A 144,179-nucleotide genomic window follows, 5' to 3' on the forward strand; every position below is an offset into this window, starting at 1 on the left:
GAAAGTTTCAGTACTTCCACCACCAGATAATATTCACAGCAAATCTTCTGATTATTACTAAAAGGGAGTCTTTGGTCCTGCTGCTTCACAAGTGAAATCACAGTTAAGCCCAACCACTACATCAAGATAAGTCCGGTGGTTGGGAAAAACGACAGTACACATTTTTGTTTGGCACAGAGTTACTTTATTGAACTTATATTTGAGATTCCAAATCGCAGTTAAGCCCAACCATCACAACAAGATAAGTCCTGAGGTTGGTAAAAAATGACAGTACACATTTTTGTTCGGCACAGAGTTACTTTATTGAACTTATATTTGAGATTCAAATGTGTTTGTGTACAGGTGTTAACAAGGGCTAGCTAATTTCCTTAAGTCTTTCTGATTCCCCACCTTTCAGACATTTATGTTTATTGGTGAAGGCAGTGCCTTATTGAGATGCACATTTGTTCATTGCAACTTTGCTACGGCTGAAATAATGTGGTCTTCAGGCTTGGCAGTTACCAGCTTTGCTGAATGTTTTAATGTTCCTCCTTGGCAATACAAAAAGACTAGTTTACCATGTTCCCATTGGACATTTTTATTTTGTGATGGTTAAAGTGTTAATAGGCTACTCAAAACTTCTATTTTTAATGTTCTATAGTGTCGGGATGTCTGTGGTGCAGATTCAGTAATTTGTATCAGATTTCTAATTTGGCACATTAGGAACAAGGTTGTCAGTGCTTCTGCTCTTTCTGGGTCAGAGGCTTCACCTTTATTGGTAAACAGCCATGCACAGTCTCTGGGACTTCATTATAGTCCTTATCCCAACTTTCCTGGTCCAGATCAGTATCCACATTGGCCCTTCTGGATTCTGTACCAGGTAACGCCATCTCAGTACCCTTGCATTGTTTGACGGCAGTCTTGAATTACACACGGCATAAACTGCTAAACCCCAGGAAATTCAACTTCCCTCTTCAGTAGAAAAGACTTTAATGGACATTCTCTTAGTGTGAACTAGGACCCCTCTATCCTCTTGTTCTCAATTTCCCCTGTTTGTTGGTCCACCTGAACTTTCACTGGCTTAGAGTCACCTTTCTTGCCAGATCGTGAAGAGCACTCCTTTTTCCTCCCTCTTTTTATGCTCCTGGCCTCCTCCCTACAATTCGATCTTCTGTGCCTACATTTCTTCCTCTATGCATTCTGTCATCTCATCAACCTCTATCTTTAGTTGTTCCTGCTCTCCAACCTTCATCCAAGTGTTTTTCCTTTGCCATATCCTCTCCTTCCACTCTAGGTGTTTCTCCTCTGACTCCTCTCCTCTCGCAAAACTCACACCCTTGTTTTCTTCCTTGCACCAGGAGATGTCAGTTTCATAGTGGGGTGGTGAATGTTTGTGGTTTATTTTTTGTCACAACTGCAAATGGATCAAATGAAGGCTAATTCGGGCACGAATTGATCTTCTGTGGCATGTGTGCAAGATATACACATTTTTTGTGTTTGCCTAGTTCAATCAATGGTTCATCCAAGACTTCAAAACTGCTATCCTCCATAAGCAGGCTTTTGAAAATGATCTGAAGCCTTGTTGGTCTGGAAAAGTGGATCCAACATTTGGTTTCCTGAATTAAGGATTCTTTTCTGTACCAATATTGTAATCAGCAACCATTTTTTTATCTAATGAGATGCCTCCAGATTGGTTGTACAGGATACTATTCCAAAGACGCACAGCATTGAAGTCAGCCATAATCAGTTTTTGAAAAACATCTGAAGTCTTCTTGCTCTGACAAAGGGGATCCAACATTTGGATTCCTTGATTAAGGATTCTGTTCTCAACCAATACTGTAATCAGCAACCAGTTTTTATCTAATGCACTGCCTCCACATTGGTTGTAGAAGATGCTCTCTCGAAGACGCACTGCATTGAAGTCAGTTGATCCTGCTGCTTTTTTAAAAATGCAAAATGCAGCATAGGCTAATTACATCAAGTTGGACAAGTAGCTCCTGGCCAAGATTACATTTCAGGAATGGAGACAATATTGTCTAGGAACTTTCCATCTTGTGACCATCTTTACTAATTACCAGTCTCTTCATTTTCAGCATTCTGTCAAACTTTAACCTCCAAGCATTTGATAAGGCCATTTATCTACACGCCGGGAAGACAGAATGGTATAGTGTATTTCTTATCACGTCAATTTCAGGGCAGTCTGAATGTTGAGCAGGTGGAGTTAGCACCAATAATACCTTCTGGGAGCTTTGTGGACATGTCAGTTTTGGGTGAAAGTCACTCCATTAATGCTGCAATAGGATATCCGGGTATGCGAGATATAAGAACCCAAGAGAAAACTTTGAGTTGGTTAGCCTTATGTGTTCACAGTAATATTTGCCAGTGGAAGATATGCATCAGAGTGCTTTCGGGCAGCATCATGAGTCTATTTTTGACAGGCAATCAACAGCACTTTGAGACTTAAGAACACCGAGTTGCGTCATACCTTTGGCCCTTCTGCCGCTTCTTAGTGCCACATCAGTCAGTCTTTCTGCATCAGCATTCCCACACTCACATAGCACTGCCCACCTTGTGCCTGCGTTTCCCAATTACTTGGGGGCCTGGACAAGGGTTGAATAAGAAAACAAGATACTGCAGCGCAATCATCTCCTTGCCTGTCCCCTCCTTCTTGCTGTTGATTCCGGTCCATACTGCCTTCCCAGCTGGGTAGGGTAAAAGAAATATCCATTGCGCATTGGGCCCTCTTAATTCTGATTGGTGTCCTCCTTTGCTGCAAGCCCTTTGCATCAGTCGCCCTGTAGAAGAAAATGCAAAAAACAGGGAACGTCTTCCCTTAGCTATTTGCTTCCACTCGTACAGTGTAGAAAGTGTGGGGTGCATGACCATAAGTGTGCCCTCAATTGTTCTAATAAATTACTAGTGTTTTATGTACAGGTTAAAAAGTCTTTGAATGTGAAATGAAAATTACATCTTCATTCCATATTCAGTGCAATGGTGTTCAATTTGGAACTGTATTAGCATGGGTTTTCTATAAATGTACCCTTCAAGTGTTCTAACTAATACATTGCCTATTTTTAATTTAAGCATTGGTTGCTGTGGAAAGAATAATGTTAAAAAAAGCAATTTTAAAAATGACTCACGTGACCCTGCAACTTCCCAAATGGCTGTGTCCCATCATGGGTAATTCCATGAGGTAAACCTGTCCAAATGGTCAGTCCACCCTATGGAGACAGTATCTATGGTGCAACCTACTGGCTTCAGATTAAAACTTCAGCCTGCAAAACGTGCGGAGATATAACAGAAATTTGGTTTGTCATGGTCTGCTGTCAAGGTCTGCTGTCCTGTTTAGCTTATAACAAGGCCTGCTCTGTCCTTTGAGACCACATTTCGTCTCACTGGGAGATCAAGGGATGGGTGGGGCCCCTCCTGTACCCCTGCCAACCAGGGTGAAGCCTGCATCGTGTTGTTCTCTCCAGGAGATGAGAGCAATATTGCCTTCTAGGTTGTTTCTTGTGTTCAAATTGCCAGCACCATAGATTTGGAAAAACTGAATGTTAGCAAAAAACCAGGCCACATATGGACAATGTGAAAAACAGAGGTGAGTTCCTTCACACCCCTCTGCGCCGTCTGATGCTTCTTAGTGCCACGTCAGTCTTATTACATCAGTGTTCCTGCAATGCAAGACTGACGCCCAGTCATCTCCTTCTTGCCCATCCTGCTCGATGTTGATTCCGGTCTGTGTATTCTTCAATCACTGCTCCTTCACGGGTTAAGATTATCTTTATTTGTATTTTGTTGCTTGAAGCGCAGACCTAGTGCAAGAGCAGCAGAGTACCATGCAGAGCGGGTAGTCAGCATTTTGGGCTGTCATCTTTTACACTACTGTGAGTTGAGGTCTGTGCCATGTGCATCCATTTTGATTAGTCCTTGGTCAGGTGTTGTTGAAATAGCCTTTGAGAGATTTGCAAAATTGGAGAATTGTGGGTGCATTCTGAGCCAATACCGGGATCGAGTTCCAGAGGGTGGGTGCGTGACAAGCATTTTCACCGGGTCTTCTCTTTGCGGATTCACACTGGTTGGTCACTTTGCTGCGTGAGGAGCGTGTTCTACCAGATAGTTGTAGCTCAGCCACCAGGTATGCTGTGTGCTAATCATGACTATTTTATAGATGATACATGCAGTCTTGAACAATATACTGGCCTAGAGAGGAAGCCAATGTAGTTTTTGCGCAGGCAGAGATGATTAGGTCCAATTTCCATGCACACACAATAAGATGTGCTGCGTGATGGTGGGCTGCTTTTAGGAGAGTCAAGTGAGCAGCTTGGAACCCCTTCAGGAGGGCACTTCCCTCAATGTGCAAGACCACAAGGGCCTACAGTATGGTCCTAGAAGTCTTCCTAGCTGTTGGCTTGCACCTGTATGGCATAGGAAGCGTGGGGAGCATGTAGAAGTAAACAATATATTTGAAGGGGTGTGGTGCCTAGTGCGGGACTGTATTACGGTGGGTTTTCTGTAAATGTCCCCTCACAATGTTCCCATCATGGGGACCTAACATTAAGTCCAAATGTTCTACCCCCCTCTGGGCACAGTGCATATGGAGCAGTGTGCCCAGGGGGGTGAAAGCCCATTGGGGCAATGGCTCATTTGGGCTTAATGTTAGGTACGACCTGATGGGAAGTCAAACTATGTTAGGGTAGAGCTGAAAGGATTTCAGTCTGGCAATGTCTGCTGTCCATAAGAGTCCTGTTCAGCTTACAACAAGGTGTTCTGGGGCCTAAACCCACATGTTCCCCACGGGAGGCTGAAGAAATTGTAGTTGCTCCTCTGGTGCCCCTCTCCATTAATGAACCTGCATAGTGTCCTTTCCAGGGAATTAAAAGGACAAGAAAAATAATGTCGAGTTCTTCTAGCCAGCAATCCAGATAAAATAAACAGGCCATCAGCCAAACTCCAGGGCCTTTGTGAACATCATGATCCTGGTGAAAACCTGGAGAGGTGAGTTGATCCACCACATTGCCCCATCTGCTGATTCTTAGTGTCACTCTATCATTTTTACATCAGCGTTCCTTTGTGCCTTGGCCCTCCCCCGGCTTGGAATAAGTACATTCGAGATTGAAGCCCAGTCATCTCCCTCAAATACCCTCCTTCTGACTGTTGACTCCAATCCATGAAGCCTTCACACCCATACTCCTTCATGGGTAAAGTAAACAAAATACCTGCTGCACCCGAGTCCCCCTCGGGTTTGCGTGGTGTCTTTTTGCTACAAGCATGTGGATGAAACGCTAACACTAACTGGCATGGAGTGCTCATAGGAGAAGCTCTCTGGTGTGTCCTCATTACCATAGAAAAGCACATAGTGATTGATTGTTTGTTTGTATAGCACCTATACACAATCTATTTCACAGGCAGGCTTCACATGCATACAATACAAGGGGGGGCAAGATACCACAGACAGGCTTCACATGCATACAAGGGGGGGGTGAGATACCACAGGCAGGCTTCACATGCATACAAGGGGGGCAGGATACCACAGGCAGACTTCACATGCATACCGTGGGGGGGGCAAGATCCCACAGGCAGGCTTCACATGCATACAAGGGGGGGCGAGATACCACGGGTAGCAGTACAGTAGCGCACAGGGAGCAGACAAGGCCCTTTGTTGTGGACCTTAGGCGGTAGTGGCCAGACGGCATAAACATCAGCAGTTGGTTTTATCACATTTGCATTGTAAATTAATGGCTTTCAGTGGCACATTCCTAAAAAGCTAGTTTCATACCCAACATTTTTTCTCTAGAACAACCCAGAGGGTGAGAGCTCAGGTTCATTCACCTATGCTCCCCATATGGATAGGGGAGACCATATTCAGTCTTTCCCCTGTGAAGAGGATGTTGCTGACTGTCTTGGGCACCACCAACAGAGGGATGCCAAGGGGCACCATCTTGTCCCAAAAATATAACAATGAACACAATTATAAGGGACAAGCACCAAGATGAACATTAACTCATCCAAGTGTTTTACGGATTGGTGATGATAACCTTTTGCCTCGTAGAACACAATATTGGAGCAAAAGAAGTCCTAATACAACACTGTTTTAATTTCATCAGCAAGACATAAAGTATGCACATGCTGGACACTAGGGTTGTGTGTTGTTACCAGCTTTGAGTATTGTGCAGGTCCCACTGCCTCCAAACTAAAATGCTGCCTCCATTAGCTAAAGCTTATGCAACAATTAGGATCGTATCACTGCTGTAGGCATTTTACAAATCAGAAATCTTTGATCCATTTAAAACAGAAGTGCATTTTGCAAACCTACTAATTCCCCACAGCTCTCTCAACCATGCCTACCAAATACATAATAATGCAATAAATTGTCCAGCATGGAGACTGGCCTACCATACAGCTTCTGGTCACTCTCCACAACAGTTGAATCTTCTCAAATGACTTTTTGGATTTTCGTGGCTGTTTGGATAATGACAAGCTGTTAGAAATCTACACATATTGTTTTCAACCAATAAATGTTTACGATTCACCCATTTTGATATCCTACACTGCATCCATATATCATCCTGTTAGGCAGAATCGCACAGTGATGTGGTAGCAGTGGCTGAGCAGCCTGACTTATCTCAAGAGTAAAGTGAGCAGAACAAGAGGTTACACAAAGGACTAGCAATCACAGTGGTTCAAAAAAACACACACTCAAGGTTTCTTGGTAAAAGAATGTACATTTATTTACACAGTCAGTTGGAAAATACTCCACTAGTAAGAGCAGCACAATATCACAATCTGATATACTACAATACACAACCAATAAGTTTCTGAACAGGTTCAGCTCCCCTGAAGTGGAACCAAAATGGCACTTCAGTTACTTTTAGAAAAGGGGGTAAAAAGACAAGGTTAAAAGAATTAAAGCACACATACCTTCAGAAATAGGGCAAATAGTTTCAGTTCACTACAACCAGCAATTCACTTCAATAGGCCTGGGCCAAAGTCAATGGTTCAGAGTTTTGGATAGGATAACACAGTTCTGGTAGTAAACGGTTAAGTCTTGTAGGGGAGGACTGGTCCAAGACGACCCCCCTCGCCTGCACTTTCTCCCCAGGTGAGGACTATGGCTCTCTTGGGCGTCTCCTTATGCCACCCGGGCCCAGGTGGTGGAGGGCTCACCCACTGGAGACATTGCCCGCACGTATTAATTGCCCACGCGTAGTAAAATTCAGCTAGGCCTAGACACCATTTTGTCTGGTAAAGATGGTGTGAGCTCAGCGCACTGTAGCGCGGCCCCCACCCTCGGAGGGTTTCAGTCATCCTTGTTGCCGCAGCACCCTGGTAGATCCGCTGCGAGCCCGTTCCCACGAACCAGAAGGACATGAGCCAGTGTAATGCACTAACATTGTAACAGTCACCTTCCGCAGTGTATCGTATCATCGCTCCCAGCATGACCCGGCCAGCAGGCTTAGGCAAAATAAAATGAACAGTAAAATGGTCGTCACAGGCCTGACAATCCTCGTATATTAATGTTTAAACTACTTGCAAAGGATGCTTTCCTCTCATAAAATCCCTTATATTATAAAAGCCTGTAAGATGTATAATTAAAAGAGATCATGCCCCCATGATATAAGCAACAATGAGCATATACCATTGCAGTTGGATGCTAATAAAGGAACGCACCAAGAATCTATTTGTTACGCGTATTACTGAGATACTTACACCCCATGGGCTTGCGCCATAACTGAACTAATGCTGCTAGAATACACGAGAAAGCGAATGTAACCAGACTGTGGAACTCATGTGAAGAATGCGCAAGAAATACACTTGTTTTGTGTGTATGTCTGAGCTTCTTATGAGCTTCTTATGTGCCACCACCGTCACGTACCGTGGCGAGTCATTTCCTATGTATTCCACCAACCCGACTACTACCTCACTTACTGTATATGTATATATGCATATAATTAAATACTGTAGTTGACAAAACATAGTGTACGAATACGGTGTACAGACTGGGTATAATCGAGACACATCCAGCAAAGTTGAAATGCATGTTCTAAAAGGATTTGAATAAGTATTATAGAATGTTCAAATGTTTGATGTTTTATACCTAACTCAGCAACACACGAGGGAGATACCTTTGTGAAATACTTGCAAGGCCATTCCCCCTCCCACCCTGTGAGGGCTGCCAAAGGCATGAGAGCAGTGACCGCGCCGCGCTGCTTTACCTCCCCCAACCAGACTGGAGCCGCTTCAAAGATTTGTAACCCCCTCTGTAGCACCCAAGGCCACCACCCGCCACCTGCATTATTTACAGCACAGCAGTAAACCTCTGCATGAACGTACGCGCCCCCTCGTAAACCTCACAACCCACCGGACCACCTCAGACTTATGGCCCTGTGCAATAAAGACACCCAACACTTTGACAACACACAGCGGAACATCCATAACAACTTCTAACAAGGCAGAAAGACATGTACCGCCCGTGCCAGGCCCTGAAGCTTAGCCCCTCGACCTATGGCCCCGGTCAACAGGACACTGGTAACCATGCCCTGACGTATTGCCTCCAGTCCCCTCACAAGGTGCATTCCTCCTGTGTTGCATTAACCTGTTGCATAACCTATTGTAAGATTTACTGAAGAAGATAATACTAAAAATGCTTGAATGACTGCGGTGTGCATGGCATAGGGCTAATAAGTCAGGAAGAGACATTCATCTCTGCCACTGGCCACGATGGCCCCACAACACCGCCTGGATGAACTCCGCCACCCGGCCAGGCCCAGCCCAACCCACGAGGCTGCCCAATGACGTCTTCCAGCCAAAGCCAACCACATCACAGCAGCACCTATAGTTAGTCGTCGCCACCCAATCCCCATGAATTTGTGCCCCCTATAGTGTGTAGGTTCTTATGACGGTTTTTGTAAATATATACGCCTGTCTTTGCTATTGTCAGACAGAGCGCTCTCGGAGTTTGCAGAGTTCTTTGCATGCCCTATTCAGATTGATAAACTCCCATTTACGCTCACCCGCACTCTGTCTTGACCTTATTCCCATTTTGGGAGAGTCTTTCATTGTCTCTCATTGCGGGGAGGATCGTGCTGTTTGGGGACGCTTGCCTTCAGTGGTGACCCCGATAGCGTGATTTTATTTCTTCCTAAACCCATTATAACCGTCCCCTTTTGGCACGAGAATCTCCGGTCGAAAAGGGATACGCACGGTGAGCCGGCTCCGGGAGGCTGCCCGCCAACGGCGACCGGTACACTAAGAAGTGCGCACTCAATGAGAAAGGGTACGGGATCCCGATTGGAAAAAAATCCCCTTTGAGTGCCGCTCGCCGGAGCCGGGGCTGACCGTTGAGTTAACGGCGACACTGCCTGGACGGACCCAGTTTCGGAGACTATCGGTTCAAGACGGGCACGTGAGTACTGAGTGTGAGCGATTGTAAAGGGAGCGGGGAGAGAAGGGTAGGACAGGGAACAAGAAGGGGGTACGAAGATATACTAAGGATTACTCTAAAATTTCCTTTCTTTTTCTTTGCATATGGCCATTAGGATTACGAGGTGAAAAAAGAGATAGAAGTGACGGGAACCTAGCTCCGAAAGGGGGTGGAAGGCGGCGCCGCATAGTGCTATATTGACTAGTGCTGGGAATATATGAGGAAGTGAAATACAAGATAAAAGTGTTCAGCAAAAGGGGGCACTGAGAATATATTAGTGATCGCTACTACTTCTTTTTCTTTTTCTTTAGGGGTAGGGGGAGAATAAAAACGGAATTAGCACAAACTTGGGAGAAAAGTAAGAGAACAAGGGTCCTACTAGAGGGGGGAGAGAAGGTTAAAACCTATAAATATATGCATATGTGCTAAGCAAGATAGACAGGGACAGCCGGCTAGGGAGGAAAGGGAGGGCAGCGTGAATGGTGTACGGAGTGTTACCAAGAGGTGTGTGCACCTCGTATGTGTCAAGGGACGACTTTGATGTTGCGAATGTGTAAAACGACTATAAATGTATAATTGTCAAATGGTCATGGTAAGTGTGACCGGATAAAAACTCTTTTTGAAGCAACGCTGAGACAGTGACGTGAGTGGGTACCTTTTGATTTCCGGGTTGATAGCGTCAAAATAAATGATGGATTGCTCTTGTATGTGTCCCCCGAAGAGAACAAAGTAGAAATTGTGTACAGACAGTTTTTGTATTGGACAATTAAGGGAGGGAGAGCCCAACCGAGCATAACACTGGATGTGAAGTGGAATACAAAAAACAATATCGATACTACAGTAACATTGGAGTTGCAGACATACAGAGACGCATAAGCACTAGGAGGGCACACAGAGATGGGGCCTGAAACACCATTATCACATATTTGTAAAAGCCTTCCAGGGCACGCGGAGCGGATTAAGAAATACCACGACCAATGGGTAACCGAGCTGAAAGGAGAGGGGCTACCCCAGATAAGGCCAGAGGGAGGGTCATTTGACAAAAGCGTTCTAGATATGGTGATGACATGCATTTTCTTGAAGTACCGAGGGAAACAGCTGCAGAATAGGAGGGAAATATTAGATCTTTGGCGGTTATTCGAAGAGGTGCCACCGCCTAAAGCGCCAGCACCAAATCCTGATCTCCCATCTACTACAGACAATCCACTGGTGTTACAGAAAAATATCAGAGAATTGCCAGGTATCACACCACCAGTAGAGGTAATAAGTTTATACCCGATATTAAAGAAACCTGTACCCGCAGAAGGATACAGTGATCCAACGTATGTACCTCCCCCAACAACTACCACACCCCACCGGCCCACTGCACCCCCACCTTATGAAAGTACAAGGGAGCGAGGCCAGGCGGGTACACAAAGGGTGGACATAGAGAAACTCACAGATGATCTAGAATCAAGACTGTCGATAGCAAAAGATGAGCTCTCGAGGATAAAAAACATATGCGAACGGACAACACTGGATACAACTAGAGCTGGACGTACGTCTAGAACATCGGAGGAAAGCAGAAGGCCCGAAGAGGGGTGGAAGAAGGGTGAGATCCTGTTTAGGATTGAGGAAGAACCAACGCGAATAATAGAAGTAGGGACCCGAGAGGAAGATGGTGGTAACGAAGAAAGGCTTGGGGGACTTAGAGAAGAATTACTATGTGATATTAGAGAAGAGCTAGACGAAAGCGACAGATTGAGTATGGCAATAGGAGGGGGAAGCGAGGGAGAGGAAGGTGCATGCTCTATGAGAACCCTAGATGATGAGTGGTCGGGACGACTAAGGAACAGAGTGGGGAAAATGGCATCAATGGGAACATCAGCAGCCAAAACGGGTCCGGATGCAACAACGAAAGGAAAGCTACAGCTCCCGTTGATACATAGGGGAGGAGGAAGACCTAACTATATCCCATGGGCACAGATGGATAAAGCTAATTTATTAAAGCTATTGCCCCCATTATCAGGAGGGGCTAGTAAGTGGATATACGCCTTCGAAAAACATACAGCTGGGGTACCCCTAGCTGTAGGAGATGTGAAAAGTCTGCTCGTATCAGCGGTGGGCGACCAGGCTGAAAGAGTATGGGTTAAAGCCGGTTTCCCGGGAGTAACATTAGATTGCGACCGCCATGATGGGGCCTCCTTTAACACAGTGCGTGCTAGGGTGTGGGACGCCTTACGCGAAACATTTCCAGACACACCTGACTTACAGTCCGTGATGCAATGTGCCATGAATGACGGGGAGGAGGCTATGGATTACATTTTTCGGGTCCAAGAGATGTGGAGAGCGGAAACGGGCACGCCCTGGTATCAATCGACATCTTTATTTTACTTCATTATAAAAAGGGGGCTCCCAAAGGAAGTGCAGAAGGCGCTTGACAAAATAGCAGGTATAGAAGCAAAGGGGTGGCCGGAAATTCAGAGCATAATAGTACACCATTGTAAGCGAATAAAGGAGAGGGAGAAGGAGGTGGTGCAGAAAAGATTGGCAGACGAGGCGAAGTTGGTGCAGACAAAGTTAGTAAAGGTTGCAGCAGCAGTAGCCGCGCTCCCACACAGCAGGGAGGGGGAAGATGAGGAGGAGGGGCTGATAGCAATACAAGGAAGGATGGCAACTAATTGGGCGGGAACAGGACAGCGGCAGTGGAACGAGCAGGAGCAGGGTGGAGGTCCGCAGTGGCAAGAGTGGACCCCTCGAGGGGGACGAGGTGGGTACAGGAGCAGAAGAGGAGGTGGACCACAGGGGTACGGAGGAATGGGAGGAAGTGGATGGCAGGGTCCCCGGGGCCCCCAGGGGAGTTGCTGGAACTGTGGGCGATGGGGACATTACTCCAGGGAGTGCAGAAGTAGACAAAACAACGGGTTCCAGGAGGTGGAACAGTATGGCCATCCCCACCCGGGAAGCCCATATGGCCTTCCGATGGGACAACAGCAACTGAGAGACCCAAGCCAGGGTAACACGAGCCAGCAACAGGGACCCCAATACAGAACACAGAACCACCCACAAAACATGCCTAACAACGACAGCATGCAATATACACCAGGCAACCCTTTCGCGACAGCAGCTAACGGGGCCCCCGCACCAGCACCTTATAACGGCATGTCAGTGGTCTCAGGTAACGTATTTAATGAAGGGGGGACCATGAGACACCCCGCATAGGACAGCCCACAGAGAACACTTGCGTGTCCAGTTCTATCTACCACCCACAGTGCAGCAGAGGAACCATTGGTGGGGGCGCAGATAGGAGACAGGCAATTTATATTCATGGTTGATTCGGGAGCGGAGAAATCATGTGTCAGAGAGGGCCGATTCCCGTTATCTAACAGGAAGTTAGAGACGCAGGGGTTCTCTGGGGCTGTAATTGAAGTTCCTTACACAGAAGCTTTGGATGTAACCATAGGGGGCAAGACCGTAAAAGCACCCTTACTGTATTATGAACAGTCCCCGATAAATTTGCTGGGGAGGGATCTTATGAGTAAACTTAACATGACCATATCATTTACCGAAGGAGGAATAGTGTGTTCTACACCCGGGATATGTCCCTTGCGTGCAATGTTGGTAGTGCAAGCCTACACAACCACACAGGAAATACGAGGGCTGCCACAAAAGGAAGAGATGTTTATTGCAGGGCTAAAGACTTTGGCCCTCATAGTCCCAGAGCTAAAAAACATGGATTGGAGGATTCCAGCAGAATTCCTCTTCCGCCCCATAGTGTGTCCGAATGCAACACCAGGATCAGTGGTGTCGTTGGATTTGCACGCTGTGCAGGTATCAACGAAACGGATCGCTGTGATTAGAATGGACAGAGAAGGATGTGAGTGGCGCACCGTACTGTGTACAAACGCCAACCTTGCCCTACGCAAGGTAACAGATGAGGATCTCTTTTCAGACACAGAAGTAGATGGTGAGATAGTAATGGAAATAGCGATGCCCTGTGACATTTTGATCCAAGCCAGAGAGATCCCCGTCCAATTGATGGCAGTGGTAGGAACACCACCGTCATTTTTTGATGACGACATGAGGCTAGTACCAAACAATTTATGGACAACAGGCCCACATGATGTAGGGCTGTTGCATGGAGTACAACCTGTGAGAATAAACCTAAAACAAGGAGCTATCTTACCAAGAGTTAAACAGTATCCATTGTCCCGTGAAGCTGAAGAAGGGATAAAAGAGACGATAAATGCACTACTAGTACAAGGAATAATAGTGCCTTCAAACTCCCCATGTAACACATGTATTTATCCAATCAAAAAAGCAAAGGGGGGATCTTGGCGGATGATACAGGATTTACGCCCCCTCAATGATGTAATACAAAAAGAGTTCCCTCTAGTCCCGAACCCTGCATCCATACTATGCAGTATCCCAAAAACAGCATCACATTTTACAGTGGTGGACTTGAAAAACGCATTTTTCTCAATACCTCTGGCTGAAGAGAGTAGATACCTTACAGCGTTCACACTGGGGGGAAAAAGATATGAACACTGCAGACTGCCACAGGGATACTGTGAAAGCCCGAGCATATTCAATCGCATATTGCATGAAGACTTGGGGAACCTATCAGTAGAGAGTACGATTATTCAGTATGTGGACGATTTATTGGTGTGTGCACAAGACAAAGAAACGTGTAGAAAAGATTCAACAACGCTCCTGACTTTACTGGCCAACAAAGGATACAAAGTAGACAAGGAGAAGCTACAGTATTGTCTGCCTGAGGTCCTATACCTGGGACAGCTCATATCGAAAGATGGAAAAAGAATAATTCCCGACAGGGTAGAGGCAATAAGATCGGTAGGAGAACCCACAACAGTAAAAGACATGCAGAAATTTTTGGGGATGTGCAATTATTGCCGAGCATGGATACTAGACTATGCAGCATACACCAGGCCCCTCCTACAAGCACTCAAAGAAGCACAACAGGAGAATGTAAAAATAAAGTGGTCAGAAGAAATGAGCACATCGTTCAAATCACTGAAAGAGCTAATTTCAAGCGCTCCAGTACTAGCAAACCCTGATTATGGACACAAATTTTACCTATTTTCCCATTGCAAAGGAACACTTATGACAGCGGTGCTGACACAAAAGACATCCTTAGGACACAAGCCCCTAGCTTACTATAGTGGTACTTTAGATGCCGTGATGCAGGGTCATTTCGCGTGCGAACAATCGCTCGCAGCAGCCGCATTTGCGATTGAAAAAAGTGCCACAATAGTAATGGGATGCCCTGTGACATTGTTTGTGGAGCACTCATTATTTGCAATACTTGAAAGATCAAAAAGCACACTGACCACACAGCGGGCAACAGCATACAAGATTATATTGTCCAGCGCCAACATTCACATAGTGAGATGTAAAACAGTGAACCCCGCCACATTCATTACAGAAGCGTGCACAGTAGAAGACATGCAAAATCACGACTGCGCAACCCACACAGGAGAAGGAGGGGAGGGCACAGTGGTGTGTGAAAACGCTCTCAGCGAGGGGGAAGTGTACTTTGTGGATGGGTCCGCATCAATTGATATGGACACGGGAGAAAAACACGTTGGCATGGCGGTAGTGAGATTAGAGGAAGGTGAGTTTGAAACATTAGTACAGTACCGCCTCCCGTCGCATTACTCTGCACAGGCAGCAGAACTGGTTGCGCTCATAGAAGCACTACACGCAGCAAAGGGCTGTGCAGTTACAATATACACAGACTCAGCTTACATGACAACGACCGTACATGGAGGTCTAGCAAGATGGGGCCGTAGGGGTTTCAGAAGGGCAGATGGAACACCAGTGCAGCATGCAGAATTGTTAAAAGAATTAATTGAGGCCCTACAAAACCCTACTGCCGTAGCAATAGTGAAGTGCCAGGCCCATACCTCCAACTCAGATGTTGTGTCTTTAGGGAACGCGGCAGCAGACGCTGCCGCCAAGGAGGCTTCCTATTTTCAGAAATACGACACCGGTGAGTTCATGATCAAGAACACAACAACCAAAGAACTGTCAGAAGGGTATAACATGATGTCCCTATCACAAATACTAGAATTACAGGAAGGAGCTAGTGCAGAAGAAAAACTAACATGGACGAAACGGGGATGCAGCCAATCAGGGACAGATCTACTATGGCGGCAAAATAACTCAGGGAAAGTGGTAATGCCACTGCAGTTACTAGAAGTTGCATTTCAACAGTTACACTTCCCCGCACACAACACCAAGCAGCACATCGCAGCAGAGATACAGGAAGAATGGTTTGTGCCCTGTCTCCAGGAACATGTGTCTCGATTGACAATGGAATGTACAACATGCCAAATATACAACTCAGGAATGACATTACGCACACTCCGGGGAACAATTCCCAAACCCATTGGCCCCTTCAGAGAACTGCATATAGATTATGCAGACATGGGGGAAAGGTGTAATGGCTCGCGGTACATGATCGTGGTAGTGTGCCCATTTTCAAGGTGGGTGGAAGCGGGACCATGTGCGCGACCTGATGCCAAAAGCGCCGCCAAGTTCCTAGTAAGGGAAGTGTTCCCGCGCTGGGGAATTTGTGACGTAATACGCTCAGACAACGGCTCTCACTTTGTGAATGAACTTTTCAAGGAAGTTACCACGTTATTGGGTATCAAACATAAATTATGTTCGATTTATCATCCACAAAGTAATGGCGTAGTGGAAAAGATGAACGGCCTGTTAAAGGGCAGATTATCAAAACTATGCTTCTCATTAAAGAAAAATTGGATTTACTGTCTACCCCTGGCTCTATTTGAGTTGAGAAATCAACCAAGTAAAGACCACCACTTGTCCCCACACGAGATCGTGACTGGGAGACGAATGAACACAGCTGTCAGGCTTTCTCAAATCTGATGTTGTCCCCGGAAGCTGCTGAACCCCCGCAGTCCCCTTTGGATGCTAACCTCTTAACTGGTATCAAACAGTTCAGTTGAGAGCACCCCCAAGGGAAAGGGGGAAAATGGGACAAAATAATAAACTTCAGGTTTTGCTCGGCTTCTTTATCTGTCAACCTGTTGGTGAAAATAACAACAAATTCACTTTAGTCACTAACCTTTGAATTCCTTGGCTCTGACTTCTCGTTATAATATTAAGTAAATAAACACGCCACCATACCTGATTATCCTCTGTGAATAACTTAGAGGACGTGTAAATTCAAATGAAGAAAACAGAAAAATAGAGTCTCAGATGCTCTTACTAATTTCTTCAATTCGGTTGTGAAAAAGCTGCTAATCTCTCTCAGTTTAATGAGTTAATCTTCAAGCAGTTCCAATGTCATTTACCCAAACAACCCGCTGGAAATATTATACATGTAGTTTGTATTGATGATTTCTCGCTGCTTCAATACCAATTCCAAAAATGACACTCTGGCTATTCAAGTCAAAATGGTTTGTTTCCTGAATATATAAAAGTGTTCATTAATTGGATCTTTTGCTGGCAAAGATGATCGCTCATAAAAGAAGCGTTCTTTTAACCAGAATATGCGCATGCGTGAAGATATTGTTTACTCCTTCTAAAATGGAAGCGCACAAAAACAAGGAAAAGAGTTCAAAAATGAAACTGGCATGGGCGCATGCGTAAATGAATAGTATACCACTCTTCTTAATATGAAGTGTTCAAACAGGAAGGAGAAAGTCCTCAGTTCCGGACACTAATCCTTGAAGAGGCAGCCCAGTGATGATCACGCGCCAGGTTAGAATGTTAGTAAATTAAACATAACGCTTCAGAGTCGCATGGCTACCACACTGTCACTTGCGCAGACAGTGTAAGATTTCTAACGCTAGTCCGACGCTAATAAAAGCACTGTTACCAAAAAAGGGTACAATACTCAATATTTTATACGGCCGAAAAAACACACGACGCTAAAATGATAAACAGACCTCCACACTCCAACTAGCCAATTGCAAAAAATGTGACGCAGTTCAGTAAATTTAAATACAGTTCTAGAAGTTCAAAAATAGATTCATGAAAGAACGAAATGAACTACTATTTTAACAAAAACTAATAAAAACAGGAACAAGTTAATTAATGGAATTAATATTTAACTCCTGCTTGAAAATCACAAAGATCCATAAAAGATAATGAATTCACTTAGCTTGCTTCTTTCTTTCACCGGAACGTTTTCTAAGTTTCTTCTTAAATCTCCAACACTTTCCAGAACCAAAATAACTAATTTTAGGCACAAGGGCCTAACTAAAGTTTTCTAAATCTTAAGAGCTTCAAACATAGGACCTTCCAGCTGGGCTTCTGACAATGAAAGGCGGTTTAGAATGTTCCAACAATGCCTTTCTGTTACTTCTGACCAATCACTGATCCTTTTGGAAGTCTCCATTTTGACTTGGGAAGCTCTCCACACTCTGCACAGAAAGTTAAGGCCCAAACCATACTTTATGTTAATCATATCCTCATTCTACCACATTCAACCAAATCCCACGAAACCTGACAGTACCCCCCCCTTAATGCCCTGTCCCAGGGCCAATTTTAGAAGGATACTTTCTATGAAATTTTGAGACTAATTGTGGTGCATGCACATTCACCTCGTCTTCCCATGTACGTTCCTCAGGTCCGAAACCTTCCCAGTCTATTAAATATTGTAGTTTCCCTCTTAACCTCCTGGAATCTACAATTCTTTTCACCACAAACTCTTCGGATGAATTCTCTAACTGAACTGGTGAAGGTGGATGTACAACTCTAGTCCCCGGAATCACAGGTTTTAATAGACTAATGTGAAAAGTTGGATGTATTTTCAAGGAAGTAGGTAGTTTTAACCGTACTGACACTGGATTGATTATCTTTTCTACTTTAAATGGACCTACAAAACGTGGAGTAAATTTGTTTTTGCCCTTAATTCTCAAATGTCTCGTCGAAAGCCAAACCAAGTCACCAACCTTATATTTAGGACCCAACCTCCTTTTTTGATCTGCAAATCTTTTGTACTTCTGTTTACTATCGAAAAGTACCCTTTTTGCTCTTTCCAAATTTTTTCTCATAGTTTTTAATCGAACCTCAACTCCAGGATTTTCTGACTCTTCAGTAATTTCAAAACTTAAAAACCGTGGGTGAAAACCTCTTCCAAGATAAAATGGAGACATGTTAGTTGAATCTTTAGCACAATTATTATAAGCAAATTCGGCAAGCCAAATCAAATCCACCCATTCTTCCCCTGCCTGTAGATAACACCTCAAATACTTCTCCAGTTCTTGATTTACTCTTTCTACTTGTCCATTGGTCTCGGGATGATAACCTGATGATAAACTGACTTCCACACCCAAATCCTTACAAAAAACCCTCCAAAATCTAGAAATAAATTGAGGACCTCTATCTGAGATAATTTGATTAGGCAGACCATGCAGTCTAACTATTTCTCGCAAAAAGACTTTGGCCAAATTGTCTGCAGTAACCTCTCCCTCCATTGGAACAAAGTGAGCCTCTTTTGACAAGAGGTCCACCACAACTAGAATAGATGTACAACCCTTGTCACAAGGAAGATCTGTAATGAAGTCCAGGGAAATTGTATGCCAAGGACGAGGTGGAATAGGCAACGGCTCCAACAACCCGACTGGTTTTCCGGTTTGACTCTTCATTTGAGCGCAAATAGCACAAGTTTTTACAAAATTTAAGATGTCCTGACGCATTTTTTTCCACCAGAAGCTCCTCCTGACCAATTCTAGCGTCTTTCTAAAACCTGGGTGTCCGGACAGCATAGATTCATGACAGTCTCTTATTACTCTCTCTCTCAATTCCAAAATAGGTAAGTAAAGTTTATTTTCAAAGAACGGCAATCCTTTCTCAATTTTTCGAACCGGATCCTTTCGGACCCATTCCTCCATTTGTGCAATTGACATGGACTTTCGAACTTCTTCCTCAACATCCTCAATTTTCTGTATTCCGGCAGAAATAAAACAGCATGGATCGATAATGGATATCATCTCCTTTTCTGATTCCATCTCACTTCCAGGAAATTGACGTGATAAAGCATCAGCCTTTCCATTAAGCCTACCTGGCTTAAATGTCACTACAAAATCGTAATCAGCAAAGAACAATGACCATCTTAACTGCCTTGGTGTGAGAGTCTTGGCTGATTTCAGAAAAAGCAAATTTCTATGGTCTGTTAACACAGTCACTGTATGTCTTGCTCCTTTTAAAAAATGCCTCCACTCTTCAAAAGCAAACTTGATTGCCAATAATTCTCGATCTGAGATCGTATAATTTTGTTCTGCCATAGAGAATTTTTTAGAATAGTAAGCCACTGGATGAAGTTGTCCGGTCTCTCGATGTCTCTGAGAAAGAACAGCCCCCATGGCAAGATTCGATGCATCCGCTTCTACATAAAAAGGCTGAGATGGATCTGGATGAATTAAAATAGGGGCCGAACTGAACCTTTTCTTTAATTCTTGAAATGCCTCCTCTGCCTCTGTCGACCACACAAATTTGGCACCTTTCTTTAAAAGTTTTGTTATGGGAGTAATCAATCGAGAAAATCCTTCAATAAATCTTCTATAAAAATTCGCAAAACCTAAAAAGCTTTGAATTTCTTTTACTTTCGTTGGTGTTGGCCAATCCGTGATGGCTTGAACTTTGTTCGGATTCATCTCCAATCCCTTGGGAGAAACAATGTATCCTAAAAATTCCACTGAATTAGTATGAAACTGAGATTTTTCTAATTTAGCAAACAAATGATTCTCTTTGAGTCTTTGTAGAACCTTTCCCACATGAATTTTATGCGACTCTAAATCCTGAGAATAAATCAAAATATCATCAATGTATACTACTACGAATATATCTAAAAAATCTCTTAAAATTTCATCCATAAAGAATTGAAAGGCAGCTGGAGCATTGCATAAACCAAAAGGCATCACCAAGTACTCATAAAGCCCAAATCGGGTTTTGAATGCCGTCTTCCACTCATCACCCTCCTGGACTCTCACCAGATGATAGGCACCACGTAAATCTAGTTTGGAAAAAATTGTGGCTCCCTGGACCTGATTCAAGATTTCCGAAATTAGAGGGAGAGGATACTTGTTTTTGATTGTAATTCTATTCACAGCTCTATAATCAATGCATGTTCTGAGAGACCCATCTGGCTTTGGTACAAAAAATAATGGAGATGCGGCTGGAGATTGAGAATGACGAATAAAACCTTTAGCCAAATTTTCTGCAAGGTACTCTTTAAGATAATCATTCTCCTTTTCAGTTAATGCATACACTCGACTACTTGGTAAAACCGCCCCGGGCTCCAAATCAATTTTACAGTCAAAACTCCTATGTGGAGGTAATTCTCCTGCCTCCTTTTCATCAAACACCTCCTTGTAACCTTGATAACACTCCGGAAGATGTCCTAACACCGCTCCTATATTATGTCCTGTAATACCTGCATCAGTCAGAAAAGAGGAAACTAAACCTTGTGTTTCTTCCCTCCCAGGATTACCTTTCAAAAGGCAATTTTCTAAACAGAAACTAGACTGTAATTCTACCACTCGTCTACTCCAATCAATGTGAGGATTATGCAAGGTTAGCCATGGCATGCCTAAAATTATTTTCAAAATTGGTGTATCAATTAAATCAAATGAGATTTCTTCTCTATGACCTCCAAATAATTCCATAACCAAGACACCAGTTTCATGAGTTATAGGACCTGATGAAAGAGAAGTTCCATCTACAGCCCGAACTTGTTCCACAACTTCCTTCCTCACTAGTGGTATTCCCAATGCCTTAGCTACTCCCCAATCCATAAAGTTCCCGGTGGCTCCTGAATCAATCACTACCGGTCCATACCCTTTCTTTTCCTCCTTCAAATACAAGGATACATTTACAGTTATATGTGGAACCGCTGACTGAACTGTATTTGCAACCTGCTGTGCTTTTCCTCCGGCTGATGAAAATTTTTTGGGTGTAAAGGGACAATTTCCTAAAAAATGACCGCCCCTACCACAATATAAACACAAATTATTCTCACGCCTCCTAGTTTTTTCCTCTTTTGATAAAGGACCTTTTATTCTAATTTGTTGATCATTCACCCTTGGTTTCACTTCTTTACTACCCACCTCAAGCTTTGAACGCTCTCCTCTAATGACTGACCTCACCTCCCCCTGAGTACAACGACGCCTTTCTGCTTTCCTTTCACTTATACGATAGTCCAACTGAACTACTAAATCAATCAATTCCTCACAAGAAGAAGGGCGTTGGACTACACTGGACAAGGCATCCTTCAACTCCTCCTTGAGGCCTCTATAAAAAAGAGAAGACCTCTTCTCTGCTGGCCACTGGGATTCTAAAACCAAAGACCTAAACTGTGTGATATATGTAACCAAGTCTCTGTTTCCTTGACGCAAATCTAATAATTCACCATCAATTTCTAAGGACAGTTGTCTTTTATCAAACATTTTCTTAAATTCTTCCATAAAAAGAGAAACATTTTTTAAAGATAAACTCTTCTGCCTAACCAATAAACCTGCCCAAGTAGAAGCCTCTCCAGATAAATAAGACATCATAAAAGTAACTTTGGAAGCATCAGAAGGAAATAGTTCAGGCCTACTAAGAAAGTGCAACTCACATTGGGTTACAAATGTCTGAAATTTACTTGAATCTCCGTAGTAACGCTCTGGAGCTGCCAAAGGTACTGGCATAACTAATGCCCTAAAACCTCCCTCTGCCCCATCACCTCTACCCACACCTCTCTCCTCACCAACCCTTACCAATTCCGGGGGAAATTCTTCTCTCCCAATTCCCTGCGTCTGTGCCATCTTTTCACTTAACTCATCTACTCTTTGTCCTAATTTTTTATTCTCTTGATATGCCACCTTTAATTCTTCCTGTAATTCCCTCACTAAAACACTTAACGCTTCCATTGAGAACTCGGGGTTCATGACAGCTTAGGAGGACTATTTTTTCTGGCCTTTCATTCTGTCAGGCTTTCTCAAATCTGATGTTGTCCCCGGAAGCTGCTGAACCCCCGCAGTCCCCTTTGGATGCTAACCTCTTAACTGGTATCAAACAGTTCAGTTGAGAGCACCCCCAAGGGAAAGGGGGAAAATGGGACAAAATAATAAACTTCAGGTTTTGCTCGGCTTCTTTATCTGTCAACCTGTTGGTGAAAATAACAACAAATTCACTTTAGTCACTAACCTTTGAATTCCTTGGCTCTGACTTCTCGTTATAATATTAAGTAAATAAACACGCCACCATACCTGATTATCCTCTGTGAATAACTTAGAGGACGTGTAAATTCAAATGAAGAAAACAGAAAAATAGAGTCTCAGATGCTCTTACTAATTTCTTCAATTCGGTTGTGAAAAAGCTGCTAATCTCTCTCAGTTTAATGAGTTAATCTTCAAGCAGTTCCAATGTCATTTACCCAAACAACCCGCTGGAAATATTATACATGTAGTTTGTATTGATGATTTCTCGCTGCTTCAATACCAATTCCAAAAATGACACTCTGGCTATTCAAGTCAAAATGGTTTGTTTCCTGAATATATAAAAGTGTTCATTAATTGGATCTTTTGCTGGCAAAGATGATCGCTCATAAAAGAAGCGTTCTTTTAACCAGAATATGCGCATGCGTGAAGATATTGTTTACTCCTTCTAAAATGGAAGCGCACAAAAACAAGGAAAAGAGTTCAAAAATGAAACTGGCATGGGCGCATGCGTAAATGAATAGTATACCACTCTTCTTAATATGAAGTGTTCAAACAGGAAGGAGAAAGTCCTCAGTTCCGGACACTAATCCTTGAAGAGGCAGCCCAGTGATGATCACGCGCCAGGTTAGAATGTTAGTAAATTAAACATAACGCTTCAGAGTCGCATGGCTACCACACTGTCACTTGCGCAGACAGTGTAAGATTTCTAACGCTAGTCCGACGCTAATAAAAGCACTGTTACCAAAAAAGGGTACAATACTCAATATTTTATACGGCCGAAAAAACACACGACGCTAAAATGATAAACAGACCTCCACACTCCAACTAGCCAATTGCAAAAAATGTGACGCAGTTCAGTAAATTTAAATACAGTTCTAGAAGTTCAAAAATAGATTCATGAAAGAACGAAATGAACTACTATTTTAACAAAAACTAATAAAAACAGGAACAAGTTAATTAATGGAATTAATATTTAACTCCTGCTTGAAAATCACAAAGATCCATAAAAGATAATGAATTCACTTAGCTTGCTTCTTTCTTTCACCGGAACGTTTTCTAAGTTTCTTCTTAAATCTCCAACACTTTCCAGAACCAAAATAACTAATTTTAGGCACAAGGGCCTAACTAAAGTTTTCTAAATCTTAAGAGCTTCAAACATAGGACCTTCCAGCTGGGCTTCTGACAATGAAAGGCGGTTTAGAATGTTCCAACAATGCCTTTCTGTTACTTCTGACCAATCACTGATCCTTTTGGAAGTCTCCATTTTGACTTGGGAAGCTCTCCACACTCTGCACAGAAAGTTAAGGCCCAAACCATACTTTATGTTAATCATATCCTCATTCTACCACATTCAACCAAATCCCACGAAACCTGAACGGCCTGTTAAAGGGCAGATTATCAAAACTATGCTTCTCATTAAAGAAAAATTGGATTTACTGTCTACCCCTGGCTCTATTTGAGTTGAGAAATCAACCAAGTAAAGACCACCACTTGTCCCCACACGAGATCGTGACTGGGAGACGAATGAACACAGCACACTCTCCACTGCGTGAACACTCAGATGCTCACAGAAGCGCCGCAATATTGGGGGATGAGTTCACAGACTACCTAAGAAAATTAACAAGGGCAGCGCGCGCAATATCGAAGCAACTCTCCCCACCCTTCACTAGAGAAGAGGGAAATGTAACAGGATCTGTCACGGAGCCAGAGCAACAGCTACAGTTAATGCCAGGCGACTCAATTTATGTCAGAAGCTTCGTGCGTCGGTGGAATGCACCACGATTTCATGGCCCATACGAAGTAATATTTTGCACGCCCACAGCAGTAAAGGTGAAGGGTTTGAGATACTGGGTGCACTTAACCGACGTACGAAAAGCATACAGCAATGTACACGAGGAGATAGACGAGGAGGCACAGACAACAGCAAACGATGCAAATGAGTAGGATGTCTAAATATCGGCTTGCGTGAGTGTGTGTGTCAACACTGGACCTGAATGGAATAATGTCAGCACTGGAATTGAATGAAATAATGCCTGACAAGGATATCAAAAAAAAAAAAAAAAGAAGGGTGTGTGTGTGGGATTTCTTTTTTTTTACCTAGGTGAGTGATGTATAATTAGTGAAATAATAATATTATAACTTGTATATACCCTTGTCTGTGAATACCCCTCCCCCGCACCCCCACCCGCTTCCATTCCCCGTCAAATGTATTGGCACAGATGGTGCCAGCAAAACGTTTACATGCATGCACTTAATGCACTTTTATATTTCAAACAGGAGCTTCCATGGCATCTAACGGGCAGCCTGCAACGGATAGAATTAGTAGAATGAGAGAATTAGTATATGAAAGATGTAGATATTCGTATGAGTGTGGATTATCAGTATGCATCACATTGTTTTTTATGATAATGTTTGGCTTGGTTACATATTGGTTTATAGCGTTCATCTCTATCGAGATGTACGAGGGGGGAGGGAGTAATAACACTACTGGACCAATTAACAGTACCACCGGGCCCAATACAACTGCAGATGTCAATACCAGGGAAGGTGATTTTTTGATATGGGACGGAACTAAACTTGTCTGGGGGTATCATACCACACCATCAAGTGTTGTGACCGCACAAAGAGAAAAGCCACATGGTGAAATGAAGAGCAACACAGTGTCGCCACCAGGGGTATCCAGTTACAATGCCCATAGTCTCAACGATCGAAACCCGTCTGCCATATCATGGTTGTATGACACCCCCACCAACAAACTTGCCCACATTCCAAAAAACAATCTGCCAGATAGCGTCAGGAAAGAAAACGAAAAACTACTAGAAATGCACGAAATACTATATGATGAATGGGCCCAGGGGGGCGGGAATGAGAAAGGGGGGTCTAGTTTGCCCACTGCTCAGGGGGTTGGGAAGTACATGAGTAACAAGAACACCAGACGAAAGAGAGAAACAGGGAGGAAGAGGTATGATGAGTATTATGGGCTAGGTCTAGATAAGATGGAAGACCCACGACACCCCCATCAAACAAATAAGTGGTATGCAGACATGAGTGCCACAGCTAAACAGACTACAAACGAAAGCTGTTATGTCTGTTCCCTCATCCCCCATGCATCAGGTACACCCAAAGTATTGTTACCCAAAGAGTTGCCTATTGTGGATGCCCAATGTCTCCTTCATCTCACGCTGTGCAGGATTAAGAACACCTTCCAGGCACATGAAGTGACTTTTCAAATGCTGCAGAACGAGAAAACCTGTTACCCAAAAACGACAGGAGTAGTATGTTTGAAAGAACCATTTTTTGTGATAGAAGGGACACTTTTTTCTGACAACAAGCGGAAGGATGAAGAAGTGCTGTGCAAAGCGGAGGCACTAAGAGGTGTGGCGCCGGATAAATTACAGTGGATAGAGGAAACATGTACACCAGTATGGAGAGAACACATTTCAAAGCTAACTTGGGTAACTGCCATTGAAAAGCCATTCAAACTACAGAGCGAAATGGACTATAAACTGTGCTTTAAAGGAGAAGGGAGAACCCCCATGGGAACAAACAAGAACTGCAACAAGACCCTCACCATCCCAGACCTAAAGAAAGGGACTGCGGCCCTCATGGACACGTACTGGGTGTGCGGCAAACAGGCATACCTACACCTCCCCCAGTCATGGAGTGGCAGCTGCTCAATGGCCACTCTACACTCGGCACTAATGGTGATACCAGAAAGCCACATCGATGGGAGCAAAAGGACACAGGAACGCATGCAGAGTGTGGCTCAACCCACTGCAGAGTCACAAATATATGTCCTGTCTTCTGGAAGCAAGGGAGAAGTGCTGACCCGTAAAAGACGAGCATCAAATTACATATCAAAAGCATCATCAGAACTATTGGCCCAGATCCCAGACAAATATCGATTATTCAGCTCAGCAGAAACATTCTTTGCCTCACTAGTCTCAAGTGTCCAAGCAAGGGCAAATGCAAAATGGCTCCAGATAACACGCTGGGAACTGATTCAGCTGGCGAACGACACTGAAGAAGGATTCAATATCATCAGAGTCGAACTAAGAGCTTTACGACTAATGACCATGCAAAACAGGTATGTCCTGGACCTGTTGACAGCGATGGATGGTGGTGTTTGTCGAAAAATAGGAAGTGCCTGCTGCACTTTCGTACCTTCCGAAGACGCAGAGAATGGCTCCCTGTCCCATGTAATCGAAGCAGTCCACAACCTAGGAGAAAAAATGAAAATGGAAGGTGGAGCAGAAGCGAGCACCTGGTTTGACAACATCTTCTCCTGGGTTCCCTCATGGCTTGGAACAACTGTGAAATTTTTAATACCAGCTGTTGTGTTCCTCCTTCTACTTTTTTGCCTGTGCCAGGTGGGTCTTCGAGTCTGTGCTAACGCAGTACCAAACGGTGCAATGATGATGGTGACAATGGGCAACTCACACGGTACAACAAAAACAATGCAAGAAGCACAAGTACAAACAGGGATAGATAATTCGCCCAGGTACCAACTGGTGCCCATATACCACGATAAAGATATTGTAGATAAGTTGTGGCACACCACCATCAAAGAGCCTCGTATACTAGAATGGTATGAGGAAGTTTGGGTAGATTTAGAAGCAGATGGTGGGTGCATATATCTAACATGTACTCCAGATGAATATGCCCGGAGAGGTGAGAGCTTAAGAGCAGTGTGCAGGGCATGGATGCCCATCAAAGGAACTCCGGCATGGGATGAGGCAGTGATGGACGAGGCAGAATGTAGGAGGATAGAAGATTTAAAGAATTCGTTACTTAAGTAACGAAAGGGGGGAAATGTAGGGGAGGACTGGTCCAAGACGACCCCCCTCGCCTGCACTTTCTCCCCAGGTGAGGACTATGGCTCTCTTGGGCGTCTCCTTATGCCACCCGGGCCCAGGTGGTGGAGGGCTCACCCACTGGAGACATTGCCCGCACGTATTAATTGCCCACGCGTAGTAAAATTCAGCTAGGCCTAGACACCATTTTGTCTGGTAAAGATGGTGTGAGCTCAGCGCACTGTAGCGCGGCCCCCACCCTCGGAGGGTTTCAGTCATCCTTGTTGCCGCAGCACCCTGGTAGATCCGCTGCGAGCCCGTTCCCACGAACCAGAAGGACATGAGCCAGTGTAATGCACTAACATTGTAACAGTCACCTTCCGCAGTGTATCGTATCATCGCTCCCAGCATGACCCGGCCAGCAGGCTTAGGCAAAATAAAATGAACAGTAAAATGGTCGTCACAGGCCTGACAATCCTCGTATATTAATGTTTAAACTACTTGCAAAGGATGCTTTCCTCTCATAAAATCCCTTATATTATAAAAGCCTGTAAGATGTATAATTAAAAGAGATCATGCCCCCATGATATAAGCAACAATGAGCATATACCATTGCAGTTGGATGCTAATAATAAAGGAACGCACCAAGAATCTATTTGTTACGCGTATTACTGAGATACTTACACCCCATGGGCTCGCGCCATAACTGAACTAATGCTACTAGAATACACGAGAAAGCGAATGTAACCAGACTGTGGAACTCATGTGAAGAATGCGCAAGAAATACACTTGTTTTGTGTGTATGTCTGAGCTTCTTATGTGCCACCACCGTCACGTACCGTGGCGATTCATTTCCTATGTATTCCACCAACCCGACTACTACCTCACTTACTGTATATGTATATATGCATATAATTAAATACTGTAGTTGACAAAACATAGTGTACGAATACGGTGTACAGACTGGGTATAATCGAGACACATCCAGCAAAGTTGAAATGCATGTTCTAAAAGGATTTGAATAAGTATTATAGAATGTTCAAATGTTTGATGTTTTATACCTAACTCAGCAACACACGAGGGAGATACCTTTGTGAAATACTTGCAAGGCCATTCCCCCTCCCACCCTGTGAGGGCTGCCAAAGGCATGAGAGCAGAGACCGCGCCGCGCTGCTTTACCTCCCCCAACCAGACTGGAGCCGCTTCAAAGATTTGTAACCCCCTCTGTAGCACCCAAGGCCACCACCCGCCACCTGCATTATTTACAGCACAGCAGTAAACCTCTGCCTGAACGTACGCGCCCCCTCGTAAACCTCACAACCCACCGGACCACCTCAGACTTATGGCCCTGTGCAATAAAGACACCCAACACTTTGACAACACACAGCGGAACATCCATAACAACTTCTAACAAGGCAGAAAGACATGTACCGCCCGTGCCAGGCCCTGAAGCTTAGCCCCTCGACCTATGGCCCCGGTCAACAGGACACTGGTAACCATGCCCTGACGTATTGCCTCCAGTCCCCTCACAAGGTGCATTCCTCCTGTGTTGCATTAACCTGTTGCATAACCTATTGTAAGATTTACTGAAGAAGATAATACTAAAAATGCTTGAATGACTGCGGTGTGCATGGCATAGGGCTAATAAGTCAGGAAGAGACATTCATCTCTGCCACTGGCCACGATGGCCCCACAACACCGCCTGGATGAACTCCGCCACCCGGCCAGGCCCAGCCCAACCCACGAGGCTGCCCAATGACGTCTTCCAGCCAAAGCCAACCACATCACAGCAGCACCTATAGTTAGTCGTCGCCACCCAATCCCCATGAATTTGTGCCCCCTATAGTGTGTAGGTTCTTATGACGGTTTTTGTAAATATATACGCCTGTCTTTGCTATTGTCAGACAGAGCGCTCTCGGAGTTTGCAGAGTTCTTTGCATGCCCTATACAGATTGATAAACTCCCATTTACGCTCACCCGCACTCTGTCTTGACCTTATTCCCATTTTGGGAGAGTCTTTCATTGTCTCTCATTGCGGGGAGGATCGTGCTGTTTGGGGACGCTTGCCTTCAGTCTTTGCCATGGTTTTTAGAAGTAGCTGGTCAGACGAAAAGTTATATGTCGGTTTAGGGAAGGACAAGCCTTCAAAGTTGGGAAAGTTTCACAAACTGTCACCGCGGCAGAAAGGATTTCTTGACCGCACTTACACAGTACCTTTAAATGAAGAAAAGCTGTAGCTGAGGCAGTTGTTCCTGGCAGTTCCTGCATATCTCGCTGTTTCTGAGCTTCAGTCGTGGGAACAAGAAGGAAGACGGCAGGAGGATCCTGCACTGCCTAGAGAAGAGGCCACAAGCTTGGCAAAACATTGGTTTAAGGTGTGAGTGCCTTAAAGTCCACAAACTTGTATCCTTCCCACTGGCTATCTGGTTTTCAACAGCACTCTGAAGAAAATTCAACCAGTATAGGGACGGTTTCCAGGTGGCTTGCGAGTTGGTTGTTCTCACCAAACTCAAGGGAAGAAATTAACATTGAAGAGCTTCTGTTGATGGAGTTTCAGGCATTTCGGACCTGCAGCAGGACTTCACCGGTGGACAAGGAGTTGCAGCAGTCGTCTTCCTTTAGCTCGTCTTCAGTTCTTTCATTCCAGTGGTCGACTCTGCTTACCAAGTCCTAGAGACCTGCTTTTAAACAGTTTTCCCCCATTCATTCCAGCCTAGCTGTCACTCACCGAGCAGGGTGGCTGTCCTGGCCGGACAGCCAGCCAGCCAACCACGCCAAAGTGCATTCAGGTCTCCTAGGAGACTCAGCATAGCGGGTTTTGGGCACTTCCGTCTCATCCTGTCTACCCCAGACACTCAGGCGTCAGGAGGGCACTGAAGCCCGCCAAAGGGCAAAGAACAAAGGGAACAAACCTGGATTGGCGTGCAGAGACAAACACTAGAAAGACCTTTCCTAAAAGAAACTGCAAAAAAAGATGACCAGAGTCTGTTTTTACAGAGGGGTCATGGGCGCCAAATTGAAAAACATGGCTGACCCGATTTTTAGCTACCGGTGTTCGCGGTCGGGAAAAATCATGGTAGTTTGTTCTAAACCACTGCCACCAGCCATTTCAAGAGGGAAAGTGTAACATTTGACTGTTAAATGAGTGTTTAGACCGAGGGGATGCTAGACAACCCCTCCAGCACTCTATATGAAGATAGTGTTTGCTGGGTCTGTACATTTAAAAATATTAGCAAAGTCAATTTAACTTTACATGCTCTGGGAGACAGTAGTCGGTCCCAGAGAAGGTATTTAAACCTTGGGGAGTCTGAAAGACACCACTGTACCACTGCACTAAAGGTGCTGTGTGACACACAAGAAAAAGATGATACCTATGGAGTTGTTTAAAACCCCATATCCAAAGAACACAAAAGTAAAACACACATCAAAATACATGTTAGAGTGGGAAAAAAGGCTCACACTCTTTGCAGGTAAAAATTCAAATCCTACAAATCCAGCTAAGTTGCTGGGGGTCTCAAAAGGTAAGGGAAATTAGCACATTCTTGAGAATTCTCCCTAACACATCCCCTTAGATTTCTATTAGTTAAGTGCTAAGATGCATCTGCCTCCAAACACTGGTCTTTTCTCTAATGTATTCTTCACTTACAACCAAGATGCCTTTTATATAGGCTTCACTTGTTCTTGATGTCTTCCAATGGTTTTACAGCCTCCCCCGCCACTATCATAGTTACATGCTTAAATTGGGAACTCTGAACCAAAGAAACACATTCTAGCTCCATTTGTAACAATAATATGTGTGGACACCCACAACTGACAGAAATCAAAAGCCCAAATTAAGCTCTTTTCTCTGCTAACAAAGAGTGGTAACTGGAAGGAATGCACCATATGACCCTCAGCTACTGGGTAATCCTAAGAACATTGTTTCGGTAGAGTGCACACAAACAAAAATAAAGTAAAATCTCGGGTTTTATATATATTCTTTGTCACTACATTACCTTTCCTTCCAGAAACCTTTGGTTTGGGTCTTTGCTGGCGTTACCATGTTCATGTCAGCAAAACTGACAGCATTATCCAGAAAACACTGCATCACATGACTACAATCACCATTGTGGCATCATACTCTGGGGTTGGAATACAGACGTGCATGACTCACTTTATGCTGCACGCCTGCACCTATCTGTGGAACTGTGGTCCACAAACTGCCCAGGACTCATGCGAAGATGACATTTTCTACAGAGACAAGTCCATTAATTGGGAACTTAATTCTATCTAAGGTTAAAAAAAACACCCCTACAATTAGCCTCTATGGATCATTGGCTTACATTGATGGCCTTGCAGCCAAAGAAGCTAACTACAAATGATACCAATCTGAGTTAGTTACATATAGGGAATTATTTTAATCTCAACAATGACAATGTTGGGTGGGCCCCATTTGAAAACGCATTAACTCCTGAAACATTTTTTTATGTATTAAAACAATTAAATGACAGGATTTCAGTTTTAGGGTCTCAATCAAACCTTTGATAAATCAAAAGAGACATTGGGCCTCATTACAGGTCGGGCGGTCCGGAATTAACAGTGGCGGTAAACCCGCCGCCACTGTTAATTCCGGACCGCCCGATCCCGATTCCTGCAGGCGGGAGGTGATGTTCCCGCCAGCTCTGACCTGGCGGGTTTAACACCGCCCGCCTGCAGGCAGACGTGGAAACGCCAGCACCATCACGAGATGGTGCCGGTGTTTCCACTTCCCCATTCCCATTGAGTCCTGTGGGACCCAATGGGAATGGGGATTTACCGAATTCCGCCTCCAGAATTCCCAGGACACCAGGGTCTTAATGCCCTGGTATTTCCCGAAGTCACAGAGGCGTAATGGTAATACGAGTCCGGCAGTAACCAGGCGGTTTTACCGCCTCGGTTACCGCCGGACTCGTACTGAGGCCAATTGTACCACAGGCCAACACACCCCAGTAAACCAAATTAGAGACTTGTTGTGGATAACTGCATATAATTTGAAAATATAAGTAAGTGGCTGCATACTACATCTAATTTAAATATCTAAGCAGCTTCCGCACAAGGAAATGCTGATTCCCAGAAGATGGCTAGAATTCAAAAATTCAAAACCTTGGGGTTACTTATCAACTTCTGACGGTTCTCTGTACCCAGCTGCCGTCTGTCCCTGCAAATAATTAATGCTGATTGGGGACTGCACGGTTCAGTCACTAGATTTACTGGAGGTTGACCCAAATGTATTGTGAAGCAAGGGCATTTGATAAAGGGCTCACAACTCATGGCATCATGTGCCACCAAAGCATCAGAGGTTCTGATGCTCCAAACCCAATTATGCAATCTGCAAATACAAGTGCAGACCTATAGACAAAGTGGGGGGTGAAAGCAGCATCAGCATGCATAACCCACAGAGAATATCATCAGATAAGATGTGGGATCATAAGATGTGGAAGATGACAAGTCACAAACTCTTTATTGCAGGGCCCAAGCAAGCGGGGCGCACAACTGGGGAATAAAGTCCTCCTTTTGGCTGCTAATTCTTTGGATCCTTTCGTACATCCTCTGCAGGAATGCTGACAAAACCGAGATATTCTGTTTTGGGATCTGACCCATTAAGCTTGCCCCCCCCAACCCTGAACGACCCTCTTAACACTTAAAGCTTCTGCATTATCCTGGCTGAACAGGTCTCCATCCCACAAACCAAATTCACGTCTGAGACCCATTTCAAATTCATGTCCCCAAGAAAGTAAGACACTTTCTGAAAATGCTCCAGAAAATTGAGTTAATTCAAACCCTTCATGAGTCTCGGTTAGATTATTTCAACACATTGGGCCTCAACATGGGCCACACAAATGAACAACTTCTTCAAAATAAAGCTCCTAGAAAGATCTCTCAAAACCTCAGCACCCTTATTTCCCCTTCTTTTAAAGCCTTCTTCTGGCATCGATTGAAAAATGAATCCACCTCAAATCACTGCATCATCATCCACAAGATTCTAATGTCCCTGGGTCACTCTTGCTGCCATGCTAGCATCAAACAGGTTCAGAGGCACCTTTGCTTATCACCTGCCAACCTGCCGGTTTGTTGGGATGTAAATGAGCCAATCCCACCCCCTAGACAATTCCACATAAGACGAAACCCATATGAAGCAATATAGCACCTAAGGGGGGAGACTCTGCATCATTACATAACATATTGAGGCTTTGTAGCGCCTAGAAGTAGAAATGCAGCACTAGAAAACCCATAGCCCTAGATTCCATTTTTGTATTAGGCCTACTCGAAGCAATGTGCAGGCCTGCCCTGTTCACGTCCCCGATTAACCAGACCGCAGTTCTATACAGCATGCTGGCTCCGCACGAGCCTTGTTCCCACGTAAGTCCATTTCCCTCTTGTGCCTGCGGTGTTGCGAATACTTAATATCATATTCAGGAACATGCCCAGCACAGAGCTTGAGGCAGTACCGGGACGTGTCTATCCATCTCCACTAAACTGCCATTGAGCCTCTGACCCCCACCCAGCCAGCCTGATGCTGGCCGCACATCACTAACTCGACCCCCAATCCAATGGCTCTGTGATAAGCGCCTGACCCCCAGGTCGTAACCTCCACATCTCGCCCACCACAGATCTAAAGTCCTTATGACTGTGTCCCTCCCTGGTAAATATGACATGTCTCCAGCAACACAAGACACTGAAGCCCGGAATGTGTGGGTCAGCATGGCTGTATTTCACCTTCCCCTCTCCCTGACACCCCTTTCCTGTGCCGCCCAGGTGCCTGCCATAAAGAATGAATAGTTAGTCTTAGGTATTTAGTTTAGATGAGCTACACTTTATTTCATGTCTGAGGACGAGCCCAGCTGACCCACGTGGAGCCAGATCGACTGATGAGAATCAGCCAATTAGTGCTTGGCATCCCCTATGGAGCAAGCTCATGTGTAGGGTGCCTCCAATCAGTAGCCCTGGATTGTACTATATGTTTTGGGACGTTTTTTGGACATATAAACCATTGTTCGCTAATGTAAGGGCAGAGCACTTTCAGACAGCAAAGTCCTTTGTATTTTTGTGAGTAAACCTTGTTATGCTTGCACTGCTGTCTCTTGACTTCTTTCCCTAGTGGGTTGTATTTACTCTAGTGTGTGCGTATCGGGGTCTACGCCTTCAAGTTCTACAAAATCAAGCAATCTGGCTGAGGAACACATTGAAATGCTGTATCACTGGACTTAATCTGCAAATGTTCTTTCCCAGATTTAGAATTAACCCTCCAACATGTCTCTTCTCCCCAGCCTTTAACACTTTATGTACATTGCCTTGCACCTTCTGAATTAAGACTCTTCCCAATCCTTGGGTCAGCACTGTGCCAATGTATCCCAAGACCTTCTGCCATTACTGTTACTTGCATTACTCTTTCATTCATCACTACCGTAACCATGGGATGTTACCAGCCTATGACCGTGCCACCAGGCCCAAAGTCTTGTATGGCTACCCACATTCTGGGCCTCATTATGACCCAGGTGGTAAGGGGTTAACGGCGCCGTAAAAGGTGGTGGCGCCGTTAGCCCCTTACCGCCTAATTACGAGGTCCCTTTGTGGGGCCCCACCTTAACGGCTGGTTTTACCAGCTGTTAAGGAAGAAACCCACAAAGGGACTTTCGAGGTAATTACGGTACCGCAATTTGCGGTACCATAATTACCACCTTCCCCATTCCCATTGAGCCCTATGGGGGCAAAAATGGGAATGGGGAAGGGCCAATGGTGAATGGGGAATTACCACCCCACCAACCTTGGAATGGGGCGGTAATTCCGCCATCCACCATGGCGCAATCGGTAAAATACCAGCCTCAACCATGGCGCTAATAACCCATGGTTCACGCCTGGGTCGTAATGACCTCCTCTGTGTCAACAGCAGTAGCAGAACTAGGATGTCACCTAACTAATCAGGCCTGCACCTTTCTTTTCTGGGTGTTGTTATTCTAATGTTACCTATGAATGCACAAGTATGTGACTGTCATGCATATTTTTTCTGCTCTTCCCTGTTCCCTTTCTTTCCCTAAGCGCTGTGAAGGGCTCACTATACTGGTCACACTACCTGTTGCAAGAATTGATAGTTTGCTTTTGTGCAAATACTGCTGGCACTCAGTAAACAATGTAATAGATTCCCAGGCTGTGCAAGTGGTGCTCCTGCTCTACATTTTACATGTAGTGCTTTTGTATTACGTTTATTTGTCTCCCTAATTATCAGAAAACACACTTTCGAATTTTTGGACCTCCAAATTCTGAAAATGCCATAATGGACATCAGAACTGCCTGCATTTGATCCAAATCCCTGTGGATTCTTGTTACCAAAGGCGCAGGCCTCCAGCCCACCACTCTGCCCCCACCCAAACAAGCTTTGACAGTGATGACAACTTTGGTTGATGCAGAGGCATGGAGAACTTTGTCACGACTCAAGAGGCATTTCTCACAGGCCAACAAACTCCAGTGAACCATTTTCTGTCTGTTTAAAAACCTTATGGAAAGTGGCACAGCACAGAAAATAATTTAAATATCTTCTCTCCTTCAGCAAAAGGAATGGGAGCATGTCAGATACCAAAACATTTCAAAAAGCATTTGACTAGATTAGGGAAATATGAATGGAAATGCACACCTTGGGGTTACTTACCAGCTCTTCACCTAGCTGGCTACTCTCTCCTGCGGGGGGCTCTGAATGTAACCAACTAAATGTACAGGCTGACCTGTACCTATAGTTAAGCCAATGTACCTCATCATAAAGGGTTGACAGCTCAAGACATCATGTGCCAACCAACAATGAGGCCTAATGCTCCAGCCCCTCTTACGAAACCTGCATATAGATGGGTAGAGGTGTGTGCAGCAGGTGGTGGGGCAGTCACCACCACAGAGGGGGGAATATAAACAGGTAGGCAGATACAGAAGCACACAATGTGGATGGAAAAGTAACATGGTTCTCCCAAACACTCTTCTTGGGGTGCTCTGGCAAGTGGGGCCAGTTAGAGTTGGTTGCTTCGCTCAAACTAGATGAAAAGTTTTCCCTTTGGCTGCTAATTCTTTGGCTCCTTTTTCTTTCTGTGTCCTGCCACCCTGCCCACTCTCCAACTCATTCCCTCAAAGGTAAAAAAAAACCCTTGGCATTAGCCCAATGGCCTCCCACATCAACAGCAACTGCTCACAAATAAAGCTACCAGAATTACCTTCTCCAAAATCTCAGGCCACATTTTCCCTGGCGTTAAAATCCTCTTCTTACACCTGACTGAAAAATAAATCTACCTCAAATCACTGCATCATCCACAGGATCCTATTATCCTTGTGCCCCCCTACCTTCGTGTCAGCATTAAATAACATGCTCAGAGGAGCTTTTGCTCAGACCCTGCTAGCCAGTGCTGCCAAATCAAGCAATCCAGGGATGTGTGGACAAATTAGAATTCTGCATCACTCGAGTTCTTACTAAAACTGTCCTTTCCCAGATTTCAAATAAACCTCCAAGAGTGACCCTTCACCATGCCTTTAACTATTGGTATACCATTCATTTCTCCTTCTGACTAAACCCTTCGCAATCCTTGTGTTGGCACAGTGCCATCTATCTATTAATGTAACTCGCATTTCTCTTTCATTTAAAAGTACCTAACAATGGAATGCTAGCAGCCAATTGTGACCTTGCAGCTGTCAAACCTTAAGCAATCGTGTAAGTCTTGTGTTGTTACCCACATTCTCTGTCAACAGCAGTAGCAGAATTAGGATGCCACCTAACTAATCAGGCGCGCACTTTTCAGGGTTTTGTTATTCTTACATTACCTTTGAATGTACATACATGCCTGGGACTGTCACTATGCAACTGACCCACTTTTTTTCTCTTCTCTTTTTTCTTTTCTTTCCTTATGCACTGTGAAGGACTTACTGTAATGTTATATAAAAACTTTAACATGTATAATTTCTCAAAAAATTAATAGCTTACATGTTTTTGTCCAACTAATGCTGGTACTCAGGAAACAATATAATAGATTTGTAGACTGTCCAAGAACCAAACAGCGCTCTCTAGGTTTAGATCAAGTACCTTTGTATTACCTTTTATCTTTCCAATATCAGGAAACACACTTTAGAATCTTTAGCTACACCTCCAAACTTTGGGATGTGGCTTTGGAGCCTTTAATTGGAATTCCCTAAATATGTCATAATGGAAATAAGAAATTCCTACACGTTTGATCCAAAAGGCTGTGAATCCTTGTCACTAATGGCACAATCTCTGAGCCCGCCATTCTGCCCCGATCCAGGCCAAACAAATCCAGTGAACATTTTGTGTCTGTTTAAAAAACATGTGGAAAGCAGGGTAGCACATTCAATCTAACTTAATCATCTACTCTCCTTCAGCAAAGGAAATGGGCACACATCTGATTACAAACATTTCTAAAAGCAGTGAAGAAAAGGGTTGTCTAGATTAGAAGAATATGAAAGGAATTGTACACCTCGGGGTTACCTACCAGCTCTTTACTCTTCTCTCCATCTAGCTGTCTGGTCTCTCCTTGTGGGGCTCTGAATGCAAGCAACTAAATGTACAGGCTGGCCTGAGTCTACAGTGAAACCAATGTACTTCATCATAAAGGGCTGACAGCTCATGACATCATGTGCCAACCAACAATGAGGCCTAATGCCTCAGCCCCTATTGTGAAACCTGCAAATACATAGGCAGAGCTGTGTGCAGCAGGTGGTGGGGCAGCGGCCATTACACAGGGGGGAATATAAACAGGTAGACAGATAAAGATGCCTATAATGTGGAGGGAAAAGTAACATGGTTCTCCTGAACACTATGCTTAGGGTTCTCTGGCAAGTTTGACCAGTTAGAGTTGGTTGCTTCGCTCAAGCTAGATGAGAAGTTTTCACTCTGTCTCCTTTTTCTGTGTCCTGCCACCTTGTCCACTCTCCAACTCATTCCCCAAAAGGTAAAAAGCCTTTGCATTATCCCAATGGCCTCCAACATCAACAGAACTGCTCACAAATAAAGATACCAGAATGACCTTCTCCAAAATCTGAGGCAACATTTTGCCTGGCGTTAAAGTCCTCCTCTTACACCTGATTGAAAAATAAATCTCACCTCAAATCACTGCATCATCCACAGGATCCTATTATCCTCATGCCCCTCTATCTCTGTGTCAGCATTAAATAACATGCTCAGAGGAGCCTTTGCTCAGACCCTGCTAGCCAGTGCTGCCAAATCAAGCAATCTGTGGATGGGTGGGCAAATTAGAATGCTGTATCACTAGTGTTCATACTGAAACTGTCCTTTCCAATATTTCAAATAAAGCTTCAAGAGTGTCCCTTCCCCAGGCTTTTAACTATTAGTGTGCCTTGCATTCCCCCTTTTGACTAAACCCTTCTCGCAATCCTTGTGTTGGCACTGTGCCATCTATCTATTAATGTAACTCACATTGCTCTTTCATTTAAAAGTACCTAACAATAGAATGCTATTAGCCAATTGTGACCTTGCAGCTATCAGACCGTAAGCAATCTCATAAGTCTAGTGTTGTTACCCACATTCTCTGTCAACAGCAGTAGCAGAATTAGGATGCCACCTAACTAATCAGGCGCTCACTTTTCTGGGTTTTGTTATTCTCATTTTACCTTTGAATGTACATGCCTGGGACTGTCACTATGCAATTTACTACCTTTTTTGCTCTTCTCCTTTTTCTTTTCTTTCCTTATGCGCTGTAAAGGACTTACTGTAATGTTCACACCATAAAAAACTACCAAATAACTTTAACATGTATAATTTCTCAAAGAATTAATAGCTTACATGTTTTTGTCCAATTAATGCTGGCACTCAGGAAACAATATAATAGATTCCTGGACTGCCCAAGAACCAACCAGCTCTCTCTAGGTTTACATCAAGTACCTTTGTGTTACCTTTTATCTTTCCAATATCATAAAACACACTTTAGAATCTTTAGCTACACCTCCAAACTGTGGGATGTGGCTTTGGAGCCTTTCATTGGAATTCCCTAAATATGTCATAATGGAAATAAGAAATTCCTACACGTTTGATCCAAAATGCTGTGAATCCTTGTCACTAATGGCACAAGCTCGGAGCCCGCCATTCTGCCCCCATCCAGGCCAAACAAATCCAGTGAACATTTTGTGTCTGTTTAAAAAACATGTGGAAAGCAGGGTAGCACATTCAATCTAACTTAATCATCTACTCTCCTTCAGCAAAGGGAATAGGCGCACATCTGATTCCAAACATTTCTAAAAGCATTCAAGGAAAGGGTTGTCTAGATTGGAAGAATATAAAAGGAATTGTACACCTTAGGGTTACCTACCAGCTCTTTACTCTTCTCGCCATCTATCTGTCTGGTCTCTCCTGCTGGGGGCTCTGAATGCAAGCAACTAAATGTACAGGCTGGCCTGAACCTAGAGTGAAACCAACGTACTTCATAAAGGGCTAACAACTCATGACATCATGTGCCAACCCACAATGAGGCCTAATGCCCCAGCCCCTATTATGAAACCTGCAAATACATAGGCAGAGTTGTGTGCAGCAGGTGGTGTGCCATCGACCATTACACGGGGGGGGATATAAACATGTAGGCATATAAAGAAGCACACAATGTGGAGGGAAAAGTAACATGGTTCTCCCAAACACTCTTCTTGGGAGGCCTCTGGCAAAGAAGGTCAGTTAGAGTTGGTCGGTCCACTGAAGCTGGATAAAATGTTCTCCCTTTAGCTGCTAATTCTTTGGGTCCTTTTTCTTTCTGTGTGCAATTAATTCAAGATTGGGAAAATGACACAACCTCTACAGGAATTTTGCCAAAATTGAGATTATCTGTTTTGGCTTCCCGACTATGTACCAATTTGTTGACCTCCCACCCTGACCACCCTCTCCAACTCCTTCCTTCAAAGATAAAAAAAACCTCTGCATTATCCCGGATGACGAGGTCCCCATCATTCCACACACTAAACTCACATCCCAACAAACCCATTCCCAACTTTTTGTTAACCACTGGTGCACTAATATTCTCTAAAATGTATCTGTCTGGACCACACCTTAAGCTTGCTGTTGTTTCAAAGTTGAGTGCCATCAGAATTGCAAGAAGGTGCTTGGGTATGCCAAGCTTAGTTCTTCCCTTAGGATTACCCTTCCTGCATTATTCTAACATCGACAAATGATGAGTCCATAGATGCAAGAGTTACTGGAATACTATTGCCACAAACATATTTTGCACATAGAAGATACAGAATAAGACCCTGTTGTACGTTGCCCCGATATTTACTTGTCACATTATATGTCTTGTAGCATGTTGTTAGTATCTAGCCTTCCCAACAGTCTCCAATACATTTTCTTTTGTGATTCCATTCATTAATGACATGGATCGATATGATGTTGATTCTGTATGCATCCAATTCTTATATACAGGTACTAAAATAGTGGTGCTCCATTCTGCTGGAATCCTATTACACTCTATAATTGCAATAAACACATCAACAGGGTGTCTCATACAGATGTCATATATGTCAGTAGGTCTAGAAGTACATTTTACAGGCTGTGATGCTTGCCTGTTGCTTGAGAGCTTAATGCCATCTCTAAGTTCTTCACAGCGAGATTTGAACATTTATAATTTCTCATAATCAAGCCATTCCATCTCTGTGATATCCTGCAGTATCTCATACTCACTGAATCTAGGAAACACTAATGTCCCACGTTGTGTGCCATATTCCCCAGATACGTGTTGCATCTATGTTTCTGGGATGAAGTGTGCTGGGAGTTGTATGGTTTGCATTTTTAATTGGGTGTTCTAAGCCGCCAAATTCCAGAAGCTAAATGAATCATTTATCCTAGTTGCAGTGGCAGTCTTGTCCCATTTTTCCTCTTGGCAGATGAGTTTCCTTTAAGAGCGCATTTATAGCTCTTTCTACAAAAGTTGACTTTTTTCTTTGTCTGCTGGGCAAGCCTTTGAAATTTAAAGTAGAAAACCTTTTTTATTTGGCATTCTTACAATCCTTCTAGCCAGGGTTATGTTCCTTGGGACTCATGCATACGTTTCCCCTTAGTCAAGAAAGAGCCATCATGCATTTAATTGTAATATTTGTAAGATTATTTGTTAAAACAGGATAGGAGTCCATTTTTTACTTCCGCCACTGGACTTGTTATATTCTAATGTCAATATCAATGGATTATAGTCATTCTCACTTCTGTTTGCAGCCACAAAGATTGTGCTCACTTTCCATTGTGACAGGAAGATATGCAGATGATCTATTATATTTCATACTCTGTTGTTTTTAAATATAACATGAACTGGGCTAACCCCAATGAATTGGCCCTTCACTGGACATATTACCCCTTGTAATAAGATGTGCCATATGGCCAAACATTTGTATTTAGCTATCAGACTGAAAAGTAACTCAGGGGCAACATCAAAATCCTCATCTTGAGGTAAATCCACTATTAGTTCTGAGAGATCACTTAATTTTTCCTTAGAATGAAGTAATTTACTGATGATGGCCCAGGGGGTGTGCTCATACTGTGCCCAGGCTGGGGTGGCAGCTTAGTCCTACCTTGAAGTGAAGCACACTGTAAGGATTTAGTCTTCTCCTGCATCCTAATGGAATCTGGAGTGAGTGTTATAATTCGCAATAGAATGTTACTGGTTAGAATGTTTATGTGTGACGTGACTGGTGTTCTCTTGAGGGCAGTTGAGAGATGTAGCATGAGAGAAAGGATGCCGGTGCTGGTCTATGAGAACTGGACTTTACCATCTGATGAATAATGACTCTAGAAACTGGATGTTATGCTTGGAAACTGATTAAAGAAGTTACTCATCCACACTTTGATGTCAGAGTCATTTTGCTAAAACCCAGAACTCCACATTGGCGACGGGGATGTTGGCTGTGCTGGGGGGACAGCACCGAAGAAGAGACAAGCACTGCCCCCCAAACCAAGGAAGACCTCTCTCTCTCAGGTATGGCAAACGCTTAAGGCTGTAGGCGCAGAAAGACCCAGCGTAAAGGGCACAAGCGCAGAAAGTAAGGAGCTGCGCCAGAGGCCATCTGGCCTGTCAGCAGTTAGACAGGCCAAGCTCAGAAAAAGTTAAGAGACCGTGGCAGGGCTGAGGGCCCAGGGAATGTTTTAAGGGGTTTGGGAACCCAAGCTGTTGAATGGAGCGCTTGGAGTCCAGGGCAGTAGCAAGTGGAGAGGCCTGGTGTCTAAGTTACACCTGTATTACAAGGAAGCCATGCTGCGCAGCTGGGGGCTTGAAGCCCAGGGCAGCAGCATCAGAAGAGGTGGTGAACCTAAGCTGCACCTAGAAGTGAAGTTGGTTGAAGTAGTTTGTATCTAATGTGCAAAGCGCCTGGAGCAGAGGAGGGTCCTGGAGGCCATTCCAGCGTTTAAGGGGGCTTGGAACCCATACCTGCACCTAAGAGACTTACAGCCCGTGAAAACACCTGGGGGCTTTGAGCCCATGGCACTGTTGGAAGGGTTTGGAACCCAGATATGCGCTTATAAAGGGGCTTGCAGCCCAATTGCAGCATCACTATGTGATGCCTGGAGGGGCTCATTGCCCAGAAATCTGTGCCGAGGAGGGGCCAAGGGTCCATCACAGCACAGTGGAAAGGCTTGGAGTTGTTGTGGAGTTAATAAATGCCTGGAGCCGTTTCTTGGAGGGGCTGTGGGCCGCCTGATGAGAGCATTGGTATTGGGTGTTGCGTTATAACTTGTGGCAAGTCTTAACGTAGAAATGTTGGTCTCTCGAACTGTCCTGGAGTAATGGTGGAGCAGCGTGAGTGGAGGGCCAGCTGTTCTTTCAGTGCGGGGCACAGTGGGAGCTCTGTGATCCGTGTCGAGGGCGAAGGGCTGCAGGAGCGGCGCTGTGGACAGTGAGTTGAGAGCTGTTGCGGCGGTCTGCGCAGCGACGGTTGGGGGCCTGGAGGTCTGCGCTCTGTGGATGCCAAGTGAAAATGGTGACGTCACTTGGAGCAGAGAGGGAGTTGGCGATTTAGTGGAATGCAGAGGTGTCAGCATTCGGTGAGAGACCATGCGTTGTCGGCTTACGAGCTGCCTGATGGGGCCCAAGCATAAGCATGGATAATTGGAGTATATGCCAGGCAGTGTGGAGCTGGACTGTCCATGTTTTATCATGGGTTGCGATGAGCCAAGCAGCCAAGGAATATGTCAGTTTGCCACCCTTCCTTTTCTTTGCTGGATGCAGGAGTAGCCAGTGGCAATGGGAAGGATTTCTTTCTCTCACTTCATCCCTGCATGTGGGAACATGCACACCTGTCAACTCTTGTTGTGAATGGAATGACATGACCAACACTGTCTCCCTCTTGATTCCTTGTATGAAAGGCCTGTGCACCTTAATGCCACTTAATCTTGGCACCTGTCTTCCCATGGAGCTTGGCTAATGTTGCAACAATGGCCTGGGCATGCTTTACAGACCCTGAAAGGGTCATCGGACATGGCAGTCCCACCCCTGTAGTGTAGTACCACAGTAAGAAACAACTATTTGAACTGCCTGATTGGAAGAAGTAAACATGTATCTTTTTAAAGCATGAATAACTAGGTGCAAAGAAATAAATATTTCAAAAACATTTCAGTTAAAACATATTTTTACTCGCTTATAATATACTCTCATTGGGAATTGGACTTACATTTTTACTCCGTTAAAAATAATTTTACTCACAACTTTAAAAAATAGGGAGTAAAATACTCCCACTTCCAAATCTTATCTGCAGCACTGCCCACAGGACATATTATCACAGAAACTACTGGATTATGAGTGCCGGTTGATGGTATAACTTCCCATTCCATGGGAGAGCTTGCCAGTATTACCGGCATCTGTAATACTGGCTATTTATGCCGGTCAGGTGGCGGAATGACCTCCAGCAAGCTGGCGGTCTTAGAGGTTCAGATTTAGGAACTGGCGGGTTAGAGGTTCAGATTTAGACTGCTACGGTCTATTACCTTCAGGTGCCTGTCAGACCTGTGCTTTGAGGTTCTCTCTCTGTCTGAGACATTAATGGAAAGTTCTCTCACATTTTGGGTACTTGTAAGATGTCTTTCGTCAGTGGACAGGTAACAATGATATTCCACAATATCATACATTTTTGTGGAATATTCTCTTTTCAGGGAGATTGGAGGTAGGTACAATTTCATTAAGGCTGCTGAATGTTCTCTCCTTTGGAAAAGGGCAGAAATTTCAGACCCCAATTTTGAAAGGGACAAATATGTTTTTTGCCACTGTGTCACCAGACTGCCAAACATGCTGGGAATGAAACTTTGGTGAACCCTTCCCAGCTGGCCGTAATACACAATACCTTCACAAAACGTTCTGCATTTATTTTTGCATGCAGGCTTCCAAGTAATACTTCCTTAAAAAGGAGACACTGATCTCTGATACTTCGTTCACCTCACAATTCCTAGGCTTTGGCGACTTGATCATAAATAAATGCAAGCATTATTTAGGCTAAAGAAGTACTGCTTCCTTGCATTGCTCGAGTCCCCATTCGAAACACCAGCTTCTTCATTGATGCTCCTCTAAGTCGATTGACCCAACCCTGTTGTCCCCATAGAATGACTTCCGAGCCTCTGCATTGAATCAACTTGCGTGCGCATCCTGTTACCAGCTCACTGCCGTCGACCATCAGCCAATGACTGACCCTAGTGATTGCCTGATCTGTGCACCTCAAGTAGACACTTCGAGACCACAGTTCGACCCCGACTCAATGCCAGTTTGCAGCTGGACCAATGCGACTGCTGCATCCTCAAAACGAAAAGAACCCATATACAACACTGAAAAACCAGGTTTGATGCTGCTGAACCACCAAGAGATGCAAACAAACTACTGGCTTATGTGCCTCTAGTCCATCTATACTGGCTGATCTATGCCCCAAACTCCTGGAAAAGCTGTCCATCTCTCAACTTAACCTTATCTTTGTTTTAATACCAATAAGACTGAGATCCTCCTCATCTTTACACCTTCACCATCCTTTCCCCTCTCTCTCTGGACGGCCTCCCTAGGCCCTCCTCCTACCCCTACCTGTGAGGCAAAGAACCTCAGGGTCATCTTTGACTCCACACTATCCTTTTCCGCCCACATCTCTGACGTCTCGAAAAAGTCAAACTTCCTACTGCACCTCCTCAGCGGTACTCTGCCTTTCCTCTCCTTCTCCCATAAGCTCCTTGTCTCCCAAGATCTGGTTCGCTCTAGGTTGGACTATTGTAACAGCGTCTTTCTAAATCTACCTGCCTCTACTCTCTGCCCTTTAAAACTAATCCAGACCAGGACTGCAAGAGTTGTTCTAGGCCTTCAGCACTGAGATTACATCTCTTCAGCTCTGAAATCCCTTCATTGGCTCCCAGTGGATGCAAGGATTAAATTAAAAACCCTCTGCATTCTCCACAAGGCTTTCTGGGGCCTGGGTCCAAAATACTGTCAACTATCCCTCCCTAAGTACCTCCCCTCTCGTGCTCTTCGCTCCTCTACCTCTAACTACCTCAGGGTCAATCGTTTTTCAAAGAAACGAGCTGGGGGTATGTCTCTGTGTTCGACTGGGGCCTCCCTTTGTAATAACCTCCCTGCCACTCTCAAATTTAACGAGAACCATCTCTGGTTCCGGAAGCACCTCAAGCCCGTCCTCTTTGCTTCTGCCATCGCCCACCCCCATCTCCCCTGCTGATCTGCTTCTCTCTTGGCACAGTGCACCTGGCCACGCTCTGTCCTCCGGGCCCAGTTACCTGCTCACCCTGCCACCCTCCTGCACTGGAGTCTGTATCTGTACCCATACAGTCCCCCACGCCCTTTCTTTTCTTTCTGCACTTATCAGACATACCCTGTCTGCTGCCTTAAACCCAGCACTTGCCACTTGTTGGCTGCACTACCACAGTTTATTGCCTTATTTATTTATTATTATTTAACCGCTTCTCCTCTTCTCCGCACTTTCCACTTCTCCCCCCTTCCATGCTCTTTTCTCCTTTCCCATTCCCATGTACTTAGGCGTTATCAATGTCACTGGGCATACTAAGATCGTTGTTTTGTCCTCCCCTGTTCCCCTCCCTTGCCTTGTTGCACTCTGAAACACTTGTGCACGAGCGCAATATTAAATAAAATATCAAATTTCAAAAAATATAAAAACATCTTTGGGCCCTAGAGACTGGCTAGGTCATTTGAATCCCTTTTGGAACCTCAAAAATATAAATGTTTTGAAAATGGATGTCTTTTAATTGCCTTTTGCCCTACTCTCTCATTACCTAGAGTGGTGCATCTATTCTATCTCAGAATTTGTTGTGCTCCTTCAACGGGAGCGGGAGTGGGGTTACAGTGTTATTTCTAATTAGTTATTAGTGTATATGGTGTGTTTGATTAAAGTATATGTTTCTATAGAAACTTGATTGGACATTCCTTTATTTTGGACTGTTATACTTTGTTGTTTTGGGGTTGCGACTTTACCACACTCACAGCCCTCTTGAGAATATAGCCTTCCCTCTGTCCAGGCGAATGAGGTATATCTCTTAACTGTGCCTGTTTTACCTTTATGATTGTGTTGGCCCTTTGTTTTTATAAGTGTGATGTCTGAGTGGGTGCTTTAGCATCTACCCATCCTTGTACTCATGCAGGGCAGAAATCAATCTGTCACACAGCCAGTGAATTTCCATTATACGTTTGAAGTATATGTTTACTCCGGTGTCCAGTCATAATGTCGAACCAATAATGTCGAATTACAAAAATGTCGAATCCAAAAAGTCGAAAACAAAAATGTCGAATTTTTATTTTTTTTATTTATATATTTTTTTGGGGCTCCAGGGGTAAAAAAAAAGGGGTAAAACAAAAAAAAATTAAAAAAGGGGGGTTGGGGGGGACCCCCCCATTTCGAAAAAAAAGCAACCAAAAAAAAAAATTCGACATTTTTGTTTTCGACTTTTTGTTTTCGACTTTTTGACTTTCGACATTATTGGATTCGACTTTTTGACTATAAACCGTTTACTCCTGTGCATCAGTTTGAGTGCTGCACCGTTTCTTCGTGACATTTGCCATTAACATACAAAAATGACAAAAGTTTAAAATAAGGAGCCTGTTTCCCCCAGAACGCGAATAATGTCCAACCCATATTTTGGGTATTGAATGTGGTGTGTGCAAATGTTGCCACATTTAGGGGCAACTAAAGGCGTCATGATATATGCTTTTTACAGCTTAGTGTTCACAAAGTATGCTGGTCAAAGCAAATCAGATAACTAATACGCAGCCCAAGTTGTACACTTTCCCAGTACTCAAAGGAATCCCACAAAGGGTTTTCAGTATTGTATGGAGGGGTATTTGTGGCTAAATGCTTCAAGGGTGATGCAAAATTGAAGGTGTGGTAAATTATAATATTCACAGTCTAATATGATCCATATAATTTGTTGTTACCTGAAGAGCAGATGAAATAGTCAATTGAAACAAGGAAACTGTGACAGGACTGTGTTGTTTCACAGGTAGTAGGTGTGTGGAGACTGCAACAGAAATGGTAATTAACAGATGTTTAAAAAAAAGAACACATGCGACTAAGGAACTAAGAACTAGGATAAAGTAACTAGCTTCAGACACATCTAGAACGCATTATTTTCATCATAAATCTGGGGTCAGACTTCGAGGGAATCGCATCTGTTTCGATTTAAGTTCTAAAAATGACTACGAAATCACATGCGTTTTCTTCTGACTCCGAGACTTGTTTTAATGCAACACGGAAGCCGGAAAGGGACTGTTTAAATCTCAGTGAAGCAGTACGTTTGTAACACAGCGCCGCGCCTACGCAGAAACACTGTCGAAAAAAGCATTTTCAAAAACAAGGCTCCCTTCAAAAGCTTGTCTGCGGTAATGGCAGTCACGGTGGCACCTGCATTTCACTGAAGGTGGAGCGCGCTGTTATACCTTCTGAAAGCTGCGGCTTGATTGATAGACAGGTGAAAACATACTGTATACCAACTGCCTCGCTGGCCAGCAGCCATTGCTTAAGGGACTGGAACAAAAACACTGCTGCAGAATCTGACACGCCCACATCTTTGCCGCCAAATACCCACATTTCATTAGCGGGCCATTTTGATCAGGCGTATAATGTAATTATCAAAGTGTTTCCCTTGATTTGTTTCAGTTTATCAGAGTGAGCTACTGTTTATGCTCTTTCTTCATTGCATTCATTCTCAGTTGGGGGTGAAAGCTAACTTATTGCACCGTGTGCAGTCTGTCATAAGAACGCCAATAATCGATATAATAAACCTGTTTTCCAAAATCACCCCTTGCATTGAAGTATAGCAAGGTAAAATAAACTCAAGACTCGCCCCTCCACACTTCCCCCGTGAACACACAGGGCCTGATTTACAAAAGCATTTTACAATGTCGTAATCCCATTGAAAAACGATGTGTAAATCAGGCCTACGGTGTCCCTCCTGTTCTTTATTTATCCCAAGCCCTTCATCTTTGTGACATCATATTTAAAGTAAACCAACAGCAAGTGGCATCTGCACTCTGTGTTTCAGCCTCTGATGGTTTGACGGCTGCTCCTCAGCAGGTTTGTATTACCTGAGCGTGAACGAGAAGCCAGGGGTATTCTTGTCTTCGTGTTTTAATCCAGGCAATGGATTGCGCTTTCCACATCCTTCCAATCACTTGATAAAGAAAACAAAAGAAGGGAAAGGAAGTCACACAGTGAACAGCTGCTGCGTTATTATGCAAGAAAGAAGCGGGTCACCGAAGGTCATCTGTAAGCACGGAAACCTTGCACATTTAATAACCTGGGCACTTGACCACTTCCTGGACCATACCTCATAATTTATATGCATCCCATACCTGCACCTTCATTACAGTGATATACAGTCAGTTTATTCATTGCGGCATAAATGGCAGCAGGTTTATTTCATTTCACAGCAATCAACTTATTCAAAGCTACTACATGCTTGTCATCACTGCAAAACATATTTTGGCAAAATGAAATGATTACGCTTGTGAGGCGACCAGCTGACTAAATCACAAATTCCTTGCTTCCCCATTCTTTCCAACCAACTCCACTTTATTTGTTAGGCCACAGCTGCCCCAATTGAAAATGTCCTCAGTCCGTCTGCCCTTGCAGGAGATCCTGCGATCGAGGAGTGCTGTCAATGACTGGGGAAGCTGAGCTCTCTTCCTTTCCTCAAGCCCCCTTGCCGCTGGGCCTCAGAGGTGGGCTGGTCTCGGGAGGAACAAAAACCCTTCCTGATTATCACCAAGCTCACTTTAGAGTCTTTACAGTCCAAATGGTCGCTTACATACTCCCACGCCACAGAGGTGTCAGCACCCATCTTTGGCTCCCCCTAGTTGTGACATCATATTTCCATTAGTTTTGTGCTTATGTTCCAAAAGAAAAGATCCATGCCACTCTTTGACTGATGCACCCCATCTCCTTCATAATACTCTGGTGACTTTAAATTGATCAGCCTGTGGCAGATCTGTTTGAACCCCATGCCCTTGCAAAACATTTCCATTGCTCCATTCAACTTCCTTCAAGACTTCTCTATCGCCTGGTGTCACTCAGCCCCTCTCAAAATTCTTCTTGTTATAATCTCCGACCACATGATTTCTGTGTCTCCCAGGCAGGCACCAAACATTGCAAGGTTCGGATAATTTCTCTAAGCAACATTCCCCTTCCTTGGCTTTTAAGATTGTTGCTGCCCAGGTGTACCAGCAAGACCTCAAGTTTGAGGTAACTCAGTAATACATTTTCCAGCTGTGCTCACTTCATCCATTTGACCTTGAAGTGTCTTGTGGTCATTTGCTCCCTTTGTGTTGTCCACCTTGCCTTGGCCCTCATCACAAACTAGTGGCCCACTACCCACACTGTTCTTCTGCTCCTTCCCAATGCTGTGTATTGGGGATAAGGAGGAGGAGGATATACAATGAACTTTGTCCTGTCACATTTTTTCCAACCTCACGTACCTCTTAAAACAGGTTGATTTCCAACCCCATGTTCTCTTAATAGCTTCCAAACCTAAATGAGTGGGTGCCGAAGGCCCATTCGTATGCCCCTATGTGTTTCAAAGCCAAGTCTATCACCCCTTTAAATTGAAACCTGCCCAGTGCTGCATCTATTAATAGCGGGGCCCCGCCTATGCTGCCGGGTCTCCATGTTAAATATGCTGTGAGGCATCACACCGGAGAGCAAGGGCTATCCTTAATGCAGTGTAGCACTAGCGCCCTCCCTTTTCCGATCCAGTTTTTGACCTTTGTAGAAGCAGCTGTGCTGTTTCACCTGAAACTGTCACGTCATCTATCTTCAGAAAGCCTATTCCACCTCCTTCTTTGTTGCATGGCACCAGCTCGATGATCCTGAGCGCCCCGAAGAATGCTAGGGAAAATGCTACACCAAAAATTGAGGTTTCAAAGCTGTCTCTGCATATTCCCCCTAGTCTTCTAAGATTGTCCCATAGTTTTATAATGTCTATGGGGCACCTTGCGTCTTCTTTCTTCCCTGTTTGTCAGGCCCATTCCTTCATTACCATCCTAACATAATGCTCCTTCTTTTGGATCTGCCCTTTCCTCTAACTTATGGTAGTGTGTTATCACTGCCAAATGGTATGCAGCCCATGCTCTGGTCTAGTGATTGCCCCACGCCAGCACAATGAAGGATCGCACTGACGCCCTTCCCTGCTCCCTTTGCAGTCCTTCCCTGAATTTAATAAATGTGTCCCAACAGGCCTTGTACCTCTTCGTCGTGTTTGGAGTGAGGGCTGAACCAACGAGGGCAATCCGATTTTCCCAATTGAATCTCACAGCTGCTTTCTGAATGGGGTCATTCTCTCGCTTGCATCTGGCCTCACCTTTCGGAATTTCTCAAACTGTTAACGAGAGAGAGTGTCAGCCGCTATGTGTCTCGCTCGAACCTCTGTGTTTAAATTGTGTAGGCTTGCTGTTAGCTCCTTCAGTAGGCATAGCATCCTACTACCACTTCTGCGTCCCTTGTTTATCACCTGTAGTACTGCTAGGTTGGCTGACAATAAAATGACCCTTTTGTTCCTGAGCTGGTCCTCCCACAGTTGAAAGGCTACTACGAAGGGAAGCAGTTCCAATAGCGTGATGTCTACTGTGAGGCTTGCCATTTGTCAGGCCACGGCTGTGCACACCACTCAACCGTCAGCATTGCCCCAAACTGTGCTTGTCAGATGCATCAGTGAAGAGCCTTATGCTTTCGCTGCTTGCCCATTGATCTCTCCAAAGAATCACACAGTTAAATTTGTCCAGGAACAGGACCCACATTTTCAATCCTCTTTTATGTCTGAGCCCAGTCATACGTGCTTTGCTGCATGTTGTAGCCCTGCTGTTTTGATGGATATGTCCCTTGCAAACACCCTTCCAGCAAGTATGACCCTTTCTGCAAAATTCAGTTTTTCGGCTAATGACTCAGTTCTCTCCGCGTTGCTTTGTTCCTGCCCAGCAACGAACCAATTGCTTATTTTAAGTCTGTGACCTTGTCCCCTGGTAGCCTGGTCTTGCCCTCGACCATATCCATTTTTATACCCATAAATGTTAACCTGTTGAGGGGACCAAAGGCACTCCCACCTCCTTAGATAATAACACAAACTGTTCCATTAGCTCTCTGCACTCCTATGTCCCCTTTTTACTGATAAATAGAAAGGCATCCAGGTAATGCACAACCCTTCACACCGTTGTCCTCTGCTTCAGAGCCCATTCCAAGAAGGTGCTAAATCTTTCAAACCAATCGCAGGATATTAACCATCCCATTGACAGATATTTATCATAATAATACATACTCTCACATTTGAAACCCAGCAGATTTGAATTCTCTTGGCTGATAGGCAAGAGTCTGAAGGCTGACTCTATGTCTGTTTTTCCTAGGAGAGCCCCCTTGCCGGTGGCCCTGACCATTTCCACTGCGCCGTCAAATGACGCATAGGTCACCTTGCACAACTCCTCACCCAGGCTGTCATTTACTGACTCTCCAGCCAGAAAAGAGAGGTGATGGATGAGGCACAAATGCCCTTTCTCCTTCTTTGGTATTATTTGTTATGGGAGGGATGGGAAATGGACCTGCTACTCTGCCTAGCACCAATTCCTTAGCAATGTGTTGTCTCACCATCACTGGTTGTGCTTTTGCAGTCTTAAGGTTCTCAGCCTCGCTGGGCCCAATGGTCCCTGAGTAGAGAATATTAAAACCTCTTGAGAAACCTTCCCAAATTATCTTTGTGTCTTTGTGGTAAAAGTTTATCAGAGGGAGTATTCTGTTCAGTTTTATCAGGGAGAGCAGAGTCATGGTGTTCCCTACCATGTCCATTTAATTGGGTTTGAGTGACTCCTTTTGTTTTGAACCCAAGGTCTTTTTTTCTGGTTCACGAAGAGCCTGCGCTGTGTGCATCTGAACACTTTGTACATGCATGTTTAAATCTACACGTCTTGCCAAAGAGGCAAGACCTTGTTTAAATTTCCAGCAGGTAGCTTGCTCCCCCTGCTGATAGCTGGACCTATTATTCCAGGAGAAGCACCCATGAAAGGCCCACCTTCTTTTGTCACCATATGTCCAGTTATCCTTCCTATAATATGGTTTCTCCAACTGTGTTCTGCTCCCAAACTCCTTAGTGGCCACCATCTTTTCAATAAATCCTGTCAACTCAACCGCATCCCAGGACATTGATGGCCAAATCTGCATTTTTAACCTGAACCCTCTGTCATACTTGAGCCATGCAACCGCCCCGTAAGTAAAATGAGCATTGTGTATATATTGCTTATAAGCCCATACAGCTCCCATATCCGCAGGGTATTTTTCCACAATGATGGATGCCAGTATTCGGAACCCGCTAGCCAGTTATGTATGCTTTCCTCCTACTTGTCCCTGTCTCCTTTTTTTTCCTTATCCTTTTCTGACAACTGCCTTATATCTAAGCCAGTTTTATCTAGCTCAAGGAGGGTGACAATGTCAATGAACTCTTTCGGCCAAATCCTTTCCTTATTGTGAATCGGGATGTGCCACACCAATGTGTTCCCTTTCACTCTTAGGGGTCCAAAACCTGGCATACCCCTCCCATAAACTGTGCCATTGTTGGTGGTGCCCCCTGACATTGGCTGCTGCCTGGCATCTCCTGAAATGACTGTAGGAGGGGTACCTCCCCCCAGTGCCAATGCACTTGCCTGCTGGCTTGATATAGTGGCACCCCCACCCCTACGAATGCCTATGCTCTTGTCAGACTCCAATGGTGCATCCCCCCGATGGTTAACTGACACTATCATTTTCCCCCAAGAGATTAAAAGCAATAACATTGCCACACAACAGTTGTCCGCAACTGCCCCCGACACATACTTGCAAGCACTGCATTACAATACCTTTCATTTGCTTCACAGAAGCAGGCCCCTCTGATACCTATGCTGCCATTATAGCTGCAGGTGTGTGTGAGATGTTTTTGCCCATGCATCCAAGCCCTACAGTAAAACTGTGCAGTACTGGCATGGAAAACATCACGATGGCCAGAACTCCCCAGATAGTGCACAGGGAAAACATGAAGAATAGGCTGCCACCCATTTTTGCCTATGTTGTGAGCACAGGAGGGCACTGCCTAGCCACCATTGGGCTACACACACAGTAGCCTGAAACCATTGGGAATGGCAATGCTGATTGCCAAAAGCAACCCAGAACCGTGGGGAATTCATTTTCTTAATCCCAAAAATGGTTGCATTACCAGTACTCACCACTATCAGAAAGCCAGTGTTTTAAAACCACCAGACTTTTGTGTAAAACTGAACAAATGAAACAAAGCCAGACCAAGGAAAGACTTGCTAAGAGGTGGAAGAATGTAAAACTATATTCTGAAATGACTTGAAGGAAGTAATTATTTAATGTATAGGTAAAAATTGTCAGTTTGATTTGAATGTAGAAAACTGGGAACAAAAAGTGACATTTAGCTGAAACCTGGCTTAATGAAACTGGATTCTGCCTGACAACTACCCCCGGCAGGAGTTGAAACCTGCTCAGCCACTCTCCCCCTTGCCAAAAGGAGTTGTCACCTCTCTGATTAGATTAGGGGTGGAGCAGCTGGGGACTACAGGGAGTTGAACAAAGGCCTGTCCTGGACTCAGGCAAATGTTATATTGGGGGCGTCGTAAAAGTGGCTTCCTCTTAGGGGAAACTGGGAGGGGCAGTGTCTCTGCTAGCAGCTGAGCTTGTGGGGAGTGGATAAACCAGTTATTCCACCCTGTGATGTGGGAAGCCACACCCCTTTTTGACCAGAGCATAATTTTAAAAAGATAGATAACTCATAGTGTGGACTTGTCAGAATTATATAAGTAATATCATTATTTTTGTGATTTTTCGGTGCACATTTTAAGAGGTGTTAGGACCCTGTGGTGTATTCTGGGGGGTTGCTAGCGGAAAATAGGGTCTCACTCCAAATGTATGCATGTTAAAAATCTGACACTTTATCATCTGTAACCCATATCCCTGGTGCACATTTGTGTAAAATCTGGAAAGGTTTAGAGGTCGTTATCGGGATGAAAAGGGTAGAATTCTGTCATCAGTGGACACGACATCGTACAAAGACAGGGATCGGATGGTTTGGTGCGACAGAAAATATGTTAACTGGACCTACGATATTAGAAAAATGGTACATAGATAAGTATGTATTTGGGTCAGAAATAGATTTGTGTGCAATCTGACAAGGGGAGGTTCCTCTGACCATAAAACCTACAGCATCACTCGGACTCACATTTCCTTCCCCCAATCAAGGGAGAGAGGAGGAATTGGCCAATGATAAGTGAGAGGGGCAGGTTTAGTTATGACCAGGCACACACCCATTTTCAAAACACATAAAAAGAGACTGCTGGGACAGGTAGAGACATTCAATTCCATTTGCTGCGGAGCATGCTGACCGACGACTTCACATCCAGAGATCCAGACTTCAAATCCATCAATCTCCAAAGACCAGAACTTGACTTCAGAACTTAAAGCAAGGGCCTAAACCCACAAACTGAGAACTCTTCTCAGCAGACCTCAGCATCCTCAAAATCATTTGCAGACTATTCACAGCCGGGCTGAGCTGTTGATTCTGGCCTGAAACCCTGCGCCAGAAAGATCCAGAAGCAGTGCTGTACCCAGAGAAAGCGGAGACACCCAGAAAGCAGACCAAAGATCCAGAGAACCACAGGCCGCTGTATCCGGGGAGCTGACCCAGACGCTGTGAGCAGACAGAACCGCAGCCGGACGTGTTGACCAGATCCGTGGCGAGGCCTATTTCAAATTTATATTGTGAGTACCTAGCAGAACTGTGCAGAACCAATCTCTTAGTTAAAATAATCTAATCCAAACTATTTTAACCTAAGTAGAACAGCCTCCTAGAAATCGTGTCATCTGTTATTTGTAAAGCTGCACAACTGTCACCTGTCAATTCTGCATCTGCAAGCTGTCACCTGTCATTTTGAGTTTACTTTAAATCCGAAAAACTACCTTTATTTAATCGTCCGTGTCTCTGGAACCGTTTGGGCTAGGAACGAGATTTAACTTGCCTCTGAAAGCTACTCCTTATACTTTATCCGCAATCACGATTCACGCACTCGCGAATTTTGCCGCGATTTGCGATTTGGCCTGATTTCTTTACCTGTAAAAAGATAGCAGCTTTTTGCTTTCCTTTGCTAAAAATTTGTTTGCCTCTTAATAACCGTCCCTGAATCATTGCTAAAGTGAGCCTGAGCTCATCCCAAGTATCTCTCACTCACCCTGAACCTCCTAAAGGGAATTAAAAGCATTTCAGCATATTTCTCACTTCACTGCCACCACATTCAAAGCACTTGGGCCTGTGTTTTAAAACTCATACCTGTTTTCTCTAAGCTTGCTGGGGTGGGAATTGAATTTCGTATTGTATTTAATTGCATTCCTGAGAACTGTGTGTGTTACTTCCATCTCCTTGCATTGCATATATCCTTGCATTGCATATTAGGGGGGAGGGGTGAATTTCCAGAGAAAAAGTGATTATCTTATCTTTTGCTAAAATCATATCAAGTATTTCTGTACTGCATTTTATTCCTCATTGCTTTTCCCTTTAAACCATTAAAGTATTTTTGCTACTTTATCCATCCTATACTAACTCCTCATTGATTGTAAAGAAGTGTGCTAGTGCCAGATTACCCATTGTTGATCAACATCATATGTCTAGGTGTACTATCAGATATTAATTTATTATAAAAGTGTGATATATATATTGTTTAAATTCTCAAATAAACCTTTTAATTTGCAAAACAAACCTACTTCTTGGCTCAGTGGGGTCAGGGGTATTCTAAGAGGGGGGTGTTATAGAAGGGTTGTCATCCAGAGTACTGAACCGAATATAAAAATACATCAATAAGGGTTTTCCTCAGCATCCCAGACTAGGCATCGACTTAGCTGTTGTGTTGATTGAATATCGCTTACATGTGTTAGGTTTCCCTGCTGCTTTCCCTTGGGCCTTCCCTCTCTGGTGCCGGTTTGGTGGTTGCAGGCCCCTGCTTTCCTCCTCTGCCTTTTCATCCTACTGTTGTCTTCCCAGCTTCCCTTTTTTTGCTGCTTCTGTTGCCTCATAGCCTTGGCCTTAGCTGTTAAGGTCTTCCCCATTTTTCCCACTGGTTCTTCTTCCGTCAGCAAGATGAACTCGTCCAGCAGCTGCTCTTCTGATGATGCTGGAAAAAGGAGCAGGAATTCTGAGCCACTCCTGGATTACCCTGCTAGGCTCCCATCCAGCTCAGCAGTCATTCCCTGTAACCAGTGGGGGCCATGCCCGGATGCCGCTGACCTTGCCCTCTCTATGAACTGTTCAAGTTCCATTTCCCCTTTTCCTGTTGGCTGGATTGCTTCTGCCCTCTGTGCATTCATCCTTCTCCACTTCTGTATCCAATTGCTTCAATAAATCAACTGCACTCAACCCCAATGGGTTGTTACTGTAGCGCTTGTCAGGTGTAAACTCTTTATGCTCTTAGCATTGTCAGGGAAATGTTGAAAGTTCTTACTCTTATTTGCCAAAAGCTCTGCCGAGCTTGTTTGATCACGCTAGCAGCAAGATTGTTGTGTTCATGCTGTACCTCCACATTCAGTGGTCAGGTTTATCTTGTAGCTGAATCCAAGCTCACTCTACTGTATCTGAACTGAGAACTACTGTATTGCACGGCTGTTGGTCTGCTTACCTGGCTACCCAGTAGAACATTTTGGTCATGGCTGATCAGGATTACAGCTGTTTCCTGCTTTGTTCAACACGGCAGCGGCCTTGTGAGAGATAATGCCTCTCCGGCACAGGCGCTGCCCCTCCGTGTGGTAATATCTAAGCGACCAGTTGGACTGTAAATTCTTTAAAGTGAGCTTGATAGGAATCGGGAGGGGTTTTCGCTCTGAGACACCGCAGCGAGTGGGCTTGAGGAAAGGAAGAGAGCTCAGCTTCCCCCGTCATGAATGGCACTCCTCCAGCCCAAGATCTCCTGCAAGAGCAGGCGGATTGAGGACATTTTTCGGTTGAGGGAGCTTTGCCTAACAAATAAAGTGTAGTTGGTTGGAAATAAGGGAAAAGCAAGGAATTTATGATTTAGCCAGCTGGTCGCCGCACAAGAATAATAATTTTTCCAAAATATGTTTTGCAGGGCAAACAAACATGTAGTAGTTTAGAATTAGCTGATTGCTGTGAAATGAAATAAACCTGCAGCCTTTTATGCCAAAGCAGTCCTAGTAAACACACGGCAGGTCAGCCGTAGGAAAGGTATCGGGTGCTGCCCAGGACAGGGTGCACCTTTTTATGTCCCTGGGAGGACAAAGCCCCACAGCATGGCTGGCCCCACCCCCTCCAGTAGCCCCTCATTATCTTTCCCAGGCTTTCTCCACCCACTATATATTTTGTGGGCTTGAGGCCTGATTTCGCAGGCTTCCGTCCTCCAAAAGGTTGCCTGGGCCAAAGCATGGTTATATTAAGACATTGTAATTGTAATTGGTTATTTATAACACGCTTAATATCCAGAGGTTACTAAACACGGATCCGAGGATCAAACGTGTGCTGATCCATTGCCTCTGAGCTATCCTCCTGAGACATTGGGCCTCATTACGACCCAGGCGGTAAGTTACCGCCTGGGTCGTACCCTTACCACCATGGTGTAAACTACGTTTACACCATGGTGGATGGCGGATTTACCGCCCCATTCCAAGGTGAGTGAGGCGGTAAATGCCCATTTCCCATTTTACCCTTCCCCATTCCCATTTTTGCCCCATAGGGCATAATGGGAATGGGGAAAGGCGCTAATTACGCCACCGTATATTACGGTGGCGTAATTAGGACCAAGGTCCCTTTGCGGCATGGGTTTTAACGGCTGCAAAAAGCAGGCGTTAAAATCACCATCCCGCAAAGGGACCTTGGAATCAGGCGTTAAGGGTCGGCGCCGTTTACGGCGCCATAAACCCATTAACGCCTGGGTCCTAATGAGGGCCATTGTGCTGGAGTCGCCACGCTATTGGCAAGAGGCTGAAGTATGTCCTGCTATGACTGTAGGAACGCTTTATACAGGCCCTATAAATCATATGGGTTTAAATGCCTGACGTAGCAGGTGAATGGATAGACCAAACTCAGATAAAGGTTATCTTTTTAATGAATTGATGAGTTAATGGGTTGAAACAAAGTTAGGAGTGTCAGGGGGGATGTGAGAGGGGGGTTTGGGAGTAGTTTGGTCACCATTCCATTGAAGCTCTAACAACCCCTTCCATTGTAATGAACTGTCCCCATTTCAATCTATCCTGTAGGTCTTGCAAAGAGCAGTTCACCAGCACATCCCAATGCAGTTTCTTAGCAGATTTTGTAGAATGACGCTGGGGGTCAGCCGGGATTATATCCCTCCCTCAGGGGCTAGCCAGCCTTGTGCAGGTTTATTTTAACTGTTTTATTGGGTTTTCATGTCCCTGAGGTGAGAAGCTGCATAGGATAAGGATTGCTAAGAGGAAGAGAAGGGCTCATTGTAATGGGATTACCGGTAGGTAAGCAGGGCCTTTACCACACCTTGGAAGAAAGTTGAAAAATTGCACAGCTGTTACATAGGCCAAGATGCTAACTTCCATGCAATAACGAGACAATGGAAAATCATGTGTTTGAAATTGATGCATACAGATTCATTGCTATGATATTAATTGCCGGCTATGTGACATGCATTGCTCATTCTTGCATATTAACCATGCTCTGCTCCCAGTGTTGCACGACTGGGTTGGACTAAGATAAATAATAAGCCCGGGATCCAATACAAAAGTGCCCCACAATATCCGGACAAACTGAGTAGAATCTCAGGGAACATTTTCAGCAATAAGTATAGCAAAAACTGTTTTTACGGTACATTGGGTCACAGGTACTGGTCATAGCTATTTTCTGCTCAGTGCACTCATCAAACTGTCCCACATTGTCTCAGAAAGATGGCTCACACTAGCTACTTGGGTCGGCCATTTAGACATTTGCCTATGCCCTACATGCACGTCCAAGCCTGTTCTATTCCCTTTTAATAAAGGGAAAATGGCCACATGTCTCCGGGTTCTGTGATTTTACTTAATGTAATGGTCCTCATCTAATCAAAATGTTATCTATGTTAACAGTAATTTGTAAAGTATGTAATTTATAAAGTCTCCTTCTAGAGAGAATGAAGAGCTAAGTGTAGTCGGCCATGCTGGGATTCAAACCAGCATCATGATGAGCACAGATATCTGGCAAAGCACTTGCTGAGCTATCTTGACTGTCACCTCCTAGTTTTTAAATGATTTGAGTACAGGAATGAGGGAGTTTTGTAGTCACTTGAAGGATTGAACTTCCCTTGGTTGTAGGATAAATGCTTGTCCGCGCTAACTGCCGCTCAGTGTATTGTGTCTGATCGTAGGACTGAATGTGCAGCCGGATTGTCAACATTCCAAGAGTTTGTCTTAGTTCTTCGAGAAATAACAAAACCTCCTCCCAAGAGAGAAAAAAAACACCTAATCAAGTCTATGGTTTTGTAACAGAAGCCCTCCAAAAGAATATTGGAAAGAAATGGGTCAATAATTTGGCAGATAAGGCCTTTAAAGACGGCTCCTGGATATCCGGCTGTAGGTAACATGTTTATGAATACTGTGGAAACTGCCTGACAACATGTTGATTTATTACAGTTGACACAAAACATGTTTGTTTATTACAGTTAGTATTAACATGATGCAAACCTAACTGACATTTTATAAACTTTCAATACAATCTTAAATATAACACCTTTGTATACAATTTACTTGGTAGAAATGTGTGAAGCATTGTGTGAAGCATAGGTATGAATATATAACACATCCAAAGAGCGATAGGAGTATGAAAAGCTTGTTCACACAAAATTATCCTGATTTACTATATCCAACTTAAAAGGATACAGGTCCCTTAACAGAGATGACAATATAGAATTTCCATCACCCTGAGGCCAGGGATTCCCATAGGAATTCTGCAAAGGATTACCTGAGTATGCTATTGAACTCCTCACTCACCCAACACTAGTTAAGCTCTATCTTATAATACATCAAAACTGTTTTGGAATCCTAGTGTGTACATCAGCTCAACACATACTCTTCGGTGTTGCCTCTCTCTAGAAGGAAATCATGTATATTGGTCAAAAATACATCTTTACTTTGCATTTAGCCATCTCTAGCTCTCTCCCTGTGTCTGAAAACACCTTTCCCACTTTCATTGCTCTTACTTCAACCTTGCTCGTGCTATTCTTCTGAGCATACTAAGCTCTGGGGACCCTGGGCAGGGGCACAATATGCCTTTAAAATAATTCAGCACTTTGAAACTACTACAGTGACGATTCAGCACAGAAGAAAAGCATAGTAACATAGCATGACCACCCCCAAAATGCCTGCATTGGACCATCTAGCTCCAGAATTCTCACAGACATGAGATAAAGAACCTTAGAGGGGTTTGATGGGATGGTTCTGCCCCTATGTGTTTGAAATTAAGGGTGGGATCATTGAAAGTATTGCTAGGATTTCGGTACTGATTTCCTAGGCTGGCTTGATACAAGGCCTGAGATCACCAGAAGGGGGACACCAGAATGATTGATGGTTCTTGCCTGCAAACCTAAAGAAAAACCCTTGCAATAGCGTGCAGCCAACTCTGACCCCCAATCTGAAAAAATACATCCATAAACTCTAACTGAAAAATCACAGAGCTGTGTATTTAGTGTGGAAGCAAAGACATGTATCCTCATGGGTCCCAACAAGACCAAAGGGATTGCGAAATGTATTGGAACAAAACACAGTCACCAGAGTCTACCAGTTTCGGGAAGCACCAGTCTGCTACTGTATTGATCTAGCCTTGGTGAAATTGTGCACGGACAATGACTTGGCAAGAAAGGCAATATTCCTAAAAAATCTTGACTATGTTCGAATGAGTCCATGAGCACATTCTCCATAACCAGTTGGCATAATGCGTGGATGATAGATTGTTCATGTCAAAGGGAAAAAGAACAATGGAGCTAGTTCATACTGGGAAGAGTCTGCAAGCAGTTCCCAATCATTTATGTGAGCTCTCGACTTCCATGGGGGCCATGACTTATCTGTCAAGGTTTCTCCACATCTGGCTCACCAGTCTTTCCTGGGTTGCATCAGATTCTGATTGATTTTATTTTATTTTATTTTATGTAGGCATTTGTGTGGCGCATACCCCAAGCAGACCAGGCATTGACTGCAACTAGGCGCTTATGTTAATACTGGTTCAGTGGATAACTGCACAACACTGTCTCATATATCTGTTGGGTCATTAATAACAATTTATAGGAAAAGATGTGTTTTTAACTGTTTCCTGAAAACGGTCAATGAATTGATGCTCCGGAGTTCCAGTGAAGGAGAGTTCCAGGCCCGGGGGCCAAACGAGGAAAACCGCCTGTCCCCCCAAGTGGTTGTTCTTCTCAGTGGGGCTTGCAGAAGATATTGGTGCTTAGAGCGAAGGTGTTGTTGAGGACAGTACACCTGGATCAAACAGAGTACTTTAAACAGAATTATCTGCTGAACTGGAAGCCAATGGAGATTCCTCTGATATTGTGAGATAAATGTCTTCCTGGGTAATGGAAAATTCAACCTGACAGCAGAGTTTTGGGCAAAATGTACACTTTTGATTTGACATTTTTTAGCCGCCATAAGAAGAACTTTACAATAATCTAACCTGGCATTGGTGAGTACTTCTATTACCATTGGACGTTCCTTCTCAGCAATGAGAGGAACAACAGGTTTTATCAGTCTCATTTGAAGATATATGGATTTGACTGTCTGGCTAATCTGGGAGTTTCAATCCATATTCGACTGCAAGATACAGCCCAGGTTCCTCACTGTATCCAAAACGTTGGTAGAGACGCCAAACAGTGAGGGGCCAGGAGTGCACTGGACAGTATGTGTTACCCATCTCTTGGGACCGAGTACAATGACCTCGGTTTTGGAGGGATTTAGCTGGAGTTCATTGGCCAGCATCCAATCTTTGATTTTATTGGTACATGTCAAGACTCGATCTATTGCTTCCCAAGGTTGCTTGAGTCATACGTAGATCTGTCTATCATCAGCGTAAGAGTGATACGACAGACCTAAGAGTAGATATGGGGAGGGAGATCTATTATAAGGGTAGATATGGGGAAGAACCCACAATAGCTCCTCGATTCCAAGTATTGATGTGAGGGAGCCACCACTGGAACTCATTTTTTGGTACTAAGGTCAAAGTCATCCAATTTGAGTATGACCGACCAAGGCTCCATTTACTGAAATCCAGCCTCTGCAGATCTCTTTACTAAAGAGGGCCTGACATGTTTACCTAGATGCATCATTACAAAAGGCTAATTATCTACATCCAATGTGAAGGTTAGATCTTTCCACACACTGGCGTAACAGGGGCCCCCGCAACCCCTGCGGGTGGGGAGCCCCGCCAGCACATGTCCTGGGAGGGGGCCCCACTGGAGAAAAAGCAAAATATTGTTTTTTCAACAACAAAAAAATATTTTCCTTTTCTTTTTGATTTCACTCTGCATTCATAAAACAATTATTTCTGTGACAGAAATAATGTATTTATGAAGTCAGAGTGACTACAAAAGAAACTTTCCTTTTGAAGTCCGAGTGCTCTGCCCTCCGCATGGCATGAAAGACTTTAGAATGTAGGCCTCCATGTCATGGGGTGAGGAGGACCCTATGACTTCAAAAAGAAATAGTTTCTTTTTGAAGTCACTCTGTATTCACAAAGAAATTATTTCCGTTATGGTTCGGTCCTTAACGGAAGAAATGTCTTTATGTAGTCAGAGTGACTTCAAAAAGAAACAATGGGCCTCATTACGGGTTTGGCAGTAACCGTACCAGTGCTACCGGCAGGACCGGTAATGATTTACCGGTGCCCAACTTCCCAGTAACACCGCAGGATTACAACCCCGGCGGTCCGGGAAGTCAGGCACCGGCAAATGGCAAGACCCCATTTCCATAGAGTCCTGTTGGACTCTATGGGAATGGGGACCACGGAAGCACTGGCACTGTTAATAATGGTGCCAGTGCTTCCGTGAAAACTCTGCGGGTGGGTGCCGTTTTGCCAGGCGGGACGGCAGCCGCCCGCAGAGCTGTAATATGCCGGTTCGGAAACAATGGGGCTGGTAAGCTTACCAGCACTGTTGTTTCCAGACCGGCATAGTTGTAATGAGGTCCAATTTCTTTTTGAATTATTAGGGCTCCCCTCAACCCTATGACGTGTGCGTGTGTGAGTGTATGGTGAAAGGGTGCACAATTAAATGTATATGTGGCTGCCTGTGTAAGTGTATGGTGAAATGGTGCACACTTAAATGTATAGGTGGCTGCCTGTGTGAGTGTATGGTGAAAGGATGCACACTTAAATGTATGGGTGGGTGCCTGGGTGTATGTGCCTGTATGGTGAAAGGGTGCACACTTAAATGTACAGGTGGCTGCCTGGGTGTGCCTATATGGTGAAAGAATGCACACTTAAATGTATGGATGGCTGGGTGTGCGTGTGTGTATATGGTGAATGGTGTGTGCTTGCATTCAAGGGCGCAACAAAACCTACATTTCGGGGGGCTAACCCTTCAAATGTTGGGAGAGGCGCTAACTTTATGGGTGGTGGTGGAGGGGCAAGCTTATTTGTTTGGGGGCATCTAATTTTTTTACGCATTTTAACTAGACTATTCTAGTGCAGCTTCAATGTTACAAGCAGTTAACTCTCTCTTTTAAGGTTAAAGCACCCACTTATGGACTGCTATGAGAATGAATGGTCTCCTGTTCCCTCTCTACACTTCCAATCACTGCCCTGGCATGCAAGTATTAAACCCACATCACGATTTCAATTGCCTAAAAGGTTTGGCATTTGAATTCAGGTACTAACAGTGAATTGCTTTATGTTAGTAATTGCTGGGCTCTTGTTAACAGCGAAAACAAGGTGTCTTTTAACATTTGTGTCCTGTTCTGTCTGGCAACTGCTCTGAAGGTCAGCCAGGTCGAGTCAACATAGCCCAAAATTTCAGTGGTGGGGAGAGTGCTGAATCCCAGTCAACTCAATGGTGTTGCACCAATAATTGTGTTTAATGCCTTGATTACTCATTACTCCTAGCCCTATTCTTCCTCGTCCCAGTGTGTATGAGACACTACTTGTGTATAAGGCAGTCTGCCTTATACACAAGTAATGGGATGAAGTATAGGTACATGGAGGAAATGCCTGACTTAGCTACCCGTAATCTTCATTACTCCTAGTCCCACCCTTACTCGTCCCAGTACTTGACCTATGAGGCAAAGAGCCTCATACGTAAGCTCTGGGACAAGGAAGAGGGACGTGGAGGTAATTCTGGGCCAAAGAGCTGATTTTGGAGGTTGGGGTGGGGTGGGGGTGGGAGGAAGACGGGATGTGTGGGGGGCAGGATTGTGCTACAAATCATAATGGCTGTCCATGTCCAGGCTAAGCAGGCATGATATGTGTTATTAGTGGCTAGAGAGGCATTTTGGTGCAGCCAGTCTAGTAATTCCTCAGTTTGGTATGACTTTTTTTAACTGGGCATTTCTGATAAAGCAGTCCCGCTAAGTGAATTACCTGGCTAGACTGCCATTTGGGTGCTGCCAGCCTAACCGTTTCTTACTGCAACATTGTATATTTTTCTGGGCATCTGTGATCAAATGATATGATAGAAGTCATTTATAATGCGCCTGTACACAAGTGTTTCTAGGCGCGACAAGACAAGGGAGGGAAGATAGAGGAAGGACAAGACAAACTATCTTTCTAGGCCTTGTGTCATTCAGATCGTGCAAGTGCGAGAACGAGAAGTGAAAGGGGAAAGGGAGGGGGGAAGTGCAAGGGAAAAACAGGGCAGCAATGCTCTGATTAAGTGCAGCCAGGGCAGCGTGGCTCTGGGTAGTGCAAGGAGAACAAGGGACTGTAGGGTTACAGTTACAGCCCCTAAGTGCGTGGTAGGTCCAGAGGCAGTGCAAGGGTGACTGATCAAGAAAGAGTCTGGACTCAGTGAGACTCTGAGGGTAGCCAAGGAACCCGTCGGTACAGCAGACAGGTAGGTCAAGTAGGCCAGCAGGGGAGGGAGAGAGAGAAAGCAGAGGAGAAGAGGAATGTTTTGAGCTGCTTCCCGAACTTCAGGTGGTCCGGCTCAAGTTTGAGAGGGCAAGGGAGGCTATTCCAGAGGGAGGCACCTGCAGAGTTGAAAGATCTAACCCCCACTCTCTGCCTGGAGAAGCGTCTAACCCTTAGAGAGTTGCAGGTAGCTGAGCAAAGGGCTCAAGAAGGAAGATATTTTGGAACAGAGCGTTGGGTGAAGTGAGGACCCCGGGCAAAGAAAGCCTTGTGGACAATGCAAAGGGTCTTGAACTTGATCCTTGCAACAACTCGGAGCCAGTGGAGAGATTTCAGGGCTGGAGAGATACGATCCCTGGGCTTGAGGCCAAGGATAAGTATTGCAGTCCTGTTCTGGATTAGTTGCAGAGGGTGGAGAGTAGAGGAAGGCAGATTGAGGAAGAGGCTGTTGCATTAGTCCAGCCTGGAGAGAACCAGAGCTCTGGAGACAGTGAGCTTCTGGGGGAAGGAGAGGAAAGGAAGAATACCTCTGAGGCGGTGCAGCTGGTAGTGTGACTTCTTGGCGACGTCCGAGATGTGAGGAGAGAAATAGAGAGTGGAGTCAAAGATGACTCCAAGGTTGTTTGCCTCACAGGAAGGTGAAAGAAGAGGGCCCAAGGCACGAGGCCAGAGGGAGAGACGGAAAGCAGGGGTAGGAGTCGAAATGAGAAGGATCTCAATTTTACTGACATTAAGGCAGAGATCGTTGGAGGCACACCAATCCTGAATCGCGGATAGACAGTCAGGAATGAGCGAGAGAAGAGAGGAGTCTGAGGGGAGCCTGAAGGAAAGCGCAGTGTTATCCACATAAGAAGGTAGAGAAGGTAGAGATCAGGTGGGCCAAAGGGGCCAAGTAGAGGTTGAAAAACCAGGGTGAGAGGATGGAGCAGAGAGAAAGGGACCAGGTTGGACCTGGGAGGGGCTGTCCAAGAGGAAGGGGGTCAGCCACTCAAGGACTTGATCCATGATGCCCAGGTTCTCATGGAGTCAATTGGTCATGATTGATATAGGATGGCATGGTTGACCGTGTCGAAAGCAGAGGAAAGATCAAGGAGGATGAGGACAGAAGGAATTCTGGAATCAAATTTAGAGAGCAGATCTTCACAGGTGTTCAGGAGAATAGTTTCTGTGCCACTGGCAACTCTGAAGCCAGACTGAAGGTTATGGAGACAACAAACAGATTCTGCGTGCAGATTAAGCTGGGAGATGGCCAGCTTTTCCAACAGTTTGCCCAGGAAAGGGGAGATGGAGATTGGGCGATAGTTTGCAGGGCAAGCAGGATCGGCAGACAGCTTCTTGAGGAGTGGGTGCATAAGGGAGTGCTTAAGGGGAAAGGGGAATGTTCAGTGGCAAAAGAGTGATTACAGAAATCGGCCAAGCCTGGAGCGAGGGTGTCAATATGGTCCTTGATGGTTCTGGAGGAGCAGGGGAGTACCTGTTTGGATGACACTTTCATAGATCGGACTTATCTAGAAACCTCGTCAGGTGTTGTCAGAGAGAAAGTGGAGAAAGGAGGAAGAGAGGTAGAGATGGCCAAACGAGGGCCGAGAGAGGAAGAGGGAGAGGAAGAAGAGATGGAGGACAGGATGTCCTGAGTTTTAGCAGAGATGTGAGATGACAGAGCCATACAGAGGGCCTGGGAGGAAACAGGAGGAGTAAAGACCACAACAGGATTGACCAGTTCCTTGCAGATTTTAAAGAGTTTGGCCGTGTTGTTAGAGGCCACGGGCTTGACTGTGTGTTCTCTTCTTGATGAGTGTAATTGCTTCGACTGGCATTGTAGTGCAACCAGTCTAGGTATGTCTAAATGGGGCCTGGCATGCTTTACTGTAACGTTATTACAGATCTACACTGGTCTACATTGTGCAGCTATTTGGACATGTTTTCATTGTGGCATGGCATTTTGAATAGCAAAGCATTAATGTTCCTGTGCACTGTTGGTGACTTGCATCTATTGGATTGGTGTTACCCTACAAAATAATTACAAACACTCTGGCTTTTTAGCAAATTTTTCACAGAAAGTGTGCTGTATATCGCATTAAAACACATATTTATATCTTTCCCCTAGTGCAGTGTGCGGCATATCCCTTCAGCAGCACGTTTGTGCGTATTTCGCATTCGTGATAATCTATGCTGGGCCAGAGTGTGGCACAACCCGTGATTTGTTACCGAGTTGGGGGGGCCCCCTCAGCATGGCTCGCAGGGGGGCCCCCACATTTTATGTTACGCCACTGTTTCCACAATTCTCTTTTTATGAAATTAACCTTTGGTAAAAAAAGGTTATAAGCGGGACCTAACTATGTCAATCTGGAACTCCAGAAAATGAATCTATTGTTCAGGTGACATTTCTGGGATGTCTTCATTCAAAACAAATCTTTGTTCATAAAGGAGATGGGAGGTTGGCTCAAGATTCTTTTCTGCCTCCTTGTGATAAGAGGCTGTTATAAGGGTGTCTTAGAAATATTTTAATACACTACTACTCTTCCTCCTCAATGTTGCCACTGCAGGACAAGGTTCTTTCATAAAGAGTCATGGAGCTGAAGACGGACCAAAGGGAAGAAATGGGAAGGAATACTTGTCCTTGGCCAACCGGAATTGAAGAAATCATTTGTGAGGAGGAAATATGGGAATGAAAACATATGCATACTTCATATCCAGCTGAACCATTCAATCCCTGGGATGAAAAAGGAGTAGAAATATATCCATTTTGAAATTAGACTATACTAGGAAACAATTTGGATCTCTTAGGGTTTTTACTGGATGAAGGCCTTTGCCTTTCTTTTTACTAGAAGCAAGGTCCTCGAGAAACTTAAAGAGAAAGAACTAGAATGTTCTATTGCTCATTTGCACAAAAACATAGAATTTGCTAAGAAATTCAGGGGTTTCAAAACTGAAAACTAAATTGGCCTGAGACTGCTGTACTGAAAAGGAAGGCTGACAAAGCCTATACATTCCATGACCTGTTTGCAGGGTGCATCATTTTAGTGGCATTTTCCTCCATGTGTTCAAAAAATGCTGTCTGTGACACCCACACTTTATCTGGGAAAACAGAAAGGACAACTTGCAATTAAACAAGAATGATATCTTTCTCTCCAGAAAATTGCCTTTGTAGAACTATCCCATTTGGGGAAAGAAAACTAGCTGTGCTTTAGGTTCTTGGAGCCATGATCCTCTCTGTTCCAGGAGGGGAAAGAAAAACTTGCTGGCCTTTGAACCTGACTGATTAAATTACCCTTGATTCAAACATTGTTTGAAATACCTTTGGATATAAAATTCCCTTGGATGTCAACTGGGCCTTATAAATGAGAGAAAATATTGTGCAGTAAAAGCTGACTTCTTTTATGTAATCCCCCCAAGGAAGAGGCCATCTGCATCAAGCGGCTTATCTTCTGTGAACTTTCCTAATTTAGGTTTTATTTTAAGGAGGGTACTCTTACATCACTCCAAACTCAGAAAGTTGGTGGCTTTGCTCAGGAAACTGATGGCTCTCTGTGCCACCCACCTATAAAAGCAGGGCCATAAGCAGCATCATCAGCTACAGATATTTCTAAATGTGCCATAATTCCCCCCCGGGCGTAGTGACTTATTAATCTGCGTCATTGGCAATGCTGTGGTTTTTAAATATATCCCTTCCTCATGTTTACTTTGGGTCTATCAAAACATGGCCACCCAATTGTTAACCCAATGCTAATCGATTACAACCCCATAGATGGCAATACTCAAGCAGCTGAGGTTTTTCACTGACAACAGGATGGATGGAGGCCGTTGATGTTTGTTAGGCAGAATTATAAGCAATACCCTTTGGGAACACTACACAAAATTAAGACTACAAGTGACAGTACAAATTCACCTTTGGTACAAACCTGTACTACCCATTAAAGTGGTAGCGATGGCTGAGCAGCCACACTTATCTTAGGACAGCAATTACTATGATTCAAACACTGACTCAAGGTTTCTGCGTAAAAGTATTTACATTTATTTACACATCAGTTGTAAAACATTTCCCTAAAGTAAAGCAGTTTAGAAATCACATTCTTACACTACACCACACCCAATAGATTCTGGACAAGTTAGGCTCAAAATGAAGTGTGAGCAAAATGGTACTCCAGCAATTTAAAAGGGAGAGAAAGACAAAGGGCCTCATTACAACCCAGGCGCTAATGGGTTAACGGCGCCGTAAAAGGCTGCGGCGCCGTTAACCTATTAGCGCCTAATTACGAGGTCCCTTTGCGGGACCCGACCTTAACGGCTGGTGTACACCAGCCGTTAAAGTAGGGACCCGCAAAGGGACCTTGGTGCTAATTACGGTACCGCAATTTGCGGCACCGTACTTAGCGCCTTCCCCATTCCCATTGAGCACTATGGTGCAAAAATGGGAATGGGGAAGGGCCATGGAGGAAGGGGGAATTACCGCCCCGCCAACCTTGTAATGGGGTGGTAATTCCCCCTTTCTCCATGGCGGAGTCGGTAACTTACCGACATGGATCATGGTGCTAACAGTTGATTCAGGGGCCACAGTGAACATCATGGGAGAGAAGGAATTTCACCAGATCCCCGACAAACCAATGTTGTCCCAGGCAACATCCAGGATCTTCCAGTGGGGAGACGATGTTCCCCTACATTCCATGGGATCCTTCAGATGCTGGCTCCTCTACGGTGATCGATCGACGACAACTACAATTCACGTGATCCGAAGCCTGACCAAAGGAAGGTGCCTTCTGAGCTATCGGACTGCATCCCGCTTGGGACTAATTGACATTCACGTCCAGGAAGGCAACACCATTCGCTCGACGGCCCCCACAAATGAGGTGACAGAACAGATCTGCAATGCGTGGAATGGCAAGTCTCCCATAAATGCCATCAATCAATCTTGAACAAATTCCCACTCCTATGCAAAGGTCTAGGCAAGATGAGAGGTCCTCCAGTCAAATTGCACATAGACTTATCTATCCGGCCTGTCCCCCAACACCCAATGAGAGTTGGGTTTCATCTGCAGGCGGGCGTGTCGGAGGAGCTTAATCAGCTCCTGGAAGATGGCATCATTGAGCCGGCCACAGGCCCGACCCCATGGGTCTCTCAACTAGTGATTGTGCCAAAGGAAGGAGGTCATCTAATACTCTGCGTGGAAATGAGGATGGCCAACACCGCCATCCAGAGGGAGCGCCACCCAGGACCATGAATTGAGGACATGATCGTTCATCTCAACAAAGCTGTCCTCTTCTCCAAGCTTGACCTGAACCAGGGATATCATCATATGGAGCTTTATCCTGAATCCCTGGGCATCACCATCTTTGCTACCCATGATGGCCTTTTCCGCTTCAAGCGCCTACATTTGGGCATCTCATCAGAGGCTGAGAATTTCCACAAGGCCATCAGACAAGTTATCAGACTGGTTAGAGGGGTGCTAAATTATAGCGATGACATCCTTGTGTTTGGAAAGACGCGTGAGGAGCTTGACACTGCCCTGCGCGCAACCTGCGCTGCTATCCAAGGAGCAGGGCTGACCCTCAATATTGACAAGTGCCGATTCAGCAAGACAAAACTGAAGTTTTTCGGACATATCTTCCCCGCTGAAGGGATGACCCTCGACCCGACTAAGTCTCCACGATATTTCACCTTCAAGAACCAGGTCAGGCAGCTGACGTCAGATCATTTCTGGGAATCACAGGCTATTGTGCCAGATATATCCCATACTACGCTACCATCACAGAGCCTCTAAGGCTATTGCTACAGAAGGATGTCCCATTCGCATGGTCAACAGAGTGCCAAATGGTGTTTGACACCATCAAACAGGCCCTAGCCAAAGCCAGGAGGCTTGCCTATTTCGACCCAGACTGGCACACTGAAATCGTTGTGGATGCAAGTCCAGTGGGACTAGGATCCATACTGTCGCAGACAAATGGGATAGACTTCCACCCAAGACACATCGTAGCCTATGCCAGCAGTGCGCTGGCCCCACCATAGTCGGCCTACTCACAAGCCGAGAAAGAAAGTCTGGCATGAAAACACTTCCACAACTTTGTGATAGGGAAAACGTTCATCCTCATCACGGACCATCAGGCTCTGCTGTCTCTCTTTGATAACCCCAGGACCAAGATGCCCCCCAGGATTGAGCGATGGGCCATTAGGCTCCAGGAATACGATTTCAAAATCATCCATCGACCATGGGGTGAGAACAACCCAGCTGACTATCTGTCGAGACACCCTGCGGGCAAGCCCGTGCCCAGACCTGGTGACACCGAATACATCAGCTATTTGACATCAATCGCACTTCCCCCGGCAATCTCACTCGAGACTTTCGCGTCAGCCTCGGCGGCAGACCCATCCATGGCCCTGGCGATTAGCCTCACAGAGAACAACAGATGGAAGGACTACTGCCGTGCGGTGCTGACACACCCAGGGGCATGCAGAGCAGTGGCATAACACAAAATGTGGTGGCCCCCCTGCAAGCCATGCTGATGGGGCCCTCCCAACTTGGCAACAAATCACAGGTTGCGCCACACTCTGGGACGGCTTAGATTATCAAGCTTGTGCAATACGCACATACTTGCTGCTGAAGGGATATGCCGCACACTGCACTAGGAGAAATATATAAATATGAGTTTTAATGTAATATACTGCACACTTTCTGAGAAAAATTGGCTAAAAAGCGAGAGTGTTTGCACTTGTTTTGTAGGGTAACACCAATCCCAATACATGCAAGTCACCAACAGTGCACAGGAACATGAATGCTTTGCTATTAAAAATGCCATGCCACAATGAAAACATGTCCAACTGGCTGCACAATGTAGACCAGTGTAGACACGTAATAACATTACAGTAAAGCATACCAGGCCACATTTAGACATACCTAGACTGGTTGCACCAAAATGCCAGTCGAAGCAATAACACTCATCAACAAGAGAACAAACATTCAAGTCTACGTCTCTGTGACCTCTAACAAAACGGCCAAACTCTTTCAAATCTGCCTGGAACTGGTCAATCCTTTGCAATCTTTACCTCTCCTGTTCCCTCCCAGGCCTTCTGTATGGCTCTGTCCTCTCACTTCTCAGCTAAAACTCAGGACATCCTGTCCTCCATCTCCTCTTCCTCTCCCTCTTCCTCTCTCGGCCCCCCTCTGGCCATCTCTACCTCTCTTTCTCCTCTTTCTCTCTGACAACACCTGACGCGGTTTCTAGACAAGTCCGATCTATAAAAGTGTCGTCCAAACAGGTGCTCCCCTGCTCCTCCAGAACCATCAATGAGCATATTGAAAACCTCGCTTCTGTAATCACTCTTTAACCACTGGGACGTTCCCCTCTCCCCTTAAGCACTCCCTTGTGCACCCACTCCTCAAGAAGTCATCTGCCGATCCTGCTTGCCCGGCAGCTATCACCTAATCTCCATCACTCCTTTCCGGGCAAACTATTGGAAAAGCTGGCCATCTCCCAGCTTACTCTCCACACTGCATATGTTGGTTGTCTCCATGACCATTATTCTGGCTTCAAAGCTGCCAGAGGTACGGGCACTGCTCTCCTGAACACCCATGAAGATCAGATCTGCTCTCTAACCTTGATTCCAGCATTCCTTCTGTCCTCATCCTCCTTGATCTTTCCTCTACTTTCGACACGGTCAACCATGCTATCCTGATCAATGGACTCCATGAGAACCTCGCATCACCAATCAGGCCCTTGAGTGGCTGCACCTCCTTCCTCTTGGACCGCCCCTCACAGGTCCAACTTGGTCCCTTTCTCTCCACCACATCGCTCTATACATGTGGCAGTCCCAGGGCTCCATCCTTTCACCCTGGTTTTTCAACCTCTACTTGGCCCCTTTGGCCCACCTGATCTCTACCTTCTCCTCTAACTTTCAGTGTTATGAGGATGGCACTCAGCTTTCTTTAAGGCTCCCCTCAGACTCCTCTCCTCTCTCGCTCATTCCTGTCTATTCGCGATTCAGGAAACGATCTCTGCCTTTATGCCAGTAAGATGGAGATCCTTCTCATTGGGACCCCTGTCCCTGCTTTCCCTCTCTCACTCTGGCCACCCGCCTTGGGCCCTCTTCCTTCACCTTCCTACAAGGCAAAAAACCTTGGTGTCATCTTTGACTCCATTCTCTCTTTCTCTCCTCATACCTCGTGCATCACCAAGAAATTCCACTACCAGCTTCCCCTCCTCAAAGGGACTCTTCCCTTTCTTACTTTCCCCCAGAGGCTCACTGTGTCCAGAAACCTAGTTATCTCTAGGCTGGGCTACTGCAACAGCCTCTTTCTCAATCTGCATTCCTCTACTCTCAGCCCTCTGCAACTAATCCAGAACAGAACTGCAAGACTTATCCTTGGCCTTAAGCCCGGGGATTGTATCTCTCCAGCCCTGAAATCTCTCCACTGGCTCCCGGTTGCTGCAAGGATCAAGTTCAAGAATCTTTGCATTGTCCACAAGGCTTTCTGGGCCCGAGGCCTGCATTACATCCAATGCTCTCTTCCAAAATACCTCCCTTCCCGAGCCCTTTGCTCAGCTACCTCCAACTCTCTAAGGGTTAGACGTTTCTCCAGGCAGAGAATGGGGGGTAGATCTCTCTCCTCTGCATGTGCCTCCCTCAGGAATGGCCTCCCTGCCCCTCTCAAACCTAAGCCGGACCACCTGTAGTTCCATAAGCAGCTCAAACCTTTCCTTGTCTTCTCTGATTTCTCTCTCTCCCTCCCTGCTGGCCTACCTTACCTACCTGTCTGCTGTATCAACTGGTTGCTTTGCTACCCTCAGAGTCTCACTGAGTCCAGACTCTTTCTTGATCAGTCAACCTTGCACTGCCTCTGGGCCTACCACGCACTTAGGGGCTGTACCTGTAACCCTATAGTCCCTTGTTCTCCTTGCACTACCCAGAGCTGTGCTGCCCTGGCTGCACTTACTCAGAGCATTGCTGCCCTGTTTTTCCCTCCCCTCTGCCTTGCACTTCCCCCCTCTCTTTCCCCTTGCACTTCTCGTTCTCGCACTTGCACGATCTGAATGACACAAGGCCTAGTAAGATTGCTTGTCTTGTCCTCCCTCTATCTTCCCTCCCTTGTCTTGTCGTGCCTAGAAACACTTGTGTACAGGCGCTTTATAAATAACTTACATCAAATCATTCTATCACAAATGCCAAGAAAACATATACAATGCCGCAGTAAGAAATGGCTAGACTGGCAGCACCCAAATGCCAGTCTTGCCAGGTAATTACACTTAGCAGGACTGCTTTATCAGAAATTCCATGTTAAAATAAAATAAAAAAAGTCATACCAAACTGAGGAATGACTAAACTGACTGCACCAAAATGCCTCTCTAGCCACTAATACCACATATCATGTCTGCTTAGCCTGGACATGGACAATCATGATTTATCGCACAATCCTGCTTCCCCCACACATCCCCTCTCCCTCCCACCCCTACCCCAACCTCCAAAATCAGCTCCTTGGCCCAGGATTACCTCCACGCCCCTCTTCCTGTTCCAGAGCTCACTTATGAGGCTCCTTGCCTCATAGGCAAGTACTGGAATGAGGAAGAGTGGGACTAGGAGTAATGAAGATTACAGGTCAGGCATTACCTCCATGTACCTCTACCTCATACTAGTACTCGTGTGTGACACAGAGTGCCTCATACACAAGTACTGCCTCATACACACGTACTGGGACGAGGACGAATGGGGCTAGGAGTAATGAGGATTACCAATAAGTAATCAAGGCATTAAACACAAGTAGTGGTCCTCTGCCCCACTGAAATTTTGGGCTATGTTGACTCGACCTGGCTGACCTTCAGAGCAGGTAACGGACAGAAGAGGACTCAGATGTTAAACAGCACCTGGGTTTCGATGTTAACAAGAGCCCAGCAATTACTAGCAGAAAGCATTTCACTGTTAGTACCTGCATTCAAATGCCACATTTTTGTTGCCAATTGAAATCGTAGTGTGGGTTTAGTACTTGCGTGCCAGGGGAGTGATTGGAAGGGTAGAGAGGGAACAGGAGACGACTCATTCTCACAACAGTCCATAAGTCTGTGCTTTCCACCTTAAAGGAGAGAGAACATTGAACTGCACAAGAATAGTCTCATTAAAATGCGTAAAGAAATTAGATGCCCCCACACAAATAAGTTTGCCCCTCCCCTACCGCCCATGACGTTAGCGGCTCTCCCATCATTTGAAGGGTTAGCCCCCCCGAAATGTAGGTTTTGTTGCACCACTGAATGCAAGCACACACACCATTCACCATATATAGAAACGCACACCCAGCCACCCATACATTTAAGTGTGCACTCTTTCACCGTACAGGCACACCCAGGCAGCCACCACTACATTTAAGTGTGCACCCTTTCACCAAACAGGCAAACCCAGGCAGCCACCCATACATTTAAGTGGGCACCCTTTCACCATACACTCACACAGGCAGTCACCTATACATTTAAGTGTGCACCCAGGCAGCCACCCGTACATTTAAGTGTGCACTCTTTCATCATACACTCACACGCACACGTCCTGGAGTTGAGAGGAGCCCTATTAATTCAAAAAGAAATTGTTTCTTTTTGAAGTCACTCTGACTTCATAAAGAAATGATTTCCGTTAAGTACTGAACCATAACGGAAATAATTTCTTTGTGAAGGCAGAGTGACTTAAAAAATAAACTATTTATTTTTGAAGTCATAGGGCTCCCCTCACCCCGTGACATGGAGGCCTCCAGCGTAGGGTCTTTCATGCCACTGGGTGGGGGAGCCCTTGCACTTCAAAAATAAAGTTTATTTTTAAGTTTCTTTTTGTAGTCACTTTTCCCTCATAAAGACATTATTTCTGTTACAGAAATAATGGGGGTCATTACGAGTTGGGCGGTAAGGGTTAACGGTCACTGGTAATGATGCCGGTGCCGGTAAACCCTTACCACCCTATTCCTAGGTCCCTTAGCGGGTCCCATCAGGAACGGCAGGTCTGACCAGCCGTTCTCTGCGGGTCCTGTTAAGGGACCTTGGAGCTAATAACGGGCCTGCCATTTGCGGGCCCGTTATTAGCACCTTCCCCATTGCCATTTGAGCCCTATGGGGGCTCAAATGGGAATGGGGAATGGTTAACTGAATGGGGACTTACCGGGTCTGCATAGGTCGGAATGTCCCAGTAAGTCCCCATTCAGCCAGACCGGACCCGGGTTTGGAGGCAGCCATGGCGCTATTAGCCATGGCTACCTGCTTCTTGTAAACTTACCTTCTGTATCAACTTAATAAATTCCTGCTATACCTACGTGCAGTCTGATGCACTCATTGACCCAAGAACACAATTCAACATTGGCAACGAGGATCTTGGTGGGACTTTGTAAACGTGTAGCAAAGAGACAATTTAAAAGAAGGAAGAAGTAGCACTAAACGAAAAAAAAAAAGGAAAACGGAGCAACAAGAGGGATACTAAGCTTAAGAAAGGAGATAAGAAAGGAGAAGAGTGCTACAGGAGACATCCACCGGCCACCCCCCCGTCCCCAAGGTAAGCGCGCCCGTGCCAGCATTAATTTAAGAACGCTCAGCTATTACGAGGGGCTATGCTGTTGACCCGTTTATTTGCTGGAATTGCTGGCATCGATGTTGCAGCAGTGCGCTGGGGCTGGGAGTTTATGACATAGTTGTGATCGACACGTTGTGAAGGCAGCGGAATAACAGAGCGTAAACACAGAAATTTGGAAAGAAATGACCGTTTTGGCATCACCCCAAGCAGCGCTGCATGACTGGCGATTTGTGTGGTCCGGTGATCTCGAGCAGTCGGGCTCTGGGTGGCGGTTGGAGTGGGGAGCTCCATCTGTGACTGTTCCCTCCGCCTCAATGATGATGTCAGTACAATGCAAAGAGTATCGGCGATCTGGCTGGTGTGGAGTGTTTTGCTGACATTCCAATAGCCGGCACTGTTTCGGATCGCGTCACTGGGAGCTGCTGGGAGCTTGATAAAGGAACCTTCCAACGTGCTATTAGCGTGCCCTAGTTCCGTGTTACAAAGGTTCTACAATTGCGAATGTTGATCTATCAGGGAAAAGAAGGAACAGCGACGTGTCCGGTATTCAGATGTGCACTGTAGTACTGTGATGTTGTGAAAAAACGATCCGAGAGACAGAAAGTTATTACAACATCGTTCATTGGTTCTTCTTGCTATGTTTGCAATCTCAAGACTACGGAATGGATCGAACGGTTACTAATGAGTGACTGCCATAGAGATTACGGTCAATTGGGTAGGCGGCCAAGGTTCTATGGTGTTTTAAGGGTGAGAAGATGGTGAAGCAAGCGTTGTTTAAAAAATGTATTACATAAGCATGTTCATTGTCAAAGCGCTGCAATACTTTTCTTTGGAGGAGCAATGGAATGCATGCTGGTCAGCTGCCATACCAGTTGAAAGAAAGCTTTGTTTAAAAATGTATTATCTAAAGCATGTTCATTGTCAAAGTGCCGCATTGTTTTCTTTTCTTTGGAGGGAGCAATAAAATACATGCTGATTAGCTCCCTTACCAGATGAGTTTTTACATTTCAACAAGTTCAAAGACGCTCTGCGGATTAGGGGGTTTTCTCTGTTTGAAAAAAAGGATATGTATTGCTTTGATGACATCATAAAGTGTTTTTATGATATTAAGGGTTCATTAAGTTGTCTTGTGAGGCCTGTTAGCTTTCTTCATTGCAGAGTGGTTGTTAGTGCTTGCAGTGTTGAATGAATTTAGTGTGAGTGATGTTGTGGTTCATTTGCCTTGGCCTCTGTTGTGAGCACCTTATATGTGGCATATTTGGTTGTGCTGTGTATCTATTTTTTGGTTAACGAAATTTTACTCCCACAGGTTCATCAAACATAAAGGACTTTGTAGGGTAAAGAACATGGACTCGGTAGCAGTATGTAACTTCCGCTTAACATTCTTCTACGCTCAATTTACCTATGTTTGTGTAAGAGAGATTGGTGTGAGTGATGTGTTTGTGTTGCGGTGATTGTAAGTATTTGGCTGGATTTATTGTCCCTCACACTAGCTGCATTTCGGTGAGTTGGTGTGCTCGCACTATGGTGCATTTCGGTGATTTGGTGTACTCGCACTAGGTGCATTTTGGAGGTTTGTGGTCCTCGCACTAGGTGCATTTCGGTGAGTTGGTGTGTTCGCACTATGGTGCATTTCGGTGATTTGGTGTACTCGCACTAGGTGCATTTTGGAGATTTGTGGTCCTCGCACTAGGTGCATTTCGGTGAGTTGGTGTGCTCGCACAATGGTGCATTTCGGTGATTTGGTGTACTCGCACTAGGTGCATTTCGGTGATTTGTGGTCCTCGCACTAGGTGCATTTCGGTGATTTGATGTACTCCCACTAGGTGCATTTCAGTGATTTGTGGTCCTCACACTCGGTGCATTTCAGTGATTTGGTGTACCTGCACTAGGTGCATTTCGGTGATATTGTATGTTTAGGTGGGACTTGTTGTCCCGGCACTAGGTGTAAGTGTTGGTGGAACTTGTGGTTCTTGCACGTGGTGCCCAGTTGTGGTAACACTTGGGTCCTGAAAATTGGTGCCAAATTATGGTGGGATTTGAGGTCCTTACACGTGGTGTAGAGTTGTGTTGGGATTAGTGGTTCCGGCATTTGTGTTAGAGTTTATTGGGATGTGTGTCCCGGTCACGCTTGTTTGGAGCGTGAACTATGGCGATGTTGCCACTTGTGGGGATTGGTATCCCGGGTTGGTGGTTACAAGTGGAGGTGTTAAACCTCTTATGGTGTCATTGCACATCTTATTTATGGCGGATGGATGATGGTGGTGCTGTGTCCGATTTAGTTAGTTTGGTCTTGTGAGTGAGGGCTGGTTCCCTGTGTTTGACGTCCGTTGTGGGCCCGCTACGGAGTGGATGCATGTTTGCGTTGGAGTTTAGCTTATTTGTAAGCTAGTTTAAGGTTTGGTGGAGTTGAGCAAGCAGCTTTGCTCTGAGCATATTGTTGGTATGGAGGTTTTGGTGATGGAGAGTACGGTCTGGGTTGGATGTCTTTTATGGATTGTTTCTCCAAAGTTCTTTAGTATTGCCCCTTTGCTTCTTCCTCTGTTGTATTCCTGATTTTATAAAGGGGGAATATGTGTTATGTTGGTGCTTTACCTCCTGTTTGATAGGTCTGTATGTATGAGCCCCTGACAGAATGTTGGTGTGGAATGTTATGGATGAACTGTGCCTGTGTGTTCCACAATGTCAGTTGGGGCCTGAAACTTAAAGGATGAGGGGGCCGGTTGATGTCTCTCCCTGCTTAATTACCTAACCTACTTGCTTCGTGTAAACTTACCTTCTGTATCAACTTAATAAAGTCCTGCTATACCTACGTGCAGTCTGACGCACTCATTGACCCAAGAACACAATTCAACATGTCCCTTTGTTATTCAGCATGACAGTGTCCCTACACTGTCCCATCATGCGTTTTAGGAGCAAGGATTAAGCTTGGCTGAAAACAAATGAAAAGGCAGAACATTTTCAGTGAAATTGTGTGGGGGATATTAGAGCAGTGAGGTCAAATGTCAGCCTTTTTTACAACCCTTGTTTGTCCAGGTTTATATGGTACCAAGAAAGGTATATATTATGGTAATTTTCTGTCTTTCATTTTTCTTAATGGTTGAACGTTGCTTTATGCTTGGTGAAAAGTAGTGGCACCAGTGATAAGGGATTGGGACATGCACCTACTCCTGTTGTTGAGAGATGTTTTTAGGACTTACCTGAACCTACTCCCGTTGTCGAGAGATGTTTTTATGATTTACCGGCAACCTTCATTACTCAGTCCTACTCTTCCTCGTCACCGTACTTACTCTATTAGGCCCCATCCTCCATGACAGCAATCCTTCTCCGACTCTTTTCTGTCTTCCGGGGGTCCACTCCTTATTGCTTAAGGCATCAAGCCCTACTTTTCCTATGATGCTTCAGTTCCATCTCATAACACGTTATGGACCCAGACATCTCACAATGAGTGGGAGCAGCGGGGCGTAAGTACTGTGATGAAGAAGAGTAGGACTAGAAGTAATGAGGATTAACTGTAAGTAATCCAAACATTACCTCCATGCCCCTCTTCCACTGAGAACTCAAATAATGCTGCCAATACCCAACACCTTTATTGCCCCGTACACCATCTCACTGCTTTGTTATCACACTAAACCACTGTGTGCCAAAATTCACAGAAACCTCTCCATGGATGTTCAAGCAGCAGTGTAAAACAAAATTATTCAGCTTCACCCATGTGATTACCCAACAAATGTCCAGGATAGAGACCCCTGAGGCCTCTGCCCATAAAGGCACCACTTCACTAGTGGACCTTCCTGGAAATCCTTAGCGGATGGAGGGTGAGAGTGGCACCACATGTGCTTCTTCTATGGCCCCCTTATCCATATACTGATAGATGCCAATAATACTTTGCTGCTATTTGAAGCCCCATCAGACGTACAAACAGATTATCCGAATGCCGCAAGTCCTGTGTCCTCTTTAAAAACCTTAGAACAGCCTACTTAAGACCCAGTAAATACCACCTCTTCTTCCTGAGATCAGTGATGTGGAAAGAATGCTGACAGTATTACCTCTTGAGTGATGGAATTTTAGAAAAATGTAGGGCCACATCGAAGCACAAGGGCTTTAGGAAGAACCTTGAGGAACGGGGCTTTAAACAAAAATAATTCCAGATCCCCCAATCTTCGTGCAGGTGTATGGACACCAGACAGATAACTTTTATTGTCAAGTTCTTCAATTTGACTTATTCCAAAGATATGAACAGGCCCCTTAAAGAGACCTTAAAACCAAGGAGAGATCGTGCGGTTAAGACTGAGCAAAGCTCTTCAGCAGCTTATTCACCTCAGTGGAGACATTATCACCTCAATGGCATGACATTATCATGTCTCAGTGGAGACATTATTTCTGTTACAGAAATAATGTATTTATGAATGCAGAGTAAATGCCAAAAGAAAAAAAAATGTGGGCAAAAATAAAACATTTTTCTTTTTTTTCTCCAAGTTGGGGCCCCTCGCACAGTGGGGTCTGCCGGGGCCCCCATTAAGCCAGTGATGCAGAGACAAATTGGAGAGACTAGGCAAGGTGCATGCTGAGCTTGCCGTGAAGGACAAAACAATCCTCCTGAGAGGGTGCAGGCTCGTCATCCCAGCGACCCTCTGGGCCGAAGTCATCAAGACAGCACATGAGGGCCATTGGGTTGTGGACAACATGAAGAGACAGCTCAGGTGTCATGTGTGGTTCCTGTTCTTGGATGCCATGGTGGACCGTCGGGTGAGAAAATGCGTAGCCTGCCAATGCACGTCCAGAGCCGGCACACCGATCCCACTCCAACCAACACAGATCCCAGAGCACCCTGGAAGAAGGTCGCTGTGGACTCTATGACCCCCTCAAATTAGGAGAGTATCTCTTACTGTTCATTGATGAACACTCAAGATTCCCAATGGTAAAGAAGTCAACATCCACAGTGTTTGCTCAGGTGGCAGCGATTTTCAATGAGGTCCTAAGCGAGTGGGGAATACCGGACACCATCAAGTCGGACAATGGTCCACAATTCAGCAGCCATGAGTTTGCGGCTTTTTCAAAATATATGGGTTTTACACACCAGAAAATAACACCACGGTGGCTGCAAGCAAACGGGATGGCAGAGAGGTTCATGGCCTCGATCAAGAAAACCCTACAGAGGGCCCACATTGAAGGAAATGACCCGCACCAAACACTCTGTCGACTGTTAGGGCACTACTGCAACACGCCTCACGAAGCCACAAACAAGACCCCCACGGAGTTGATGATGAGATACCAGGTTTGCACACACATCATAAGACATCCGGCGGGTCAGCCGGAAGCGGATCAGGAAGTCATAGAGAGACACACCGAGCGGAAAGGAAAGACTCAAGTGGAGACAGATGAGAGAAGAGGTGCCCGACCAAAAGAATTCTACATAGGGGATGTGGTGCTGGTTCAGCAAGCCACTATCAGAAAGACAGACTCCCGGTTTGTGCCAAAACCCCTACAAGTCACCGCCGTCAAAGGAACAATGGTGACTGCCTTGAACTCCGACAAGGAGATAACACGGAACAGTACGTTGTTTAAACATGTTGTTAAAGAAGAGGAAGGAAGACCTCTGCCTACTGATCCAGACCCAGCACCTCAGGAGTCCATGGATGACCTGTGGATTCCCCCTGGTCCCTGTCTCGACAGCTGGCCGAGTTGGCTGATGATTCTGAGGCCACTCCATGGGCTGGCCTCAGCATCCGCCCACAGCGAACCATCAGGAGGCCGCAAGGTCTTGTTGAAGAGTGCTGAGAGGAAGCAAGGACATTTTGTCTGGGGGTGCTGCTAAGGGACATGTATCATTAAGATAGGGACAGGCCCACGTGATGGGAGCACGTGGGCCATGACATGGAGGAGGGAGGTGGCAAGGGAAGTTAGTTTCAGTTTGCTGTTAGAAACAAAATAAAGAAGACGTCTTTATCCGTCCTGGTGTGCGTCCTTCATTTCATCTGGCCGAAGGCCCCGTAACACCACCCATAAATCCTGCGTTGTAATTATTTGTGGTGCTCAATGTAGGCTTTTTGTCATATTCCGAAGTCTTTGCTGTGTGTTAGTGCTATAATTACAGGCATCATGGACCAGGAGGATAGCTCAGGGGCAAAGGTTTGTCTTGGAAGCATGACAATGCCAAGCACTGTTGGGTTTAAAACCCCTGTCCTGCGTGCAGAGGCTGGTCTCCAACATACAGCACATAATAATACACAAGAACAATTTAGATTTTCTAAAGTCTCTATTCTTGAAGCTGAAAACATCATCTCTTCCTTGAAACCATCGAGGTGCCAGGGAGACAGTTGTCCGGCCCAGATAATCAAAGAAGCAGCCAGAGGCCTGGCGCCATTCATATCTAAGCTAATTAATGCCTCCTTCTCATTTAATATGGTACCAAGCAACCTAAAAGAGTCATGGGTCCTGCCCTTGCTAAAAAAAACATTGGACCTTAGTATCCCTACCAATTACAGACCGATTACCACTGTGCCCTATTTACTTAAAATACCCTATAAAGTAGCCTATCTTCAAACACAGAAACTAACCATCTGCTAGGTGTCCGCCAGTCAGGCTTCAGGCCACAACATGGCACTGAAACGGCACTTATCGACGTAAAAACCCAAATTGACGAACTTAGGAGAAAGGAAAAACTGCATTGTTACTCCTTCTCGACTTGTCCGCCGCCTTTGACTTGGTGGACCATGAAGTTTTATGCAAACAGCTTGCCTCTGCTGCCTCCTTCTCTAAAGACGCAATAGCTTGGGTCCAATTCTTTCTGAATAATAGGACCAAGATAGTCTTCTCTCCGTCACCTTCTGCAGACCCTATACCAATTACTTGCGGCGTTCCACAAGGCTCCTGTGTCTCACCAACAATGGACAATATTTTCACAAAGTCTCTGTTTGACGAATTGGACAGTCTGGGTGTCACCTACACTAATTATGCAGATGACACCCAGATCCTCCTACCCCTCTGGGGCTATTACAATAAGAACATGGAGCTTGTGAATACAATCTACATTATCATTCAGGCAACGATATCAGCCCATGGCCTATGCCTGAATGACGACAAAATCAAGCTTTTGATACTTGGAACTGTCGCCAATCTGAAAAAACTTAGCACCAACTACACTGCCTTTAATATTGATGGAAACGTAATTAAGGTTGGAAAAGAAGTAAAAACCTTAGGCTTTTACCTTGACTCCACATTAACCTTGAGCAAACAAGTCAATGCTATGGCATCAGCAACAGCCTACACCTGTAAGTTAACCAGGGCCTGTAGACCCTTCCTTTCTAAAAAATAAAAGTTGCATTATCCTAGCCATCGCCCTCATAATCTCGAAATCGGATTACTGCAATGCTCTATAGGTGCAAGTAAGTACATTTTGAATAAAATTCAAACTTTACAGAACAATCCGCTTAGAACTGCACTAAGTATCCCTAATGGAGAGCATATTTCAGAGTTGAAGAGACAAACACGCTGGCTATCCATCAATGACAGAATCCTACTTAAAACAGTCTCCCTCACTTTCAAATGCCTCAATAATGCCGCTCCATCATACCTAGCTGAGAGAATAGTCAGGAAACCTATCTTTCGCCCTACCAGAACTACCAACTCCTTCTGCCTCGTCATAACTAGATTTAACCTAAAATAATCTGGAGGAAGTAGCTTCCCTGTCAAAGGGAAAATCAATCCTTCCTTAGTTTCACACAAAACACCTTAAACTGGTTGAGAGCCAATGAGAAATGACTTATGATGCACTCTGCTACCGAATACCTATTAAGAATTATAGTTCTTTCCTTACCCACGGCCATACTGACATTTGATTGTACCTTTCACTGATGTATGTATTTCCATGTCTTTTACTGTATTTGTTGTCCTGTATCTCCCACACCCTATTCTGTTTCCAACTCATTTCATGAGCTGTAATACCTGTACGCTCTTATTTCTATTTTGTACCTAGGGATTTCCCTATCTGTAACATCTAACTTGAATCTTAAAGTAAACTTGTAACATTTTGCGCCCAGTTACCTGAGGGTTCGGTACACCATACAAATAAAGAAACAAACAAACAAATAAGAACCCTGTTTTTTTTTTTATCACTACTAATGGTGCTCCATTCTCGAAAAGATGAAAGGCTGTCATCTTTCTTGGGATGTGAACCTCTGACCTGGAGGTTGAAGCACCTTTCTGATACAGGTGGCCTGATTTACATTGATTCTGATCAAAACACAGTATCCTGTCTCTCTCAACAAAAAAAATACAAAACAAAGGGCCTCATTATGAGTTTGGCGGTACCCATGGAGCTATTAGCCCCATGGCTGCTGCCAAACCGGGCTCCTTTACCGGGTTCCCAGGATGGGGAATTACCGGGCCATTCCGAGTACGGAGGGGAACCCGGGCCCAGACCTTCCCCATTCCCATTTGAGCCCCCATAGGGCTCAATGGGAATGGGAGAGGGAGCAAACAACGGGCCGTTGTTTGCGCCCTCTTCCCCTCGCGGTACCCGGTAACGACGCCTGGTGTGACCAGGCGTTCCTTACCGGGTCCCGCGAGGGGAGCTTGTAATTGTGCTGAATGGTGTTAACGGGTCCGCACCCATTAGCGGGACCAGTTAACCCATTCCGCACAGGCCATAATGAGGCTCAAAGAATCTTAGTTCTTTTGGGCTGTCTGCTCAAGTCTGGTGAATGCATGTGCTTCGACGACCCTTGGCAGTCCAACTGAATTCTAGTACCGCCAGCATGTACATAGACACACGGTGCAAGCTTATCATTAAGCGGTCACTAGATGTGCACATTTCTTATCATCATTCTGCCACTACCCCACTGATAGGGCTAACACAAGTCACCATTGTTTAGGAGGCCTCTTACCAATCAATTCCTCAATAAAAACGCTTTTGTGTTTAGCATGTCATAGTGAATGGTGCTTTAAGTTGCATTTAGGAATGACTGACTGTGCAGAATGGAGTCACGAGCGGTGTGCTTTGAAGAAATGCACGCAAACGTTGTAGAGTCCTCCTGCGCTTTCGCCACTTACGGTGGCGGCCTACATTTCTGTCATTCGATTCAGCAAAATGAAATATTTATAGTTCTTTGTTGAGTGAAACATCAATAGCTCTGTATCTAGTGTGGGCAACCTTGGACTCTGCATATCTTCAAACCTTCTAGATGGCTCTTTGACTTTGAAGAATGTCGTTTTAGTGACACCTCTAGAAAAGGGTCTCAAAGAAAAAAATGCTCATATAAAAAAATGACAACAAAGCGAGCGTCCCTTTGTTATTCAGCATGACAGTGTCCCTACACTGTCCCATCATGCGTTTTAGGAGCAAGGATTATGCTTGGGGGAAAACAAATGAAAAGGCAGAATGTTTTCAGTGAAATTGTGAGGGGAATATTAGAGCACTGAGGTCAAATGTCAGCCCTTTTTATAACGCTTGTTTGCGCAGGTTTATATGGCACCAAGTAAAGTATAGATTATGGTCATTTTCTGTCTTTTATTTTTCTTAATGGTTGAATGTTGCTTGACGCTTGGTGCAAAGTAGTGGCACCACTGATAAGGGATTGGGGCACTCACCTACTCCCGTTGTCGAGAGATGTTTTGATGACTTACCGGAAACCTTCATTACTCATAGTCCTACTCTTCATCGTCACCGTACTTACTCTATTAGGCCCCATCCTCCATGACAGCAATCCTTCTCCGACTCTTTTCTGTCTTCCGGGGATCCACTCCTTATTGCGTAAGGCATCAAGCCCTACTTTTCCTATGATGCTTCAGTTTCATCTCATAATACTTTACGGACCCAGACATCTCACAATGGGTGGGAGCAGCGGGACGTAAGTACTGTGATGAAGAAGAATAGGACTAGAAGTAATGAGGATTAACTGTAAATAATCCAAACATTACCTCCATGCCCCTCTTCCACGTTCCAACACTTACTCTATGGGGAATGCTCAAGCATACAGATAACTGGGTCAATAACGACTGAGAACTCAAATAATGCTGCCAATACCCAATACCTTTATTGCCTCGTACACCATCTCACTGCTTTGTTATCACACTAAACAATTGTGTGCCAAAATTCACAGAAACCTCTCCATGGATGTTCAAGCAGCAGTGTAAAACAAAAGTATTCAGATTCACCTATTGATTACCCAACAAATGTCCAGGATAGAGACCCCTGAGGCCTCTGCCCATAAAGGCACCACTCCACTAGTGGACCTTCCTGGAAATCCTTAGCGGCGGGAGGGTGAGAGTTGCAACCACATATGCTTCTTCTATGGCCCCCTTATCCATATACTGATAGATGCCAATAATACTTTGCTGCTAGGTGAAGCCCCATCAGACGTACAAACAGATTATCCGAATGCCGCAAGTCCTGTGTCCGCTTTAAAAACCTTAGCACAGCCTGCTTAAGAAGCAGTAAATACCACCTGTTCTTCCTGAGATGAGTGATGTGGAAAGAATGCTGACAGTATTACCAGTTGAGTGATGGAATTTTAGAAAAATGTAGGGTCACATCGAAGCACAAGGGCTTTAGGAAGAACCTTGAGGAACAGGGCTGTAAACAAAAATAATTCCAGATCCCCCAATCTCCGGGCGGATGTATGGACACCAGACAGATAACTTTTACTGTCAGGTTCTTCAATTTGACTTACTCCAAAGATATGAACAGGCCCCTTAAAGAGACCTTAAAACCAAGGAGAGATCCTGCAGTTAAGACTGAGCAAAGCTCTTCAGCAGCTTATTCAGCTGTCCACCTCCTTCTGACCCCAGCCCCAGAGCTCTCAAACCTCCCTAGTTTCAGCTCACTGAGATCTCAATTAGAATACTGACAGTCCTAATTTAAATGCATGCTTCAGGAGCTGCAAAATCATTTGGACAGGATAATCTATTGGAGTAGAGTCATGTCTCTCTCACCACTTGGAGAAATGATTCCTTCTTCCAATGCCTATCATAGGCCCTCTGTCTCAATGGTCTCATAGGGTGTCATTCCGAGGTTGGTGCTAGTCATGGCGCTATGAGCGCCATGACTAGCACCATTACCGGCACCGTGTCCGCCCTGGTTCAATGGGGACTTACCGGTCTAGTCTGACCTTTGCAGGACCGGTAAATCCCCATTGAAAATGTCAATCCCCATTCCCATTGAGCCCCCATAGGGCTCAATGGGAATGGGGAGGGTGCTAATAATGGTACCGTAAATTACGGTACCGTTATTAGCTCTGAAGTCCCTTTGCGGGTCCCGTCCTTAACGCCTGCTAAAACCAGGCGTTAAGGAAGGACCCACAAAGGGACCTGGAATAGGCCGCAAAGGGATTACCGGCACCGGTGTCATTACCGGTGCCCGGTATCCCTTTGCGCCCAGCTTGTAATGAGGGTCACAGTGTCTTACAGGATAGAAGCCAACTGAGCCGTCAAACACTGTCCCTGCCTTCTTTCCCTTTCAATTTCCAGGTCCCTCCATTGAATCAACGTGTCTAGACACTACCCTCTGCAGCACTCCCTCTAGGGCCCCCTGTAACAGTAACATGGGTTATATGGCTAGGTACAGCAAGAGGGGGAACCAGGACATCCTCACCCATATAGGAGCTATCATAATGACCTGCCACCCAGAGTCTGAGATTTTCACCAGCACCCCGGATAGGGCAGGCAAAGGAGGGAAGGCGTCCAAGAGCCCTGCTGGTCACATTTCATCATCTCATCCTCCACCAAGCCCCTTGAACCAGAAACTGGGATATGAACCTGGGGAGCTTGGCATTCAAGTGAGAGGCAAAAAGGTCCACCAGCGGATCGCCGAACCTCCCACAGATCCAATGGAAGACCTTCCGATGCAATTCCCAGGAGGACAGAAACATCCTGCTCAACTGGTCAGTCCTGATGATGTCCACCCCACTGAGGGGCAATAGATTGTGCCCCATCCAGCTCTCTATTTTCTCTGCCACTTGATTCAGTGACATTGATCAAGTCCCCCCGCCCCATTCTTTTACACATGCCGTAGCCGTGCTGTTGTCGGTCTATACTAATACCGGCATCCCCTGAAACATAGGAGGGCCCTGCAAATTAGAAGCCTTCTTGTGTGGATTCGGCCGAAATGACTGAATCCAATTTAACTACCCCATCAAAAGACCTAAAAAACATACCACCAAAAGTTTTAACCTTTTGTGGTATGTATGTTTTGGTGGGGTAGGTAAAAAAGAAAGTATAAGGTATAGTGAGCGGGGGTTGCGGGGCACACCCCTGCAGCTCACCCGAAAAAATAAAAGGCTGCTGGGGCTGTGGGAGTTTCCCCCGCAACACTGCAACACTCTGCTCACCCCTGCAGCTGACCCAAAAAATAATAATAATAAAGGACCCTGCAGTGCCGGTTCCCGATCACGGAAGTGAAAGGGAACCAGCATCACAGGGACACTATGCTTCAAGGTGAAAGGTAAGTAGGGGGATAGGGTATGTTGGGGATGTGGGCAGGGGTGGGGTCGTGGGCCGGGGTTAGGTCTTGGGGTTGTTTTACAAGGAATGTCTGCATGAGAAATGTACAAACATTTATGTATATCGTACATTTCTCATGCGGTCATTTCCGTCGCGGACCTTTCCACCATGGTAAAACAACCACAATTCTTCTGTGCAACTCATTTGTTCTGCATCTGGAGCTTTCCCAGGGTTGCCACCCCCATCCTTGGCTGTTGGTGTGTGTTATAAGAGTGGGCTTTGAGGGTCATGTCAGAGGGAACCACCTGATGAGATTTTCTTTCTGCGCCCACCACTGAAGCTTTGTACTACAAAAATGCTGGAGGCCAAGCATCCCCATAGCTGAAGCATCTGCCTTGCAGAGACCTAATCATTTTTATAACCGAGAAAGACAAGGCCTGCAGTTTGGTCACCCACATTTCTGGTAATAGTCCTCAGGGAAGTCTCTTAGATTTCCCAAAGGTTTAAATACCTTCTCTTGGTGAAACTACTGTTTCCAAGAGCAGTGAAGTGAAATTGATTTTACTTACATTTTGTAACTTTCTACAGCCAGCACACATTATCTCACAATAGGGTGCTGGAGGTGTTACTTTGTATCCCCTTTGTCTATTTTCTCATGTAAGATTTTTATGTTACCCTTTCTACAATTAATGGCTGGTGGCAATGGTTTACATTTTACAATCATTGTGTGTTTTTACTGCGGGTTGCAGTTGCAGCTGCAGTAAGACACCCATACATGCCCATTTTGTCAAAATGGCCCGGTCTTCTTTTTTTGGCATTTCTTGTTGGAACGGTCCTTCTTGAGATTTACTATGCGTGCCAAACCAGGTTTGGTCCCTTTGTTCATTTTGTCCTTGGTGGGATTCACGAGTGAATACCGCCTCTGATTCCAGCATGTCTGGCAAGGGCAGGAAGTGATAGAGGTGCCCAAAACTCCCTGTGCTTAGTCTCCTTGGTTATAGGAATGCACCCAAGGGTGATTGGATGGAGGGCTGTCCTCGGAGGACAGCCACCCTGATGTGTGATTGACAGCTAGGCTGTGAATGAATGGGAGAAAACTGTATAAAAGGCGAGGCTTCTTGGCTTGGAAGGCAGAGTCGACCACTGGGCGAAGGAATCTGAAGAGGAATTTGGAGTACATGCTTGCTGAATCTCCTGGAGCGTTGGTTTTCCTGGTGAAGCCCTGCTGCTGTGCTGAAGCTCTGGATTTGCCTCGACTAGAGAAGACCTGAAAAGGATGACTTCTCCCCTTGGGTTGGTGGGACCAATCGACCCCAAAACGAGCTCATCTGGAAATCCTCTTGGAGCTGGCTGTACTTCCATTGCTGCTGCAGGAACCAGAGTGCAGGGAGAGGAACACCAGAATCAAGTGATTATCTTTAAGCCGGACCCAGGCTCCAGGAAGATCCCCCGGACTCCCAGGAAGCAGGACTGACCAAGCCTGAGCCACCTCAACAGAGTGCTGGACTCCAGATGAGAGGAAAGTTTGAAGTGGTATGAGGCCAAACAAGGCTGGTACATGTTTGGGGATGCTTGTGGTCTCGTGCAGAAGGGATGTGGCCAAGCAGTTTTGGCTGGACTGCCCCTTTTGGGGTGGAACTAAGCCTGATTTGCATATGGTCTTTCCCCTTTTGTAATGGCTTGACAGGCAAAGGACGATGGTCTGGGGGATTGCCAAGAGCAATGCCAGAGGTTCAGATTAATTCAAAACCTTCCAACCATCACCTCTTTTGTTTTGGTGTTATTTGAGAATTGGCCTCACTTTATTTTTGGAGTACTATTCCCCATTGTGTTTTGTAGAACTTGACCCTGTGGTGTTATTGGGGAACTAAAACCAACTGTGATTGTGTATCTGAACCCTGCCTTGTTGTGGGAAACTCCCTCTGTGTGTTTGGGGCGCTAACCCTACTGTGTTATTGGGTAACTACACTTCGCTGAGTAATTGGGGAGCTAAATCCTGTGAAGTTATTGGGGAACTAATCCTGCAGAGTCATTGGGGGACCAAACCCTGTTGTGTGTTTGGGGAACCCAACCCTGCTGAGGTACCCTGTGGTGTTTTGGGGGAACTAAACTCCATTGTGTTATGTGGGAACTAAAACCTGTGTGTAGGTTGTTGTAATTGTGCTCATGACCGTGAGTGGTGTGACTGATTGCAGGTTGTAGTAAATGGATTTATGACTGGGGTTAACATGGGTTCATTTGGAGGCCAAGCTTGTGGTACCCTACATGTGTGATTGGAGTTATGTTTTGAAATTGGCATAGTGTTGGGGCTTTTTAGCTGCAATGCTTTGTGGTCAACCTGGTAAGTGTACAAATGTGATATGAACGTTGTGTGAGAAGCGGTGTACTACCTTTGTGACCAGTGGGTTTTTTAGTGTTACACTCTTGGCATTGTCGAATTTGTGATGCTCGGGTTCAGAGTGTTATGCTGGGTGGTTTTTGCAGGGGTGACCTTCGAGTTCTTCTGGTTGGCTGTCAGGGAGTGTTGTTTGTTAGTGACCTTCGGGTTCTCGTTATTTGTGGTTGAGTGTGCTGACTACCTGTCTGTACATTGTGTTCCAGTGTCTGCTGAGGAAATTGTTTATGCGTCTCCTCATGCTTCTGGTTTTTACCTGCGGAGGAGGCTGCTGGCTTGGTGTCAGTCAATTGTTTTTAGCATGGATTGTGTTGCTTTTGCATGTGCGTGGATGATCTTGTTATTTTAGGAAATCATTGTCATGCTCTCAGGGGTAATTGAATTACCTGTCCTATTCTGTTTTTGGTTTTTCTTGGCCTTGCTGTCGAAGGGAGTGAGTGGAGTCTGTGTGCATGTTATCTTATTGCAACAAGGGTTTGAACTTTGCAGAGATTTGAAGGTTAGCATTGGTTGTGAGCGTTGTGTGTTGGGTTCTCTGCTTAAGCGATGGTGTGTGTTTAAATTGTGTGTTCAAGAAGTATTTCTGTGATGGTTCTTCTGTGTGAATTGAAGGGTGTGGTATGTCTCATTGATGGGGAGATGTTATTTGAAGATGTCACCATTTGGTTTGTGTGAGGCCTCCTTCTGTTTGTTTTGCTAAGGAGATATGTTGTCCCCCTGTTGAGGTACACATTTGGCACCTTTTGTTTTCTCTGTTTGTAAGAGGGAAGGTATGTAGTGGTCATCTGAGTGTCAGGTGTGTGCGTGGTCTGGAATGTATGGGGGCTTAGTGCTATGGTGCGTGACGTCTATGTTAGAATGTGGTTGCGTGAGGGCTGCATTCAATACCTGATGGTTGTCAGTTTAAATGGTCGGTGTGTGGGGAGCTACAGCGTGGGTGGCGGTTTGATGGATCTTGCCTATTACCATACTGTGTCCTGCGAGGCACTACCAGGTTGCATCAATAAAGGCACGGTATGGACCTACCTTGGAGTCCCTCGTCATTACCTTGACTCAGTGGTCTTCTGTCTTCCGCTGCAACACTCTTGCTTCAGCTGCAAGCCCATACATTTGTCATTGTGGGTGACAGCGCTTGCTGTGGCTTCATTATGTGGGTGTTTGCCTCTCTTTCTTCCTTCCTGTACAGATGATGAGGAAGAAGAAATTGAAGAGGACTCTAAACTGCTCAATGAGGAGGAGGTTGGGGACCTTCACATCTTCTTTTGTCCCTCTTTTGGAGACCTTTTATAGGATATGGATCAGCTCCTTTTCTGTCTTGTGAGCCCTTGCCTGCCCCTCCTCTTCCTTCTCTCTAGAGAGGAAGAGGTCAAACTAGAGAAAGATATTACTTCCAAATGCTTTCTCTTCTGAGCAACTTTACCCATTATGGTCTGCATTGGCCATCTCAATGTTTCCCTGCAATCACCATGGGCATTTATACCAAAGCACGCTACATGCTTGCTGTATATTCCCTTCCAATATGGCCACTATCTATGTCAGTGGTATATTCTTTTCGTTGTGAAGGGCATAAACTGTGTGCTTCTTTCCCAGTTATGTCCGGCTTTCATTAAGTTTAACAAACCCCCACATGCTTTACTTTATTGGGTGTTGCGCATTAGCAGCACCAGCTGGATCTGCCCTCAGCAGAACCATATGATGGCACCCAATCCCCGCTGGCAGGCCTGACTCTGTAAGTCTCCCCAGGGGTGCTGCCCTTCAACCAGGCACCTCTGCTTCGCTGGCGGGCCCAGGACCTTTATGTCTATGGCCCAGCTTACCCCTCTGTCGCAAACTGGCACCCAGCATACGCTGCCCCTGCAAACCCAGCAGTAACTGGAAATCGCTGTAGCATGAAGTTGTGCAGCGTGCAAGAGCCCCGACCTTCAGGCATGAAAGAAAGAACTGAGGCAGCATGGGAATAGTGGACAGGTATGGCTTACGCAATAAAGGCACGAACCCAGGAGAAAAGAAAAGAGTTGGAGAAGGATTCTTGTCAAGGAGGCCCAAACATCATGGAGTAAGGTCCGGGACGAGGAAGAGGGACATGGAGGTAATATATTTGTTTAATAAAGGTCACTTGTGACATTGACTGTTGTCTGTGTAAGATCCTTCTCACTGGCGACACTGGAACACGCTTCCAGCCAAACATCAAGCAGTGAAAATCACCTGAAACCCTGACAAGGCTGAAATTCTGGCTCCCCACCAAATCGAACACCAAGAAGTGATACCAACGACAACTAAGCACTCAGGAAATGGAAATTACATAACATAACGTCATTCTGGATTTAGCCAAAAATCGAATTGAGGTACACTTATTTCCAGAGTAACTCGCAGTACCACAGCGAGGCAAGTGGACCTTCTTAAAACTGTACTGTAATGAGAACAGTAATACTTGTGACTCAGCTACCCCATGAGTAAAATCCCCTGCTAAATTTCCAACCAATATAATAAATGTGTTGTTTTATATGGAAAAGAAACATGTTGGGTAGATAATAGGTTTTGATTTTGCTGCTTCTATTGTAGATTTGAGCTTGCTTCTCAATTTGGTGTCAGCACCTATTTATTGTTTACAGTATGTGAAGATATTGTTGGTAATCAATGATTGTGTGTAAGTCTGTAGGTTTACACTTGTATGTCTAGTAATAGGAACTAGCCTGTTGGCGTCTTGTTAGAGTTATATGTGCAAGAGATCTACTTGGGTAGTAGCTGTATGAATTGCTATATGGCATGTCATAAGGGTTTTATTTTTGGTTTAGAATTTTGTATGACAAAACAAATGAACATTTTTGAGACAAATGTCTTTAGTAAAAAAGGTTTTTATAAAAGCATTACAATAAATACTGTGTAATAAGAATAACAGTTCTGGTGAGATCATTCAATTATTGCACTGCTATTGTGCAGGTTACTTCTCTTTAAGTGTGTACTCTGCAGGAAGGAAGGTGATTAACACAGCCGGTCCCATTGTATGTTTGTTGTATTTTGAATCCAGGTTAGACTGGGTTGGTTTAGCTATATCATTGTGTTCCCCATGAGTTTACTAGAGCAATTTCCAGTCCTTGTATTAGTTTTAGTATCCTGTAATACTCTAGTTAATGTGTTACAACACCCTCTGCACCGCCAAAGTCAGCACAAGGCTTATGTGAGCGCCCTGCTTGGCATGTCACCTCTACCCTACACACTGGCCCAGTAACACACATATGGAGTCCATTTGCCTGCCTCCTTCCGCGAAACCTCCCCAGCACCACACACCACGGCAGGTTTTCATATCAAGCTGTGGAGATTGCGTCAAAGTGTCGATACCTAAATACTGCGTGTACAAGGCCTTCCCATTATCACCTCATTGTTGGGGATGTGTCCTGACCCCCAGCGATCCCCGTAAGCCCCCCAGCACACAAGGACTCACTCGACACACGTCCTTCTGGCTCGGGCTTCCCGGTCACACTGTCGCGGCCGGGAAAGCCCTGTTTATTTATGCTGCACGCGGTGGCGTGCAAAGTCACGACGCTGTGTGCACACCCCGTCATCGGGCAGCGCCACACTCCTCCTTTTTCGGGAGCACAACAAACATTTAAATACTACACACTGCAAACCAACTATCACTACAACGATAACCACATCTAAGACCCAGTTCCAAAACACCCCTTTATTGACATCCACCCGGGTCCCTTTATTTAACAGTTATCACCATCAGGATGCTCAGACAAATGTCCCAATACGTAGTCGCTGAGGTGAGCGGGTTTCCCTCGCCCACCCCTCTGGGGGTACTTCCCGCTCACCTCCGCCACGGGTGATCTGTCCATAGGCGTTGTCCGGGCCGGGGACTCAGGCAGGCAGGGTGTCTCTCCTTGGTCCTCAGGAACCACCCTTAAATCCGGATCAGGGGGAGGGTCAGGTCTCGGATCCCCTAGCTTCTTGAAGAAGCTCACATTGCCTGTTACCGCAGACCTTCCATCCAAGGCAGTCACCATGGATCCCTTGACTGCAATGACGTCCAGCGGCTCAGGCTCATATGGAAGGGAGAGCTTTCCATGGGGGTGTCTATTTCGAATGAGGACCTCATCGCCCGGCTCTAGCCGCTGCGGGCAAAGTCCTTGCCGGATGTTTTCCTGCTTGATCCTCACTCGCCGGTCTGTCTCGACCTTTTGGTTGTCGATTACCCCCAGTTCTTTCTCCCCCACCTCCGGTAACAGCCCCCGAGGGCACCGTTTGAATAACGCCTCTGTCGGGGCCACTCTGGTGGAGGCATGTGGGGTGGTGCGGTACACCCTCAGGAATTGATAGAGAGCTCTTTGGAGGGATTGCCCCTGGCCCTGGGCGATTCTAAAGGTCTTATTCAGAGTCCTCATCAGCCGTTCGGCTTTGCCGTTTGCCCTTGGCCAGAGGGGTGTGATCTTCCTGTGTAGCACCCCGCAGCTCTCCATTAGCTCTGAGAATCGTTCGCTCTGGAACGGTGCCCCGTTGTCCGAGCACAGTGTGTGAGGGAAACCATGGGCTGCAAACACCTTTTCCACGGCCACCACCACATGCTCAAATGCCATCGACTCCCGAATTCCACTTCCGGGTATTTTGAGTATTCATTGACCAGCACCAGGAAGTGGGTGCCCATCGTGGTGGAGCCAAAGCGGCATGAACAACTTCCCAGGGTCGCGTCCCCTGAGGCATTGCCTCTATGGGAGGCTCACGCTGCAGGGGAGACGCCGCCTGACACCAAACGCAGGCCGCCACGAAGTCGTCCACTTTGCGTTCCAGTTCCGGGAACCACACTTTCAATCTTAGGCAGGCTTTAGTCTTGGCGGACTCCTGGTGTCCACGGTGGGCAAGGGTGATCACCTCCCTCACCTTGGATTGGGGCACGACAATGCGATTTCCCCTGAGCAGAAGACCGGATGCTGAAAAAGAGAGCTCCTCCCGGACCTTCCACAGCTGCTCCAGTCCGGTTCTGGCCTCCTGAGTGCACCCTGCCAGGGCCTCCAGCACCAACTTCCAGGAGCCATGCTGCATGGAGTGCCTCAGGATTTGGAAACACTCATCTTCCGCTGCAGCGGCCTCGAGCTCCTCCAGGGGCATTGCATTCGGCGTGGCCGCCTCCACCACCACATGTACATGTTCATCGGCTTCTTCCACACATGTGTCATGGTCTTCCTTCCCAGGCGCACCCGGGTGTCTTGAGAGATAGTCCGCCGCATTGTTTGCCCCCGGCAGATACACCAAGGTGACTCCGTATTCCAGGAGAGCGGGCATCCACCGGTCAATCCTTGCTGGTGACTTGGATGACGACCCGGCCAAGATAGGAAGCAATGGCTTGTGGTCCGTTACCATCGTCACCGGGCATCCGAGGACGTAGAGTCGGAAGTGCCTGCAGCCCCAGAGCACCGCCAGCGCCTCGCGCTCAATCTGGGAATACCGTTGCTCCGCATCCGACAGCACTTTGCTGGCGTAATCCACAGGGTGGACACCCCCATCACGGTCAATCTGCGTCAACACAGCATCCAAGCCGAATGGGCTGGCATCGACAATGATCTCCGACGGCAACGCTGAATCGAAGAAGGCCATGGTATCCTCTGCTGCCAGGGCACCCCTGATGTCATCAATGTCATCGAATGCCGCCTGTTCAAGCTGACCCCAGTTCCAGGTGGTATCTTTCCTTGTCAGTGCTCTGAGCGGTTCCGACCTGGAGGCAAGATTCTGGATGAACCGTCCACAGTATGTAACCATACCTAGGAAGCTCCGCACATCGGACATGGATTCTGGAGGCTGCACCTTTTTAATATCCTGGACCTTCTTGGGATCCGGTGATACACCCCCTTCTTTAACTACAAAGCCAAAGAACTCTATCGATGGTCTCAGAAACTCGCATTTCTCCTTGTGGACGGTGAGGCCCAGGGACTGCAACCTCTCAAACGTTTGTGCCAGCTGCCTCAGATGGTCCACCTCCGTCCTTGCAAACACCAGGATATCATCACTGATATTCAAGACACCCTCCAGATCTGCTAGGGCGCCTCAGATGATATTTTGGAACACCTCCGCCACCGAAGACACACCAAAGCTCAGTCTTTTGTAGTGGTATAGCCTTCGGTGTGTAGTAAAGGTGGTCATTTACCTTGACTCGGGGTGGTTAACAACCTGGTGGTAGCCCGCTCGGAGGTCCAGCTTTGAAAAGAAGCGAGCGCCTTGTACCTTGGCAATGATGTCATCAATTGTCGGGGTGAGGTGCCTCTCTCTCTTGATAGCTTAATTCGGCAGCCTCATGTCGACACTGGTTGTTTGGTTTTCTGGGCCACTACAATTGGGGACATCCGGGGAGTCGGACCCTCCACCTTCTCAATTATGCCAAGATTGACCAAGTTATCGAGCTCCTTGTCGACATGTTCACGAAGGTGAAAGGGTACCCTGCTGTAAAGACCGGTAGGGGGTGTCTGTACTTCCGCTCTCTATATGGTAGAGAAGAGGCACAGAGGACCCCAGCCAAGATTCTCTATTACGGTAGCAATGGACGAGCAATCAAGGCATAGCTTCTCAGGAGTTGATGTAGGCTGGTTCTTAAGTACAGTGTAGTCCCCGAACCCCCACAAAGGAATGTCCACACACTGTATTACTGAAAACACAGTCTTTATATAATTAATATTCAAAGGTATGTACATGATCACAATAACGCACTTTGTACTTGGAAGTCAATAATGATAAATATATACACGACTAGAGTGGTACCACTAGTGTTATCAAATCTCATTAAAGTGCATTAACTGTACGGTTCACATATCACACAGATCAATAACGAGTAAACCAGCAACAGAGATAGGCAGGAACGTAAGATGGTTGAAACAATAGGCAGAATACTGGCCCCGTTACCTAGACACAGTTCTGTGTGGAGATCCCCCCCCACCTGGGCAACCTGTAAATAAAGATATATAGCACAAGCCCAGTCCATATGTTCAATAGTCTTACTTCTTCCTATTAAGGTTTTACCCCCCCCCCAATGTACCTGGTGGAGTAGAGTTCTCCGACGATGCACCGACCGATCCTTCTTGAGTGCCTCCCTTTCAGGCGGGAGCCACGGATCGTCGAGAGGTGTCAGGGAACTTGGCGTTCGGTGTCGGGGAATCGATGGCCCTTCTTGAGTGCCCTCCCTTTAAGGCAGGAGTCACGGGTCGTCGAACGTCCGACGGTGAACAGGGTGAACTATGGCAGGGAAGTGGCAGCTTCGTTCCTAGCGGTGCTCGTCAACGACAGAGCGTTGGCGTCCTGCAAGGAAGAGGCGTGCGGGGCACCTCAGTGACAAAAGTTCTGGACCGCAAAGAGATGATGAAGAACTGTGGCCCAGCAAGGGTGTCGAGTCGTCGGCGTCTCTGCGGTCTGTAGGTGGCGGGAAACCCACCGGTGGATGCTCCTCGGCGCGTCGATGGTCGGGCCTTCTCCAGCGGGAGACAAGCGGATGACGATGCAGACGAGAGCGTCCGATGATCAATGAAGTTCTTAGGCAAACGGGAGCACGGCGGCTCCGGTCGGCGACGGCGGTCGTCGACAGTGGCGGACAACAGTCCGGGTGCTTCTCCTTGGAGTTCCGCAGCAATCCCCGTATCGGGTCGGCAGCCTGTCGTAGGTCTGTCTACCAGGGAGCGTTGGCAAAGATCAGCTGTGCACGATGGTCCCTCGTAGCTCGGGAAGAGGGCGCCTTACCAGGTCCTCTCTGGGTCAGTCCTTGGGGGCACAGCAGCTTTCAGATTGTGAAGTAGAGCAACAGCAATTCTTCTCGTCCAGCAGGGCTTTAAGGTCAAGCGTCAGTTAATCCAGTTACTCGTCGTAGTGGACTTCATCTTCTGAACACGATTCCTAGCAGTGAGAGGTCCCCAGATATACTGTTGATCTCCCATTCATTCCGCTGGATCACACTCAAGCATCCAATCACGAGTACGGGCATTCATGCAGTCAAGCAGCCAATCAGGCACACAAGGTATTCAGGCCATTCACTTCTCTCCAGACACTCACAACAAGTTATGTGTATTGGGACAAGTACCGAGCCATTCAACACTCCAAGCTGCATTCATACCGGTTTCGGGCAGGGTTGTCTCAGTCATTGTGTCAACCACCAGATACTAGACACCCACAGTACAGAATGCATATTCGTCACACATTCTATTCACCCAGGTCCCACCCACAGGAGGTAGCCACAACATACATCACCGGGAAGGCTCCAGCTAGTCTGACTGGGCCTTCACAACAACACCATATATGGCACTTCCATCCAACAGCCAATCAGGGGGAAGGGACAGAGTCAGGGCTTCCCAGGACTTTGGCAAAACAAGGTAATGGGCAATAGAAAGCAAGAGGCCACCGGGGCCATCTTGTTTTCCATCAGGAATCAACTGATCCCAATGGCAGGCCCGGGGTATCCCAAAATGGAGGATACTCTGCGCACCTGTCAAATTCAGCATGGAGCTGCCACCAGCCCATACCCTGCTCTGTGGGCCACCCACAGGTGCCCAGAAACATACACTAGGGGCAGAGGGTTGTACCCCCCACCCATGGGTGCCATAAGGGTATCCCACAGGTCCGTTCACCAAACCAAAAGAAAGAGAGCTGCACCGCCAGGTGTCTCACATGAACTCCTGCGCGGAAAACACGACAGAACACACGATAAAAAGCAGTAAAGGACAAGGATACGGAGGCCCTGTCCCTCCGATGCATTTCAAGCATCACAGTCGCCCCGCCAGACTGTGGTGGAGGGTGCCTAATCTCCCACGGGATAGACACCCTCATCCAGACGGTCAACATACCTTCTGGAAAGGCCATCTGCATTATCGTGACTCTTCCCTGGTCTGTGCTCTATGGTGAAGTCTAGCCCTTGCAGGCTAATGGACCACCTGAGCAGTTTTGGGTTCTCACCCTTCATCTGCATAAGCCACTTTAGGGGCTTATGATCTGTTTGGACCTTGAAGGTAGACCCCGTAAGGTAGGGCCTAAAACGCCTAAGGCTCCAAACTATACTAAAACAGTCCTTTTCAACAATAGCCCACCTAAATTCTCTACCCTTGAGTTGTCTACTGATGAATATGATAGGATGTTCTCTCCCTTTGTCATCTAACTGGGACAAGACAGCTCCAATTCCGGTGTCGCAGGCATCCGTCTGGACGATAAAGGGTCAGCTGTAGTCAGGCGCACACAACACGGGTGCCCGACACAGACTTTCTTTCAAGCCTTTAAAGGCCCTCTGACAGTCTTCAGTCCACTTGACCTTCCTAGGCTGCTTGAGTGAAGTCAGAGCTGTCAGTGGTGCAGCTATGGTTCCATAGTCCGCCATGAAATTGCGATAGTACCCAGTGAGACCCAAAAAGGCTCTCACCGGGGGTTTGAGTAGTGGGAGTCTCCCAGTCCTGTACATCCTGTACCTTACTGGGGAGAGGTTGGATTTGAACCCCCCCTACCTCATGACCAAGATACGTGACTTTCCCCTGAGCTATCTGGCACTTGGTGGCCTTGATAGTGAGGTTAGCCCTTTTTAAGGCCTGCAACACCCTACCCAGATGTGTCAAGTGCTCTTCCCAAGTGGAACTGTAGACGGCAATGTCGTCTAAATAAGCCACACAAAAGGCTTCCAGCCCACTAAGAGCATGATTGACCAATCTCTGGAAGGTGGCAGGGGCATTCTTTAACCCAAAAGGCATGACCCTAAACTGGTAGAGTCCCTCTGGTGTTGAGAACGCCGTCTTTTCCTTGGCATGGTCCGTCAGAGCTATTTGCCAATAGCCTGAGGTGAGGTCAAAGGTGCTCACAAATTTGGCAGCACATATGGTGTCCACGAGCTCATCAGCCCGGGGCAGTGGGTGTGCGTCAGTTTTGGTGACGGCATTGACTCCTTGGTAGTCCACACAGAACCTCCAATCCTTGGTACCGGCCTGGGAACTTGCCTTGGGGACAAGAACCACTGGACTGGACCAGGGACTGGTTGAGGGTTCAATAACACCCAGATCCAACATCTTGGCAACCTCAGACTGAATGTGGTTCTTAACCATATCTGACATTCGGTAGCTCCTGCTCTTGACAGGCACGCTGTCACCAGTGTCAATCTCGTGCTTACACCACGGTGTAAGGCCTGGCGTCAGCGAAAACAGAGAGGCATACTGCTGGAGCAAAGTCCTGCAGGCCCTCTGCTGCTCGGTTGTCAAATCTGGAGAGAGCTGCACTCCCTCCACAGAGCCATCCTGAGGGTTGCTATGCAGCAAATCAGGAAGGGGCTCACTCTCATCCTCTTCTTGCTCTGAAGCCAGCAAGAGACATGAGACTTCTGCTCGCCTGTGGAACGGCTTGAGCCTATTAACATGGAATACCTGAGGGGCTACCCCTGGGATTCCCATATTAACCAGATAATTGACCTCGCCCATCTTGGAGACTATCCGGAAGGGTCCAGTCCATTTATCTGCCAATGCCCGAGGCTTGGTAGGCTCCATCACGAGGACCTCCTGTCCCGGAGTCCACTCCACTTGCGATGCTTTAAGGTCATGCCAGTATTTGTTCAATTCCTGGCTGGCCTTGAGATTCGCCGTTGCTTGTCCCATCATCTGTGTCATCCTCTGTCTGAGGCCTAACACATAGTCCCCCACTTGCTTGGCGGGACCGGGAGGGGCGGCTTCCAAGCCTTCTCTGATCAAGTGGAGGGGCCCCCTCACGGGATGTCCAAAGAGCAACTCAAAGGGGCTGAAACCAACACCCTCTTGAGGTACCTCTCTGTAAGCAAACAGCAGGCATGGCAGGAGGAGATCCCATTTCCTCCTTAGGGGCTCTTCCAAAGCACCTAGCATGCCCTTGAGAGTCTTATTAAACATCCCAACCAGACCATTGGTCTGGGGGTGGTAAGAAGTGGAGAACTTGTAGGTTACCCCGCACTCTTTCCACATGGTTTTCATGTAACTAGACATGAAGTTGGATCCTCGGTCAGAGACAACCTCCTTGGGGAATACAACTCGGGTGAAAATGCCCAGGAGGGCCCGGGCAACCACCTTGGCAGTAACAGTCCGAAGGGGTATAGCCTCAGGGTACCTGGTGGCATGATCTACCAAAACCAGGATGAACCGATGTCCACCTGATGTGGGAGGGTCAAGGGGACCGACGATGTCGATGCCCACCCTCTCAAACGGTGTGCCAACCACTGGCAATGGCTGCAGTGGGGCAATGACACTGCCTCCAGTCTTGCCAGACAACTGACAAGTTGGGCAGGCCCTGCAGTAGGACTCCACTTTTACTCCCATCCGAGGCCAGTAGAAATGGGCAGAGAGCCTCTGCTTAGTCTTCTTGGTACCAAGATGACCAGCCAAGGGCACCTCATGCACCAACTGAAGTAGGAAGGGCCTGTAAACCTCGGGTACCACCAACCTCTTGAGGGCACCAGGTTCAGGCTTAGTGGGCTCACTAACAAGGAGCTCACCCTCCCAATAAATCCGGAAAGTCCTAGGCACTTCGCCTTGTGCCTGGGACAGGGCCTGTTTCCTCAGACCCTCGAGAGAGGGACACTCTCTCTGTCCTTTACAGAAGTCTGCCCGGGAGGGTCCCCCTTCAGCTAACAAGCATTGAAGATCGGGATGATCCTCCGGGTTGAGAACCTCTCCCACAGGAGAGTCTTCTGGCTCTTCTCTTACAGGAGTTGAGACGGGGTTTACCACTGGACCCAGCCCGTCCGGAGCATGGATCCCAATGGGTGCTGTAGGAACAGCAGGAAGAGAAGGGGCTCCCTCCACAGAGGTGGCCTTCTTGCTCTTCCTTCGTCGTGCCTTAGGCCGCGCCTTCGGCTCGGGTACCTGACTCACAGCCAGACCCGGTGTCACCTGTGACCTAGTGACCGCAGCAGCAGTCATGGGAAGACCATCCGCGATCAATCCCAACTCGACTAGATCGTTACCTAACAGAATGTTAGCAGGGACGTTGTCCTGAACCAGGACAGGAAGCTTTGCTGTCTCGTCTCCAATTACGAGTGTGACTCGGGCTACAGGCGATAATTTGGGAGGCCCACCAGCTAACCTGGTGGTTCTCAGAGGAGCAATTATATAGTCCTCTGTCTTGAGCAGGGTCCTGTCCACCACTGTCATGCTTGCCCCAGTGTCTCCCAAACCAGTAGAAGGCTGGCCATTCAGGAGGACACTTCTCAAAAATCTACGGGTGTTCTGTGGGATAGTCGCCAGTACTTCCGCGTACTGGTCCCAGGCCCCAAGGGACACTAAGGAAATCTCTACGGGAGCACCAAAAGTGATCCCGGTAGAGGAGGGGAGGGCCGTGGCCTCCACCTCAGATATGGGGTAAGGGTAGGTCAGGCTGACAGCCTGTACTCCGAGTGCCTTACCTTTACACTTGGAGTCACCCCTTTTGTGATCCAGAGCCCCACAGTCACAACAAGTGCCGGGAGTGCGGGGTACGGTACTGGAACCACCGGGAGCCTGCTTTGCAGCAGGTGGACCACTACTCTTATTCCCACCCACAGATGACTTATCCACACTAGATTTTTGGGTCTTAGGAGAGGAGGGTTTAGGTTTATTCGACTGTGACTGCTTTTGGGACTCCTCACCTTTCTGAGAGGCCCCCTTTTTTTTGTCTTTGTCCTTCCCACTGGAGTCCTTAGGGGACACCCGGTGGGAGACCCACTTGTCAGCCAACCTAGCCAGCTTAAAGGGATCCAAAATGTTCTGGTCAGCAACATACTGACGCAGCTCCGGTGAACAGGCTTCAGAAAAATGCTCAAAAAACAATAGGTGGGACAATGCAACAAAAGTTTTCACCTTGTAACCATCAATCCACCCCATCATATTCATGTGCGCAGCACTCACCCAGTCGACCCATGATACATTCTCTCTTTTCTTAAAATCCCTGAACCTCTTAAGGTATTGGGTAGGTGTCTTGCCAAACTTGGCAATCAAAGCAGATTTCATACACTCATACTGACCCCGTTCTTCCACACTCAGCTTCAGAATATAGTCATATCCAGTTTGAGGCACTATGCTTAGCAAACACTTAACCCAATCTCTTTTGTCAACATCATGAATTGCACAAGCCATTTCAAACGCTTCAATCCATTGGAGGATATCAGAACCCTCTGAAAACACACCAACCAAATCCTTCATAGATTTAGTGGCTGGGGACCTGACACTCTCACTGGGTTTCGCTGAAGTCTCCACTCGAGCTTTCTCTAGCTGGATTCTCTGACATTCAGTGTCCTTGTCTTTGAGTTCAAGATCCATATTCTTGAGTTCCACTTGTTGCGCCAGCTCCTCTTTCTTAAGCTCAGCATCTATTTCCAACTTGCGATATTCAAAGGCCAATTTCATCCTTAATAACTCAAGTTCCAAGGTATTGCTGGGGTTCGGAACAGAGGCAGCAGGAATGGCGGCATTCCCAGAAACAGATTCAGTAGAAACCCCAGGGGCAGAGTCCTCATGGGTTGCATTCCCCCCCTCATCAAGAGTTTCACCATCGGGCTGGTAGTCCACCAGGGCAGCTATCAGCTCAGCCCTAGACTTATCCACAAAGTCTAACTCCCTGGCTTCACAAGCACTCTGGAGAGCCTCTAAGCTCATCCGAGTCAATTTACCATTTGCAATAGACTCCATTGCTTGTAATGCAGTTATTTTGTACACACCCAAACCTTAATCGAATAAAGTGCAGATATTTTGTAAATGGCACGGTTAAACACTGATTCTTAAAACCATAAGCATCCCACCGCTGCCACCAGTGTAAAGACCGGTAGGGGGTGTCTGTACTTCCGCTCTCTATATGGTAGAGGAGAGGCACAGAGGACCCCAGCCAAGATTCTCTATTACGGTAGCAATGGACGAGCAATCAAGGCCTAGCTTCTCAGGAGGTGATGCGGGCTGGTTCTTAAGTACAGTGTAGTCCCCGAACCCCCACAAAGAAATGTCCACACACTGTATTACTGAAAACACAGTCTTTATATAATTAATATTCAAAGGTATGTACACGATCACAATAACGGACTTTGTACTTGGAAGTCAATAATGATAAATATATACACGTCTAGAGTGGTACCACTTATGTTATCAAATCTCATTGAAGTGCATTAACTGTACGGTTAAAATGTCACACAGATCAATAACAAGTAAACCAGCAATAGAGTTAGGCAGGAACGTAAGATGGTTGAAATAATAGGCAGAATACTGGCCCCGTTACCTAGACACAGTTCTGTGTGGAGATCCCCCCCACCTGGGCAACCTGTAAATAAAGATATATAGCACAAGCCCAGTCCAAATGTTCAATAGTCTTAGTTCTTCCTATTAAGGTTTTACCCCCCCAATGTACCTGGTGGAGTAGAGTTCTCCGACGATGCACCGACCGATCCTTCTTGGGTGGCTCCCTTTCAGGCGGGAGCCACGGATCGTAGAGAGGTGTCGGGGAACTTGGCGTTCGGTGTCGGGGAATCGACGGCCCTTCTTGAGTGCCCTCCCTTTAAGGCAGGAGTCACGGGTCGTCGAACGTCCGACGGTGAACAGGGTGAACTATGGCAGGGAAGTGGCAGCTTCGTTCCTAGCGGTGCTCGTCGACGACAGAGCGTTGGCGTCCTGCAAGGAAGAGGCGTGCGGGGCACCTCGGTGACAATAGTTCTGGACCGCAAAGATATGATGAAGAACTGTGGCCCAGCAAGGGCGTCGAGTCGTCAGCGTCTCTGCGGTCTGTAGGTGGCGGGAAACCCACCGGTGGATGCTCCTCAGCCCGTCGATGGTCGGGCCTTCTCCAGAGGGAGACAAGCGGATGACGATGCAGACGAGAGCGTCCGATGATCAATGAAGTTCTTAGGCAAACGGGAGCACGGCGGCTCCGGTCGGCGACGGCGGTCGTCAACAGTGGCGGACAACAGTCCGGGTGCTTCTCCTTGGAGTTCCGCAGCAATCCCCGTATCGGGTCGGCAGCCTGTCGTAGGTCTGTCTACCAGGGAGCGTTGGCAAAGATCAGCTGTGCACGATGGTCCCTCGTAGCTTGGGAAGAGGGCGCCTTACCAGGTCCTCTCTGGGTCAGTCCTTGGGGGCACAGCAGCTTTCAGATTGTGAAGTAGAGCAACAGCAATTCTTCTCGTCCAGCAGGGCTTTAAGGTCAAGCGTCAGTTAATCCAGTTACTCGTCGTAGTGGACTTCATCTTCTGAACACGATTCCTAGCAGTGAGAGGTCCCCAGATATACTGTTGATCTCCCATTCATTCCGCTGGATCACACTCAAGCATCCAATCACGAGTACGGGCATTCATGCAGGCAAGCAGCCAATCAGGCACACGAGGTATTCAGGCCATTCACTTCTCTCCAGACACTCACAACAAGTTATGTGTATTGGGACAAGTACCAAGCCATTCAACACTCCAAGCTGCATTCATACCGGTTTCGGGCAGGGTTGTCTCAGTCATTGTGTCAACCACCAGATACTAGACACCCACAACATAGAATGCATATTCGTCACACATTCTATTCACCCAGGTCCCACCCACAGGAGGTACCCACAACATACATCACCGGGAAGGCTCCAGCTAGTCTGACTGGGCCTTCACAACAACACCATATATGGCACTTCCATCCAACAGCCAGTCAGGGGGAAGGGACAGAGTCAGGGCTTCCCAGGACTTTGGCAAAACAAGGTAATGGGCAATAGAAAGCAAGAGGCCACCGGGGCCATCTTGTTTTCCATCAGGAATCAACTGATCCCAATGGCAGGCCCGGGGAATACCAAAATGGAAGATACTCTGCGCACCTGTCAAATTCAGCATGGAGCTGCCACCAGCCCATACCCTGCTCTGTGGGCCACCCACAGGTGCCCAAAAACATACACTAGGGGCACAGGGTTGTACCCCCCACCCATGGGTGCCATAAGGGTATCCCACGGGTCCGTTCACCAAACCAAAAGAAAGAGAGCTGCACCGCCAGGAGTCCCACATGAATTCCTGCGCGGAAAACACGACAGAACACATGATAAAAAGCAGTAAAGGACAAGGATACAGAGGCCCTGTCCCTCTGATGCATTTCCAGCATCACACCTGCGATGTTTCAGGGCGATGGGCTGCACAGATTCATCAATATTCAGCCTCACTGGTTCACCAGCCATCTGTCCGATCCCATTGAACAGTGCGGCATACTTCTCAAGCAAGTCATTGATTACCTCCAAATAGACCGAATATGCAAAGCTGACGATGCCGAGGGCCTCCGCCGCTGCACAGCTCAACAAGGTATTGGTGCTCACCGGTGTTACGTAGAAGCCTGCAGTGATTTGCGAGCGGTCGTGCTCCACCTTCACCACAAAAGCACCATCCAGTGGGATAGGGTCCAGACCACCGAAAGCGAAGATGCAGGCTTTCGGTGCTACCAACTTAGGAGGCATGTCCATAGCGTCATAGTGTCCCCGGGCCATCACATTGACGGACGTCCCCGTGTCCACCAGGACCGGGACTGGAGACCGATTAACTTCCACCATGCACCTTGGCTGCCTCCTGTTCTTCCCTTTCAGGATCCCCACGGTGGAGACAAAGAAAATGTTCTCTTCCTCTTCTTCGTCTGCCTCTTCCACTTGGGCGTCCTCTTCACTCTGGTCCACCTGAGTGACGTTAGGCGGTCTGCCCTGGCGAAGGAGACTGGACTAGGACGGGCCTCGCGGCACCATCACAGGCATGGCCGCCTTGCACACCCTCGAGAAGTGATCTGGCAGCCCACACCTTCCACGTGTCCTTCCGGTCGTGGGAAATTCCGTTGGGTGGGGCAGGTCGTATCCCCTGCCCTCCCTGCTCTATCCTGGGGTCCGCTGCCAGGTCTTCTGGTGCCTCTACCACCGCGCCACATCGCACACACCTCCTCGGTCTTGATGGAGCGTGACCCAGCCTCCATTCTAGCTGCCCTCACCTCAGACACTTCATGGCATCTCCCCAGTTCTAGGATGAGTGGCAGCATGATTCCGGGCTCCCTTAACACTTAGCGCCTGAGCTTGCCTGAGGAGCATGCCTGGATGAGCATGGTCCTAATCATGTCCTCCGCATCGCCCCAAGCACAAGCGAGTGACAGACGCCTCAGGCGCCCATAGAACGTGTCCAAAGTCTTGTCCTCTTTCTGTTTGGCGGACAACATCACGAAGCGTTCATAATCCGCGTTGGCAAGAGGCAGAAAATGGGCTTGAAGCACGGTTTTCGCCTGACCGTAGGATCCATCCCCTGGTGGAAGCGATTCAAAGATCTCCTGGACCGAGGGCCTTGCCGAGTACAACATGGTTGCCAGCCTGCTGTCATCATCAACCACTTAAGCGGCCCGAAAGTACATGTCCAGGCGGTCAACCCACCTCTTCCATCTGGGCCCCAAGCTAGAAGGCGGGCCCGAAACATCAAACTCCGGGATGGGCTGCAAGGCTGCGTGTGCACGTGCCTGGGCCATGGCAGGAAGGATTGGCTTGACAACAGGTGCTACCACTGGCTGCACTGGAGGCACTGGGCCTTGAGGACCTGCTTGAGCAATTGGAGGCTGCTGCACCGGCTGCACTGGAGGCAGTGGGCCTGGAGGCCCTGCTTGAGCAAGTGGAGGCTGCTGCACCGCTACTGGTTGTGCACCGTCCTGATCTTCAGTATCACTCATGGGTTCGAGCGCACAGGCACCCCCAGCATGGAAAATGTAGGCCACAACTCAAACTCTGATCCACCTCCAGGCACAGGAAAGTTCACCCTAGGAGCGAAGATGGCAAGAACACACTTTCCCCTTCCACGGGTAATCCTTAACAACCCAGTCCCAGCCACCAGGCCTGAGGATTCCAGGAAGCAGAATGAAGAACCACTGCAACACACCTCCATGATGATGAAGAAGATGAAAAAGCAGTAGGGGCACCAGTCTGATAATGAAGAGGATGAAGAAAGCCCCAGCCTTCAGCTGTTCCAAAAATTGAGTCAAGGAAGAATTATGGGCTATGCAGGCCCAGCCATTGTAGCCCTCCTCCTCGCTTGCACTCGACGTAGAAGACCCAAAATTCGAAAAAAAATCAAAATTCCAGCATAGGCATGCAGATTAAACTGTCTGCTAGCAGTGTGTCCAGAAATTAGGCCTGGATGCCACTCACCGCCCAAACCGGAGCTCTGTGATGTCCACGGCCTGATTATTCAAAATGGCCGCCAGCCGCGTGGGTGAAGCACGGCCTACGGCATGAAACGAAATGTCAGGAAGAAAAATTGCAGATTCGTCACTGCTGGGCCCAGGCATCATCCCCCACTCGTCGCCACTGTTAGGGGTGTGTCCTGACCCCCAGTGATCCCTGTAAGCCCCCCAGCACACAAGGACTCACTCGACACACGTCCTTCTGGCTCGGGCTTCCCGGTCGCACTGTCGCGGCCGGGAACGCCCCGTTTATTTATGCTGCATGCGGTAGCGTGCAACATCACGCCGCCGCGTGCGCGCCCCATCATCGGGCAGCGCCACACTCATGCAGCTCTATTTTCTCTCCTTGTTTTCTCTGTAGACATGGCCCGATGCCGCTTCCTCACTTCACGCAGCCTCTGCCGCGATCACACACGTGGCTCCTTTGGCACGCCGCCTCCACGAAATAAAAGGCTTCTAGCGGCCCACACACGGACGTGCGCGTGGCCCCAGACCACCTTTCGCCAATGTGGTAGCCCACCAAAGGTCACCAGGGCGGGCCACTCCAAATGCTGGGAGCACCCAGCTCAACAACTGTACTGCGATCACGCAGTGGACCAGTACAGAGGACACCCTGCCAAGCGTCCGACTCATCGGAGTAGCACTGTGGCTTGGGGCACCCAGCTGATGGCAGCCATGGCTCTGGGGGCACCCAGGCCAGGCTGCAGGACCAGCCCGTGATCACATGCCCAAGACAAAGACAAGAACTGGACACAGGCACGAGTTGCCACTTCCTAGGGCTCTGCTGCACTGCCTCTCAGGTGTCAGCAGAGCCCCTGTAATTGAGGAGCTTCATGACAGAGTCCTGACGCTCTTTCTTAAAGGGGCAACGGCCCATAGTTGGATGGTCCACACACCACACCCACCACCTCTATTCTACTTAACTTGGAGGACACATTTTTCTGTAATACTTTTCAGTTCATAAATTCGGTATGCGATGTGCGATTTGGTTCAGCGTCTAGATGTCCCAGCGCACACCTGCCTCTACTTTTCTTCTACCCCCGAGACATTTGGCGCCACGCTATATATAGGCGTTCAAGCAGGCGCCTTTTGCTGACCCGTTCAACCAGATGGCGAGGCCTTCCTTGTGTTTTCCCTCAGTTGAAAAGGATCACAATTACGTTATGCAAACATATCGCTGCACAAAAAAAGCAATGCGCCGGTTGGCCAGGCATTGTAATCAATGTTAAAGCGATTTCCTCCCTATTCCCCAACGAAAGATGCTTTAAGCCGATAGCATACATGCGCTATGTATAGAATTTATCACAGACCCGAGGCAATCAAGTCTATCTAACCACTTTAATCTGGGGTGAATAACGATTGATTGTGGCAAAGCAAGGTCTCTGTCAGCCTGCGCAGTTTGAACGTTTCATTGTGTGTTATGATTGCAGTCGGGCTGGCACGCTTGTTGTTTAGGTAACTGTGATCTCATACTGCCATCCAGCGGCCAGTCTTTCACCGCAGCCTGAGTGCTTCATCCAGCCTTCCTGCAGATGCACATTTTAAACCGGTGCCGCCACAGTGGAAGGTCTTTTAGTTGGAGGAGAGATGTTCCCATATTAACATATAATTTATAACAAAGTCACGTAGTTAAGTAGCAGCAAAATGGCAAATGGGATGCTACCCACCCACCCATTTTCCGGAAATGCTAATGTCTTTTCCTGAAAGCGTTTAGATTGGGCGCAGGGATAGCCGTGGAAGCAAGAACATTGCATAATGACGTGCCACTTTTGCTCGAAGACTGTATAATCGCAATGTTGTGGTCATAGGTTCAATGCATGTTTCCAGCTGACACAGGCAGAGGCAAACCTCTTTAAGCCCGGAGTCCTGTCTTCTCGAAATAATTGGCAAATTATCACAGTCTAATTACCTGAACAAGTGTATTTAGCTGACTGGCCAAAACGCAGAATAATCCTTGACGCTTGTATAATGAACAGCCCATTGTCTTAATGTGCCTTAATTGACCAATTAAGTAGCAGAAGCTCCAGTACTCCAACCCTGCTTTGACCCGTGGTTCTGCTGTGCTCACATCAGAGGCAGTGCTATCACTTTGGAAAATGTCGACCACATACATGTTGCTTTGCCTTTCCCGTCAGCTTTCCTCATCTCCTGTAAAAAGCCAGATTTCAATGGCCTCCTGTACCATTTTCTCAACACAAAATATGTTCTTTAACGTTGGATTAGTCTTTATTTGATACCAGTGTACCGTGCACAGAACCGCTTCTAGGAATTGCTAAAACCTGTACAGCAAAATAAATGTCTGGATTACTTAACGTAATCTTCATTCTTCTTAGTCCTACTCTTTCTCGTCCCAGTACTCACGTATGAGGTGACCCACCTCCCAAGGAAAACCCTTTACTATTTTTATTTCCCTTAGACAGCCCCTCCCCCCATCGTCCTGCCTCCGGGCATAATAGCCCGCCTCCACGAGCCACAACAGTAAATAGCACTGCCCAAAAGGCCCATTCGACAATGGGGGAGGGTGAGGCCGAAAACTCACTCTGGGAGAAGGAAGAGTAGGACTAGGAGTACTGAAGATTACTGGTAAGTAATCCAGGAATTACCTCCACATCCACTCTTCCTCATCCCAGTACTCAAGTATGAGGCATGTCAACTCCAGAGAGAATGGGCTGAGAACAAAAACACCACAGATCGAACTAGGATATGCAACCCGACCAACACCAATTTATAGAAGCACACAGTCCAAGACAGTAGCAACAAAAAGCAATTCACAGAAGCTCCACACTCAAAACCCCAGGCCTGCAAGCTCCAGCTTCCTTTACGGTGAGGTTAAAACGGTAGTGATGAATAAATGTGTTGGGGTCAGGGCAGGTGGCAGCGTGACAAATGTCCGAAATAGGAACCCCAAACGCCCCTGCCCAAGAGAGAGCCATCCCCGGTGTGGGCCTACCCTGCACCCCTGACGTGAGGGGAGAACCCACAGAAGAATAAGTGAAGGAGATGACATCCCGCAGCCATCGACTGCTTGTGGGTACAGAGGCTTCCCCCAAGGGGTAGCACCACCAAATGTGACAAACAGGCTGGAGGAGGAACGAAAGACCTTACTGCGTTCCAAATAAATCAGGACAGCCCTTCTGACATCCAGAGTAGACAGTGGCAGTGGTCGAAGTGTACAAAAAGAAGTAGTGGAACTATGTTCCCTGCTGGCCAGCCCTATCTCCCCACAAACCCCATCACCACACCCCCTCCCAGACACAATACAAACCCCCAAACACATACGCCTGCTGCTTAAGGAAACGTTCAGTTCATTGCAATGAAAGTGCAAGTTTCATCTTCTTCCTATACTTTTATTCTAAAACGAAACCATTCCGGAACACATTCTTTTTAAAATAAAAGTATGGGAACGGTAAAACTTCATTAAATAAAGTAGAGGAGCAGCGCTCCCAACCGCTCCCGCTCACTTTGACGACTGACCAGCGGACATCCTCTGGGTAGGAGGGAGATGGAAAAAAGGAAGGAAGGACAATCGCCTGTGAGACGTGAAATTAGGAACCCACCGTAGAAGGAAGGAGGGTGACACTTAAAGAACAAGGCATCAGGGGTGAACACCAGATAGGGCGCTTAGCACGAGTCGGGGCCAATCTCACCCAACCACCGCGCCAAAGTGATAGCCACGAGGAAGTTAGTTTTAAGGTTCAGAATCTTAAGATGTACTTCCTCCAATGGCTCAAAAGGGAGGACTGCAGGGCCTGCAGAACCAGGGGGAGATCCCACGGGGGAGGGGGCAACCTAGAAGCAGAGATAGGCCTGGCCAAAGAGAAACTCTTGAGAAGTCTCCCCACCAAAGAGTGACCACCCACATCAGGACCCCCAAAGGAATGGCTGCCAGCCCACTGAGCACACAGGGTCAAGACAGAGAGACCCATGTTGAAGCCTTCCTGGAGAAACTGTAGGACGGGAGCCCCAGAACTCAAGAGAGAGGAACAGCCCATAGCCAGGCACCAGGACATGAAGTGCCCCCAGTGACGCTCATAGGCCTTCAAGGTGGAAGGACGCCGGTCCCATTAAATGTAGGACACCACCTCTGCATAAAGACCCGCAGATACTAGGCGAGTCCTCTCAGTTTCCAGGCCCCGCAAACCAGGTTGTTTGGCCCCACCGCCCCGTTGGGCAGAGCACCGGATAGACCCCCATAGAGAGGAAGCCCTGCTAGCCATAGGGAGGTTAGGGCATCCATCCCCCATATCCTGGGGAGGGGAATCTGGAGAAGAACCGGGGAACCTTGGCAGACAGGCAAGAGGCAAACAGATCCAGAATCAGAGACCCAAGCACCCTGTACACCCTCTGAAAGGCCACAACCAACAGTGCCCAATCCTCTGAAGGGAACATCCGGCTGAGGTGGTCTGCCACTGCATTGCCCCGACCCGTGACATGACATGCTGACAAGGACAGATGGTGAGTCTCTGCCCAGGTACACAGACCGAGAGCCAGAATACACAAAGACCATGAGCGGGAGCTCCCCTGACGGTTGACACAGGCCACCGTGGCAGTGATGTCTGATCGTAAGAGGACCGCCTCCCCTTGCAACACCAGGGCAAAGGCCCTTAGAGCCCTGAAGGCTATGGCTAGCTCCCTCCAGTAGGAAGACCTGGACACCTCCTTGTTGGACCACAGTTCCTGGTGAGTCTGTCCCAAAAGAAACGCTCCCCACCCAAACAGGCTGGCGTCTGTGGTAACGATGATCGGAGAGGGCAGACAGAGAGGAAATCCCTTTACCAGATTGGGCACATTGAATCACCACCAGAGCTTGCCACTGGAATCGGGATATTGAAGTCAAGGGAGGATTATTCCAGAACCTGTGGACGAGAAACATCTGACGACCAGATGGCAATGTGAAAGTAAGCATTTTGTAGATACAAGGATGCCAGGAAATCCAAGTCTCTCACTAGCTGAATAACATGTTGAAGACATTCCATCTTGAAACACTGAGTCTGAATGGGAAGGTTCAGGGTGTTGAGGTCTATGATAAGATGGTGTGACTCTGAGGGTTTTGGCACCAAAAACACAATGAAGTAGACTTCCAGACCCCACTTGCTCCATGGAACCTGTCGAATGACCCCCTTGGTGACCAGATCCCGTAGAAACTGAAGCATGGCCAACCTCTTGATAGGGCGCCTGGGCAGTGGCATCTCAATCGTGCCAGACGCAAGAGGGGGGGGGCATTTCAGCTTGTAAACCCCAGCGCACAAGTCGATTGACCCCAGAAAGCCGGGTCCATAGGTTCCAGAAGTACTTCAGTTGACCTCCAACTGGCCTAGCATCAGGATTTCTTCAGGCATTGAGGGGAGACAGGACCGTCCTCCAATCCGTGGTGTGAAGGTGTCTGTGACCCGCAATGATGGAACCCATGGACATGACAGCAGCCTTAACCGGATCAAATGCCAGGTCTGACAAAAATTCCATCTGAACCTTGATTGCCTACAGAATCAGAGCTGGGTCAGAAGCATCCTCAGTTGCCTTGATGGCAGACTTCAAACTCCCAAGAGCAGCTTCGGCCGTGTAGGAGGAGTATGTGGCCGCACATAAAGCTAGATGGTCACCACTATAAGCCTTTCTCATTGTGGAAACCACTTTCTGATCAGTTGGGTCCCTGGTAGCATCCTCTGCAGCCAAACAAGACAGTCCCACCGGACTCCGAATTATGTGATCAACCTGGGCTGTGGAAGGGCAGTCTCTCCCCCCTGTAAGGGAGATATTTAAACAAAAATCTGGGGACCACAGTCTTGTGTAGTTCAGTCCATTCCCACAGGAATTCAGCCTTCATCCCAGGTAGTAGTGGAGAGCCTCACTTGAGCGTGCACTTGAAATGAAGTGGAGGGCTTCTAGCACCCCCTGAGCAGGGATACTTGTAGCAGAACATCAGCTGTCACCTCTTTGTCCAGGTATTTTCCCTTAAACTCTGCTGACCTGGGGAGGGAGATTCACCCAAGCTGTAGGACGTGGCACCAGAAGGGGAAGAGGACGAAGGGGAAGCCCTCTACTGTGGTTACCCTGGATACCCTCTTCGTGCGGGGCCTGGTCTTATACTCTGGTACTCTGCTCTCTCTTCTTCTCTCTTGGGAGAAGACAATGTTAATGTTAATGTTAAAGGATATTTGTACCACGCACTATCACCACCGGAGTGGTCCCCTGGTGCTCTGATGGCTCTAAAAAAATGGGAGGGCTGTGGGGGGGAGTTAGTGGGATAAGCTGGAGAAGTGCAAGAGATCAGTGATGTGCTGTTGGCGGCCTGTGGCCAGAATTATAATTCTGTTGGCTGGGCTTGGGGTGTTATACTGTCGGAAGATGTTGTTTCCTATTGTACGGGTCCATGTGTGCTTTGTTTTGTTGTTGCAGTGTAGTGTAGTTTGTGCGGAATGTTGTGGTTGTGTTTGGTTAGAATTTGAGAGTTGTATGCAGAGGGTGAAGTTGTTAGTGGGTTGGTTAATTGGCATTGCTGTCTTGACGTGAGGTGCTAAATTTCCGTGTTTCTAATTAGGTGGGGTGTGTGGGCGTCTCCGTGTCTATGTCCAGATCAGGGCTGTAGGACATTCACGGTCCCTTTCCCATAGGACATCCGTTCATATGCATAACCTTGCCCGAGTTGGGTACCGGCCGCCTATGTGGCCCCTGTTTGTATACAGGGCAGGCGGGCTTTTGTGCGCCCCTTGCAGTCTAGCCCAGAGAGCATTCCCAATCTGGTCTAGCAGGAGGGTGGCATTGGTAAGCCCGGGTTTACTCCCTACATGTGTTGGGGCTGCTCGCCATTCATCCTCTTATTCGGTTGCTCATTCATGTTACCGTTCCTATCCCCTTTGGAATGTGGCAATGCTAACGCTTGCAATTATGTCCTGGCGCAGCGTCTGCCTTCATTCACAACTCTCTTCGGTCCATGCCCCTGCCAATAGCCACAACTTAGTTAGTGTGGCAGGTGTTGACGTTCACCCAACTTTATGCAGGTATGAGCTATAGTAGCATTTATCAAGTGGGTGATGATTGTTCGCTGGGAGTTGGCTAGGGATGCTGGATTCTGTCCTCATGTGTGTCGCAAGAGTCCTATTAGACTTAGTGTCGTCTCTCTTGAGTTTCTTTATTTGGTTTTGGCTGTTGTCATAGTCGTCCTAGATTTGGGAACCTTTTCATTTTTTTTCCCGTTTGGTGGTTTGGTTTTTCAGTTTGAATCTGTGATGTTGAAGAGCCAGGTTTTTTGTAATTTTCTGAATTGTAGGTGGGGTTTGGTGTTTCTTATTTCTTTCGGGATGTTGTTCCACGTTTTTGCAGCTAAGTGGGAGAAGGAGGAGCCTCCAAGTTTTTTCTTAAGGTACGTTTTTTCTTCCAGGCGGATCTCGTTGCTTGATCTGAGGAGTCTCGTTGGCTTGTAGATTGTTAATTTCTTTTGCAGGAATTCAATTCCTTGTCCGCTGATTGCCCTGTGTGTTATGCACATTGTTTTGAAGGTGATGCGATGTTTGACTTGGAGCCAGTGCAGTGTTTTTTGGGCTGGAGTGATGTGGTCTCTTCTGGATAATTTGAGGAGGAGTCTGGCTGCTGCATTTTGGATCTGTTGTAGTTTCGTCAGGAGGTATTCTGGTATCCCGAGATATAGACTGTTTGCATAGTCGATTCTTGACATGAGGGTGACGATTGTGAGGGTTTTGTGGGTTTTGTGGGTGAAGGAGAGGAAAGGTAAGATTCTTCTTGCCGTGTGAAGGAGGAAGAAGCATTTGTTGATTATTGCATTTATTTGTGGTTCTAAAGTTAGGGTGTTTTCCATCAGGACTCCCAGATTTTTTACTACCTTAGATGGAATCGGTGTGGTTCCCATTTCCGTTGGCCATGGAACATAGGTGTTGTTCTCTTGATTTTTGGATATAATCATGATTTCTGTCTTTCCTGGGTTGATTTTCAAGTTGTTGGCATTCATCCAATTATAGACTTCTTTTAGACACTCGATTAGGGTTGAGTGTTCGGCTTGAGTGTCTTCGATTTTGTAGAAGATTTGAGTGTCATCTGCGTAGTTGTAGCATGCAATTTTGTACTTTTTGAAGATTCTGATTAGTGCAGTTTGGTAGATGTTGAAGTACAGTGGTGATAGTGAAGACCCTTGTGGTACTCCACAGTCGTTGATTCGTGGTGTGGATTTGAAGGGCTTTAACTAAACGGTTTCTGTTCTGTCTTCTAGGAAAGATTTAATCCAGAGTAGTGCCGTGTCTGTTATGCCTATGTCTTCTAGTCTTTTGGTTAGGGTATCATGGCTAACTGTGTCAAAGGCTGCGGAGAGGTCGAGCAGAATCAGGGCTGAGGTTGTGTCGGAGTCTGCGTTTTTTATGTCATCCCAGATGGATAGTAGTGCTGTTTCTGTTCCTCTTGCGGTTCTGAGGCAGACTTGTGCTTGGTCCTACAGGTGGTGTTTTTCTACTTGTTCTTGGGTTAATTTGTATACGTAGGCTTCCAGGAGTTTTGCTGGGTAGGAAATGTTTCAGATTGGCCTGTAGTTCGAGAGGTCTTCTACGTCTCCACTTGTGTTTTTTAAGAGTTGTTTGATATGTGCTGATTTGAATGTTTTTGGTACGGTTGCTCGTGAGAGATTTAGGAGGTTTCTGTAACATTCTGATGGTGTTCCTTGTGTGAGGATTGATTTGTAGATGTCAGGCGGGCACAGATCCATGGGTTGAACCTGATTTCTGACGAAAGCCTCTGCTGATATTTCTGGATAGTTTGGGAGTTTGTGTTGTGGTTCTGTATTTGGTTCGGTTGGTTGGATGTTATGGTTGGTCGGTCTGTTTTGTATGATTTGTCGGGTGTCGTTGATTTTGTTCTTGAAGTGGTCTGCCAGGGCGTTGCAGTGTTTCTCTGAGGGGGTTGAGGTGTTGAAGCAGCCTTGAGGCTTTCTCATTTGTTTAATGATGTTGAACCTTTCTTTTTGTGAGTTTGTCGCATTGGTGATTCTGTCGTCATAATGCCTTCTCTTTGCCTTTTGTATTTCCTTCTTGCATCCTCGGATTTGTTTCTGGAACAGTTTTTTTTTTCTCTGGGTTGTATTCTTTCCTCCATTCCAGCTCCATTTTCTTGTTGCCCTTTTTCTTGGTGCTTAGCAGCGGGGAGAACCATTTTGCCATTCCCCTTTTTTTTGATGGGGTGAATGGTTTTTCTGGGGCAATCTTTTTGATTGTATCAGCGATCCCGTCTAGGTCAGCCAGCTCTAGTTCTGTAATTGAGGGTTTGGTTGTCTCCAGTTGTTTGAACAGGTTGCTTGTTTTGACAGTTTTCCAGTTTCTTTTTGTGGTGGTTGTGAATTTGTGGGTCTGGATGCAGAGTGGAGTAGGTAGTCTGATGATGAAAGGGATGATGAGAAGGTCGCTGCACAGTATTTGTATCAGTGGTGCCGTGGTGATAAGTTTTTCCTGGATGAAGATTGCGTCAAGGGTGTGTCCTGCCGAGTGTGTTCCTCCTTTGACCAGCTGTCGTAGTTTCATGGTTGTAGGTTGTTCGGTCAGTGAGTTTTGGGAGTTGGCGTGACTTGTTTCAAACCAGATATTGAAATCCCTCAGGATAATTAGATGTTCGTGCTTGATGGCTATGTTGGTGATGGCTTCTATGAAGTTATCAACAAAGGTTGCATCATATGACAGTGGTCTGTACACCAGGATGAATGTGATGTTGGTTTTTGGGTTTGCTGATAGGTGTATGACCATGGTTTCACAGTTGATGATGTTGAGAGGGTCGTCTGTTTTTTATTTTTAGGTGTTCTTTGAATGCTGTCGCGAGGCCTCCTCCTTTTTTATGTTTCCTGTTTATTTGGAGGCATTTGAAGTTGGCTGCGAGGCAACTTTGGAGTGTGATTTTGTAGTTGTCGTCCATCCATGTTTCTGTGATGAATAGGATGTCAATACTGTTGTCATCGAGAAGGTCAAAGATCTCTGTTGAATGTTTTGACATGAATCTTCCATTTAATAAATTGCAGTGGAGTTTAGAGGTGTGATTTGGTTTATGCTTTATTGTTGGGGTTGTCTTCTGATTGGTGTTGGGGTCTCCTTTAAAGTCTGTCTCTAGTTGAGGTGATGGTACAGGTGCGTCTGTGTCGTCGAAAAGTTCTTCTAGGTTCAGTCTTAGGTTTTTGTTCTCCTCAGGTTTTTCTTCCACAAATTGTGGGTGTCGAGTGGAGGTTACTCTTGATTTAGTGATGTAGGGTGTTATTGCGTCGATTATGTTTTTGTTATTTCTAGCGTTGTCTGATCTTCTGTGCGGTTGTGTTTGGTTGTCTGCTGTTGCTGATTCTCACATTGGGTTGGTTCGTTTTGGTGACTGGTTGTTTGCGAGGTACAGAGTTAAGTACAGGGATTTTTCTCTTCTCTCTGCGTTGGTTCGAGTGTCGTTCCTGCGGGTCAGAGTGTTTTCTGCAGTTGCACATCTTTGTTGCTGTTCCGGTGTGTTTGTTCTTTCTGCTCTTTTTCTTTCACTCGGTGCAGGTCGTTTACGTGGCATTTTGGGGTTGAGAGTTGTTTTGGTCTTTATTTCTTTGTTTGCTTTGGTCTGGCTGTCTTGTGGTGTAGTACTGGGTGAGGGAAGTTGTCCACTATAGGTTTGGGTACTGTCTGTTGGTGGTCAGCAGCTGGTATTACCAAATTGTTTAGTCAGTGTTTGAGTAAGGTTGGGGAAGTAAGTTAGTATTGTATCTTTGGGTTAATGTTGCCTGCCCTTAATGTGAGTCTCCCTGAACGAGGTTCACTGTGATGAGCCGACTATGTGGGGTAGGGAGGGTACGGAGGGTATCTAGTTACTACACAAGTGAACTAATGATTTCAATGCTAACAGTTAGATTTGAGATCCCTGCACGGTGGGAGAAAGGGCTATGGCCAATCGGTGGAAAGATTACAATCCTAAACACAGGTGACGAATTACAATTTTAAACACTGGTGACAGAATATAAATCTAAACACCGCCAGACTCGAGAGTCCTGCACAGTGGGAGAGAGTACCACGCCCCACAGGTGAAGGAGTACAATTCTAAACCAGGCGACGGAGTACAAATTTTGAACACAGCTAGATTTGAGAATCCTGCACAGTGGGAGAGAGGGCCACGCCCAACAGGTGAAAGAGTACAATTCCAAACACAGGTGACAGAGTACAATTCTAACTTGGGAGAGTCCTATGCCTGACCGTTCAAATGGGTGCTATACTAGATATCACTATGCTAACAAGGTGCTATTTATTACTAAGGTGTTTTAGGATAGGTTTGATAAGTGGGCTAGGCTTTCAGGGTAGAGTTATTACTTTATTCCCCACCTAGGCCACTCTTACCTTACTGGTGCTTGGTCGATGCTGGTTGATGGCTAGCCACTGGCTTCTTCTGCGGACACCTGCTGACACTTCCTGGAGACTACTCTGTTGGAGCCGCCCTTTGCCTTTGGGCCCTTAGCTGCAGGGACTGCCCGGCAGAGGGCTGCCCTTGGAGGGTCAGTTATGGCTTGGGCAACACGGGCATCAGGCCCAATCAAAGAAGGGGGGCGGGTTGGAAGGCGGGAGGGAAGGGAGACCATGAAGAGGGTGCGGGGTGGGAGAGGGACGGCGAGGGGTGCTACAAAATACAAAATTTAAAATACAAAAATGGGCACAGAGGGGCAAACTCACTGTGTGCCGGCTTCCTCGATGGAGGAAACACACAGGGCACGCTGGTCAATAAGGTCGCAGGGCGGTCTGGGGAGGCAGGAGCAAGTGCAAGGCAGGAAATGGGGAGTGAGGGGATGCAGGCATACGGGCTTGTGGTGTCTTTTTCCTGGATTTAGGCCAAAATGGGAGTTTCAGATAAGGGCAGCACTCACCTGGGCAATTTGTAGGGACAAGAAATAGCAAGGCTGCTGCAGTGCGCTATACAAAAACACACGGGGCACGCTGGCCAATCAGGTCACGGGGTGGACTCGGGAGGCGGGAGCAAGTGTGAGGCAGGAAATGGGGAGCGAGGGGATGCAGGCACACAGTGTCTTTTTCCTGGATTTAGGCCAAAATGGGGGTTTCAGATAAGGGCAGCACTCACCTGGGCAAGTTGTAGGGACAAGAAGTAGCGAGGCTGCTGCGGTGCGCTATACAAAAACACACAGGGCACGCTGGCCAATCAGGTTGCGGGGCATGCTTGGGAGGCCGGAGCAAGTGCGAGGCAGGAAATGGGGAACGAGGGGATGCGGGCACACAGGCTTCGGTGTCTTTTTCCTGGATTGAGGCCAAAATGTGGGTTTCAGATAAAGGCAGCACTCACCTGGGCAAGTTGTAGGGACAAAAGAGGAGGATGTTGAAGAAGGGCGAGGCTTTATATGCCTCATCTTGGCAGAACGTTTCCCCATGATGAGCACAACACTGTGACAGCAGACAGAGGCACTCCTGGCTCGTCAAGATAAATATGGCACCAAAACCCAAAAGAATGCGGAACATCAGTGTTGCTTAGCAATAGGCATTCCACACTTTGTTGCCAAACAGATGCGTTTCCTCCTGTATACAGGGAATGAGCAATAAATGTCAACGAAGGGACCTGAGCCCTATTACAAGCAGCGTTGTCAATAATACTGAGTACCACTGAGGTCTCCACTATCTCCTTAGCTCCACCTGGGGTGCGATCACCCTGGGCCTGCAGGTCCAGCAACCTGATCCGCTCTGTGGTCAGGAACAGCACAGGACGCAGAGACTTTCCCACAAGCAACGCCTGTGTATCCTGGTGATAAGGTGTTTGTCCGCACCTTTGTCCGGAGGCGGCAGGACGTGAGGCTTACGGGTCCCCACGAGGTGGTGTACACGACTGCCACAGCAGTAAAGATTAAAAAAAAGGAGAGCATGGATCCACATTTCCGACATTCGCAAAGACAACAGCGTCTCCCCTTCCGGAAAGGAAGTGAGGAGCCCAACTTGATGGGAAGTATCACACAGTTGTCATTAACACTTTATTCTGCTAGAAGACTTTACAGGAGGACTGTAGAAGAAGAAAAAGAAGGGCAAACAAGCATTGGGGGGAATGACAGAACATTTAAAAAAGATGTGCAATTGATAGGGATAGGGCTATTTTGTGTCTTTCTTCTTTGTCTTTTTCTCTTCTGGTTTCTTTCGCAGTATGTTGGTTTGCCTAAAGAAAATGAAAAAGGGGCAATGCAACAAAAGAAGTACTTTTAGTGCTGAAACGTTTTATGACCGAATTGGGAGGGGGGACTCGACACGGCATCTGGGAATGACTGGTACAACGAGATGAAACGTGTCGGGTAAGAGAGGACTAATGGCAGTTGCTATGTGTGCTTGCTAATTCCATACGTCTCAGGGACACCAAAACAATTCCTGCCCAAATGGGGAACAGCGTTGGAAGGGGGATGCCTTATTCACCTATCTTTATGTGAAACCTGTCGGGTTGTTTCAGGGACAAACGCTAGAGGTGCACTGGGTAGACGAAGGGGAGGAGGTAAATGTTGATATATATATATACAGCTAGAAAGCATGTCCAAAAAAGAAGTCACAAAGCATATAATACTAGTATACATCACGCAAGGGGCGCAAAGGTGGGAACAGCTGGCCACAACTCAAAGGAGGGTGTACTGCAAAAATGTAAGAGGGCACAATATCCTACGGTGCCACACCAGACGCCTGATGAGAATAGGGAGTTCAGTGTTTCACGATGAGAGATGGGAAAGGGTAATAGTGCTGTACCGTGGGGAGGGTTTAGTGGGATTTGAAGAACAGGTGGTGAGACAAATAAATGAAAGCTGCCAGACAGTGTGGAATGCCATTGTACACTCTTTCACAAAAGAGACAGAGGATACCACATCAGACAGTTGGCTGGACACATTGCCTGGGTGCCCGAGTGGCTGACTGCCATGTTCAAGATAACAGTCCCTGTGCTTGTTGTGATGCTTATTGCCTTCTGTGCAGGACAGTGGATCATCAAAAACTGTATTTGCAGAAAGAAAAAAGTACAATATATAATGTCTGCTAATAAAGTGGGGAATAAGGATAACAAAATAGAGGATCAGCATCATGAAATGAATGATGGTAAGGATGAGGTGCAGGTGGTCTTTGCAGTACTGCCACCGAATGTAGAAGAGTATGATGCTTATTGGGTAGCATGTTCCTCAGATGGGTGGGAATGAATGATAATAGGATGCACATTGGAGGGGTACGAAGATGCAGGAAGGGACATGGAAAGGGTAATGCAGCAATGGATCCCCAATACAGTGAGCAAAGAAATGGTAGTAAAAAGAGTATTGATTGATAGATCAATCGAAGGGGGGAATGCAATAAATGTGCTGATACAGCACCATCCAGAGGGGGTGCATTTACCAGTTTCAGGAATAAAGGGGGCATGAGGAGGCACCCGCGGGGTGGAAAAGGAGCCATTGATGGCTGTGATACAAGTGCATAGACCACGTACATGGCCGAGAAGCCGGTGGTTGGGAGTGGGGTGTAGGTGCTCAAGGGGGAGCATGGGGGCATGCAATAAATATGGTGGCACAAACACGTAGGGTGTTGCTGCACAGATCGAGTCAGGTGAAAACCACAGGAGAGTGGAATACATGGGGATGGCTCAGGCAGGCCATTCACAGCAGACCACCTACAAAACTGCACAAACACTGGACGGCAGTGAGGTGGGGGAAGATTCATTCAGGCTAAATGTCCCCAGCAAACAGCAGTTGCTGGGAAAAGAACTAGTTGATACATACAAGGTGGTGAGCAGGTCTCATGGGTGCTCGCAGAGATCAGGGGAATTAAAATTCACCACGCTATGTTCAAGGAGTACATATAGGAGTATAACACTCATAGTACTCATAGTACAGGCAGTGGTTTCAAATCACCCTATGGCTGGGGGGTCTGGGAAGAAGGATGTGGGATGAGCCAGGAGGAGCCAATCACAAGGTGAGTTTTTGTGTCCCTGAAAAGCAACAGATTTACTGTGTCCTCGATGAGGTCTATGGGGCCCCCCATTGGTCCGATGCCATGTGAATGTCTCCCTTCCCACCAGCTCAGGGTGTCTTGTGTTTCTCCTATGTGTGTTGACCAATGGCAGATTAATAATGTTCCAGAGGTGATGACGATTACGCAGTTTCTAACAACAGTTAATTCATGGGGTAGAGCAGGAAGTAATGTGGCGCCACAAGGTGAGGGGACGAGCCAGTGGAGGGCAAGTCAGTCTGCTCCATTAACTTCTAACTTATGCCTATCTATATGGGACTGACGAGACCCCACCAATCAGTTTGTGGGACAGGCGATAAGTAGAAAAACTAAGTATGACTATTTCTAACCATGCAAGCATTGTATTCGTCATTCAAAAGATCTGACCGCAGTGGCCGGTTTTGTCAGCTCTCGGTTATGTTCCACTCACTGTGCTGTTTGATTTGTGCTTACTCAGCTGTACTAAACAGCATCATTACTTGCCTGGTGTATGCTCCTTTTTGGATTACTTCAGGTAAATTACTGATGACATGCTCTTAAAGGGCCCCTGATAGATACCTATGAATTGACAGTACACCACATTAAGATGTGCTCCCCATGGTCTTGGGGTACAATACAGCCAAAAGCAATGAGTGAATGTACTGTATGCACCCTCTGAATTAACCCATGATGTTATGTTACTTAGCTTTTATAATGGGGCCGTTACCGAATGAATACAGTAAGATTAAAAAGTACATACTAGTACAGGAACACAAAGTTACAGCACAGTATGGTAAAGTATAACCGCAAAGAATTGCAAGGAACACTCAGAGTCAGTGGCTGCCAGTGTATGAGCCACTGCTGTTGGGGCAGAGGGGTGGCTGGGATATGGGGGAAGGTTGACACTGCCACTGGTGTCCGGGGTTAAGAGCAGAACAGGTAGGTGAGGTACGGGGACAAGGTTCATGGCTACCAGTAGTTCGGGTGACAAAAACTGGAGAAGTAGGGTCGGATGGGAAGAAGAGCCATGGGTTCTGCTATTGCATCTGCAAGAATGTGACTATTTTATTCTTACAAAGATGGTTGTGGTGACCTCGAATCTCACTTTGCCCAGAGGTGATGATGGTGGTCCTCAGAAGAACAGGGAGCTCCTCCTTATTCTCTGGTTCACTTGATTGCACCACTACCCACATTGTACAAAACTGACCAAATATTTGAAAAGTATGCAGACCATATAACCTGGGTAGTGTTTAGAGGTATTTATTATCACTTTCTCATCCTTTGGAGAAATGACTTTCAGTGTGTAAACAGACAATGGGATAACTAGACTCTTCTGTCCTGGAGCTAGGGATGCATTGCATGTGGGTCATCAAAATGAGGAAGCGGTGAAAGTCAGTGGTGCCATACAAACCCACGGGCCTCCATGGGTGTGGGTGAGGAGAAGGCACGGGCGAGGGAGGGAGAGAAGGCTGGAGGCAAGAGAAGGATGGGTGAGTAGAAGGCAGGAGTGAATGAGGAGGTGTGTGGGGAGTAGCTAGGGATATAAGGGTGGGGCGGGGTGAGGAGAAGGCAGGGATACAAGGGTGGGGCAAATGTGGAGAAGGCAAGGGTGCAAGGGTAGGCAGGTGAAAAGAAGGAGGGGTACAGGAGTGGTGGCTCCATCACTCTTGTGATGTACATAAAAAATATATTCAAGTTCAAATGGAGCAGGCACCCACTTCCTCTCGAGAAGCATAACCAAATTGTCAAGGAGCAATGTATTCTATGAACGAAATGACATAAGTGCTTCCTGTGAATCTGGTAGTTTGGTGAACATCTACCACATACTGAGTGCTGCATGTCAGGATGGGGTGGGCAAAGGCACAGATGTGGTCCATCAAACAGTTCTTGGCCATTGGGTAGGTTGGTACCATCCTCTGGGGCCATCCTAGTCTAGGGAAGCCATCCCACTCTATAAAGCAGCACCTCCTTCTTCGCCTTCTTCTGAAACTGTGGGGCTTCTTTGGGTGCTTATTGTTAGTATATTTATATTAAAATAATATAATATTATCATATTTGAGCACATCACCTTATAGCAGAACACATAGCAGGAAGTTACAGACAAAAGCAAGAGTGAGACAAAGAGATACATAGAGTGAGCGCGAGATATAAAGTAAAGAAGAACAAAGAGATACAAAAATACAGCAGGGAGAGAGTCATATAGACATATAGTGCAGAGAGAGTGATAGGGAATGAGAGACATACAGAGAGAAAGAGACAGAGTGAGAGGGGGAGAGGGAGATAGAGATTGAGAGAGAGAAAGAGAAAGCGAGAGAGAAGAAAGACATGACAAAGAGTGCACCACTGTCTGTCAGAGAGAGAGAGACATAGAGACATACAAGAGAGAGAGCGAGAGGCGGAGATACAGTAGAAAGAGAGATGACAAAGAACACTGCACTAAGAGAGAGATACATATAGAGACATACTTGAGAGAGAGAAAGAGAGAGAGAGAGAGAGAGAGAGAGAGAGAGAGAGAGAGATCTTGTCACCCCCAAACGCAAGTGCAGGGTGGCTGAGCAAAAATGGCATGCTTCTGGTTCATCCTCTGACAAACTGGCCTGTTGCCTGCTCCAAAGGCAATACCAGCTCTCTGTCCACCCCAAGAAGAGAGCCCACATCCAAGCCTGCGTCTCTGCGGCATCTAACAACTTGGCCAAACTCTTTAAAATCTGCAAGGAACTGGGCAATCCTGCTGCAGTCTCTACCTCTCCTGTCCCTTCCCAGGCCCTCTGCATGGCTCTGGCTTCTCATTTCATCTCCAAAACTCAGGACATCTTGTCCTCTATCTCTTCCTCTACCCCTCCCCCCTCTACTCCCTTCTCTTCCTCTGGCCCTTCTTCAGCCACCTCTCCTCCCTCCTTCTTTGTCTTTCCCCTGTTCTCCCTAGACAATGTTTGTAGACAAGTCCGTGCTATGAAAGTCTCATCAAAACAGGTTCATCCATGTTCCTCCAAAACCATCAAGGACCACATTGACTCCCTGGCTCATGCTCTGGCCGACTTCTGCAACCAGTCCTTCGCCACTGGAGTCTTCCCATCCCCCATGAAGTACTCCCTTGTGCACCCTCTTCTTAAGAAACCCTCTGCCGACCCATCCTGCCTGGCTAACTATCGCCCACTCGCCATCACTCATTTTCTGGGCAAACTTCTAGAAAAGCTGGGCATCTCCCAGCTTAATCTTTACACTGAATCTGTTGGTTACCTAAATGGCCATCATTCTGGCTTCAGATCTGCCAGAAGCACGGAAACTGTTCTCCTGGACATACTTGAAGACCTGCTCTCCAACCTTGATTCCAACATCCCCTGTGTCCTCATCTTACCTGATCTCTCTTCTGCCTTTGGCACGGTCAACCATGCCATCCTGGTCAATCGTCTCTGTGATAACCTGGGTATCACCGGTCAGGCCCTGGTTTGGCTGACTTCTACCCTCTCTGATCGACCCTTGCAGGTCCAACTTGGGTCCATCCACTCCTCTATCTCTCTCTACCTGTGGTTTCCCCAAGGGGTCTAACCTCTCTCCCTGGCTTTTCAACCAATACCTGACATTTCTTGCCTACCACATTACCGCTCTCTGCCCCAACTTACAGTGCTATGTGGATGACACTCAGCTCATTTTCAGGCTTCATTCGGCCACCTCTTCTCTGTCTCTTATCACTGACTGTCTGTCTGCTATCCAGGAGTGGTGTGCTGCAAATGCTCTCTGACTTAATGCCAGTAAGACTGAGATTCTCCTCCTCGGCACACCCACTCCCTCCTTACCTGTCGCTCTCTGGCCGGCCTCTCTTGGCCCACTTCCTGCTCCCACCTGCGAGGCTAAAAACGTTGGGGTCATGTTCAACTCCACACTCTCCTTCTCTCCTCACATCTCTGACGTCTCTAAGAAGTCACATTACCAGCTGCACCTCCTCAGAGGTATTCTTTCTTTCCTTTCCTTCCCCCAGAAGCTCACTATCTCCAGAGCACTGGTTCTCTCTAGGCTGGACTATTGCAACAGCCTCTTTCTAAATCTGCCTGCTTCTACTCTCCGCCCTTTGCAACTCATCCAGAACAGGACTGTGAGACTTGTCCTTGGCCTCAAGCCCAGGGATCATATCTCTCCAGGACTGAGATCTCTGCACTGGCTCCCAATGGATGCAAGGATTACATTCAAAACCCTCTGCATTGTCCACAAGGCCTTCTGGGGCAAGTCACTCTTCCTAAATATCTCCCTTCTCGAGCTCTTCGCTCATCCTCCTCCAACTCCCTCAGGGTCAGTCGCTTCTCCAAGCAACGAGTTGGTGGTAGTTCTCTTTCTTTGGCTGGGGCCTCCCTCTGGAACAGTCTCCCTGCCTCCCTGAAACTTGAGGAGAACCATCTCCAGTTCTGGTAGCACAGCAAAACCTTCCTCCTTGCTTCTGCTTTATCTCCTCCTCTCCCCTGCAGAACTCCTAGCTGAAACTATACTTGTTACCTGGCCACCCTCTGATCTCGAGCCCAGGGTCCCTCCCCCACCAGTTTCACACTTACACTGCCTCCCTGGCAACCCCAGCACTTGGGGACTGTTCTCTGTATCCCTACAGTCCCCCACCAGCACTTGACACCTGATGTCTGAACTTATCCTTGCACTTACCACTAGCTGGCCCTACTCCTCTCATTGTTTTATTTATTCTTTTACCCCTTGTACTGCATTGTGCCCACCCCCTCCCACTCCACACTTTACCTCTTCCCCCTCCCCCAGCACTTGCGTGATCTGAATTACACCTGGCCTAGTAGGATCGATGTCTCTGTCTTCCCTCTGTTTTCCCCCTCCCTTGCCCCGTCGCGCCTTGAAACACTTGTGTACAGGCACGTTATAAATGCCTTATCATATGATATCATAGTATAAATCCCAGTAAGGGCTTGTTTGCCCATCAGGGATGGGAGTAGCTTATGTACACCCTCGATGTCTACCTGAAGTAATGAAGAGGCACAAGTTGTAAAAACACATCTTTAATGCAATGCAATAAAGTCTGGGAGGTCAGACAGTCTCGTGAGACTGGAAAACTGAACTCTCAACCCACCCACATCAGGCTGCAGTATTTCAAAGTGAAAACCACATAATTAGAATATATGGTAGACAGCGGCTGTATGCTAATTCCACCCCCTCTCCTATGTTCCTGCCTATACAATCTAATAACACAGAAATTGGCCTATTCTAATGGGCTGACACAGTAACGTGTTATGTCATGTGCATCCCACTGCGAGGCCTACCATGCAGTTAATAAAACAAGTGCAATCTACCCTGCATAGCAACAAACTAGATACACTAATATTCCCCATCTTGCAACCAGACATGATGGTCTGACAAGCTATTCCCAGACAATGCTGCTCCTCTCCATTGGAGCTTGTTATTGTAACTAACGTGTGTTTGTCTGCTTATGCCAAGGGCAAAAACTGTTAGTTCTTAGAACATTCTCATCTTTGGGAAAGGTTTATGTGGGAAAATACACCAGAGGCCTGGTTCCTGGGACAATGACTTCATATGTTGTGCTACCAATTCACCCCTCTGCATACTTGGCAGTATTGGAGACTCTCTGGAGTGTGGTAGAAACAATACCCAATTCAATAAATGGCAGAGCTATTGACTTCAATAACATTCAATAATATTCACAAAACTATATTTTATTTTATTTTAAGTTGTTGCACCTGCATGTTTACATTGCCCCTCTATTATTTCTTATATTATTATGTATTTATTTTTACCGCGCCATAGCCGTGCAGGCATCAGGGCGCTCATGATGTATCAACTACATACCTGTCTCTTTCATCTTGTCAAAACGAGTATTCGCTACCCACACTTTCCTCACATTACACAAATCCCCTGTATACTCTTCTGGGCTACATAGTAAAAAAACAACAATCCCCATCACCGGTAGGATAAACATATTTTTCAAAATAATTTTCAGGATCATTAGGGTATTCAAACAGTGTTCCCTCTGGGCCAATTGGCTGTGAATTTTGAATCATTCAAGTTTTAGCCAATTGTTCAGTTTGGGTGTGGGCGTGTTTCACAAGAGGGGTAGCACCAACAGGTTGTATTGTGATTGACATCATAGGTGCTACTTTACCCATCAGTCTTTTGCAACAGCCCAGGACCAGTTGGCAAATGCAATAAAGAACAAGTAGCAACACAATAATAGGAATCAACACTCTGAGGAGGTTACCCATCCATGAGGGCACGCAGGAAAGAACAAGGTGAACCCGTCACCATTCTGTATCCCACCCTCATTTTTCATGGTGGTGCGAAGATTGTGCTGTGCTTGTATTATCTGCATGAGGCTTCCATTGTTCACATCCTTTGGGGGGTTTTAAGTGCAACAAGAAGTGCCCAGTTTGGTGCTACCGTTCCCCCCTCCATGGCAGTTATCAAATTGAGCATGCAACGGTTCTGCAGGGTAACCAGTCTGATGGAGCACTGTGATGTTAACCTCATGTACTACCAGGATGGGAGCTTGCAATGTCACCATGGAGCAAAGACCTCCCCAGGATGGCAGCAATTGTGTATAGGCCAAACCGCCACATACCCAATAGAGGTCCATGAGGGCAGCGGTACCCCCTTAAACTTCGGGAATGTCACCAGTCACATTGCAGTTCAGATTTTCCCCCAGAAACACACTGCTAATGCTTATAAAACATACAGAGAACTGTGAGGATTTCATGACTTTGGTAGGAGGTTCATGTTGATTAATCCAAGTCAAACATTTTATGTTTTGCAGCAAATCATTGCGAAGGCTGCACATCCCTCAAGCCCTGCATCCTGTTATCCCTGGGAACCATTTGCCATAGATGGCGCCCATCACATGCAAACCAGGTCTACTTCTGCAATGAGACTGGTCCAACCCAATGTCATTAAAACATTTGGATTCGGGGGATGTTGTTAAAAAGAAACGACTCTTCCTGACAAACTTCTCCCATGCCTCAGTTATCTGCACCTGCCCTCTCCGTCGATACATGTGTATAAGATTGCTCAAACCATTTTCTTCTGTTGACATTTTCTGTTCTATCTACATAATTGTTATCATATGTTGTTGTATTAACTACTCTCCACTGGATGTAGACCTCGTTTGCCTGAACAGTGACTTGCACTCTGCAGAAAGCCAGGTAAACTCAACATTGTGCTACGTCTGGTAGCAATTCTTTGGGTAGAAACAGCCTGAGTGTGGTTGCCGCATAGGAAGCCAATGAACAAATAAAACAGGGGAGTTGGTGAGGAGAGTTGAGTCTGCAGGAGTCTCTCTCCCCTTTCTACTACGTTATTCTGTGCATGGAAGGACTTATAAAACCGCCATCCAGAGCGGAGAGGTGAGCGGAGTTGGTGAGGAGAGTTGGGAGGAGTCTGTGGGAGTCCAAGGAGCCATGGACTCTAGCAGGAAACCTGCACGGCTCCCTCCTCGCTCAGACCGGAAAGGTGTGCGAAACGAGCACCCAGGTGAGGCAACGGCAGAAATAGACGGGGAGCAGAACCGCCGCCGCCTGAGAAGTGATAATCTGTCTTCAAAAAAGCTGGCACTGGCGAATACAGTCACTCAAGGGCTCGGCGCACACGATGTAGACAACTTGGACTTAACGAATAACATGGATGAAGTAGGTGAAGCGCAAGCGCTATCAGCCCATTTACACGGAGTGCAAACACAAAACGCACAATTGGAACAATCAGAACAATTGGAACTCAGCGGAGAGAAGCGGAACCCACCTTATGACGACGCAGGCAGTGCCTCGCTAACCGCCGGTATGGCGAGTGGGTCTCCGGCAGGGGCGGCCGAAGGGCGGCAACTGACGGACCCTGAGCGGGTGCACTGTAGCGAGGAGGCATCTGAAAGCGGGACAGAGAGGCCCAGGGCGCCGGTAAACAATCTGCTCAACAGTCTCCCGGTGCTCATACGAGAGCGGATGAGCACTCCACAGAGAGGGGAGGGGCCGGCCAGCGATGTCAGCCGGAATAGGCCTGTTAGGCGGAAACCTGTGCAGTTCCCTCTGGGACCACTGCAAAAGATTTAGGACTACAGGTGTTTGGCAGTAAACCCACTTGGTAGCAGTCTGTACCACACAGATTCACTTGGTAGCTGTGGCTGAGCAGTCACACTTCCCTCAAGAAGAGTTAGGCAGTATGTGGAGTAAACAAAATAGGGCAATTTGCACAGTAGAACAAGAAAACACGGAACAGAGCTTTGTGTAAAGATATATAGTTATTTATTTATAAAAAACACATCTATGAAAAACACACTGGCACTAATAAGGCAAACAACTTCAATCACAATTACTATAAGTAAATCAATCCCCCTAACAATAGTTCGACAAGTCTAGGTTCAACGGCACCACTTATTTGCAGACAGAGGTGAATGCTTTAGTTAGATGGCACTCTAGTATTCGTTAGGACGGGAGAGAAAAGGCAGGGTATGAAATCAACTCGGTACCAACACTTTTACGAACAAATGCAAGGCAAGTAAGGCAGGGTCTACTGTAGATCGCAATAGTTCAGAGGCCAGGCCCACTCGGAGAGAGGCAAGGCGATATGTCCCAAAAAGTATCACAGTGGAAATGCACTTCGAGTCTTTGTCGCAAATTGTCACAGAAAGATTGGACCAGTTCAGAACAGAAAGTTTAAGAAGGCTTGGAGGCGACCCAATGGAGAGGCGAGGATTAAGACACCTCACGCTAACCGACACAAGGGAAGCCAGGCGGACACGGTACCTTGTATGTGGAGAGACAGCTCCGGCGGGGGCAGTTGTTCCTGGTGGTGGATGCAAATCGGGGCTTTGCCAAGAGAAGAGATGCTCTCGTCGTCGAAGGAAAGTTGAAGATCATTGCACCACCAGGGAAGAGACCAGCCACGGAGTGCTCCGTCACAAGGCACCACCTTTTGGTCGCGGTACGGGTTAGTGGCTATCCGGTTGCCGGGGTGCTCATCACGGGCAATTCGACCACTACGCCCTGGAAGCGAAGAAAAAGCAAAGGGGACTGGTTGTTCCCACCAGTCAGGGGAAGAAGACTCTCCGGCCGGGAGATCTCCTTTGTCGTTGGGAAGTGGTGAGTCGGTTCTGCAGGGCTCCACCGGAGGTGTCGTCGTTGCAGGTCGGCTCAGCTTTACCCTCGTCGGATTCTTAGGTCCTGTGGCAACTTCTGAAGATCCAGTCCCAAAAGCCCTGCTTTTATGCAGAAAACCCCCATTCATTCAGCCTAGCTGTCAATCAAAACACGCTAAGTGGTGAGCGGGGTGGCTCACCACATGGGCCAATCACACCAGAGTGCGACTTGAGTTGGCAAGGAAACTCAGTCCAGGGTGCCTAAACCCCCTCCCACACCCCCTGTGGTACCCAGACAGAACGGCACCACTTTGGAGGGCCTCTGTGCAGAAGCCCGCCAAAAGTGGAACAAAGGGCTCAACCTTTGGTTTAGGAGTCACAGAGACGAACACAGACGCCATTTTAAAAACCGAGTTCTGGCAGAAAATCCCAACTGATAGATTTATTTAAGATAAATAAACCGGTGGTATGTTAGAGATTAACGAGAAAAAGTATTAACCTCCAACAATGGGAAGAATCCCATGGAGTTATATTCGGGGTCGAATATAACAAGTAGTTTTCACTGCCACCAACCAACACTCGACGAGGGGGGGACGGGACAGTGCCCCCCTCGAATAACAGACCCAGGGGTAATCGAATTACCCCTACCAGTACGTCCACAATAGGATGGTTTGTACTAGTTCTGTTAGTACATTTAGGTCTAGTAAAGCCAATGGTGACTTTACATGCCCGGGGAGACAGTAGTCAGTCCCCAGGTATGGAGTCTATGGTGGGGGTCCTCTAGGATGCCCCGGTGTTACGGTACGGAGGGTGCGTTGTAACACACATATCAAAACATATGAGAGCCTATGGAGTAAAAGACCCCATAGCCCATAGAACACATTGACATTCAAAAGGAATTAACCACATTTATGTCCAAGAGTGGGACAAAAGAGTCTCACTCTTGGCAGGATGGAAAAAAACAAACTCCAGAAATCCAGCAAAGCTGCTGGGGGACTCACTAGGTTAGGAAATGCAGCCTAAACAGAGAATTCTTCCTAACACTCGCCCCCCCCCCCAGACTAAGGGACAGGAGGATTTAATCCACTCCTGGATTAATCTCCTACCTCTAGTCGATGACATACATCCTAGAGAGGCCATCAGCATTTTGGTGGTGACACCCTGACCTGTATTCAATGGGTTCAAAGGTTTTCCTTTGTAAGCTATATGACCTACAAACCTTCCTAGGAACATCAGTCTTTTTAAATGTATAGGGGATCTGGTTGACCAGTCCTTCAAAAGTTGTTACAACTTCTGAACCTATGATAGGCTTTTTCAAGGAGTCCTTATAAAAAAGCTCCTTAGATCTAGAGGGGCCTCCAGAGGTCTTGCCTACCTCTCTGTTGAGAGAAGGTTGAGTTTTAGGCCTCTTGGTTGAAGGGGATGGAGATAAGCAAGGTACATGCTTCTCCTTCCTCTGAGTTCTTACCTTACCTACTTTAGGAGTTTCCCCTTAAGTCTAGGAATCGGGTTGGAGTCTTCTGTGGAAGGTCCAACAGTCTGAAGGTTTTTGGCCTTAGACTTTTCTTTTCTGGTTTTCCACCAGCACTGAGAATTACCAGTTCTCTTAGGCCTAGTTAGGGTTCCAGTAAGTCTATCCACCTCTTCCTCAGAAGCAGGGGGAGTCACAGACTCTATAACTGGGGGAACAATGATGGAGCTTGGTTGGGGCTCCCATTTCCCTAACATGTTAGCCTGAAATGTGCCTGGGTCAGAGGTCAATTTACCAACACCAGGGCTTGTAGTGGGGTTCTCAGTAGAGGTTCCCACAGGCTTAGAGGGGTTCCTTAAGGTGGCCTCTCTAGCCAATTTGGTTTGGTTCTGGGTCTCCATACTGGGAGGCCTGGGGGTACTGGATACTACTCCTAGAGTTTTTAGATCATTCCCCAACAGGACTCTCCCAGGCACCTCAGTCTGAACACTGACAGGAATCAACACTGTCATGTTATTACACTGGATGAGGGCTGGTAGAATTGGAACCATTTGGACAGGGCCTCCAGACATCTTAGTGGGACCTTTGGGTGCCTTAGCAACATCCTCTGGCCTGAAAAAGCTTTTGTCCACTACTGTTCTGCTGGCCCCAGAGTCTCGCCTGGCAGGAGTATCCTGCCCATTGACAAGAACACTGTCCACATAATAACATTTAGAGTTTTCTGGTATAGAGTCATACACACTCCTATTCTGATTACTAACCAGATCCATCAACTCTACTGATACACTTGCTTGAAGAACCCAAGGTTCTTCAGCAAAGACTTCAAAGTGAGCACTAGCCATTTGGACTTCCTCCTCAGGAATGAAGGCCAAGGAGACTGTGCTGATCCCAGTAGTTTTACCCTTACATTTTGGATCTCCTTTGATATGGTAAGTTGCCCCACAGAGATAGCATGTTCCAAATGCTCTCTGGAATGGTGGCTTGTTCTGACCTCCTTCTGGTTTGTGGCCAGAAGGTACACTATTCTGCAGTGGTTTTCCCTGGGGATTACCCTGGTTATTTTGTTGTTTGGGGCCCTCTTTGGGGTGGGAGGTATTAGAATTCTCTTTTAAGTCTTTGTTCGGCTGTTTTCCCTCATCTTTTTTCTGAGTTGCCACAGAATCCTTATGAGTAGCCCTGTTGGCAACCACAAGTCAGCAGCCTTAGCTAGATTCCTGGAATCCAATTCCTTCGAATCAGCCAAGTGCTGTCTGAGCTCAGGAGAACAGGCATCATAAATAGACTCCAACATAAAAAGATTCTTCATACCCTCATAAGTGTTCACTTTGTAACCCTTAATCCATCCCTCTAAGTTTTTCAACCCTTCACTCACCCCGGTAGCCCATAGGGTACCATCATGCTTTTTGAGGGTTCTAAACCTCTTAAGATAATGGGAAGGGGTCTTCCCGAATCTAGCTATCAAAGCTAGTTTCACACTTTCGTAATCCTTCTTATACGCCTCCCCCAACTCCATTACCACATCAGTCGCAACAGGGGGGAGCCTAGAGAACAACCAGGGAAGTAACTCATTCCCGGTGATGTCCTGGAGCCCATGATTATATTCAAACTGTTTTAACTAATTCAACACATCCAATCTCGGTTCATACATAGCCACTAATTCCTTCGCCATCCAGGGTCTTTTGGGACTGGAGCTTCTAGAGGAACCAGAGGAGAGAGAAGCATTTTCTACAGACAACTTTTTCCATCTCTAACTCATGATTAAGTTCTATTTCTCTGAGCCTTAACTCAGCTTGCTTCTGTTCAGCCTGGGCATTCATTCGTCTGAACTCTAGCTCTTGGTTTCTTTCATATTGAGCTAAAAACCGTTTGTATTCTAACTCGAGTTTCATTTTTTCAAGTTCAAAATAAGCAGGGTTACATGTGGGACCTGGTATGGGTCCCGTAGGTACAGTAGGTAAGGCAGACAGAGGCTCAGAGTGGCTAACTTCATTAGGTTCACTTTCCTCTTCTGACTCATTATCAAGACTTTGATTCAGATCAATACCATCACTGTTTTGTACATTCACTGGAGAAGTTGGTTCCTCTGAACCAGTACCCAGACTTTGGTTTTCCAGCAATCTCACTATCAGTTCTACTTTCTTGCCACTTACAGAAAGGTTCTCTTGCCTAGAGAGAGCTCTCAAACTCTCAGTATTTTCACCTGACAAGGATTCTTGACTGTAAACTTCCATAGTAGACATGTTTTTTGAAAGTTGCTTTTTAATGCTAAGCTTTGTGGTTAGTTATCCTAAAGTGTTGAAAAGCACTCTAAACTGTATACTCGATACAAATCCCACCGCTTTACACTAGTGTTAGGCGGAAACCTGTGCAGTTCCCTCTGGGACCACTGCAAAAGATTTAGGACTACAGGTGTTTGGCAGTAGACCCACTTGGTAGCAGTCTGTACCACACAGATTCACTTGGTAGCTGTGGCTGAGCAGTCACACTTCCCTCAAGAAGAGTAAGGCAGTATGTGGAGTATACAAAATAGGGCAATTTGCACAGTAGAACAAGCAAACATGGAACAGAGCTTCGGTGCAAAGATATATAGTTATTTATTTATAAAAAACACATCTATGAAAAACACACTGGCACTAATACGGCAAACAACTTCAATCACAATTACTATAAGTAAATCAATCCCCCTAACAATAGTTCGACAAGTCTAGGTTCAAAGGCACCACTTATTTGCAGACAGAGGTTAATGCTTTAACCTAGATGGCACTCCAGTATTCGTTAGGATGGGAGAGAAAAGGCAGGGTATGAAATCAACTCGGTGCCAACACTTTTACGAACAAATGCAAAGCAAGTAAGGCAGGGTCTACTGTAGATCGCAATAGTTCAGAGGCCAGGCCCACTCGGAGAGAGGCAAGGCGATATATCCCAAAAAGTATCACAGTGGAAATGCACTTCGAGTCTTTGTTGCAAATTGTCACAGAAAGATTGGACCAATTCAGAACAGAAAGTTTAAGAAGGCTTGGAGGCGACCCAATGGAGAGGCGAGGATTAAGACACCTCACGCTAACTGACACAAGGCAAGCCAGGCGGACACGGTACCTTGTATGTGGAGAGACAGCTCCGGCGGGGGCAGTTGTTCCTGGTGGTGGATGCAAGTCGGGGCTTTGCCAAGAGAAGAGATGCTCTCGTCGTCGAAGGAAAGTTGAAGATTGTTGCACCACCAGGGAAGAGACCAGCCGCGGAGTGCTCTGTCACAAGGCACCACCTTTTGGTCGTGGTACGGGTTAGTGGCTATCCGGTTGCCGGGGTGCTTAGCACGGGCAATTCGACCACTACGCCCTGGAAGCGAAGAAAAAGCAAAGGGGACTGGTTGTTCCCACCAGTCAGGGGAAGAAGACTCTCCGGCCGGGAGATCTCCTCTGTCGTTGGGAAGTGGTGAGTCGGTTCAGCAGGGCTCCACCGGAGGTGTCGTCGTTGCAGGTCGGCTCAGCTTTACCCTCGCCGGATTCTTAGGTCCTGTTGCGACTTCTGAAGATCCAGTCCCAAAAGCCCTGCTTTTATGCAGAAAACCTCCATTCATTCAGCCTAGCTGTCAATCAAAACACGCTAAGTGGTGAGTGGGGTGGATCACCACTTGGGCCAATCACACCAGAGTGCGACTTGAGTTGGCAAGGCAACTCAGTCCAGGGTGCCTAAACCCCCTCCCACACCCCCTGTGGTACCCAGACAGAATGGCACCACTTTGGAGGGCCTCTGTGCAGAAGCCCACCAAAAGTGGAACAAAGGGCTCAAACTTTGGTTTAGGAGTCACAGAGACAAACACAGACGCCATTTTAAAAATCGAGTTCTGGCAGAAAATACCAACCGATAGATTTATTTAAGATAAATAAACTGGTGGTATGTTAGAGATTAACGAGAAAAAGTATTAACCTCCAACAATGGGAAGAATCCCATAGAGTTATATTCGGGGTCGAATATAACACGTAGTTTCCACTGCCACCAGCCAAAACTCGACGAGGGGGGGACGGGACAGTGCCCCCCTCGAATAACAGACCCAGGGGTAATCGAATTACCCCTATCAGTACGTCCACAATAGGATGGTTTGTACTAGTTCTGTTAGTAAATTTAGGTCTAGTAAAGCCAATGGTGACTTTACATGCCCGGGGAGACAGCAGTCAGTCCCCAGGTATGGAGTCTATGGTGAGGGTCCTCTAGGACGCCCCGGTGTTACGGCACGGAGGGTGCGTTGTAACACACATAGCAAAACATATGAGAGCCTATGGAGTAAAAGACCCCATAGCCCATAGAACACATTGACATTCAAAAGGAATTAACCACATTTATGTCCAAGAGTGGGACAAAAGAGTCTCACTCTTGGCAGGATGGAAAAAAACAAACTCCAGAAATCCAGCAAAGCTGCTGGGGGACTCACTAGGTTAGGAAATGCAGCCTAAACCAGAGAATTCTTCCTAACACTCGCCCCACCCCCCCCCCCGGCAGACTAAGGGACAGGAGGATTTAATCCACTCCTGGATGAATCTCATACCTCTAGTCGATGACATACATCCTAGAGAGACCATCAGCATTTTGGTGGTGACACCCTGACCTGTATTCAATGGGTTCAAAGGTTTTCCTTTGTAAGCTATATGACCTACAAACCTTCCTAGGAACATCAGTCTTTTTAAATGTATAGGGGATCTGGTTGACCAGTCCTTCAAAAGTTGTTACAACTTCTGAACCTATGATAGGCTTTTTCAAGGAGTCCTTATAAAGAAACTCCTTAGATCTAGAGGGGCCTCCAGAGGTCTTCCCTACCTCTCTGTTGAGAGAAGGTTGAGTTTTAGGCCTCTTGGTTGAAGGGGATGGAGATAAGCAAGGTACATGCTTCTCCTTCCTCTGAGATCTTACCTTACCTACTTTAGGAGTTTCCCCTTAAGTCTAGGAATCGTGTTGGAGTCTGCTGTGGAAGGTCCAACAGTCTGAAGGTTTTTGGCCTTAGACTTTTCTTTTCTGGTTTTCCACCAGCACTGAGAATTACCAGTTCTCTTAGGCCTAGTTAGGGTTCCAGTAAGTCTATCCACCTCTTCCTCAGAAGCAGGGGGAGTCACAGACTCTATAACTGGGGGAACAATGATGGAGCTTGGTTGGGGCTCCCATTTCCCTAACATGTTAGCCTGAAATTTGCCTGGGTCAGAGGTCAACTTACCAACACCAGGGCTTGTAGTGGGGTTCTCAGTAGAGTTTCCCACAGGCTTAGAGGGGTTCCTTAAGGTGGCCTCTCTAGCCAATTTGGTTTGGTTCTGGGTCTCCATACTGGGAGGCCTAGGGGTACTGGATACTACTCCTAGAGTTTTTAGATCATTCCCCAACAGGACTCTCCCAGGCACCTCAGTCTGAACACTGACAGGAATCAACACTGTCATGTTATTACACTGAATGAGGGCTGGTAGAATTGGAACCATTTGGACAGGGCTTCCAGACATCTTAGTGGGACCTTTGGGTGCCTTAGCAACATCCTCCGGCCTGAAAAAGCTTTTGTCCACTACTGTTCTGCTGGCCCCAGAGTCTCGCCTGGCAGGAGTATCCTGCCCATTGACAAGAACACTGTCCACATAATAACATTTAGAGTTTTCTGGTATAGAGTCATACACACTCCTATTCTGATTACTAACCAGATCCATCGACTCTACTGATACACTTGCTTGAAGAACCCAAGGTTCTTCAGCAAAGACTTCAAAGTGAGCACTAGCCATTTGGACTTCCTCCTCAGGAGTGAAGGCCAAGGAGACTGTGCTGATCCCAGTAGGTTTACCCTTACATTTTGGATCTCCTTTGATATGGTCAGTTGCCCCACAGAGATAGCATGTTCCAAATGCTCTCTGGAATGGTGGCTTGTTCTGACCTCCTTCTGGTTTGTGGCCAGAAGGTACACTATTCTGCAGTGGTTTTCCCTGGGGCATACCCTGGTTATTTTGTTGTTTGGGGCCCTCTTTGGGTTAGGAGGTATTAGAATTCTCTTTTAAGTCTTTGTTCGGCTGTTTTCCCTCATCTTTTTTCTGAGTTGCCCCAGAATCCTTATGAGTAGCCCTGTTGGCAACCACAAGTCAGCAGCCTTAGCTAGCTTCCTGGAATCCAATTCCTTCGAATCAGCCAAGTGCTGTCTGAGCTCAGGAGAACAGGCATCATAAATAGTCTCCAACATAAAAAGATTCTTCATACCCTCATAAGTGTTCACTTTGTAACCCTTAATCCATCCCTCTAGGTTTTTCAACCCTTCACTCACCCAGGTAGCCCATGGGGTACCATCATGCTTTTTGAGGGTTCTAAACCTCTTAAGAGAATGGGAAGGGGTCTTCCCGAATCTAGCTATCAAAGCTAGTTTCACACTTTCGTAATCCTTCTTATCCGCCTCCCCCAACTCCATTACCACATCAGTCGCAACAGGGGGGAGCCTAGAGAACAACCAGGGAAGTAACTCATTCCCGATGATGTCCTGGAGCCCATGATTATATTCAAACAGTTTTAACCAATTCAACACATCCAATCTCGGTTCATACATACCCACTAATTCCTTCGGCATCCAGGGTCTTTTGGGACTGGAGCTTCTAGAGGAACCAGAGGAGAGAGAAGCATTTTCTATAGACAACTTTTTCCATCTCTAACTCATGATTAAGTTCTATTTCTCTGAGCCTTAACTCAGCTTGCTTCTGCTCAGCCTGGGCATTCATCCGTCTGAACTCTAGCTCTTGGTTTCTTTCAGATTGAGCTAAAAACCGTTTGTGTTCTAACTCGGGTTTCATTTTTTCAAGTTCAAAATAAGCAGGGTTACATGTGGGACCTGGTATAGGCCCCGTATGTACAGTAGGTAAGGCAGAGAGAGGCTCAGTGTGGCTAACTTCATTAGGTTCACTTTCCTCTTCTGACTCATTATCAAGACTTTGATTCAGATCAATACTATCACTGTTTTGTACATTCGCTGGAGAAGTTGGTTCCTCTGAACCAGTACCCAGACTTTGGTTTTCCAGCAATCTCGCTATCAGTTCTACTTTCTTGCCTCTTACAGAAAGGTTCTCTTGTCTACAGAGAGCTCTCAAACTCTCAGTATTTTCACCTGACAAGGATTCTTGACTGTAAACTTCCATAGTAGACATGTTTTTTAAAAGTTGCTTTTTAGTGCTAAGCTTTGTGGTTAGTTATCCTAAAGTGTTGAAAAGCACTCTAAACTGTATACTCGATACAAATCCCACCGCTTTACACTAGTGTTAGGCGGAAACCTGTGCAGTTCCCTCTGGGACCACTGCAAAAGATTTAGGACTACATGTGTTTGGCAGTAAACCCACTTGGTAGCAGTCTGTACCACACAGATTCACTTGGTAGCTGTGGCTGAGCAGTCAGACTTCCCTCAAGAAGAGTAAGGCAGTATGTGGAGTATACAAAATAGGGCAATTTGCACAGTAGAACAAGCAAACATGGAACAGAGCTTCGGTGTAAAGATGTATAGTTATTTATTTATAAAAAACACATCTATGAAAAACACACTGGCACTAATATGGCAAACAACTTCAATCACAATTACTATAAGTAAATCAATCCCCCTAACAATAGTTCGACAAGTCTAGGTTCAAAGGCACCACTTATTTGCAGACAGAGGTGAATGCTTTAACCTAGATAGCACTCCAGTATTCGTTAGGATGGGAGAGAAAAGGCAGGGTATGAAATCAACTCGGTGCCAACACTTTTATGAACAAATGCAAAGCAAGTAAGGCAGGGTCTACTGTAGATCGCAATAGTTCAGAGGCCAGGCCCACTCGGAGAGAGGCAAGGCGATATATCCCAAAAAGTATCACAGTGGAAATGCACTTCGAGTCTTTGTCGCAAATTGTCACAGAAAGATTGGACCAATTCAGAACAGAAAGTTTAAGAAGGCTTGGAGGCGACCCAATGGAGAGGCGAGGATTAAGACACCTCACGCTAACCGACACAAGGCAAGCCAGGCGGACACGGTACCTTGTATGTGGAGAGACAGCTCCGGCGGGGGCAGTTGTTCCTGGTGGTGGATGCAAGTCGGGGCTTTGCCAAGAGAAGAGATGCTCTTGTCGTCGGAGGAAAGTTGAAGATCGTTGCACCACCAGGGAAGAGACCAGCCGCGGAGTGCTCTGTCACAAGGCACCACCTTTTGGTCGCGGTACGGGTTAGTGGCTATCCGGTTTTCGGGGTGCTTAGCACGGGCAATTCAACCACTACGCCCTGGAAGCGAAGAAAAAGCAAAGGGGACTGGTTG

The sequence above is a fragment of the Ambystoma mexicanum genome, chromosome 7q (assembly GCF_040938575.1).
Source record: "Ambystoma mexicanum isolate Mex_15411 chromosome 7q, UKY_AmexF1_1, whole genome shotgun sequence".
NCBI classification, from domain to species: Eukaryota; Metazoa; Chordata; class Amphibia; order Caudata; family Ambystomatidae; genus Ambystoma; species Ambystoma mexicanum.